The sequence below is a fragment of the Clarias gariepinus genome, chromosome 14, assembly GCF_024256425.1.
Source record: "Clarias gariepinus isolate MV-2021 ecotype Netherlands chromosome 14, CGAR_prim_01v2, whole genome shotgun sequence".
Lineage (NCBI taxonomy): Eukaryota > Metazoa > Chordata > Actinopteri > Siluriformes > Clariidae > Clarias > Clarias gariepinus.
The window spans coordinates 16750193-16891986 of record NC_071113.1 but is presented as its reverse complement, the minus strand read 5'-3'; the positions used below and the strand labels follow the sequence as shown (position 1 = coordinate 16891986).

Here is a 141794-nt window from a genome sequence, read left to right as displayed (position 1 = left end):
GTAGAGATATATATGGTATCACTGTTGGTGGCCATGCCACTGTTTGGAGTACTAGCAGTGATCTTGATCACACTTCTGACCCTGCAAAAAACCCGTCTGCAGACAAAACTAGATGATTCCAACTGGTGGCTCATCAGCTACAGTGATATCACTATTCTTACAGAGCCTAAGGTTGGATACATGGTGAAAATTCCATGGAAAATTAACTACACGCACCAGTCTAATGATCACACAATTTACATTTCCGTTATTGGGTTTTCAGGGAGGGCCAGCTTTATCGTTGAATACAACTCCTAGTAAAAGTGGAAGTGGTGGCTCTCAGACCATGATTTCTGCTAACAGCTTTGGTCTGAAGGACAAAAATGGCAAAGCGACCATCTATGCAACAGTTGGTCTGTACCAGGTACAAATGGCCCAAGGGTCTACTTCATCATCAAAGGTTAATGGGACCATTTTACCTTTCAGATAACACTTTCAACAGATTCCTGTATTGTGATCTAACCTTTTCAAATTCATCGTGTCTAAGGGAAATTATGTGAGCATCAAATACTTGGACAATCAACTTCTGCGAGACATCAAGAAACCATCGATTATTGACGAGTTCAATGTGGTAAAAACAAACATGATGATGATATATTTTAAAATTATTAAAATATTTATATTATATTGTTTAAAGTTTTGGTGATTAATGATTTTTCAGATGAAGGAGCTTAAACATGAGAACTTGGTACAGTTTTTTGGAGTTTGCAATGAACCAAGTAATGTCTGCATAGTCATGCAATATTGCAAAAAAGGAAGCCTAAAGGTATTTAATTTTTAAATTGGCTTTATAGCATATAGCTTGATATTACTTAATTATTTAATGTATAGGAAAATTTGATTAACCAGTCTGTTTCCCCCTAATTTAGGACATTCTGAGAAACAATGAAATTGAACTGGACTGGATGTTTAAACTATCCTTTGCCTATGACATTGTCAGTGTAAGTGTTAATCAAGTACAGGTGTTGTTTATATTTCTGTGTAATATAAAGCAATTTATAAATTATTTTAAAGCAGTTTTACACTGTATGTGCTTTTTTAAATTATATTTTGTGACTATATGATTTCTGGTTGTTAAATCTGTTTAGGGTATGGAGTACTTACACAGGAGCAGTCTGAAGTCTCATGGCAATCTAAAGCCAACCACGTGTCTAGTGGACAGCCGACTGCAGGTCAAACTTTCAGGCTTTGGACTGTGGGAATTTAAACATGGCACCAAACACAGACTCGTCCCACTTGAGAACCCCAAATATGAAGGTACTTTGAGTAACCTGGTTCTATGGCATGGTAGTGAACTGGGTGAAATGGACAGACCTGATAGACTGTACCTGGATAGGATCCACCATGCATCAACCATGTCTCTTAGCAGAATAAAATAGTTACCGTAGATTAATTAATAAATTCATGAAATTATTCCTTGTTTCTAGAAAAGGGTGCTCAATGACGCTAGGTGACAAAATCAATTAAGACACACACACACACACACACACACACACACACACATATACTACTTGCGAATTTCTTTGTTTCTGTTTAGTGATTTATTTTCTACATTCTACAACAATACTGGGGATTTCAAAACTATAACACATATGGGATTAGGTAATTACGTAACAACAACAAAAACAACAGTTAGTTGTTATTTTAAGACGCAGAGGTCAGCCTTTCTGTAATACTGTAGTTCTTGCAAGAACAGTATTGTCAAGTGCATTTGCAAAATCCGTCAAGCACCATAATGAAACTGGCTCTCATGAAGACCATCCCAGGAGGGCGAGACCAAAATCTACCTCTGCCGCAGACGAGAAGTTCATTTAGAGTTATCAGCCTGAAAAATGACTAATTAACAGCACCTCAGATTAGAGGCGTTATGAAGTCTTTACAGAGCATAAGTAGCAGAAACATCTCAATATCAACTGTTCAACGATCATGGAGTTAGAAAGTGACCACAAACTTTACACTACCGTTCAAAAGTTTGGGGTCACTTTCTAACTCCATGATGGTTCCTGATTTTTATTTCTTTCCACATTGTGGAAAAGGAATGCTGAAGGCGTCCAAAAATGCATTAATCTCCTTTGAACAGTTAATGGTGAGATGTGTCTGCTACTCATGCTTAGAATGTAAAAAAATAAATCACTAAACCAAAACAAAGAAAATTTGCAAGTGACCTCAAACTTTTGAATGGTAGTGTATATATATATATATATATATATATATATATATATATATATATATATATATATATATATATAGATTATACAGTTTAAGTGTTATTTGATTTTAATATTTCATTTCATTGCAGAGTTGTTCTGGATTGCTCCAGAGCTTTTGAGAGAAGTGCACCTTCCATACAACGGTACTCAAAAAGCAGATGTGTTTAGTTTTGCAATAATAATGCGAGAGTTAATCTACAGCACAGAAGTGGGACCCTACCATGATGTACAGTTGGAGCCAAAAGGTAATTTCTTTGTTTAATTAACAATTCTGCAGAACAGAGACATTTTACGAAACATAAAAATCGAGGGGAATAAATGAGCAGCACTCTTTCATTCAGATAACTTAATTTGGAAAAATGGACTACTTAGAGTTAAAGCCCGATAATATGATAATCATGCTCATTGATGAAAATTCAATATATTATGTGTTTCATATTCAGAAATCATCAAGCAGCTAAGGGTTCCGCTAGCAGGGGAACCCCTCAGACCTACTCTATCTGACCAGATGTGTGATAAAGATATGATAACTCTTCTCAATGCATGCTGGAATGAGAATCCTGACCAAAGACCCCCCTTTACCTCAATTAGGAGAAGGCTGCGAGAAATCAGCCCTGACAGGTAAAACACAAGTGATATACTGTATATACAGGTGTATCTCAGTTAATTCAAATAATATTGAAATAATATTGAAAAGTTTATTTATTTCAGTAATTCACTTTAAAAAGTAAAACATATAGTATATGGATTCATTACACACAGACTCATAAATTTCAAGTGTTTATTTATTTCTGTTTAATAAATATGGCTTACAGCTAATGAAAACCTAAAATTCTGTACCAAAGAAAATTTGAATATTGTTCAAAGTTGAATAGGTTCAATATTGGAGACTCATGGTGTCCCACTCTAATCAGCTAATTAACGTAAAACACCTGCAAAAGTTTCCTGAGCCCTGGAATGTTCTCTAAGCCTGGTTAATTAGGCTATGCAATCTTGGGGAAGACTGCTGACTTGACAGTTGTCTAGAAGACAATCATTGACACTCTGTACATTATTGGAAAGTTAAATGGAAGGAAACAATATGACCAGCAACAGGGATAACCACAGTCTTGAGAGAACTCCCTCTCCGATTCCGCTCCCTGAAGGCCAACACAGAGAGGCTAAGGAGGAGCTTCTTCCCGCAGGCGATAAGGTCTCTCAACCACAACACAGGACTAATACCATCTTTTTGTAACATCCAACACTGACTGGGCATTCATGGCCATTTTGGACACATTCATGCACACTTTGCACTACATATTTATATTTTCATCTATGGACCACTGCACAAATCACTTTAAATAAGACCCTTTACCAAGTCACTTTTTATGCATATTTGCATACCCCAGTCATTTCAAAACTTAGAAATTTTGTGTTTTGACAAATTTCTATTTCTATTTTCTTTTCTATATTTCTATATATGTTATATTGATATTTGTTCTTATATTGATATTCTGTTTGTAAAGTATATTTTACTTTGTACAGTACATTTCACTAGTTAATCTTATTTTCTAACGTATTTCTTTTACTATAATTTTTTTTTTGTACAGCATATTTTACTAGTTAATTTTATTCTTAACGTATTTCTTTTATTCATATTTATTTTCTTATGTATAAGCTTTTATTATTTTTTAAGGTCACTGGCAGTGGTGTAAGCATTTCACTGCATATTGTACTGTGAATGACTGTGTATGTGACAAATAAAATTTGAATTTGAATTGTGAAACAAAGCCCATTCAAAAATCTGGGGGAGATTCACAAAAAGTGGACTGCAGCTGGATTCACTTCAAGAGCAACTACTTACAGACATATGCAGGACATGGGATAGAACCGTCGCATTCCTTATGTCAAGCCACTCTTGAACCAAGGATGTCAGTGGCATCTTACTTGGGCTAAGGACAAAAAGGACTGGACTGTTACTCAGGGGGAAAAAAGCAAAATGTGCATTTCATTTGGAATGCCAGTGTAAAGTTTGCACAGTCATTAGCAGTTTGAGGAGCCATGTTATCTGCTGGTGTTGGTCCACTTTGTTTTATCAGGTCCAAGCTCAGCATAGTCATCTACCAGGAAGATCACTTCATGTTTTCTTCTGCTGACCACCTTCATGGAGATGCTGATTTAATTTTCCAGCAGGACCTAGCACCTGTCCCCACTCCCAAAAGAGCTAATACCTGATTTAAGGACTATGATATTCCTGTGCTTGATTGACCAGCAAGTGCACCCGACCTTAACCTCATATAGAATCTTTTTGTAAATTTTGTAAATTACACATTTTTTAGCCTAGTTTGTATATAAAAAAATGTTGTGTTGATTATTAAATGTGGTGTTTTTGTTCCAACTAATATTAAGTGATGCTAATATCTTGGACAACATGGTAAACAAGCTAGAAAAATATGCCAATCACCTAGAGGAAGTAGTGGAGGAGCGGACCAATCAGCTCACTATAGAAAAGAGCCGAGCTGATAAACTTCTCTCTAGTATGCTTCCCAGGTAAGATAAAACATATTTTAGTTCTGCCTTTGGGGAGGTAAAACGTTATCTTTTCGAACTAATCATATGTATAATCTGATGTTCTACACAGATACGTAGCAGATCAGTTAATGTCTGGAAAGGCAGTGGAGCCAATGAGTTATGATATGGTGACCATTTTTTTCTCTGACATTGTGGGCTTTACTACAATGTGCTCAATCAGTTCAGCCCTGGAAGTAGTGACACTCCTCAATGACCTCTACAGCCTGTTTGATGAGATCATCAAACTCTATGATGTATATAAGGTACAGTACATAACTTCAATATGTAGCAGTATATTAATTTGATGATGATGATGATGATAAATAATAGACTTGGTACATAAATGTACAGATTCAATCGCATATGTTAAGCATGGTCTGGTATACTGAGCATGTTTACAAAATTACACAAGGGAAGAGTAAGTAAAAAAGCAAGTAAGTAAAAAAAAACACAAACTCAACACAACATCTTTATAACTTTTGGTATACAGTATAGTGTATTGTGTAAATTAAAATACAAAAGCATAACACCATGTTTGTGTATCCTGATTTGTTAAAGACATATAATTATAATTAAGTTTCAATTTCTTTGTTTTAGGTTGAAACTATAGGAGATGCATATATGGTAGCTAGTGGGCTGCCTATAAGCAATGGCACCAGGCATGCAGAAGAAATCTCAATTATGGCCCTCCATTTCCTCAGTGCAATTCAAATGTTCAGAATCAGACACTTGCCCAATGAGAAGCTGGCTCTACGGATAGGGATCAACTCTGGTATTAACCACTAATTAAATAGCCTTTTCCTCATGTTATATGTGCTTTTTCAGTAGTATCATATTATAGTAGTATAAAATTGTGCTTAACAACAGGTCCAGTGGTTGCTGGTGTTGTGGGAGCTACTATGCCCCGCTACTGTTTGTTTGGAGACACAGTGAATACAGCCTCTAGGATGGAAAGCAGCAGTCAGCGTAAGCACCAAATTCAAATGGTTATTAAACACACACAGATCAGCCATAACATTAAAACTCCTGCCAAATATTGTATAAGTTCTCATTTAACAAAACCTATGAAGGTATGCTGTGGTATCTGACACCAAGTGGTTAGCAACAGATTTCTTAAGTACTGTAAGCAGCAAGATGGGTCCTCCACGGATCAGACTTGGTTGTTCAGCACTTCCCACAGTTGTCCAATTGGATTGAGATCTGTGATATTATGAGCCTTCTTTTTAAACTCTTTATCGTGTTCCTCACACCATTTCTGAGGCATTTGTGCAGTTTTTGCCATGAAGGGACTTGGTGTACTTGGTCTGCAAAAATGTTAAGGTAGTTGTTATATGTCAAAGTACCATCCAAAAGAATGTCCTGACCCAAGGTTTCCCAGCAGAACATCTCACTGCCTTAGCCTAAATGAATTCTACCCATAGTACAGTGGTTTTAATGTTATGGCTTATGAGCGAATTGACCCCCATTTGTCAAAGGTGTTAAAAATGAGCACAAATGTCACTGTAGGTAATAATGTAAAATTAAATTAGCATCTGGTTCATGAAACAGTTGCATGATACAAAATCATGAATAATCTATAAAAGCATGGCCATGAGCTCTAACCTGCTACTCTTTTATTTATACATTAAAGTCATACAGATCATCCCAATTTACCTTTATATGCAGTACTATGCAAAGGTCTTAGAGACATGTAAAGAAAGTCTTTAAAGCAAAGCCACATTCCAAGTGACAACATTAAAAAGTTTCTACCATAAAACTTTCTATCATTACTTTACTTTTTTTTAGGAGCACAATGAAAAAGACCCTTTTACACTTTACTATAAAATTATATAAATCCTTAAATACACTGTAATACACTTTTTTAGAAAATTGCCTGGTAGGTTGTTCAAGGCTGCTTGGAGAACTTTTTACAGTTCTATCTCTGTTGGTAAAACAAAGGGAAACAGTTGTGTTCAATGTGTTTTTATTTTAAAGTCTCCTATTTGTAGATAAGGTGATCACAACTTTATTTAAAGTGGAGCTAATATGCAAAATTAACTTTTTATTCATTTTTGGACATTCAGATGGTTTCTAGTGTATTTGCACAAACAAAAACATGAAAAAAAAAAACAGTCCCAGATTTGTGCTAGATTTGTTCATTTTTGACAGCGGTTTAAGGAAGCCAACTAGATTTTTTCACCTCATGTAAGAAGACACCTTCCCCATCGTTCAACTCTGCTGTTCTCACTAGCTCATTTAGATGGACACTGAAAGTGTTAAAACTGTTTTAATGGACAAATGAATAATGGATCCAATATGGATCCAACAGGAGGTGTAGTTCTATGTTTCTATTAAAATAAATATGAGCACAATTTTTAAATGGTTTAAAATCAGTTAGAATATTTTACAACCTTACCAGCACATGTTTCTAAAAGCTTATTTATGGCTAGGTTTTTATTTACTGTGCCATTATTTATTTATTTATTTTTTGATTCTTTGATTCTTTGATTAATTGATCAGTAGCAGGTGTGGAAAAGTAAAAGTTTTGGCAGTTTGCTGGTCTGGAGCATTCAGATGTGTGTTTACACAATGAAACCCACCAAGTAATGGGGAAAACATGCAATCTCCAAGCACACAAAGTTGGGAATTGAGCTTGGCCAGGAATTGAACCGGACCCTGGAGGTGCAAGGCAACAGTGCTAACCACTACACCACCGTGCCGCCTGTGTTATAAAACCATTACTAAACAATTTGGAATTTAATGTTTTCATACAGTGAAAAAAATTATTATATGAAAAAGGTGAAAGAAATGAAACACTTAAAATGCACACTTCCAAAATGAATAAGATTGTGTATGGTGTGTGTTGATGATAAGGAATTATGTATTACCCTTAAAATTGCCCAGCTCCCCAGTACACTATGTTCCAGAAGCACTTTATAATCTCTCTTCAATTAAAGGCTTAGTAAGGTGATTACCTGATTGACTTTAATAAATTACATGTTGTCACTAAACCCCATGATCTACAGATTAGATGTTCCTGTAACATTAAGCTGTTAAGTTTGTTTGCTATTTTTATATGAAATTATTATATTATTCTCTGCCTTTGCTAAAATGATTGATAATGTTAAAATTACTTTTAAATGAACAAATATATAGGCTAATGGCTAATATTTTCTTGCAGCACTGAAGATTCATATATCTCAAAGTACTGCTGAAATTCTCACGAAGATAGGCTCTTACGAGCTTGAGGAGAGAGGAGATATCGAGCTGAAGGTATACAGCCGACAACACTTTTTTAAGCTGCTATCAGTTTGCATGTATAAATGGAATTTTATGTTGATTTCTTTAAAAGGGAAAGGGATTTCAGAAGACATTCTGGTTAAAAAATAAAGTTGGTCTAAAGTTCCCTCTCATACCACAACATTATGACGTGAAACCAAGTCCAGAACCAGAGGTAAGAGAAATGGGCTTCTTTTATGTAATGTGTAGACAACAGTAGGTGAACTTAAACCGAGAATTGCAATAGGTCAACTGTATTCATTGCACTTGACCTTTGCCTGACATTTTAAATCAGCAACTCATTGTGTGAGACAATATTTACTGTTCTTATTTAATACATTTATTGCAGGTGATACATAAAGCAAACATCAGTAGTGATGTGGAGAGTAAAGAAAAAGAAAGAACACACAAAATCTATGCAGATAAAATACCTGATGCTTACTCATTGACTGTTCCTGATATCTAGTTTTTGGGAGCTACCTCTGTTTTTATGTCTTTAGGTTACACTACTTTGTGACAAATGAAAAGTAAACATATAATGCACTGTTAATTTTACTCCAGAAATGAATGTCTTTGCTGGTTATATCAAATCAAACCAGAACAGAATGCGTTTTCTTTATTTTAGTAAGATATCACATTTTTAATTTATTTTATTTTAATGCTTCATATGAAATAAAAGAAAAAAAATTAGCAAGCAAGCGTTTAGGAGGAAAGTGCCTTGCACTCCCTGAGACACTTGTATGGCTGTTCTGTGTGTGTGTGTGTGTGTGTGTGTGTGTGTGTGTGTGTGTGTGTGTGTGTGTGTGTGTGTGTATCTTGTGTTATCTGTGTTGTGTGTTGTGTGTGTGTGTGTTTGTGTGCATCTATCTGTGTGCATAAGAGTACATGTGTTTTGAACAGTAGGCACATTTTATACCCACACACACTAACCATCTTTTACAAACTAGTATAACGTAAAACTGCATTCAGCAGAAATACACACAAGATGCTCAGAAATGTTCCTGTAAAATAGAGAGAAGGCACTGCTTCAGTTTCCAAAAGTATACACTTACAGTAGTTAAAAATTTTAGTTAAATTTAATGTGATGCTATATCATACTACAGATATATGGTGGATTTGATCATTATAATTTGCTGAATTATAACAAAATCATAAACAGAAAATGTCAAAAAAAAAAAAAAGTGCAGAATTATAATAAATAGCAATTATAATTAAATTACAGTACTTAAAATACCTGCAAGATGTGTATAACTGGAAGAATGTTGTGCTGCAAATAACCACAATACAAAAAACAGTAAGTCAAGACAAAATAATTTGTGATCCTTTGTACTATGGAAAGTAATTGCTACCTTTAATTTGAAACTCCATTGTCAAGACACCTCCATGTGGATCTGGTTCAGATTTGGCACTCCTTGATGTACATGGAGTCTTAACAGGGAAAAAAAAAGGTCTCAGCATTAGAATAAAAAGTAGGGTTGCAGTCCCTGTTTCACATTTCAACAGCACATATTTCCATGTGTACATGCTGTTTGTTGCTCACCGGCTGACAGAAGAGCTTTTCACCATCACACACTTGAACCTCGCAGTGAAGCCAGACAGTGGACACTTTTTCTAGGCGCTGAAACCGGAATGAATTGAACTTGAACATTGAGCGGCTGTCTTTGGCGTTCTCAAATATGGTCACTGTGTTATCTGATGAACAGCTGCACTCAAGCAAGACAAAGTAGTTAAATTAAACAAAGAGCAAACTGACGAGCGACTAACGACAAAGATGTGTAATAGATATAGATTGAGATATAGATTCTTTTAGACCATAAAACATTGTGTGGATGATCAACACCATTACCTATTGAGAATTAAGCTCCATCTCTTCTTGTCTGTTGAATAGGGAGTAGGTGTTGCCCAGCAATTTGTTATAACCACTTTAAATCTGTAAAAGTAAATTGAGGCATTTGTGTTTAATATCATAACTATGCATATGACTTTATAGTATATTGTATAATAAAAAAAATTATAATGCTGTGATCATATACCTGTTACTCAGTCCTTTTGCTTCAATACCGATAAAGACCTCTGAGCCAATTTCTGAAGTGTCAATCACATATGGAGCATCTTTTGCATACAGGAACTTAGAGTTCTACAGACCATACAGAAAAACGTAACCTTACGTTTCCGTTTTTTATTCTTCGTACTTTATCTAGGCCTTGAAGTAAATTTTTACCTATACTGTATATACACAAAGTTTTAATTTAAGTTATAAAATCACTATTATAGCTCATGAAACCTGTATTAAATGAAAACTGAAAAATGTAAGATTTTATGATATTTCCAAAAGCTGACCTTATTAACTACCCTTTTTACCAGTATTCCTCTAATAGGACACTTTATGACGTGTACATATAAGCAAGGTCGCAGTACTCACTGTGAAAACGTTCATAGACAATTGAGACTTAAAAGAACCTAAACTTCCATTGTTGACATAAACCGTTGCCACTCTGGAAGAAGCAGATGATTTAGTAAAGAGGCTGCAAGTCTTTGGGTCAGAGTGAATCCTTATATCTACAGCTACTAAAAGGAAAGTCAATGTAACAGGGTCTACCTTTGACTGAAGACTGCATTGTTGACCAAGTAAGCCGCCCTGTATGTGCAGCTAAAGGTGTAGTTCACCGGCTGGTTCCGCACTGTGAGTGATGAATCATTGGAGACCACAGAGTTGTAGAAAATGTACTTTGGGTCTTTCCCTCCAACATACTGCTCAGAAGAGAGATATGATTTGACACTTCAATGAAAATTACCTGCTTTGTGGTCGTTTATGCAAATCGTAAATAATTAGAGTTGATGTACAGTTATACTTGTACCTTTATGTACAGTGTACAGGTACAATTACATGCAACACAACTAAGCAGCTTTACGGGCTGAGCACTATTGAATTGTATAATTATTGAAATGTTTATACCTCAGACATAGTGGCACAGTATGAGAGATTCCTAGGAGTGAGATCAGGAATGGTAAAGCGATAGAAGCCAGGTGTATTGACCCCCGTGTAACACACGCCACCCAAAGACAGTTGTCCTATTTCCCACCCATATGGGCACTCGGGGACATTTGCGATGATGGCATTTGGGAAACAGGAAATCATGACATAATCTGAAACCCACAACAACAGAAATATCAACAAGAATCAAATTGAAACAAACATGTTCTAATAAATTGACTAATAAAAAAAAAACTGTTGTAACAACAACAACATATTTGATAATTACCAGCTTTTTGTGGAGCACAAGCCCATGAGGCAGGGAGAAGAAAAAGAAGTGCAGCGCCTAAAGCCATTTCCTACACTGCAAGGAGAAATGTGTTAGGACAGCATTCTGAGTTCTCATAATGTTTTATTTTAATCATTATTAGAGCTGAGCTTACCTATATCAAAATACATAAAAAATAATGATCATTACCAGTGCTGGGTCATAGAGGAAAGCTGTGCTCGAGTCCTACCACATTGTGAAGATCTCAAGCAGTGTTAATCAGTGCTGCCAGAGCACAGGGTGCAGGTAGACATCACCTGTGCTGCCACAGGGGCCGTTTTATATTCATTCAAGCAGGCATTAATCACCCTTTATTCCTCTGTCTGCCAGTCTGGTGAGAGCATTTGGTGATACCATTGTGAACCACAACACAAAAGCTTTCTGTGCTTGCCAGACATTGACTTTTAAATTAACAACCTCTCAAGGGGAGACCATTTTCTCTTCATTTAACATATCTTTTCTTCTGTACACCCTTTTATATGTCCTATACAATACATGATAGTTCCGAGTAAAGACAACAGTTTAAATCTAAGTTGGTTAGTAAACATCGTTTACAGAAATCATCGCTGATTTCTAACCTTTAAGGTCTGGCGTCGACGGACAGATCTAAGAAGTGATTGGCATCAGTGGGGGTGCAGTTGGATCCCTTACACACTCGTGCTATGTTACATAATGGCTTTCAATCAGATGGAGGAGCAGGTGCATTAGTCCACTCTTAGCAGTTATCTAAAGCATCCCACCTTCAGTGTTGTTTCATGGAATTTATGGGGTACAGAGTCAACAAGGTCACTCTTATTCAGCTTTAGTGAAATAGGATGAGGGTAATTACTTAAAGCATCACAGGACTCTGTTTCCAACGTCTTCAGTCTTTATCTTAAAAAGAGGAGATGTACTAAGTAGCATGAGGCTAAACAGACTTGCATCGACAATGCAATGGTTGTCCTCCAAAGATAGACAAGGTTAGATACAGAGATTTCTCATTAAAAAAGAAAACAAATGTTAAAACAGGTAAAATAGTTTTCCTCAAATAAAATATATCCATGAAATAAATCATAATAAACTTCTAAAAATAATTTTAATTGTATGTCATGTTTGCATATTTCATGTTTGATTCCGGCTGAAACGTTTGCTAGCCATATTTTGATACCTAAGCATTTGTTAGCTAGCCACCTAGCTACAGTAGCTATATTTACTATCTATATGAAGAAAAAGCACATTACAGGTTGCTCATTAATAAATGTTTAAATGTCATAGCTTTGGATTTTAGATGTAAATATTTAATTCTAAATATTTTCTGGTTAATTTTAAACTTTTACAAAAAAAAAATGTTGACAATGACCTCTCGCGACCCGCATGCAGTACCTTCAAGGAGGCCTGTAAAATGTTGTCCAGTGTTAAGACTATACTTTTAAAAATCATTTTAAATATATGTCATGTTTGCAAAGCATAACTATATTTATAGTTATATTAGCGGTATTTGCCAGAAGGAAGCCTAACATTCTCTGATGTTGTCACATACTGTAGTTGTAATTAGGTTGGGACATCGTCCACCCAAAACACAATATTTGGAGAATGTTTTTACTTTTGCAAGTTATAATGACAGGATTAGGTTGAATGAATGATCTCATCACAATTTTGCTGTATTACATCTGTGGTCCCCTAAGTTTATAACAGAGGTTGGAAATCCCAATCAGAGAACCAGATGAACACACAAGCTTCCCATATACAGTGTGTTTATCTGAATCTTGAACATAAAGAGCTCATGTTTCTCTTGAGTAATGTCGCATTATCACTCTATTTATTTTTCTATATAAAATATTACAGTGAATTGTATCGGGGCCCCGGAATGCAGCAAAACCAGTGTTAGAGAGAGCAGCAGCAAGAGCAACATGAGAAGTATTGAGTTGGAAGTAAAACATAAGGTTATTATTAAACATGAAGGGGGAAAATCAGTGAATGATTTTGCTCATGATTTAGGCATGCTACTCTTGTGCACTGCATCACCCTGTAGTATCTGGTATAACTTTTCTCTAGAGTACCATACTGTAATGTGGAGTTAACACATGTATAAACTGCATAATGCCTGGTGTCAGAGAATGGAGAGCTCAGACATTAAATGTCACATACCTGTGAAATTTCTTTTTACTGCTTCATGATTTAGTAGTTCAGTAAATTATAGTATTTTTTTTCTTTTTTACTTGGAGGAGTTATTCTGTGGCACTCATTGGACAAAGCAGTATATGTGCAATCACTACCCTCAAAAGAAGATTTCCCTGGTGAATGAGTGATTAGAATTCAACACGATCATTGCCAAGAGTCCTGCTCAGGGTGTTCACTCAGTTGCTGAAAGAAGGGGGGCTCATTCTTTCTAAACAAGAATGAGCATTTTAACGGTTTTTCTTTTACTGTGGGATAAAAATAAAACCTGTTAAATAAATATTGTTTTGCATATTTGTCATTCCTTTAACATCATTTCATCAAAGTAATTTCAACATTATGATATCAGTGGTGTCCAAATGTTTGAGATGTTGCCAAATGAATGTTGCCACAGCAACTTATTCCCCACATCTTTTTTTTCTACATTAGGAAAATATGCAGATTTGATGCAGTTGGCACCAAAGTGTGGCAAGACTCAGGTTAGAGATCATGTTTCAGATGACACTCCATGTATTATCATCACATTACAATTCTATTTGTATGGGCAGAGCTTTTCATCAATTGACCTTTAATTAGTTGTGGCAATAAACAATACAAAAGGTCACTCAGGTCACTTTAATAATTTGTGGTCAATAGATACATAACTACAGCGACGATATACACAGTCGTGGGAATTAAAGAACATGTCATAGTAAATATTATGAAAACTTACCATGCAGCCTATTGAACTTCTGCAAAATCTGCAAATATTACTTTGCATAACCCACAGTCTTCTACTAAATAAACACGAGAAACCCCAGATCAACAGTGCTGGGGTAAGAGGATAGCTTTGTGCACATAGGGCATGTCCAGATATCAAGCATGTGATTAGACAAGCATTAGCATGAGAATGGACAGAACTGCTGTGGCAGATACTGATCAGACCAACTCTAAGCCCCAGAGCTCAGGGACGGCTAACATTACAGTACACATCAAAACTCGGTGCCTCCCAGGTGTTCAGACCGTCAGGAGGTTACAATGTTCAGTGTTATGTAATCCAAGCACCTGGCATCGTTAACTGTGTGAGTGATTGGTTAGAATGAAATGAAGGATGTTTCAAAATGTATAAATGTTTTGTAGTTTTTGTATAATTTGTATAATAACGATTATAATGAGTATAAATATTGACTTATTAAAATGTGTAACTGAATTTAAAGACTATTACGGTGGCCCTGAAGTGCAAAACAAATTAACAAAACTGAAACCAAAATAACAAAACCCAAAACAAAATAACAAATTCAAAACCAAATTAACAAAACGGAAAACAAATTAAAAACCAAATAACAAAACCCCAAACTATTTTTTTTGGAGTTGTTGTTGTTTTGTTTTTTAGTTTTGTTATTTTGTTTTCGGATTTGTTAATTTGGTTTTGAATTTGTTAATTTGTTTTCCGTTTTGTTAATTTGTATTGCACTTCTCGGCCAGTCCGATACAAACCGGAAAAGGTAGGTATAGATTGTGAATGGAATGCTTACCGCTAATTGGACGAGACATCTGTCACTCAAGATATACAGGAAGTACTGTAGTAGCGGTAGATTTGTGTGTGTATGAATGTGCAAACATTATTGTGGTTTCAAATATGGCGTACTTACGGTGGCCCTGAAGTCAGTTTTGTTAATTTTTTTGCACTTCACGGCCATCATAGTTTAAAGTGAAGCAGAACACACAAGAAACAAAGGTAAAGAAACAAGTTCCTACTTCCTGTATATCTTGAGTGACAGACGTCTCGTCCAATCAGTGGTAAGCATTTAATTCGCTAACTATACCTACCTTTTCCGGTTTTTATTGGACTGGCCGAGAAGTGCAATACAAATTAACAAAACGGAAAACAAATTAACAAAAACAAAACAAAATTAACAAATCCGAAAACAAAATAACAAAACCAAAAACAAAACAACAAAACTCACCCCCCTCTAAAAAAAAAAGTTTGGATTTTGTTATTTGGTTTTTAATTTTTTTTACCGTTTTGTTAATTTGTATTGCACTTCTCGGCCAGTCAGATATTAGTTATTTTGTTTTCTGTTTTGTTAATTTGGTTTTGAATTTATTTTGTTTTGGGTTTTGTTATTTTGTTTTCAGTTTTGTTAATTTGTTTAGCACTTCAGGGCCACCGTACAATACAAATTAACAAAACGGTAAAAAAAATTAAAAACCAAACATCACTTTAAACTATGATGGCCGTGCAAAAAAATTAACAAAACTGACTTCAGGGCCACCGTAAGTACGCCATATTTGAAACCACAATAATGTTTGCACATTCATACACACACAAATCTACCGCTACTACAGTACTTCCTGTATATCTTGAGTGACAGATGTCTCGTCCAATTAGCGGTAAGCATTCCATTCACAATCTATACCTACCTTTTCCGGTTTGTATCGGACTGGCCGAGAAGTGCAATACAAATTAACAAAACGGAAAACAAATTAACAAATTCAAAACCAAATTAACAAATCCGAAAACAAAATAACAAAACTAAAAAACAAAACAACAACAACTCCAAAAAAAATAGTTTGGGGTTTTGTTATTTGGTTTTGAATTTGTTTTCCGTTTTGTTAATTTGGTTTTGAATTTGTTATTTTGTTTTGGGTTTTGTTATTTTGGTTTCAGTTTTGTTAATTTGTTTTGCACTTCAGGGCCACCGTAGTATTGCACTTCTCGGCCAGTCAGATATTAGTTATTTTGTTTTCTGTTTTGTTAATTTGGTTTTGAATTTGTTATTTTGTTTTGGGTTTTGTTATTTTGTTTTCAGTTTTGTTAATTTGTTTTGCACTTCAGGGCCACCGTAATTCAGACTGTTAATAAGTAAAAACATTTAAGTATGCATCTTGCCAAATGAACAATTTATAAATGCAAAAAAAGACAAATGATTCTGGCTGAAATGTTTGCTAGCCATGTCTTGATACCTAAGCATTTGTTAGCTAGCCACTAGCTAGCTACACTATCTATCTATCTATCTATCTTTAATTAGTTGTGGCAATAAACAATACAAAAGGTCACTCAGGACACTTTAATAATTTGTGGCCATATATATATATATATAAACACAAGCTCATAAATACATGTTTAAATGCCATAGCTTTGGATTTTAGACGAAAATATTTCATTCTAAATATATATTTAATTCTAAATATTTTCTGGTAATTTATAACTTTTACCAAAAAAAGTTGAAAATGACCTCTCGCGACCCCCGTGCAGTACCTTCAGAGTCCACTAGGGGGCTGTTTTTTTTTTGTGTGTGTGTGTGTTACAGAAAATCATCCAAAATAAAAAACTATATCAACGTTTAAGGTGGTCATATATACAACAGTTTCTGTATCAATCTGCTGTTACACACTTGTTCCTAATTCTAGTTCTGCCAACATGGGTAAAAGTTCAATGGTTCATATGTTTAAGACGTTTACGGACAATTATTAATGCAATAGAGATTTAAGACGACTCTTCAAGCCTGTACAAATTAAATGGCGAAATGACGCCTGCATGTGGCCGGTTTGAATTAGGTGCAGTTATCTAAAAATGACTGTAAATGTCGCCCTCTTGTGGCTGATTCAAGCTTAAGCACGTCGATGCAGATTTACTCAAAATGGCGCCGTCTTGTGGCTGATATGATTTAAGCGTAGTGACGTAAAGTGACAAGGTGACTGCAACATTGCGCCCTCTTGTGACTGATTTAAATTTGGCGCAGTGACGTTAAGTGACCATAAAAATGGCGCCTTCTTGTGGTTGCTTTAAACATTGAAGACACGAGGTGATAGACAGGAACACACACTGGCAGGGAGTGTTATAGACCGTAGTGAGCTCAAGTACCGGTGTGTTCAAGGACAGGGCGTGTTCACGTCCAACACAGAATTGCTTTTAATGAAGGATGTCAGCTGCAACATAGACGTTTTCACGGTAAGATACATCATTGTGTATTGCTCTTGGGATGCGCTTTTTGTCTTTGTTCGCGTGTCAGTGCCGGGGGTTAGCATGCTAGTGCGTTTAGCCTGCATGAATAGTGTGCACCTCGTTTCAGGCCAGCTCTGGGTCAGGTCGACTTTCACTGTTGTACGCTATAGCACTAGCATCAGGTTCACTGACATATTCTCTGCATTATCACTGCCGACTCAACATACACACACTAGCGCTAGCGCTTCACGTCGTATGATATAAAATGCGGCTGTATAGTGGGGTGTGTGGCGCACAGTGTTTGCATCACTGAGATTTGACTCACGCGCAGACTGCCGTTTCATTCCAGTAGAAGTGCACTAACGGTCGTCTGTGTCTGATTAAGCCGGTAACTACAGTAGTGTGTAATTTAGTTTAGCACGAGCATCAGTGATGACGTTAAGCTCTGGCTAGTTGGCTGTATCAGCATCACTTGAGTCGGTTCCCAAGCAAACACATGTCATTTCTCCCTCACGATATGCGGCATAATATACGATTTTTTTTTTTTCACTTTTAGTGTGTGTGTGTGTGTGTGTGTGTGTCCAGGGTGTACCCCACCACGTGCCCAAAGTCTCCTGGGATGGGCTTCAGCCCCCCACACCCCTGTACAGGAGGAGCAGTATAGAAGATGAATGAATGACCATACCATTTAATTAATTTATTCATTCATTCCATCATTCATTTATAACCTGAATCAGGGGATGTGAAGGTAGCACAAATGTCCTCTGATAAAAACAGTAAGCATTTGTATTCGGCTTATGTTTTACATCAAATAAATACAATACATTTATTTTTATTCATTTATTTTAGCCATTTTAATCCCTGAATGTTCAAACAAAAATTAAATATTTATTCAGCTAAACGATTTGTAAGACATGACCAATTTCCCCAAAATGACACAAAAAGGAAGTCTTTTAATATGCAAATTTCCCCACAAAAACTTCAGAAAGAAACGCAAGTACCCAGCAAACAGTAACAGATTCGGTAAAGATGTTTTGATCAAAGTTCACATACAACAGCAGTTTTTTATTTTTTATTATTTATTTAATTTTTAATAAAGGCAGCCACATGATTTCTATGCACAAATGGTACATTTGTATGAATAAATCTTTGCCATTAAATTTATTTTTATGCAGTGTGGCAAACCATGCATATTAAAAAAAAATTATACTTGTACCTGCCTGCATCATATTTACTTCGTACCTTTCCAGTACCTAAAGCATGTCTTGTTTTATACAGTATATACATAAAAATCTTAAAGGGTCCAACAAGTGTTTGTGGTTTATGATGAATATTTTTTTCGCTCTTCATTTGCTCTTACAGTAAATGTGTCTCGTACAGTACATACAAGTGAGACTCACACATACATACGCCTCACCATTTACAAACAGCTCAGGCGTTGATAAGGTTTCCACGGAAGCATTTAAGCAGTTACTGAACATTTAGTTACTCACATTCTACACCGGTACATGCAGCAGCCCATATGTGGGTGCTGATTGCTGATTGCACGGTACACTGCATTGTCTCTGCCCTGGGTAGTGGATATAATGCACATACTTTACATTTCTACACGTAACACAAGAACACCACTGGGTGAAGCTACAATTATTATTTGATATTAAACAATATTTTTAATTAATTAATTTATTTATTTATTTAAAATCTGACTGTACTATTGTATATGGGGTTGGAGTCACATACAAATCTCATGAACAGATTGCAGGCTGGAGTATCTGACTGGGTGACTACGTTCAAGGGCAAGTCAAGATAATGTTTGTCACTGTACAGACACATTTGTAGCCAGTCTGATGAATGATGACCAGAATCTTTTTTTTTTTTTCTATGTTGCCTTCTAACACCTCCATCCCTGGTTTAATCCTGGCCTCGGGTTACTGTCTTTTCTTTTATTTAGTGCAGGTTTCCTCTGTCTTTAATTATGCTAAAAGCATGGCTATGCTAAATTGTGGGCAAATGTATGTACAGTAAGCATTGGATCTTATGATGAGCTGGCTGACTGTAGCTGTCCAGGGTGTATTCCACCCCATACACAGTGTTCATTGGATCCAGCTTGTCCCTGACTAGAATAAAACAAAACTAGGAATGAATGAGTGATTGAATGAGCTAGCTATGATAGGACGCTGCCAACTTTTACATTCATTGAGAAACACCTGTGCAAACACGCACCATAAATAAAGCAAGCCACAAACATAATTTCTGTTTCATATAGTTATTCTGTTTCTTGTGGAACTTTTGTGTGTCTTTCTCTCTCATATACAGTATATGTTTATATATATATATATATATATATATATATATATATATATAATGTATAAAACATTACACAATTGGCTAAAAAATATGGTTATTAATCATTAACTGTTACTTACTGGTATGATTATAACTAACTTGGCTTATTTTTTTCATGTCTTATTTGTAAAAAGTATTAAGTATTTGACAGTATGTACATAAAAAATCTTAAAGGGTCCAAAAATATTATCTTGAACCTTTAAGATAATAATTAGTTGTCAGAACTTGAAAGTTTTACACTGTAAAACAGCTTCACAACTGAATTGAACATAAGGGAGTTAAATGTAGCCCATACCTTTATAGTATTAGTTTTCTTACTTAAAAAAACAAGTGCAGCATTTAAACAAAACAAACTAAATTTAAATACAAAAGTTAACTATTTAACTTGGAATTAAACAAAAGGTTAACTTGTTACTGAGCAACACGTATCCATCATAATTATTGGTACTAAACAAACTTGGCAAATATCACACTGAATAGTTCAGAGTGTACCATCTGTAGGATTATAGAGAAACGGTCACACTACCAAACCAGTTTCGTGTGTAATGAGTGGGTTCGAGACTAGTTCGCTCACAGAATTTGAACCCCAAGGCAGATTGGAGGAATTTTAACACACCACTTTTTAATCATGTAAAGCCATAAGAATTTCGGGTGCGTCATTTGAAACCTTGTGTGCTCTGCACAGAATTGGTTATACCTGAGGCTGATTAGTCACTGGCTCATTGACCTCTATTATAAATCTACATGGGGGGTGGGGGAGATTTTAGAGTCAATGTGGCGATACAGAAATCAGCACAGAAAATAATTCATTACTGAATCCATTTTTCTTTCTTTCTTTTTATTTCCTTTTCAATCTCTATAAATTACGATATGCCAATACAGTACCTATATATTTAGTCTGTAACCTCTAATCTCAGATGGTTTTAGCAACCAAACAGTATATTGGTTGGGACTTTGCTGACAGTGTCTCCCGAGATCCAATGTTTTTTACTTTACTCGTAGAAAACCTAATTAACATTGCTGTTTCCTTGCATTCAGGTCATTAATCATTGGCTGTTCTTTCAGTGTTCTTTACTGCAACTTCTGCAACCTCGCCAGAATGTTTTTCTTTTTGTCTTTCTGTCCCTCATTCCTTTTTGCATCTCATCAGTGTGCTGGTCAGCATTTGTCAGGACACAGCTCAGACAGTGTAGAATTCATTGAACTCTTGAGTTCTGGTGGTGTGATGTGGCAAAGTACAGCTCTCCCTCCCGCTCTCTCACTCTCTCACTCTGAGTTGTTATTCGTGCTTTGAAGTCCTCTAAGTGCTACTTTAAACTCTAATGAAATACACAATTTTCTGGACTCTATTACTTTCTAGTGGTCTAGGATCTGTCAGCTGCACTAACAACCTTTTTAGTTACATGTTGATGTCTTTCTTGAGAATTTACCAATGAGAAATAATCGGTAAGTATTTCTTACTGTCAGTGTAATTACATCATTATATGTAAGTTATAAGTTATTTTGTAAGGTCTGTTTTATGCTATAAAGATCAGTAAGTCAGTCATTTCTTTAGCTGATGGTGTAAATAAATCTCATAGGACTGTTTTCTCACCCTGGGAAACTATAACACCCCGCTGAGGTACAGCTTTGTGTTTGGGAGTAATGTCATGTTAACAGGGCCTCAGAGGAGGAAAATCACCAAATCACAGATGCATAACAGTGTTGTAAAGTGTAAGAACTGAAATTTGTTTAGCAACCACAGCCAGATACACAAGTTGCCATCAATCTGTCTTTATGTTATAATGAACAACTGTAGATGCTACCACAGAGGAAGGTGTTGTGTATTCTTCCAGTGTGGCACGGACTGCTCCCTGTAGATTTAGTAAATCCTTCTTATCCTTCATGATGTCTATACAGTAAATACTACTTTAAACATGTTGTGAGCACTGTTTCTGCTTTGCCTCTCTATACCACCCCACCTTCCCGCTGTCTAAGTCAGGTTTAGTCTGAGTGTGGTGTTCCAGATCTACAGTATAACCTGACACCTCTCATGCGCAGTTTAATGAATCAGCATAGAAGGCTATGCTGAAGGTTATACACAGTTTTATGTTATCAGTAGAGAGGTAAGAGGAGACCTCTTTATTTCACATGAACAGCATACTTTCTCATCTCATTTACATTCAGCTCTGCAGTTTCACAGCTTGTCTTTCTGTTTGCTTGAGAGGACACAAATTGCTGACTTTCTTAAATGTGACTTACGTAATACTGTTTCTGTGTGCTATCTATCTACCCATCTACCTACCTACCTATCTTATCTACCTGTTCATTTACTAGTGCTGGTCATTGATGGGAAAAGAGTTTGTAGACATAGTTAAAAGGTTAAAGCTAAAAATAAGATGATCAGGTTTAATGTAATCAGAGATACTGTATTATTATTTCAGGTTGACATTCACACTCATGTCTGCCTGTCTTTCTGTATAGCAGAATTCTCTGCCAAACTTATTAATATAGTAATCAAATCAAATTGTGCAAGGTTGAGTAATTTACACCCAAATTGTACTTCTTTCGTCATCAGCAAAATACACTCCCTGTTTGGTAATTGGAGAGTAAATCACGAATAAGTTTAAATAAAAAAATTTGATCTGATTAGGATTAAGTTTAGCCTTAAAACAACAGCATGGTATTATTCACTTGCACGTCTGAAAAATATTAACTAAACCCAGTAAAAATATTCAGTTTAGCTCTTCTAATTAATATCTACTGCTGCATGTGTTTGTTTATATTGAGCAAGTAGCTTATTATTAGCTTATTTTAAAGTAGATTATTAAATCTGGCACATAACATCGCTTTTTAAAATTTATTTTAGAACATAATGCTTTGCTTGTACTGTAGGTCAGGTATTTTATATGCCTTCATCAAAGTCTGTTGCCATAAAACTGCGCATAACATTACTTCTGCTCAACATTTTGATTTCTTTTACTTCCACAGGTTTACCTTCAGGCAAATACCTAACTATTGCCAAAGTTTCAGTAAATTCTGTCCAGCCTGTTGTGCCTGATACTGAGAGAAAATCTGCCTTGACAGGCCTACATACAGACAGAATTTTTCATGAGACTGGTTTGTTTGCACTTGTTTCTGTGTCTTCTGCATTCTGTAGAATGTATAGCCACACCAACCTCAAGGGAAAAGCGCTATATATATATTCTTCCAAAGAAGCTGTAACATAATCTGGTACATATTTGCTCATAGATATGCCCTTTTACTCACCACCTTTTCATTTATGGTGCAGATTTAAGTTTTATTAAATTCCCATAATTAAATTCAGATGTCCAGCAGTTTTGCGTGCCCAAATCGGCTAGGCAGACATACAGTCGGACATAGAGACCTGGTTTTTGGTCCTTCATTGTATGAAATGTGAAGATATCATTGAAAGATGAGTTCTTCTGACCAATATATATGTATATTTATAAATATGGATATTTATAAAGTTGTGATGCTTGCATCACTATATCACAATACAATCGAATTGACACCCAGGTATCGTGATCTGGTATTGGGTGGTCCATTGTGATTCCATCCTATATTTTTAAGGGAGAATTATGAGCTAAAAATGCCTTATATTGACAATATGTAAACCTATCCCAGGATACTTGGGGCACGAAGTGGGGTGCACCCTGGGTGCCAATCCATCGCAGGGCACACACACACACTCTTGGCAATTTGGGAACGCCAACTAGCCTAATCTGCATGTCTGTGGACTGTGGAAGGAAACTCACCAAGCACGGGGAAACCCTGGGCGGGAATCGAACCCGGACCCTGAAGGTGCAAGGCGACAGTGCTAACCGGCGTGCATTTAGTAACAAAATTCAATTTTAAAAAAGATTGTCAAATATTTTCTGTTTGCTTTTATCTTTTCAGTTTTTATTCAAGTATTTGAATGTGGCCATTACAATTCCATCAACTTGTAACATGAAAAGCAGCATTCTTTAAAAGTCTAAAGTAAAGAAAGAAGGCTGATTGAGTGCAGCAAGTATTTCCTGTTCTGCAGTCTTCAGCATGCATCTCTCCAGTAGGTACAGTAGAAAGCAGAGTAATCATCTGTACCTTAAATCCATATTACTTAGTTTATCTGTGTCACCTACTGCTGTGTGTTTTCTTCTTCTCATTTTGTCTGTGTGCTTTATGCAGGTTTATAGTGTGTGTGGTGTAAAGGTGAAATAATGGACATCAACATGGTGTTGGGAGGTCAGGACAGTGTGCTTTTGGCTAACAGTCCTGACCAGGCAGTCAGTCGTCATAAACATCCCTGTGAGGATCAGGTAAATGACAATGTGCTGAGAATGCAAAATACGATTTTGGTTAGTATTTTATCAGTTGTATGTTATTTGTTTTGAAGGTCAATTCGACCTTGGGTGCTGTACTTTGTACTTGGACCTTTTTTTTCCCTTTATTTTGATTAAAAAATGCACAGGGTTGCTAATAGTTCTTGAATGCAATTTTTTTTTTTTTTTACAAAAAGATGCGATACACAACATGGCATTTACGATATGCTTTTCATACTATGCAACTTTGTTTACCCATAACAAAAGCAAATTTAGGTCTGATACTACAAGTATTACTAATAAAAATGGATGACATAAAGTACATACATCTAGTATGGTGCAAACACTTGTCAAACTGCAACCAGTTACAGTAACCATTTACCAGACTAATTTATGACTATAACCATGACTAGCCAGAATTACATGGAAATGATTTCAGCCGCAACTGAGGCTGGCCGAAACAATAAACTGATGCCAGTTTCAGTGCCCAAACCTGCACCCCTATTGTACATGTGCAGCAGTTCAGGAATTTCAATCTCTCCAAGAAAGCATGTGCTAGCCTTTACCGTCCTTTTTGAATGCAAAGTTTTGTACAGTGCATTTAGAAAGTATTCACAGCGCATCACTTTTTCCACATTTTATGTCACAGCCTTATTCTAAAATGGATTCAATTCATTTTTTTCCTTAGAATAATACACACAACACCCCATAATGAAAACATAAAAAAAGTTTACTTGAGATTTTTGCAGATTTATTAAAAATAAAAATAAAAAATTGAGAAAGCACATGTACATAAGTATTCACAGCCTTTGCCATGAAGCTTAAAATCCCCTGATCATCCTTAAGATGTTTCTGCAGCTTAATTGGAGTCCACCTGTGGTACATTCAGTTGATCGGACATGATTTGGAAAGGCACACACCTGTCTATATAAGGTCCCACAGTTGACAGTTCATACACAAACCAAGCATGAAGTCAAAGGAATTGTCTGTAGACCTCCGAGACAGGATTGTCTCAAGGCACAAATCTGGGGAAGGTTACAGAAAAATTTCTGCTGCTTTGAAGGAACCAATGAGCACAGTGGCCTCCATCCTTCGTAAGTGGAAGAAGTTCAAAACCACCAGGACTCTGCGGATGTTGACTATATGAATGATGCATGCGCACTGAGATAGAGCATGTGAGACCATGTCTTACCCACAATCCCACAGTGCAAGAGAGAGAAGAACCACTGGCTCAGTTGTGATCACATGACGCTCGGCAGACAAAGAGTATGCGTACTACTCGTATGTGAAGACCTCGCTCGTTTAACAAGTTAAAATTTATTTTCAAATTTTGCTAGCAGACCAATTTACTCGCAATCCAATGTTCCACAGTACCTGAAATAGTATCTGGTAGATGTATACTGTCTGTATACACAAACATTTGGATTGTTTAAATAACAGATTCTCTTCACGTACTACAGTTTAATATTTTTTCCATTTCCTTCAAAGGATCGAAGCTGCAGCCCTTCTGTCCTGCTTTCTGTGGCCAGCGTGTGGAAGGACGGCCTTCTGAACCGAAAACGGCCATTTGTAGGAAGATGCTGTCATTCTTGCACACCACAGAGTCAGGTTAACTAATTAACTTAATTGATTGTCAAGAAAAGTAGACTTCTCAAACCTATTAAATAAATATTGAGTGCTAATAATAAATGTCAAAATAAGAAAAAGGCTTGCTCTGTTGAAATTGACACTTCATCTTTTACATGTGTTTTGTTTCAGGGAAGACTTTTTAATTCCAGCATCCCCTCATTAGGACTTCGAAATATAATTTACATCAACGAGACGCACACAAGGTGAACAGTTCTGTAATACTATGACCTGGTTTTTGGAACTTGTCAAAGTAAACCCCCCCCCCCCCCCCCCCACCCCCAGGTTCACATTACCCGAGTCACTAAAGTCAGTCTATGTATATGTGGGAGATCAGTGGAAAAGAGCAGGTGAAGGAGTGGAGAGCAGTGACATTCATTTTTAACCATGCTTGTCAATGGATCCCTCTAATTTAGATCCAGTGACAGATAGCAGATGCAGGCTTAGCTGGTTTTTCCTACCTCAAGGGAAACTTGGATCTTTGTCAAAGTGACATTGGAATGATAACTGGGTTATGGGTTGCAGGTTTGTAACGGCATGTTTAATTCCATCTTTCTTGTTAACCGGTACATGTGTTTCTATGCAGGCATCGAGGCTGGCTGGCACGGAGACTGAGCTATGTGCTCTTTGTGCTGGAGAGAGATGTTAACAAAGACATGTTCGCCCGCAATGTGGTAGACAACATCCTCAATAACACAAGGCAGGAACTGATTATACAGAAGTGTGTGTGTGTGTGTGAGTGTGAGATTGAGCTGGTAACACTGAAAATAACATTATTTCCTCATGTTCTTCTGACAGTGTGCAGAGTGCTATAGAGGAGGTGGCGTCAGAGACTAAAGCAGACCAGAAGGTCGTGACTAAAGTAAGGCAGAAGGCCAGAGGTTTGCTCCAAGAAATGGTGGCCAACATCTCACCAAGCCTTATACGGTTTGTTTACGTATAATAAACATAGAATAAATAAATAAATAATTATGCCTGGCATTGTGCAATCTAATTAAGACTCATAATTGTTTCAGAGTAATTTGCCTGGTTGGTAAACTTTGAATTGTTCATGGATATATAGGCTAACGGGATGGACATTGTTGAAGCTATTCAATGGCTTCTTCTGGAGCATTCAGATTCATAAAGGTCAGCTGGAGATGGTGAAGAAAGCTGCCTCTGAGGTATTTAAAGCTTCACAATAGTATCAAACATGCATTGGATCAAGTATTAAGTGTTCTTTTTAGTATCAGATTGCACATGGTATTTTTTATTTTTTTTGTGCGTGTCTGTGTTTTAGTACAATGCTCCACTGGTTTTCCTGCCTGTCCACAAGTCTCACATCGACTACCTTCTTATCACCTTTATCCTTTTCTGTCACAACATCAAAGCCCCGCACATTGCAGCTGGCAACAATCTCAACATCCCCATTTTCAGGTAGGGGCATTTATTATAACTAATAATTCATGTATCACCAGTGGAACTTCTGATAGTGCTGATGTTACTTGTTCATTCTTCAGCACATTGATTCGCAAACTGGGAGGATTCTTCATTCGCCGTAAAATGGACGAGACCCCAGATGGAAAGAAAGATGTCCTTTATAGAGCTCTGTTGCATGCGGTAACTAGACAAAGACACTTTGCTTGTTACTGTTATTATTCATCTATAGTTGTCTTGACATTTTCAAATGTACAATAACTACTTTAAGTTAAATATTTTTCCTCATATTGTACTATTTGGGCGCATGAGAAATCCCTAGTTGGGATTAGGATTTCACCTAGCACCTTTTACTTTGAGTGTTTGTAACTGTTGGCACCAAAGAAAACCTAATAAGACGAAATGGGGGGAGAGAGAGAGAGGGACTCACAACTCCTACAGGACATATGATTGTTTTCAATAAAATGATATAATTTAAATGGAACTCTCAGATTTAAAGATGGATTTACTTTACATAATTATTCTGCATCAAAGTAAAATGTGAAAGACATATTTGGTTACATGTACTGTTTGTAGTTGTAGTTCAATCTAAATGTCAGCATTTTTAGTTTTGCTAAGATGTGTTTGCTTTTTGTGTTCCAGAAGATAATTAGAGGCCTTTGGGCTGCGGGTGTTATAATTTAATCATGCTTCTCTTTGCTGCTGTTTTCTTTGCTAGTACACAGAGGAGTTGTTGCAGCAGCAGCAGTTTTTGGAGGTTTATTTAGAGGGCACACGGTCTCGCAGTGGAAAACCGTCTCCAGCACGTGCTGGCATACTGTCCATCGTGGTGGACACATTGTGCGCCGGTGCCGTTCCAGACGTGCTCATCGTGCCCATTGGCATCTCCTACGACCGCATTATTGAGGGCAACTACAACAGCGAGCAGCTAGTAAGATTGAGAAATTACACATAACCATAAGGAACGTTTTACTAACAAAACAGTCAGGAACACACTTTAAGATAGGTTGAAATCATAGAGAAATTGTGGATTGGAAAATGCAAGCAGAAAGCAAAATTTAGTGAAGTGGTGATGGACGGTGCTGGCAAAGTCCACAGGGAGAAACCAGTGTAGAAAATTTAATTATTGTGTTTTCTGCAAAGCATACTGTATGTGACATTTTGCATCATCTTCTGTCCTCTTTCATTCTTTTCCATTGTCTGCAACCTCTCCTAAACTATTTATATGAATTTGAGCACACCTCAACAGAACTATTTATTAGAAAGCATAGATTGTGCTTCTAAGTTTTTTTTTGTTTGTTTGTTTTTTTTTGGGGGGAAAAAAAGAATTTAGTTCATTTTATTTAAACAAAATAGGCAGGGTTAAATCTGCTATTATCGGAGTTTGAACAAACCTTCACAGAGCATTTATTAGGAAGCATAGACATCAGCTAGTTTTTTACTTTTGTTAAACATTTTTTATGTGTAATGTGGCTACATGGTAATATCAAATAACAACTTCCTTTTTGTTGTGGTAAACCAGAGCTTGGCTCTCCTCCGTAACACGCAGTGTAGTGAGAACGCTTTCTATATTCTATAGTTCCTGTATAACTAATGACTGTAGTGTCTTGGATTTGTACACTCAATATTAAATATTGTAGATGCGCACTAGCTATATCCTTCTGTTGCCTGCCTATGAAACATAGTCGATACATAGGTATTACCACCTGTAACATTCATATATGACACAGATCTTAGGACATTGTGCAAAGTCCGCAATAATTCATCTGCGCAATAATAATCAAAAAACAAGAATTTGCACACACCATTGCAGCTTTGCACACACACCGCGGACGGACTTTCTTTTTTTTTTTCAAACATCCTGCTGACTTTACCATACACTTGCATAATTTGCACACTTTGTACTGTTTACAGTGTGTATATATAATATACAGTATATAATACAATATTTACAGTGTATATGTATAATATATATATATATATATATATATATATATATATATATATATATATATATATATATATATATATATATATCACTCATTTCATACTCTTATATTTTCGTATTCTGCTTTTGATGTACAGTATATTCTTCTTTTTTTATTATAGCAAAGAAAGAACTTCATTGTACATGGGGAACATGTTTCTTTTCATATTTCTTCCATAGCAGACTCATAATTCTTTTTCATACACAGTGAAATGAGTAAACTGGAGAAAATGCAATTGAAATAGAATGCATGGTCCATGATCGCAGTGCTTCCTGTGCTATAGGGAAAGCCCAAGAAGAATGAGAGTCTCTGGGGAGTGGCCTGTGGTGTCTGGAGAATGCTCCGGAAGAACTACGGCTGTGTGCGCGTGGACTTTACTCAGCCTTTCTCTCTTAAGGTCAGAAAACTTTCCTTTTCTCCCATAGCAAGATGCCCTTCAAGATTTAAATGTCTTCCTTTCTCTCCATGTTTTACAACTCTGTAGGAATATCTTGACACACAGCGAAGTCGAAATCTGCCAGCCCCACTGACTCTAGAGCAGATCCTCATCCCAACCATCATTGCAGCTCGGTACAACTTTCACTCCCACCACTCATCTTTTTGTTATTTGTTTAAGCTTGTGCATGTATCTTATGGTGAAAGATGTGTTTCCCTCACAGGCCAGATGAGGCTGTGTTTAATAGAGAAGAAGAACACCCGGATTCCAGAGAGTTGTCTGACGAGCCTTGGAGAAGGCAGGTCATCTCTAACCTGGCCAAGCACATTCTTTTCAGTAAGAGAGCTCGAAAAGCCTGTAGTCCCAGCTTTCTCTAAAGCGGTTTTCTCTAGAGAAATGGTTACCAGCATCTAGGGGTAACATGCGGTCACACAATCCTCCATCTGGTGGTGTGTTCTCAGCCAATCACATTCCCTTGTGTTTGAATGCACTTAGCTACTGTTGCTTTGATTAAGAACAGTGGCTTAAGGGAATTTGCTTAAGGGGATGAATTTCAGCTTGCTTGTTAAGGTTTTATATAAAGTTAAGATGAACCTGCAATAATTGTGTGCTATCTGATTTTGCCCTATATCATCATGCAACATTTACATCTGATGCTTTGCATCTGATGTTTCTGATGCTCTAATTTTGATTGCTCTGCCATCATGGCAGTAACTATCTAGTGATCATCGTTAAATTTTTTTTTAGGGGGCGTTAAACATTTAATTTATAATAATTATAATAATAATTTAAAAAGTGGAATGAAAGAGGAAGAAAAGGTGCATTAAAATGAACCCAAATTGTAACACATTTCATTTCATGCCTTTTATTTATTTATTTATCAATTGTGATTTATTTCACAGCCGCCAACAAGTCCTCAGCAATCATGTCTACGCACATCGTGGCCTGTCTCCTGCTGTACAGACACAGACAGGTCAGGGCTCGCTTAACAAAAGCTCTAACCCATATACTGTACAGTATGTGTGTCAGGCACATCTTCTTCATTTAATTCTGTAATAAAATAATAGCAATTTCCTAATGCTAATTGAGCATTTTTATTTTTGCTTTTTGCAGGGTGTGTTGTTGTCCAAGCTGGTGGAGGACTTCTTCAACATGAAGGAAGAGATCCTTTCCCGGGACTTTGACCTTGGTTTCTCAGGGAACTCTGAGGATGTAGTGATGCATGCGCTCAGTCTGCTGGGAAACTGTGTGAATGTGACCAGCACAAACAGGAATACAGAGTTCATCATTGCCCCAAGAAACACAGTGCCAGCGCTCTTTGAACTCAATTTCTACAGCAACGGCCTCTTTCACGTCTTCATTGCTGATGCCATCATCGGTACGTGTCTTAGTGTGATTACGCCTGGCCCCTGGTTCCCAACTGTGGTCATGAAGCACTTCCTGTCTTACTCATCGTAAAGCCTGCCTTACTCTAAGAAATCTAATATAACTAATAATCTCATTATTACTCATTCCTAATATGTGTTTGTGGCTGTGTCACAGTAGGGAAAAGTTACTCTCAAAGATATTAAGTATCTTTCGGATAGATAGATAGTGTCATAGATAGCTTCCTGCATGACACCAGAGGGCAGTAGTGAGGCACATACAGCGATGTGTGGTCTTAAACTCCGTTCACACAGCGTGATCGACGAGGGATTGTTTCATTGACACGATACAGCAGTGTCCTGTGTATGGTGGGTATTGTTTTTGCACCTTTAAGCCAGCTGTCGAGGTAGTCACAGAAAATAAACAGCTTCTTTGTTAGAGCTGGTATTGTGGGACAGGATGTGATCTTTGAGCGTATGTGGTGTGTTCAACTCAGCACTGAGAGGTTATCAGTAACCAGTTAAATGTGCTGAAACAAATATAACCTGCAGAAGTGGCAGTTAATTCCTCCAAGCAGAGGATGAAATGAACCATGTAACAGCATGCTTTTTAAAAACACACAGCGAGGCAGATTTACACTGAATTGGTGAGCTCAGTGTGAATTATGAAAGGTAAGAGGTTTTCCTCTGTTTAAAATTGACAGAGTGTTGCCCCACCCTGGAGCCCACGTACACCGTACATTTGCATGATAGAAAGTTGAATTTTACATCAACTCTATCTATGTAGTTACAACAACTATGTGTGAAGGATGAAAAGTCAGATCAGGAATACCCTGCCTCATTGAAAGTACTGGTGCCTGCTCAAATAAAAATATACTCTAAACATGGATTACATAATGATATTGGTTACTGGATTTTTTTTACTTCTATTAATTTATATCCGTATTACCAATACCATTTAATCTCCGTAAAACTGTAACTCTCATAGGAAATATGTGCATACACTAAACACTCATATAATGAAAACAAGTCAAAAAGAGATGAGGGGATCTTACTTTCAGAAATAGTATATATGTTTATTCATTTAGACTCTTGTAAACACGTCACATTATTTAATCTCTGTTTTTTTTAAAAAGGGTTGTATTGTTGTCCTGCATATATCACAAACCCAAATTTATTCCATATAGCTTTTATAACTTTTTTTCCTTATAACTAAATACTTACCAACCTTTAATTTACACACATTTATACAGCAGTTTATACACCTTCTAACAACATGTTGTCAATAGATTTAACATCATCATTCCACTGGCTTTTTTTTTGCAGCCACACATTTTTTTTGCAGATTCACATCAAACTTCACCCCCATATTTGAAACCCTCCATTAGAGCATCAAGGGTTTTCTTTAACCATTTGTGCCACAGCCAAGTGGAAAAACCATAACAATGGAACATTGGCACACATTATGTTATGGGTATTTTGGCTTTTGACCATAATAGTGAAATGATTTATATAAATAAATGTATACAGTATAGCCATAGCATTTGGAATTTTTAAGGAGTTTTAAGTTTGGATGTTGTGTTAGCTTGCAGTGCTCTGGCCATGCTGAGGGAGCAGGACACAGAAGGTGAACTCGGCACCCCCTCCACTTTGCTCAGCCAAGAGAGACTCATCTGCCGAGCAGCAGGGCTCTCCCACTTCCTCTCCAATGAAGTGATTGTTGCGCTGGTACGTTCATGTATGGCATAATGGAACACCCTCAAGTAGCATGGTAGTCATTTTTCCTTTCAACTAGCATGACCTCGATATGAAATTTAGGGTGCAGGAACATTTTGATAGCAAGGAGTAATGTCACCTAGAGACACACGCGCACACACACAATAATAATAATAATAATAAATAAATAAATGCCAGTTGAGTGTGAAGTAAAACAAGCCAGTTTAGTTGTCAAGAATATAACATGTTATATTGTGACCTTGATAAGAATCAGTGACATGCAAAATAGCTGATTGTTCCTCTGATAACAAAGCAGACCTATTTAACTGTAAAAAAAAAAATTCCTCAAAATGGCAACTTAATGGCTCATTGATCATACATTTATTTTTGTTGTCTAGAACCTAGACATTCGCTGTAATCCTCACTCTATTTAAATAGATCTTCTTGTACAGAAAAGTTATTTGGCAAAATGTGTAGGATGAATTAAAGGTAGCACGTGGGCTCAAGCAGAAATTTGCTGGATTTCCCGTATTCACAAATAATCTGACTGTATCTTATCACCAATTGTAAAACTATTAATGAAATTTTTAAAAGGAACTTTGGCTAGAAACGAGGTTGACTCAGTTCACATGAATGATGTCATGTTTCATAATTAAATAAAAAATATTATTAGCTGGTGCATAGTTTGCCAAGGTTTAGGACTTGCTTTGAAGCCAAATAATACAACATTAGGTTTAACATGTTTACCTTTTTTTTTTTTTTTTTTAAGTTTCTTTATAATTGAAAAAAAAAAAAACACTACTTGTACACTATTAATAGGTACAAAAACACTGTTAGTAGGAACTAATGGATGCTTTCTCATATGTTGTGCTTTGAACATAACCATGTTTGCTTATTATGTTACAATTTATGATTTCCCTTCTCTCTGTTCAAAGCCTTGTCAGACTGTCTACCAGGTCTTCCATGATGCCGTGACCAGACTGATCCAGTATGGAGTGCTGATTGTTGCTGATGTAAGCACTCATAAAAATTTTTACTTGATTCATGTTCTTCTTTTGTCAGTTTTGACATGCCTAATAAGCGATTCTTTGACAAGGCTGAAGTAAACATGATCATGAGGCATGATGAGCTGGCTCGAAGTTATTAGCTAACCTCAGAGTAGTTACCATTAAACAGTGAGATGGCATGGGGAATATTTTTTGAGGAAGCAAAGTGAGATAACATCTTTGACTCGTTTAAGCACTGTGTATGTGTTGTACATCAAACGTTGCCATGGTAACTGCCAATGCAATGTAACCAGAAGAACTGATTTTGATTGATTTTCACCAAACTGCATTATGCAGATGTCTTCCCGCACACATACTCCGGCCAATGCTTGCATTTTAACCGCACAAGGTTTTTTTTTAACGTTTTTTAATAAAATTCCAAGAACAGTCGGAAAATCTGGGGAAGCCTGGCTTCCCTTGACTTCCAGGAAAATACGCCACTGCTGTTAAATGATGTACATATTTACTGTAGAGTATGTGTGTGTTTGTGTGTGTGAAATTCCAAGGAGATCTCGAAATAGGTTTCGAAATAGGTTTCGAAATACTCAAACCTGCACAAACTATGATCACACTTTTCCCCTATTTTAATGTTTGATATGAACATTAACTGGAACTCTTGACCTGAATTTACATTGTGGTTTGCATTACATTGCTGCCATGGTATTGGGTGATTTAGACAACTATATGAATGTACAAGTGTTTCTGTTAATTTGGACTGTGAATGTAAATATTATTATTATTATTATTATTGTATGACAATCCTGGTGGGCTTCGTTGTCGTTTATAGCTTTGCAATCATTTTTTTGAGGCTCAAATCTTTTCTTATAATAATATATATTTTTTGCACTTACTCTATGGACTCTGGTATATCATGGTACGCTCTGAAATCTATTATTGGCTTTGTTGTTGCTGCTGGGAATCTTCAGTACATCTGATTTACAGATATTACTTGCATCTGTGTACATGTTCTAATGTTCAGGTGGACCAAGAGGAGCTGAGCCCCTCAGAGGAACCCTGGCCTAAGAAGTTCCCAGAGCCTCTGTCCTGGAGGAGTGATGAAGAAGATGAGGACAGCGACTTTGGAGAAGAGCAAAGAGATCGATATCTGAAGGTAAACTTTGAAAAACAGCAAAAATTTTATAACGTGACGATGCCAAATTTTTGCATAATAATTTGGGGTTTGGGGTTTACTGTTATTTATTTAAATTGAAAACACAAACAATTTTTGCACAGACTGCCAAAAAAAACTTCTAATTTTTTTAACTAGCCAGGGGAAGACACATCCCTGGGTTCTTGGAAAGGATTTTACTGTGTTTCAGGAGGGTCAAGCAAAGAAAACAACTAAGGAGTTTACTGGAATTGAGTTAAGAATTGTCCAACGCGTTATTAAAATCTGAAAGAATAATGCTGAACTATTAGCTTCTGAAAATGAATTATAGTCGGAAAAAAGCATGCATGACTGCCATCGGAGATCACTTAAACATCGTGAATTTACATCATAACAAATTGAGAGTAGAAATCACAGCTATGTTTAACAGGAAAAGCAACACACATGATGTGACAAGAACTCACCTGAACACACCTGATTGTGAAAATTAAGATTTGGGTCATTCTTAACTTTTGGCAACAGCTGTACACATTTATAGTTTAGTATCAGTTTCTGATTAGTTTCTTAGAAGTTAGCTCACGTGTTCCTGTCACCGTTTCCTGTGATGGCTTCTGCCACTCAGAGTAGTATCACACTCATAGCATTACACAAAAGGTAATTACCAGCTGTCCTAGTAGCAGTTCTATGACCTCTATAAGGAACACGTTTAGCAGAAACTGATATTCTGATGCAGAATATTACATCAAGGAGAGGGTAAATTTTATCCTTTGTAATAAATGTATGATGGAAAATGCTGCATGTTTTTCCACTGAACAACTTCAGATTTTCTGTACAATCATTTTATAAAATAGCATGAGTGATTACAACACTCTTCCCGTAAACAGGGCCGTTTAAAACAGAAATAATTTTAAATATCTGTGTTAAGATCTCAGGGGACTTGTTCTCAGCATACCAATGTTACTAAGAATATCACGATGCATCTGTTGCCTCTGTGAGTAAGGAAATTCAAATTTCCACCCTAACCCTCCTACTCTTCCATCAAAGCACGAGAGACTGTTTTAATGGGTCTCACATTGGTTGCTATGGAAATTGGACCAACCATGAAGCAGTGACATAAACACATAATGAAGCAGTGACATAAACACATAATTAACTTTAAGGGAAATTAGTCATTCCTCTAGTGTTTAGTAATGGGTATCCCACCCATGTGCCTTGTCTTATCTGCCGCTGTATATACACTATGAAGTAGTGGAACAACCAGGCCTATTTTTTTTTTTTTTTTTTTCCTTTCTATACACTAATAACACCTGGGTTTGAATTCATTGTGAATTCCCCCTTGCCCTGTGGAGGCTGGCAGAGACGTGATGTTGTAGCTATTTTTAGCTTTTATATGAGATTAGGGCTGCATTCATCAATAATATATCAAATCAAAAATGTCAAATCTAAAATGTAAATCTTAAGGGTATTTAAGGGTTACTGATTCATTCAGAGTCTTGAAATTTCCTTGCTTGATTACTGTCAGGCACTGGATCTGGAAAAACCTTGTAATTTTTGGGCAGCCATTAATGAGGCATGTGTGTAGTGTGATAGACAGACCTGCTCCTTAAAAGAATCAGTATATTATAAAACAGGACAAAGTTTGGGATATTACTTAATCAGCAATGTTATCTGACATGATATGTATATGTATTTATAATTTCTAATGTTTATGCAGGTGAGCCCATCCTCTGAACACCAGGAGTTTTTCACTTTTATGCAGAGAGTGCTCAGCCCAGTGCTGGAAGCCTACAGCGGGGCAGCAATTTTTATACACAGCCTGCTTTCACCCATGACTGAGCGAGAGTACACACAGAAGCTCTTCAAATATCTGCTCACGCGCACTGAGAAAGGAGTGTCTGCTTATGGTCAGTCTCCTCCGGTGTGCACAAGCCTGTTTATAGTCTATACTGTATAACTGTTATATTCACTAATTTCTCTTTTTTTTTCTTAGGAGAGAGTGCTACACACTACCTCGTGAAAAATACAGTCAAAACATTTAAAGAACTGGCGGTAAGATCTCAAAACTACTGCATTTATAAATCTTTGAATAAATTTGCATAAATAAACATAACAGTGAGAATATGTTATGTAAAGTGATGCATTGTGTGTGTGTGTAATTTATTTACTTATTTATTTGTTTATTTTTAAATACGATTGACAGGTGCTGAAGGAGCGCCGTGAGAACGGTGTGTGTCGTCTAGAGCTGAGCACTACGTTCCAAACTCAGGCCAACAGGAACAAGCTCTTACAGTACATCCTGGGCTTCAGCCTGCTGTGAGCCTTCAGATTAACTTCTCCATTTTCTTGCTCAAGGGCTTCTACAGAATACAACAACTATCAAAGGTGCTACTCTATGGAAGATTTACCTAGAAGTGCCTTCAGCAAACACCTAGAACTGTGTCGAGCCCAACTTTCACAATTTATTTCACATCTATACACAACTAGCTCACTTGTCCCTCTGCTTTTAGTTGTTTGTGTGGTGATTTTTTTTTAAACTATGAGAAGTACATGAATGCCTCTCCTTATGTATATTAATTGCCTTCAATTTAGACCTTCAAAGATATCTGATGTAGATAATACATTTTAAGGGCATTATACTGAGCAGAATTGCTGGGGAGCATATATATATATATATATATATATATATATATATATGTATATATATATATATATATATATATATATATATATATATATATATATACACAAAGTGTAGCTCCTTTGAGTCTTTCAAAGACTGTCCTGTAAACATAATGATATATTTAAACCAGTAACACAATTTTTCTTTAACCCTGGCAGAAAGAACATGACACCAGAACTGTTACCTTCTCCTACCTTCATTAGATTAGAATGTAGAGAGAGAAAAAAGGGTGCTTATTACACCTTGGACTGTAATTGGCATAAGGGGTGTTATACTATGTAATAAACCAAAGTAGCAATAGTCCTAATTTTGTGAAGCTGTGCATTCAATGCTAATCACACATAAAAAAGTTCTTCATTTGGAACTGAATTTACAATATTTAGGACTTTCAGTACAGGGGGAAAGACACAGATCGGATATTCCTTTATATTTAAAAAAAAAAAAAAGCATGTAAAGTCAAGCATAGCTGACGGTACTTCCCTTAAAATGTATCCATGTATCATACGGAGCAGAATGTTAGAGGTGACTAAAACGTCAAGCATGAGTAAGAAGCTTATAGTGTTTGTAGTGAAAAAAAATGGATGGGACCTACAGTAAATGACTAAACAGCATGCGGGGAATTTCTTATTACATAAGGCAACACATAGAAAGAAATGCACTTTAATAGATAGCAATGTATAATGTATAACGATTCTTTTTTTTAACCTATTTATGTGAAATTGGCTAAATATATTCTTAAAAGAATTGTCTTGTGGTGTAGTGTACTGGAAACCAGTGCTTTAGTGTGCCATGGTGGAGTAATTTTTTTTATTTTTATTTTTTATTCTGTTTTTATTATTTTTAGTATACATTCTGACAAGGACATTCTTAATCTCTTGACAGACCTGTCCCTTTTCGACTTGCACAATTTGTGAAAAAAATGTTTGGGTAGCTGGTTTCAGGTAGCGTGTGCAGTACTGTGTGGTATGGTGGAGTAGTGTGTGTCTGGTACTGTGCAAAGCACTGAATCTGCCACAAAAGGTTAAAAACAAAAATAGCTTTCTTGAGTGAGCAACATTACACACATCATAAACCAGTTCACAGGATATCTTCCCTTTCCCCCCCATGATATGCTTATACTGTAACCCAATCCTACAATTTTCACAAGTTAGTATTGACAAAAAAAAGGCTCATGTTTTATATTGACTAGTGCACTACTTTTCCCCACTCTTTTACTCCTAGTACTGTAAATCCTGTACCTAATAAATGGAAAAGTTACATAGTTCCTTTAAAAAAAAAAAAAAAAAAAACTGTAGGAATTTAGAAAATCTGGTGTTACTTGTGTGCATGACATCCCCCCCCCCCCAAGCTCAGTTCATTTCCACAGTGAAACTGATTTTATTGTAATACTCTTAACTGTAACACTTTACTTTTGTAAAAAAAAAAAAAAACGTTTGAGTAATAGTGTCTCATTAACAGGAGGTAGGTGATTACTCCTAAATCTCGTGAATGAATTACTCATGAGTGCTGAATTTATGCACTGAACTTATTATAAATGTGTAACTTGGTCATGAGTGATATTTGAAGTGCAATGCTCTTGCGTGTTTATTTTTGGCTGTATAGATATAACACATGGATTCGGTGAATGTCTGCTGAATGCTGGCAAATGCTTGATAGCCAGATATATTTTATATAAAAAAAATAAATTAATTAAACTAAGTACAGACATTATAAGACCAAAACATATCTGTTGAACAAGGGCAAAAATAAAAAATATCAATATATATTAAAAAAAAGTAGCGTTAACATTTTATTATGAAATCTTGCCGTTTAGAAGAGGTCTCACATGAACTCTCTTACTCCAATATGAAAAATACTGTGGTCTTTTACTAAATTAGTCATTATCTTAACGAAAGTGAACGTTTTTGACTTGTGTAAAAAGGTCACATGTTGAAATGTCTTCACATCATGGCTCACCGACAGGCATTTTTAAATGCATTTTCCTCTCTGATTTTTTTTTTTGTTGTCTCATAAGGTGAAACATTTGATAAATGCATTATAAATGACCTGCTTATAAGCAGACACTAGCTCTAGTAACTCACAATGTCTCTTTACTTGTAATAAATGCCTGTAAAGCATTTTCAAGTGTACAGTTTGTTTTTAAAATAAATTAATCAGTGATTAAAGAGTAATAATTTTAGCGGTCATTTGCCTAATTGATTTGCTGTATACATTTGTTTACTACTTGCTTGTTTAAAGAATGTAAGAGCCTGGCACCTTCAAAAATTAGTAATCATAATGGGAATGTTTATTAGATATTTGCAGGAAAGACTGGAATGATCCTGATGATATATGGAACAGGAAGGGGCCATTCTCAAACTGTTCTCACAAAGTCCAAAATGTCTTGGTAAGCAGTAAAAGTTCCTTTGACTGGAAATAAGGGGCTGAGCCCAACTCCTGAAAAACAATGCCACATTAGTGTACAAATCAAGGTCCATAAAGATATGGATAAGCGAGTTTGGTATGGAAGAACCTGACTGACTTGCGCAGTCCTGACCTCAACTAAAAAGAACACTTTTTGGATAGATTAGAACGAAGATTTTCTCGTCCAACATCAGTGTCTGACCTCACAAATGCGTTTCTGGAAGAATTATCAAAAATTACCATAAACACACTCCTAAACCTTGTGGAAAGCCCTCCCACAAGACTTGAAGCTGTTATAGCTGCAAAGGATCATATTAAACCATATAGATAAAGAATTGGATGTTACTCAAGTTCATATGCATGTGAAGGCAGGCGATCGAATACTTTTGGAAATATAATGCACATACGCTATCAAAGAGCAGGATATTATATAATTTATGTCAGTTTAGTTATGTGAACAGCAGTCCACTCCTGGGTTTTTTTTTTTCTTATAAACATAACTCAGCTTTCGTCACAGCCTTTAAAAAAAAAAATAGGGTTAGTACTCACATGGTGGGAAGTCCCAGATTGTTACTAAAAGATGTCATAGCCATTATTCATATAGGGCTCATGGTTTATACCACAACTTCTCACCCCTCAACTGATGTCAATGTACAGTTTACATCTCACATGACCGGTTGCAGTTTGCTTGGATGGTTTTCCACTCTAAAGGAGTAGTTTTCTTAAAATAGAATTGTTCAACCGTGTGAGATATGTGAAAAAAATTCACTGTGCTGTAAGGTACATTAGACAAATTATTATAATTATTATTAAAATACCACAATATGTGTAGCATTCTTTGCAACTAAAATCTCTTATTTAGGTATCTCACTGGGTGTGAAGTAGGGTGCCGGTCCATCACAGGGCATAAGCAAACACACTTTGGTGAAAATTAAATTAACAACTCTTCTAATAGTATCACAACAAGAGTAGAGGTTTATTTTAAACTCCCTCTGTAAAAGAGAGGTAACCCCCCCCCATTTCATTACATTTACGTTTAGCAGACGCCCTTATTCAGAGCGACTTACATTTTTTTAAATCTCATTATACACCTAAGCAGTTGAGGGTTAAGGGCCTTGCTCAAGGTCCCAACAGTGGCAACATGGTGGTTGTGGGGTTTGAACCTGGGATCTTCCGAACTGTAGTCCAATGCCTTAACCACTAAGCTACCCCTGGCCCTCATTAAGCGCATAATGTTTAAGAAAAACATTAGAGCTGTTTCCTTGGTTGTTGATAAGCAGGCGAGTTACATCTTCTGACGCCAAGTTTCTGTCTTGGTAGATATATCAACGCCTTTACTTTCTGTACATCTTGTTCTTTCTTACACATACACATATTCCAAGTCTGCAACTCTAACTCGCCTATAATTATGTAGACTTTTAGTAAGACGTACATTCAGTTAATTAAAAATTTTCTACCACAACACACACACATTGACACACTACAGGCAAATTGGAAACACCAATTGGCCTAATTTGAATGTCTTTGTATTGTGGGAGGAAACCCACCAAGTAAGGCGAGAATATGTCAAGTCAAATAACCCAACCCAGACTAATGCTTAAACTACTGATGCACAAACATGGCATTATTGGCTTAGTGCTAGGACGAACCATGCACTGAGCGTGGCCGGAACACAGGTTGTCGGAACACAGGTTTGTGTTCCGGCAACGCCCCACACCCACCCACTGGGGATCCAGGGCACCCTTTGAACGGCTAAAACCTGTGCAAAAAAAAAAATGCGGCTTGGACGATCTATTTTGGTTATCCCTTATAGGAGCAGCAAAAAGAAAAACATGTTGTAAACCCATAAATCCCCCAAAATAAAGCCCATGTGGTGTATAAATTAGAGTTGCTTTTAGTTGTTTACAGACAGACAACATACAGTATGCATCTTGTGTCTGTCAGGTTTTTTTTATCTGATAATGGGGTTCAAATAATAATTATTATGATTAATATTATAAACCATGGCTTAAAGTATGTGGACACCTGTCATATGCAGATGTTTGCCACACGGTATATTTCAGTTCGATATAGCAGCTGAATCTTGACAAAACTCCATTTAGCTGTTAGAAGCATAGAAATATTACTTTAATAATATTTGCCTTTCTTTTCCTCATCATGGTATTGGAAATGTAAAAAAAGAACAGCTGTCAAAACAATAAGAGCAATACAAATTAGAAATACTTATTAAGAGGTTTTCATATACAGTATTAAAAAAAACAATTAGAAGAAGGACACACCATTTTTTAGGGAGGACAGTGAGGAGGAGAGAGTCAGAGCTGTAGGGAGTAGGAGTCTGATAGAAGGAATTCAAGAGATTAGTAGATTCACAGACAATGCTGAAAAAGGGAGAGACCATGCCGAACTCAGCTAATCAGAAAACAACTTTGTGTGAAGTGGTTTTACCCAATAAGAGCCGAATCCAAATAACTGTTGAGGTAAGTTAATGCTTTGACATATTAATGAGCATGTTAATTTGCATGATAACATTACTCATTCATTTGGACATTTATTTATAAAAATCCCTTTGTGTGTGTGTGTGTGTGTGAAAATGTTTTTTTTACTTTAGGTAAAGTGCAGGACACAAGAGATGATGAAACAACTTTCTGAACAACTTGGTATTAAGAATCTACATATTTTTGGCCTGAGTTTGCAAAAGGGTCCTGTAGGTTGGTGTTAATGTGTGAGTGGGTACTTAATGTGTGAGTAGGTGGGGGAGTTTTACTGCTGAGTAAGATTATTATAATTTTTTTTGTGCATTCATCATATTTTAACTAATACTTAACTTAGTTTAATGGTTTAGATAAGGACTACCTATTCCTCGATCCGGAGAAGAAACTAACTACATATTTTCCCAAAACACGGAAGCAGAACATGGTCAGTAATGCTAAGGATGACTGAGTGCATCAAAATATTTTATAAAATACCAAGACTTTTCTGTTATATCCCAATTTAATGTGAGCGTTTTCATTATTTTGACAGGACAGGATGGTTCTTCATCTAAGAGCTCAGTACTATGTAAGAGATGGTCAGCAAATTGTGTAAGTAAAAATGAGCACTTTGTCATGTGAAAAAAAATCTTTGTCATGCCACAAGTCGATTAACATAGTCATTTTCATTTCCTGTATTAAAAGTTGGAGGAACTTTCTGTTCCTCATTTTTTTCACACCTTTATCTGACTTCAGAGACGAGGAGGTCCGTAATCTGTACTGTGCTGATCTAAAAAACAGAGTCTTGAGCTCTCGGTGTTACGGGCAGGAAGGTCTGTACTTTCAACTGGCTGCGTATGCCTTACAGGCAGAATTGGGTGACTGGAAAGAGGAAACTTACTTCACTCCCCAGGACTATTTTCCTCCTTGGGTGGGCCATTATATGGATAAATATGTTTTATTAAAATTGTGTTAAAAATCTTGAATAATGTTTCAGAGAATATAAGTCATGCATAGTTTTTAAATCAAGCTTTAAAAGTTCTTGTTTATGCCTCTTTATATTCAATAGGTCATTTGTTAGGTAATTTAGAATAGGTACCTATTTACAATAGGTACTTTTTAAATTATTTATAGCAATTTCTGATTTATATTCATTAATGGTTTCAATTCTAATTCTTTATGCTAAATGCAGCATGGTATGACTTCCAATAGCATTGCCACCTCATCTCCAGCAGCAATGTTTAAAATCTGCGATCAGGTTACAGTTTCATGTTTCTAATTATCTCAGCATGCTGTGGGGTTCCACTGGATTTTCCAGTTTCGGAATTTGCTACACTAAAATGCCCCTGTGTGTTTGTTATTATGTGTATAAATTAGTCACAGCAGAGCTCTGTTGGGTGTTTTACTTCTAAACCAGAATTTTAATACTGGTTAAGATATGTGCAAAAGAATATACTTTTTTACTTTTTCGACTTAGAAGTTCTAAATAATGTTAATATTGAACACAGTGAAGGATTTTCATAGGCCAAAACACAGATACAGAATATTTGTAGGGTTTGGGACATTTTTGGAATATTACATTACATTCCTTTAGAAACAGAATACTCTAATACTTCATTAAGATCTAATTCTAAAAGTCTAATTTTAAATATTCTTTTATATTATTAGATTTTGAAAAAGCGTGGATTTAACTATGTGGTGCAGCACACTCCAGCCCTGCACAGAGAGCTGAAGGGAATATCTGCGCATGATGCTTCACTGCTCTTCATCGAGGAAGCCTGTAGCCTGAGCGATGTGCCTCTTACCTTCTACAGCATATGCAAGGTCAGGGCCCAATCTGAGAGAAAAAAAAAACAGAAAACACATTAACCAAAGTGAATACTGCCATCTCAGAAGCATGCTTTATCTGTCTTCTTTATAGGGTAAAAAGGAAAAAAGAGCCAGTATGCTACTGGGCCTGGCTTTAACAGGGCTGCACATATATGACATAGAGGTACACATGTTCTCGACACACCATGAGTATATGTAAAACCAAAGTGTATTCATAGTGGAGTTTGCATGTTGAGGTTTGAGAATTGACTTAAATCACTGTCCTTTCTTCTGTCTTCTTTATAGACAGCCAGTGGAGAATATCAGCTTTTATATGAGTTTGCCTGGTCAGGCATAGATCGTCTTAAATTTCAGGTAAAATTTCCTACAAAAGACAAAGTTTATCTATTTAAAAAAATAGCAAGTAAAAGGACAGTGGTTAAAGGGAAGTTGTACTTCAGCAATAGTATTTGATTATGGTGCTTATCCTTAAGAGGAAGTCACAAATGAAGCGTTTCTTAAAGCTCCCCAAAAGACAGCATATGTGTTGACTAGTGTTCCTTAAGTGCTTAATGAAAACTACTTGTTAGCAAGTGAGAAAAAAGGTCTTTGAGGGTGGGGTTAAATTATGGATCAATCAAAGAAAACATCTAAGGATATTTGATATTACTGGAACTATGTTAAGAACCATGCAAACCACCTAGTTTGTGGAAGAATAAAATCATAAATGGAAGTGTAGAAATCACAATTCCGAACGTTTGACAGTGAAAGTAAGGACATGTTCACAGGGTGCAAAAAAGGTGCAAAGTGAAAATGTTCTTACTTTTACTTTGACTGAATCTGAGCATTATGATGAATTCTAACGTGCAGCATTCAGTCAAATTCTGCAAAACTCATAGAACCCTGCTTTATATTGCCAATGACCCAAAAAATAAAGTGAAATGTACCCAGGACAAAAAAATGTTTACCTGCTCTCAACCCAATAGAGCATGCTTTTCATTTACAAATGAGGACAAAACTAAATGCAAAACTCAAATACCCGCAAACAAGCAGCAGCTGCAGGAAAGACCTGTCAAGCATCTTGAGAGAGGAAATTCAGCATTTGGTCATGTCCATGGGTTATAGACCTCAAGCAGTCATTGACTACAAAGGATTTTTATCCAAGCCACACTTTTATGAAACCCTTTGATTTAATGCTGAAAGTCTTGATGCTCCCATATTAAGTGTTTCATTTCTAATTAAATGTGCTGATTTACAGAGAACACATGCAAAAAATAAATAAATAAAAATACCTTGAACAAAATGTATGGACCTGATTGTTCATAGGTAATAACTTCAATGTTTACATTCATAAATAACTTTTAATTAAATATCAAGGTTTTATTTAAAACAATGAAAATTGTAAATGTAATGTTTTGTGTTCATGGCTTTGACTTGTAGTCCTTATACAACACATGTTGGTGTTAACAGGGTCGAAGGTTTGAAATAAGGGCAGACAGCCTGGCTGGGGAAATACTGGTGATGTATACGCGGTCAGTGATGCAATCGCAGCACCTCCTAAAGCATATGAGCAACAATCACCATGTGAACCTACTCAACCAACACTCATTTAAACAGCAGCAGAGAAAAGGTTAATGCCAACGCTACTGTCTATTCTTAGCTTGCATAATCTATTTTTTTCCCTGTGAATGCTCCATCATTAGCTTCTTTTTCTGCTTCAAATCAAAACCTCATATACTACCATAAAAAAACACTGGTTATTCCTAAATGATTGGAATACACAGGAATTCCACAATGGTATCACTGATTTAAGCCTTCCCATTTCGCTAACTGGCCTACAAAATATTTTATGTAGTATGATCTTTACATCTTCAACAATGGATTACATATTAAGTGTGACAAACTTCATTTCCACTCTACAGGGAGAAGGAAGCAAAGGGAGGTGTATATCAGGGACAATATTGATCCAGATTGGGAGGAGAGTGATGATGAGCTTCCGTCCATAATGACTTACCTGGACAATACTCGGCAACACCATGCTGACACCATGGCAACTTTCTCAGTAGCAAATGCTGGGGATACAGCTTGGGGATTTTCTAGAAAAGCACTAGGAGAAATAGGTCAGTAATTTTACATGATGTCATTGCAGAAATAGACTAATGAAACTCGTGCAAAACTTATTTGGTTTTAAAGAAGACATCATCTGTTTCATTAACAACATGATTAAATGCTTATGTATATTTTAAAAAAATATTTGATCTTGTGTGTGACAGAGCTGTGTGTTGATGAGCCAGAGGAGATGTATGTTGATGACCCTGAAGAGATCATACAGTTGACTGAACGCCTGCAGGGTGTGTCTGTAGGTGGGCCTCCATTAGTGAATGTATCTCAGTGGACAGGTGAGAGGCCACAATCTGCCATATTACCATGTTAGAGTAGCAATACATCTACAATGACCAATAACATCATATTTCCTCTTTTTGCTCTCTAGATTTTTCCATGGAGATGAAACAGGCAAGCATTAAATGTTTTTATTAGGGCATACAAACGCAAAATATAATATAATATATATATATATATATATATATATATATATATATAGAGAGAGAGAGAGAGAGAGAGAGAGAGAGAGCGAGAGAGAGAGAGAGAGAGAGAGAAAAGAGATTTCGAAAGAAGAGAAAATCCTCATCTGTTTTTATCTAGTTTCATTTTGCCTTGGATTGCTTTTAATACATTTAGAGGAACTGTATTGAATATTGCTTAGTATAGGCCAGTACCTTGCCTGTATCTGAGCTTGCAAATCTTAAGGTATATTTTTCATATCCTTTCCTGATGTATTCACAGATTAATGATGAATGAATTGTCAGCTAACTGACAGCTTTGTGTTCTGTAGGTTTTAAGAGCTAGGTGGAGAGCTTGCAGTCATACTAAGGACCAGTGTGGGGAGAGTATGGAGAATCTTACTGTAACACACTAGGCATAAACTCCTGAAGAACATGTCAATACCCTACTGATATAAGGACAGGACATCATATTTTTAATTATCTCAGGTTTATAAATCTGCACATGTTCCTTTCACACGAATAGATAAATGCACAATGAAATGCATGTACGTTAAGAGCACACACCCTCACATTTCCTGTGTTTTGCCCCATCACTCATTCGCTTTCTCTCACCACAAAATATTCACGAAACCCTGCAGGATCTGTTATCAGTGGGCCAAATTAGTCAAACATGACTTTGGAGGTCAGCATCTGATAATTATAAAACGTATTAAACTAATTGTTTTAAATTTCATTATTCGCTTTTCTATTTCTTTTTAAACATGCGCAGTAATGCATAGCATGACAAAACCAGGAACTTCCTCTGGGTTCTCCATTTTTACACAAAGACAAGTCAGTGGGTAGATTCTATTATTGGTTCTACTTGTAACATCTTACTCGCTGAGCTGTGTTTAAAACTGTATAGCAAGATTCTTGATGTATGCATTATATATATAATGTTGTATTATTAGTGCTTAACTAAATAAAACAAAAAAGTACACTTATGTCTTTGTTCTGTTATGTTGATTAGTAACCAAAGCTAATATGCTATATTGGCATGGCAGAAAAAGTATTTATAGTGAATATATTAGTAGTATTTAATGAAAGTTGTATTTTAGATTGTTGTATTTTTCCCCATTTTTATAAAAGTCATAGTTTATAATGGGTTAGGAGGTTTAGTCTCTCTACTTCACATCCTTCCTAACAGCATACGCTCATCTGTGACAAAATCACTGTATCACATGCCCTCTTGTGGCTTTACACTCTCTCTCTAAAATCATTGTTTTGCGAGTATGTGTTTGTTGTTATTCGGAATGGAGGCCTGGGAAATTTCCCCCAAAAATGTGACAACTCCTCTCAATAAATGTTGTCTGAGAAAATGTTTTTATCTGGAATAAACATTTCCTGTGAAGAATCTTTTTAATGTAGGTGACACTGTTTATTGTAAAGGTGATGATTCCTTTTTTTTTTCTCAGCATGATTACATCATTAACAGTAACTAAGGCTTCGAGCAAACATGAATCAGTTTCATAATTGTACAGTTCACTTGGGATCAGAGTACTTTGAAAATGAGGTTTATTTCTTTCTTTTTAATCTTTCATTTGATATAATCTTTGTGTAGTAACAATGAAACACACACGCACACAACACACATTTTTACTTTACTTATTATATATAGCCTAAAAATATATACAATTCATTCACAAGAAAGTCATACTGGTAGTGGTATTTACAAACTGAGTGGGACAGTAGGTGGAGCATTCTAGTATGCATTAAATGATGCAACGTGCATCAGAAGGAACTTTTTCCTGTCATGTGCTGGGTCTTCACCTTCATACATCTGATACTTAGCCATGGTAAGTGTGCCTCTTTATTGTGTTCTTTGTGTAGCACTGCTCTCGTGTTAGTTTTATTTATTTGATGCATGCTCAGCACTTAAGACATACAGTACTGTGTAAGTACATTTTTAGTGACTCTTCTCTAAAGGAATATACTGAGAACATAAAAATCTCTTTATATTCCAGATGCAGAAAATGTGCCTCATGGTGCTGTGTATCTTACTTTGTACAGGCATCATTCTCCAATTAGGTAAGAATTGCTTGCATTATGACACAATGTACAGTATTTATCAAAATGTGTTACATATTTGAGCAAGTATGGTTTAGTTATTAATGCATTATTAATACATTGTTGACTCTCTGTCAGCAGTTATAAGGGTAACAGCTCATCTATCCACAAAATGAAACTTTCTTACAGTGATCTCTGATTCTGTAAATGATGAAAGAGTTAGATCAATTCCTAGACGTTTGTCTATGGTACAGTCCACCTTCAGATTGGCCAATTTTAAAACTTAATTTAAAAAATGCTTCTATGCATGTTTAAAAATAGATAACTCAAAAACAACAACAAAAATAGTCATAATAATGGCAACACACTACATTTATATAATTTTTTATTTATCGTAATGTATGTTTTTATTCACGTTTTAAATGTTAAATGTCTGTGTATATCTTTGTATGTGGAGCTATATTGCATTTAGAAATTTTAAGAAGCTATGTTTCAAAGTTTGTGGAATTTTGCTTTGGTTTTCCAATTGTTATATGCTTTGTTTGCTCTTTGAAAAAAATATGAATCTTTTGCATAATTGCAAAGCCGTTAACACCCCCAATGCCGTGATATTAAATAGGATTACACTGCTAAAAAATGGACCATGCCATATATATATATATATCCTGAGTACCTGTTCATACAAAATGAAAATATGAATGCAGATTATTTTAGTTAATTTAAGAGAAAGATCATGTTAGTTTCGGAAGACACTACAACCAGCACATTAACACATTTGAGCATCTGATTTCAGTCTTGACATGAGCTCAGCCAGGTGTGAGTTGGTCTCATCTTGGTGATTTTGTATCCATATATTCATGTATTCATATTTATTTATTTATTTATTTATACTTCTGTTAACAAATCTTTTTATTATGTTAACAAATTTTATTTTGCTGCATATCCTCCACCCAACCACCAGAAAGCTGCAAGTACAAAGTGGCAATTCTACAAAAGGAAAATCTTTCCTGCTTTAGTAAAATGAAGCAAGAAACACCATGTGATGAGAAACATCCTAACTGCAGAACTGAAAGATATAATGGAATGACATGCCTTAAATGGTCTGATGCTGATCTCACCTGTGTGGATATTGAACTTAATAAGGTCCCAATTGGTATGTTGCCTATCATAAACATTCTAACTGTCGATACACTTTTTTGTATACTTAAACTATAAGAAGGAAATGCTTCCAAGCCAATAATATAATAATAATATTCTGTCTTTTACACATCACAGAGAATCATACATGTGCGCAAGATCAAGAAAGTGAGTTGAATTAAGTTGTGATCAAATTCTATTTTTTATTGTGCATTCATTTAAAATGACTATTAATAGCAAATGACATTTTAGGTTTAGATTGCACAAGAGAGTTCATACGCAGTAGTGCTACCTCAACAGTAGTGAACAAGGCATCATCTGAGAACACATACTCGGGAGGTACAGTATTTCAGTCACTATTCAACTGCAATTATTTCTTGACTTACCCTAGGCTTTAAAATAACAATACCTTTGTGCTTTATTTCAGGTGCCTTTACTCTACTGCTAGTGATTTTTATTGTTGTTTTTTGACTAATGGATATTGTTTCATCTTTGGCACATGCCAACAACATAAAGCACTCATAGGTTAGTTTGACTAAGTACTACTTTTATAATTTTTATAACTACTTTTAACTTTTACAGTACTCTATTTTAATGTTTTGTTTCTCTTGTTCCTTAATTTGTTTTATGCCATGCATTTTGCACTCAAATTTCTACAAGTAAGTCAACTGCTGCTGTTTTGAATGTTTTATACAAATAAAATGACATGACATGACCTGACTTGACTCACAAGATCCTCACACTTCAAAAAAAAAAAAAAAACTACAACTGCACTCATTTTACCCTTTGTAAAATATTTTATGATTGTAAGCAATGTTTAAATAAATAAAAAAATCCTGTTTTTATACAATGTAGTATAAAAATACAAGGAACACTGCAGCAACATGATTTTAATTAAAAAATATTTTTTGGCATCTTAATTCTAATGGACTTAAATATTTGTCATTAATTTCTAATCACATTAGTCATTACCAAGTAGCAGTGTCCTTTTTTTTAATTATTATTATTGTGTTTTAATTATTATATATATAGATTCCTCTTTCAAGGTGTATCATGTAGTGTAAATGGTTAAGTAACAAAAAAAAATTATGCCTTTCATATAATAACCTGAAAAGCTGCCTTTCATGTAATAACTTCTGTATTTATATGTACTGTATTTTTGTGCACTTCTTTATTAGCAATGCTGCATACTTTATTAGCAATGTAGCATACTTGATTTGAATGCATACACTATTTTAAGTAGCCAAAACCATGTCTTCTAAATAAATGACAAACAAATCTGTTGAAAGGGATTCATATCATTAAGGAATTCAATTCACACTGGGCCACATGCAGAAATTGCTGTGATGACCTGGCCATGGGTCATTTTACTCTTATTTCTGGATTGTTCGGCCTATTCATTATTTATGACCCAATTATGGGATTTGAAAACATTTACATTGAAAAAATTTAACAATAATAATTTGATGCTTACTTTTTGTAAAACACAATTAGACCTCATCTAAAAACAAGGCAATACATTTTTCTCAATACAGAGCCTTGATCAATCTTTGCAGTCAAACATTCATTAATGCAGCAATGTTAATCGGGAAATCCCCCTTCTTACTGCTTATGTTTATGTGGTATCAAAACGCAGGCATGTCAAAACATGTCTGTGTAATGGCCTTCCCCTTTGCTAAAGATGCAAAAAAACAAGGCAATACATTTTGCAAAGATCCAGGTTTCATTTTGGTGTCCTTTCTTTGGGGAATATTTGGGAACCCTTTGAATTTATAAGAAACCCTTTGAAAATTAGATAATAGATTAACCCACAATTTCACAGTCTTACAAGTGAGCTTGTAGGCAGTGGTGGACAAAGTGCTCCTTTTACATGTCTGCTAGAATAAAAGTACAAAAGTACTTACCTTCCCTTTGGATTTACTTAAGTATCAAATGTAGAGGGCATTAAGCTTACAGTAGCCTTTGTCACAAAAAAAAAAACACTCTCTCTTTCTCTTTCACACACACACACACACGCACATGCATGCACACACATACACGCACGCACGCACGCACACACACACACACACACACTAACACACTTCTTCCTGATTATGAATCCGGTTTTGTCACTGTCTGAAACTAGCTCAGCTTCTGATGTCAAACACCTGTTGCGTTCTTGCGCATGCTTTGATGGAAATACAAGTCATGCTATTATACATAATAGTCAGCAAGTGGTAAAATTCCAGTGCCATGCATAAATGTAGTTAAATAAAAATAAAATAGTTGCTGTACGATGTAATGGAGTACAGCTATAAGAATGAAGTACAGATATGAGAATATGTACCTAAGTATAGCAGCAATGTAAATGTATTCAGTCGCTCTGCTTAAATGTACTCCAGCTCCTGTTTTTTCAAATGAACATGAAAAAGACCAAGGAGATGATGACATTTTCCAAAAAGCAGCGGGAATTGGCTGCAGCAGTCACCACAACCATCCGCGGAAGATCAGTGGAGGTCGTCATGGACTACCGGTATCTGTGCACCATCTTCGACCAGCTGCTGGGATTCACCTCCAACATCCTCAGGAAATGGCAACAGCGGCAGTATCTTCTGAGGAAGCAAAATTTGTTTGGAATCAGCAGGGTCATCCCCCAACTACGCATTCATTAAAAGTGTACTCTCCTTCTCTTTCATATGTTGGTTTAATTCTATTAGACTACAAAATACAACTCTTCTGCAGAACACAGTCAAGATGTGTTCTTATGTGAGAATAATTGGATTACCAGTCAGAGCCCTCTCCACCCTCCGTAAGCAGCAGGCACCTAGGTCAGGATCTTACAGGACCCCTTTCATGTCCTGTTCCCTGCATTTGAGTGGCTCCCAGCAGGATGACGGCTATGATGCCCCAACTGTAGGACTCTGAGGAGGAGAGCAACCCAGGGCTGCTCAACTTACTACTATCCTTGTCCCTCCCTTTACTCCCATAAATTCAGTAACCATAATTCTTCACACTATGACCCACATTATAACCCTCTTCCACCCCCCAACCCACAATCCTTTAAATAGACTCATGGGCTCTCATACTCTCATACTCATGGATGTCTGGACTCTGCTGTGACCATTCATCTAATGCTGTTTCTACATACCAATGTTTACAAAAATTAACATTAAGTTATGAATAAGTTATTAATATATGCATCTATTTATCACCTTTTTCTAATTTCTTCATTTACCTGTCCTTTGTTTCAGCTATTAAGCTATTTTCACAGTTTATACAGTTTATACTTATTTACAGATATTTTTTGCAGATGTTTACTTTTACAGATATTATATACAGATGTTTACTCAAAGCTTCCAAACTAAATATGCAGATGATCTTTTGTGGAAACCCCTAATCGAAAGCAGGTGAAGAACAACAACATGACTTACTTTCTCATAATAAAGAGAAAGTTTCTCATATTCATGACTTACTCTCTTAAAAGGATGAATTTCTTATTACAATACTTGGTTACTAATAACCCATAATCTTTTGAGATGTCATTGGTAATGGGAAAAGGTCATGGTTAGCAGGGTTGTTATTAGCAGTGAAATGATTTCTATCCTCCTCTGTTGTTAGTATGTATTCTCAAATGACATCAGAAATTGCTTTATTTATTATAATTTTTTTTTACTGATCTTATTTCCTTTTGATCGTGGTTTAAAATCATTACTTAATCACTGTCAAAGGTTAAAAGGTTAGAAAGGTTTAGAAGTCAGGTTTATAACACAGTTCTGTGTGTAATCAAGCCTATCTGTGTTTAATCAGGTGACTGTTCAAACTTTTGTCTGGCTTAATACTTAAAATCTAATTAAACATTTTGAAAACAGATTGTTGTTTGATAAGTTTATCGATTATTTAACATATGGTTCTCTAAGTTAATACTAAATGAGTGGATGAATGAATAGATTTGGTTAAATACAATCCTTTATATTTGCAGTAATAATGGACAAGGACATTAGCCAGTATGTTTTCACAACGTTGTTTGTTCACTTCTTGGAAAGTGTCTGCTGAGTGTGTGCTCAGTCATACGTATAAGAGATGACAAGCTAGTCCAGGTGCAGTTAACACGCACACACACACACATGCTTACTAATTGTCAGCTACAGCTCTTAAATGCTCAGGGTGAATGACAGCAGCTTCTGGGGGTTAAGGACATTGTGTAGAGGGGGGAGCACTCCAGGAATCTCAGAATGGCTTTCCCAAAAGGCACTAGAGAAAGCATAACCTCTGGCCTTCCTACTGTGTTTACCCAAAGTTAATGAATGAACCAGTGTTGATGTAGAGAAGGAATGAAAAATCTTCTCTGTTTGTCGCTGCCTGATTTCTATTCCCCATCTTGGAGTCAGTGATGGAGACATACCCCAGATCAGCAAAAAGTTACAAAAAAAATGCTGCCATGAGACAGAACAATGCAAAGCATGTTACATGAGCTTTAAAGATAAACTATACAAACCACAACATACAGACAGACAGACTTCATCTGTTCCTTACACATTATCACTCACTCAACATGCCAACAAAGTAACTGTCACATACAGTACATGATGAAACACGATGAGGAATCTTTATCCATGTAAAACAGAGAAGGAGGGGCAAGTTGTTCTTACTCTCTCCTGTATATGAATGTGAGGGAGGGGACAGACCGGATGAGTGGAATGAGAAAAGGAGGGACAGAGAAAGGGAAAGAGTGGGTGAGGAAGAGAGAACAGCTCTCTGTTTGTGGAGCAGAACAGGACCATGTTGTCAGGCAGTTGTGTAATTTGGATTGGAGCACTGTTCCTGGGGCTTTGGGCTCCAGTGACGAGGGCTGTTGAATTTCAACACCATGGATATGGCGAGATGGTTCGCATTCTGTTCTCCATCCAGAGCCAGTGCCCATACATCACTCGCATCTACAGCATTGGTCGCAGTGTGGAGGGACGCCACCTTTATGTCCTGGAGTTCAGCGATAATCCAGGCATCCATGAAGCATGTGAGTGTTTTTCCTCAGCTACCTCAGTCAGCCATTCATTGAATAAATGATAGCTAATGATGTACAGTTGCCAGATGACACTACCTAAGCTCGGGTAGGGATGTATTCTAAAGGGAGATGATGCACAATCTACAGTATTTGAGCCAGCCAATTTAAACCACAATTAACTTCATGTGAGCAATTTAAAATGAACTAAACATAAAGGACCATTTGTTTTCTGATTAGAAATCAGATGAGACCTGATGACGCTGTTTTTCTCAGCTTTTGAAAGAAAAATAAAAGGTCAGTCAATAGCTAAAGTACACAGAAATGGCTTTTGTGCACATAGCACACATAGTTTACATGAATCAAGGAAGGCCAGCTGTGAAAGCCACTAAACTTTTGTCTGTCCTCTTGTAATACACTGGAAATCTCGTCTTACAGTGATATAAAAATGCTGAGGTGTAACCATATTGGACAGTTTTTGTCTCTACACTTTCAGTTGACAAAAAACAAATGTGTGAGTGGTTTAAGTCTCAGCCAGGATGGCTTTTTTTGCTGATGTATGGGCTTCCTTCAGTAGAATTGGAGGATGTATGCATGTTCCACAATAAGGTGAAAAGTACAAAAACAGGAACCTCGCCAGCATAGTCCAGACCATGACTCCACTTGTCAGTTTATTATCAACATGGTGCTTATATTAAGCAGTGTGCTTGTGACTGTAAAGACTGTCGGATCTTAGATGTAATCTGATGGACTGTTAAAGCAAAAAGAGACACCAGTTTAATTCAATCTCTTAGTCATTCACATACAGTACAGTACTCAGTAATCCAATCATTCAGTGATTAACAACTGCAAAATTTGTAGACCTTCTCTGTCACATTGCCAATTCTTGATTGCAAAATTACAAGTAGAGGGGGAAAAAGTGTTACATTCAAGAAACCTGTGATATTGCACGGCTTTTAGCACAGTGTGTTTTTAATACACAAGTGTCAATTAGTGAAATTAAATGTAAAACGTATTGCAGGAAATATAATTACATATGATCCCCATATAAATTTTACAGTGAAGCAAATATTAGATCTCCACTTATGTGCTCTTTGCAAATATGGCTACGTGCTCTTTTAACTTCCTGACAGTGGTCGCTTGACATGTGTTTTCTAGTGGAGCCGGAGTTCAAGTATGTTGGAAATATGCATGGGAATGAGGTGCTGGGCCGTGAGCTTCTCATCCACCTTGCTCAATTCTTGTGTGATGAGTACCAAGCAGGGAACCAACGGATTACAGAGCTCATTCATAACACACGCATACACATTCTGCCCTCCATGAACCCAGATGGCTATGAAGTGGCAGCAAAACAGGTAAGAGAAGCCATAATTATGAAAAAAAAAAGTCATAAGAGCTTTTTCATATTTACTTTCAATGTGAGACAGTCAATTTTGTCTCTTCAAGATGAATCAAACTGCCTATATGTACAGAGATCTGGGCCTATGCATTATAAAATACAGTATGTCATCTGTTCCAGCCTGAATAACCACACTGCAAGTACTTTTCTTAAAGCAGAAGTTCGATGCCCAGCAAAAAAAAAAAAACATCACTGTTCACTATATACAAAAATAATAATTTACACTTCTTCATAATTCGATTATAAATTATTTAAAAGTTTGGACACAAGTTTGGATTTATTTTCTATATTCTAGAACATTACTGGATTTTTTTTTTCAAAACTATGTAATTACACATATGGCATTAGGTAATTAAGTAACAACAAGAAAAATAACAACTACAACAACAACAAAAGTCAGTTGTTATTTTAAGACATAAATACCAGCTGTTTTGCAATACTTCTTGCAAGAACAATATTGTCAAGTGGATTTGCGAAATCCATTAAGCACCATGATGAGACTGGCTCTTATGAAGCAAGACCAAAACTAACCACTGCTGCAGAGGAGAAGCTCATTTAGAGATACCAGCCTCAAAAAAAAGCTATTTATATCTCCTTAGATAAGAGCCGTTATGGGTTTACATAGTGTAAGTAGCAGACATATCTCAATGTTAACTGTTTAAAGGAGATTATTGCATTTCTTGGATACTTCAGTATTGTTTGACAATGTAGAAAGAAATTAAAGTCAGGAAAGACCAAAGAATTAGAAGGTGTCTCCAAACTTTATTTTTTTTTAACTACACATACTAAACAAAATAAATTGGATTGGCTTCCAGGGTCCAGAGTCTAATGGTTACCTCGTGGGCCGTGGGAATTCCAAAGATGTGGACTTAAATCGCAATTTTCCTGATCTGAATGCTCTCATGTATTACAATGAGAAGAACAATGGACAAAATCACCATTTGCCCCTCCCAGACAACTGGGAGCACCAGGTGGGTAGCACAAAACATTTAAAGGACAACTTATTTTTTTCTCTTTTCTAAGCAGTATGACTACCAAGATAACTGAAATAGCATGTATGAGTCATTGAATAAAATGAAAGGAAAAAATTAACATATGAAAAAACATATGAAACCTAAGTAGCAACTGCTATCACTTCCTGCATTGTGCTGTTTTACTTTAATATCTAACACAATCTTGCACAAGCATTTTTTATTATCTATAACACTAGTCATGGCATGGATTGCATGAACCCACAGGGCAGAAAATATTGTTGTTTTATGAGTACAAGCTATCCATCACTCCCAAGATAAGTACCCTTCCGAGGTCTCACAATACTAGTCTGGTCTGTATCATAAACTGACAATTCAAACTTGTTGTTTAAATTAGCAGACCCTGAAGGGGAACTTTTTCATCAAGCATCATCAACTCCCCGAAATGGTGTGCTGTTACATTTCAGTTAAACCACGGACTAGTCAATGTGAAAGCATAGGTCAGTGAAGGATAATAAACAATAATTTTCTCCTACAGAGTGTGAAACTCAAAACACACTGAAGCTCAGGTTTATATATATATAAAAAAAGTTACAATCTTTTTTTTATTTGAATACTATCCATGGAATAATATCTTAATTTAACACCTTTGTCTAAATAACATATTCAGATTAAATCATTCACACAAGAAAATAATATTTTAGATATGAGCTAAGCAAGATGCCATAGGGCCTTTATCCCACACATAACAGTGCTGGAAAGTTCTTTTCCCCTGAAAGCGAGCTTTCTGTTAACTGAGGTCACTTAGAAGCCTAGATCCATTAATAACTCTCTGTTTTCCCCAAACAGAGCTGAAATATCCCAGCAAACTATAGTGCCAAACGGATCTGATCCAAAGCAATAAATACCACCAACTGTTTATTCCCCTCATTGTTTTAATATGCTGTATTATGTCATGTTAGATGGCATAGATCATGTTTTACATTGGGCAGTGTACAGTATGCCACCCCGCTTTGTGGTAAGTAAGTGAACGGTACATTAACATATACTGTTTCCCTCTTGGGCTCTTTCTGGCTCTAGGTTGAACCAGAGACTCTTGCAGTCATTAAATGGATGCAAAGTTATAACTTTGTTCTATCAGCAAATCTGCATGGAGGAGCAGTGGTGGCAAACTACCCTTTTGACAAATCCAGAGAAGGCCGTATAAGAGGCAGGTCTGCATATTCTGCCACTGCAGATGACAAGCTGTTCAAAAACGTGCGTATTTAAATGAGTAAATGCTTATCATTTTTTTTAAAGTAACTCAATTAAATACAACTTCATTTGTTTTGTTTATTATATTGTGTGTGTGTGTGTGTGTGTGTGTGTGTGTGTGTGTGTGTGTGTGTGTGTGTATCTGTGTGTGTGTGTGTGTGTGTGTGTGTGTGTGTGTGTGTGTGTGCGCGCGCATAGTTGGCAAAAACTTACTCCTATGCTCACAGCTGGATGCATAAAGGCTATAACTGTGGAGATTACTTCGAGGAGGGGATTACAAATGGAGCCAGCTGGTATACTCTTTCCAAGGGTCAGTGCATGCCTTTATTGAATTGATTATATCTTGCAAGATTATAACATTTTTTAAATGTTTCATGTTTGACCTACGTAATTACTCAAATTATCACAAAACCAGTACTGAATTATTTTCACATTGTGTGAGAGTTCTCAATGCATTATCTATACAGTTAAACATCACTATTTTATGATTGCAGGCATGCAGGACTTTAATTACCTATACACTAACTGCTTTGAGATCACTCTAGAGTTGAGTTGTGTTAAATTCCCTCCGGCTAGCAATTTGGCCAGAGAATGGCTAGCCAACAGGGAGGCTCTGGTGTCCTACCTGGAACAGGTGAGTCCCCCTTCCCAGGACTTGGTTCACATCGTACTTCACTTAAAAACACTTAGAAGTTTAAGTTCCTAGGGAAAGCATACACTGGTTAAAGTGCATTGTGTCCATAATGAAATGGGAAATTAAAGGATGTAGGATGTTAGATGAGATGTGAGAGAGGGACAGACAACAACCCAGTGTTGTACCATTGCATTAGACTGTAATCAACCTGCCTCTTTGTGCTTTGAATGGGCTATACTGTAGGTATAAAAGTCACAGTCTATATAATACTGCTCATTGTTAGAACAGAACACAACATGGAAAGAGCATTTACTGCCTAAAGTAAAGGACATAGACCTATACAAGTCACTGTAATTTAATTTGTCCCCAGGTTAACCATGGCATAAAAGGAATGGTCTATGATGAGAATAACAACCCCATCAGCAATGCAGTGATCTCAGTGGCAGGCATAAACCATGATATAACCAGTGGTTAGTAAATCTTCATACTATGGATTTAATTATTGTTGAAGTACCTCAAAAGTAATATCTAATGCTATATCTATGTCTCATGTATTAGGTGCAGATGGAGATTACTTCCGTCTACTTTTGCCAGGAACCTACACTGTTACTGCCTCTGCACCAGACTATCGGCCATCTACCAATACAGTGACAGTCGGACCTGCAGAGGCTATACAGGTTAAAAAAAATAATAATAAATAAATGAATAAATTATATCGGTGGCATAAATATACATTTGTTTTAATTGCACAAAATAGTTTGTGAAAATATTGATTTATGTTTTATGCTTTCAGTTACACTTCTATTTGAAACCAGCACCAAAAGAAACAAATTTGAATGAGAAAGTTCATCAAGATAAGAAAAGCTTGTCAGCAGCCAAAGTTCCTCCAGCCAACCTTGGTCCAAGATAAAAATAAAAAAAGGACACCTTCCTTGGAAAAAGTTGGCAAAGGAAATTTAGACTATCACTGTTACAAATGACATCACTGAAACATACTGTACTTCCGCAGGCCTCTGTTTGTCCTGGATTATTTATAGTATGTTTTTCTCAAGATTCTACTGTTCTACTGAAATTCATTTATATTCATGTAACACTTAGGAAATGCATGTTTTAAATAATGTCAGATTCATAGGAAGGAATCAGCATACAATTCATAATATATTTTAAATAATAAGACAATGGTATGAGGTGCGATTAGTATTGTACATCAGCACTTTTAATTTAACACTCTTCCTTTGATTAAGCAACATTTTATGCACACCAAAAAAATGTAATCAAGCATAATCAAATGTAGCAATGAATGGGTCCTTAGTATTGTCTTGATAAGTTTGCAATTACAAATGCCAACTTCCACTGAAAAGTTAATATACATATCATAGATACATTTGGGGTTTTACAGGTAGTAAGATTGCTACAGTATCAGTAAGGTTACTGAAAAGCACTGACTATTCACAGAACTGTAAAGACCATTTGTATATGCTGTGTAGTTCTGCAATGATCTTTATAATAATAAGAAATTAATACTTTTATATTTTAAAGAAATGAATTAGGTTTGAGTAATTTATAATTAAAACAAGATGAAAAATCCGAAATGCTTAATTTTTTTATTGATAGTTAAATACGGAAAATAGTAAATAAAACAAATCTATTATTAACGAAAGTGTTGGATTAAAACTATTTAACTACTTTATTATTTGATACGTCTTGTTATATATTTGAACACCAGAGGTCACTGTTGTCCACTTAAAATGTTTCCACATGCTAGTTTGCTAGTTTTTAGGCCCAGTTGTCCCCCTTGTATTAATCATTCTAGAAGAATTTACTGTGTTAAAATGTAAAGGTGTAACTTTTTAATTATAAATCTCTAAATACCAATGATCTACATGTTCACCTATGTATTTATCTTTAGCGATGCAAAAGCCAATGGATTATTAACTGTTTTGCCATGTATGACAAACAGAAAAATATAATATGTTTGACGTACAGGAAAAGGAAAAACTCACTCTGGGAATGTCCTAAACCCTGGACCTGTGCCCTACAACCAGAAAGTACATGAACAAGTCATCAAATGTTGATAACAACAAATTCCTGTTTTCACTGTAGCAAAGAATAGTACAATAGCCTTTCACACACACACACACACACACACACATATTTTCATATATATATATGAAGTGAAGTGAAGTGAAGTGTACTAAAAAATGAAGCATTTTATCCTCAGGTCCTTTTTTGCCAGTGTACAATACCTCAAGTCAATAATTATAATGGTGGCTCGGTGGATCATAGGTTAGCATTATTGCCTTACACCTCCTGGATTGGGCATACAAATCTCACCTCCTGTCTAAATCTTAATCAATGTAATAATATTGTATAAATCTATGAGGTAGCTTTTAGGTTAATCAAATTTACCTTCTACAATTAAAGTATATAAATTCCATCTTACAAAATCAATAAGTTTAAATATGTTTAAATATGCATAGTTCCAGTAAAAGCCTCTGGTATGTACTGTACCGGTACTGACAATCAGAAGAGTAACAACCAAGCCAAAAAAATTCCGCTCTGTACCAAATTGTGAAAGCAGACAAATGACGAGAAATAATAGAGAATGGAAACAGAGAGTTCAACACTCACATGATCACAGTCAATGAAAAGGAGTGTAGGAGTGGACATAAAACAAGCTCTTTATGTAGTTTGCATGGACTGATCTGGGGTATTCTCTCAGATGCAGTGGGTGGTGTGATGTGTAAGTGATGAGGAGAACAAGCTGAATACATTAGTGTGATCTGGGATACAAAAAATATTATAATCCAACTATAAGTCCTCCAGTATATCAGCTAGTGACTCAATTTTGACTCAGTTTGTAACTCATGGAAAGGATGCTTGCCACCTATTGTAACAGCTAGTGTACACGAGATTCACTGTGGGAAATATAAAAAAAATGAATAAACCTCATTGTATTTGCAGCAATTTAATAAATGAATGAAATAAATTGTCTGTGTGAATTGCTTGCATGGTGGCTCTGGCTATTGCTTTAAAAGTTGTAGAATTTCCTTCCATTGTTTTGCTGTCCAGGGAGGTCAGGAAATGCTGACACACTACAAATCTGTTAAAATGTATGCTTTTTAAGGTGAGTAAAAAAAAGAAAAGAGGGCCATATACCATACATTTTTTCATCTCCTATAACACTTATTCTGTTTAGGGGGCCTAGAGCCTATCCCAGGAGACTCTGGGCACAAGGTGTTGTACACCATGGACAGGGTGCCAGTCTATTGACTCTGGAGGTGCGAAGCCAGTTTAATCTAAAGAAATAACTTACAGGGTTGAGGGTTCGATTCCCATCTTGGGTCTGCATGTTCTCCTTGTGCTTGGTGGGTTTCATCTGGGTGCTCTGGATTCCTGCCAAATATAGAACAGAAACGTTTTTTTTAAAGTTTTTTTTTTTTTTTTTTTAACTGGAGATTGTGGACATTAGCTTTTCTCTTACTGTTGTTTATTTACATTTCCAGTATTTGAAAATCCAATGTAGAAGTATAGAAATACAGAAATCACAGAAATACAGAAATTAAGATTTAGACTTTTTATTAGGCAAAAAAAAAAAAGATGTGTTTAGATCTACAGTATTAAATTATTATTTACATTCTGAATTTTTACCAGCTTAGATACCACACTAACAGATTATGAATTTAATGTCCATAATCATCATAATAATTGTACATTTTACATGCTTTTGGTTTGTCTTTGCCAACAAGATGAACCTTTTCGTGAATATTTCTAACATGACCTGTCCCTACGTGTTACACATGAGTAACAGAGTAACAGAGCCTTGTAGTCGAATTTACGGCAGGCATGTGTAAGACAGCCTTCACAGAAGACCCATGGGGGCGTATTTATTGACCCACCCGTATTCCGAAAACCACAGCTGCTTGTGCTAGCCCTGTCGGCGGAGTGTAGGAGGAGTGAGTATCCAGGCCAATCCCATTGCACGATGTGAGTCCTACTAGGCGGGATATGCTGGAAAACGGGTGTGAAACGAAGCGCCCCGGAGGGTGGCGATGTGAGTACGGGGAGCGGGGGATCAGCCTGTTGAATGTTCGGGATGACAGCTGATTCCTGTGCGGCGCAGACGCCAAACACAGCGAGGGAATCATCTGCCAGCGGGTCAACACATAGCTGATAGCGCTACAAAGCTTTCCTCTGCTTAGATAGATTTATGGATGGCAGAAAGCGAGGAGCGATCAAGCTGTAAATAAGTGGACTTAAAGGAAGCTTAACGCCACAACAGCCTTTCTTTCTCCACCAGGTCCCTGTTTCTCACACAGGTAAGTGGAACTCAGTCACAACAGTGTGCACAGGTACAGTACCGCTTCCTAGCTGTTCTCCTGAGTTAGTGTTTAAGGCAGAGGACCGTTAGTTACAGCTCGGTGTTGGCGCACATCCCTGTCCACAGCTAAGAGCTATCAGTCTGTGATAACAACTGCTATTACACTGTGTGTTCATATCTCTCCAAATATTTGTTCATGGACATATTCCTAGACCAAACACATACAGCTGATCTCATGAACTGCTCCTAATAACCACCACCAGAAATGTGAGATTTCACACGTCCTAACATGATGTGCATGTCATCACTTCCAGCTGTTTTCTGATTAGACTGGAATAAAACATCCTCCTGTTTCTCAAACTCAGGCTGTTTACTCATTTATTGAAATCTTTACTACAGCTTCCTTTATTTCCCTACACACACATTGTGGGATATTCTGCGGAGCAGCATTTTATCGAGGGTGTATGTGTTTGGGTTTGTATGTGTCGTTGTGTGTGTGTGTGTGTGTGTAAGAGAGATAGAAAGAGAAAGATGGTGTTGGTGGTCAGATGTCTTGCTGCTCACCTGCCACATGGCAGTTGGTGACAGTTGACTCGCCACTTGATGTGTTTGCGGAGACCTCCATTACTTTTCCGCACCCCGAGAGGTGTGAGAGTGCATCAGTCTTTTACTTACTGATTTCTTACTGATCTATCTGATTAAATACTCATAAATGTAATCACTGAGCCATGTAATTACTGCAGCACATAATTACGTGTCAAGCAAAAGTTGCATTTGCAGAATATGTGACACGTCAGGTATTAAGTCGCACGGGGTAGTTTTGTGTTATAACGAAATGTATCAAATTTTCAATTTCAGCAAAATTGGCTGATTGAATACCTTATCTTTCTGATCCTTCAACAGAATTTAGAAAGTTTGCTTATCCTAAACATCGTTTGAAAGCACTTTAATGAACACTATCCCACCTGGTTACTCAAGTTGTTATAGAAAAACATGAATAAATTCATGCTGTTGGTGAAATTATTTTTAGGGGTAGCAGGGACATCCTGGTGTCAAAATAAGGATTTTTTTCTTAATGCCACACAGAATCTTCATCTTCATCATTTACACCAATTTATCCTATATACAGGGTCGTGGGGAGCCTGAAGTCTATTCCAGGAGACTGGGGCATGAGACAGGGTACACCCTGGACAGGTTGTCAGTCCATAGCAGGGCACATACACATGCAATCTACTGTGGACACTCACTCGCACACTACAGGCAATTTGGGAGCACCAATTACCTTAATCTGCATGTCTTTGGACTGTGGGGAGAACATGCAAACTCCATGAGAAACAGACCCACGGTGGGAATTAAACCTGGATCCTGAAGGTGCACGGCAACAGTGCTAACTAGTTTGAGGCCTGTCACAGAATCTCTATTTAAATATTCAAAAAATATTATATATATAATAATTTCTGATGTTTTTCTTCGAGGCCCTCCTCATAAACAAACATCAGCCACCAGACATGATACAGTAATAAACTTGGTATCAAAATGGAGCTTACTGTACAAGGTATTTAAATATATACAGATCACTCAAAATGTAACTTAATACCTGATTTGAAGCAAAACAATAATGGACATATATGAAGTACTGTATGGCTGTCTCTTTCCTAATACAATTCAAAGACTACAATGACATAATTTTTTAAGTCTCTCACAAAATTTTTAAATTGAGTTACAGAATACATACGTTTGCACATCCTGATTTTTAATATTACCTCTAGTACATTTTTTTAGTTGCTAAAGAAAAACTACAGCTTACTATATCATACTGTACAGAGGATTACTACATCAGCTCTTAACTCAAAGAGTTGCTTTCTGTTAAATCATCATTTACAATCCTCATGGATGCTGAATGATGATTAATGTAAAATATCTATTAATAACCCTGATCTACTAAATCTGTTGTTTCCCGTGAGAAAGCCATTCTCTATGATTAACATGCTGAGAGCATTTTGACAATCTTCCGCTTAGATCTCTATAAATTTCAGTCTGCTATTAATGAATTAAGAAGGCATCACTTCTTATGCTATGTGTAACATACTTTTGCAGCTTACAAGTGTGTGGCATCAAAGTAAGCTTTTATTTTTTGATCCAAGCAGCAAAAATTCTTTTTTCATTAATCAGAATTTAAAGACTTTATGCAACTACTTTTCTGTTTTTTTGTTTTTTTTTTTAAAGATTTTAAAGTTTGTTTGGATTGTAGGAAGTGTCCAATGGTGTTTGTCTTTCAATACTGAATCTAGTCTACTGTACAATACCTAGAGCACTGTCCTTCCTACAAGGATTGCTATAGAGCAGAAAATGCCCTTCTACCCTATAGATCTATGTTGTGGCCCTTAAAGTGTGTCGCAACACTGTCTGTATGGTCTCATTGCGGGCCTTACCATGTGTCCTTAAGTGTCCACACTTTGTCTTTATGAGCTTTGTTTTGTGGGTGCTGGACTTCATCACAATGTCTTATCACATATCATGACACCTATGATGCATACCTGTTCATAATTCTTGGCCATTATGTGCTGTTTAGTGTGCTTTTTCAGAAGATTAGCACTGCTGCTACCTTTCCTGATATTCCCCAGTTGGATTTTTTTTCTTTGTGTTATCTGGGAAAAACATCTGGGTATCTGGGTACCAATCTAGTTACATATCTAACATAAGAATAAAGTTTTCTATTTTTCTTTACCAGAATGACAAAAGCTGTGGTTGTATGACAGCGTTCTTTATACCACATCAATGTCAGTCGATCACTTTGTTGTTGTTTTTTTTGCCTTTGATATACTCTCTCTACAGTATCTCTCTCACACACACAGAAAGGTTTACGGGCGATATTCACAGTAGTACCTTGTGGTTGTATTCACAGAATCACAGTGTAAGCATAAAAGAGTTAAAAAATATCTTTTTTGGCTAATATAGATATATTACATGGACTCTCATGGTGATATTTTTAAAAAGTGGCCCCCTATATTACAAATTATTGATTAGCATTTCCATTTCTTTTTCAAACATTTTTATTTATTTATTTTTTCCAGAAAAGCATTTCCTGTTCTATGCTGCATAACATTCATGAGAGATTTGAGCCTAATGTGATGGGCAGTAATCCAGTGTCCTCATTAGGAGGCTGCAGCACATGCTTGTCTGAGAGAGTCAAGGCAACAAGCTCTCGTGATTACAGATCTGTCGGAAAGTCAGAAAGCTCAGTTGTCTTACTTCAACATTTACTGTAAATGAAATTTAGCAAAAATGCCAAATACCACTCAGGCTCCATGATCCTAAATCACTGTCAAAATGAGTGCACTGGGGAAATACTCCACCTTTCCACTAATGTGCTGTAGATTTCCCTGCAAAACCTCCCCGCAGCCTTGGCCACCTCCTCTTTCCTTTGAATGATGTCAATACAGAGAATCAGCATGCTGGTGAGAAATTGTGGAATGAGGAAGTATGTGGTTTTTCGAGGACGAGAGATAACAGGGTAGGTGGCAGATGTGACGAGTAATTTTGTTTTTAGGTTTTTAAAGACAGCTGTTTGGTATTACAAGAAACACAGGAAAGAGAGCAAAAGACAATTGCTGAATAAGGCCAAGCACCTAGACAGTTACATGTTTCATATTACTTGGGAAAGATTTTTTTTTTTTTTACCAGTTCCTGTTTGCGGTTCAGAGCCTTCTGACTTGTTCATGTGGACACAAACATGTCTTGAGCTTCTCGAGGGTGTGTTGGCTTTTGTACAGATCTTAAACTCTGTATACCAACATCCTAAGTGAAATATTTAAAATCCTAGATATATGAAACTGACATCTACCGGTGTTATCATCTACCGCTGTTATCATCTACCACTGTTATCTACACTGTAGTGTTTTTTTCCCGTGCATATCTTTATCAGGAACTTATTATTTAAAACAGATGTCGCCTTCTTCATCATACAGTCTGTTATGTGCAGAAAAGTAAAAGAGAAATCTGTTAACTGATCTGAAATAATCCACTGCAACACCTGTTAGAACTTGTTTGTTTTTTGTTTAGTTTTTTTTAAATCAAAGCATTTTTCTGGAGGCAGCATTCCTAGGCATGGTACTGTAAGTATCCGCAGGGTAAAAGAAGTGAGGTAATAGAAACAGAAACACGTAAAAACATAAAACAATAAGGACGTTTCCAGCTTGCTGCAGTGTATAATAGTAAAACAGAGTGAGTGTGTCTCTCATTGTTGGTAAGCAAACGGTCCTGTTCAATAAATAAAAGCGGGCAGACAACAGATCAAGTTTCAGGCCTGTGTGCCACATCCCTTCCTGTCTGACTGATAATAAGAGAATGAGGGAAGGGGAGAGAGAGAAAAGAGAGAGAGAGAGAGAGAGAGTTTAAAAGAAATCTAAATAGAGATTTGTGAGTATGTTTGGGTTTTATTTCCTCCAGGGCTAGAAAACACGACTGAGAAGGGAAAACCATAAATAGTGGCAGTATGAAGGTGTGGGTGATTTAGCATGGCTTGTTGCACATGGCCATTTGTATACATGCAGTGAAATGTGACACATTATGCAAAAGGAAGCACTGGCACTGTTGCAAGTGTCAGCGGTGTTGTCTGTTAAGCAAACGGACCCCCACCCCACATACACACACAAACACACACACACCACCACCACCCACACACATAGTTGAGGCTTACATCACCTTATTTTAATGTTAGAAAAACAGCATGTTGATTTTCCTAAGGTCTTGTTTAATATGTTTAGTTATTGACCTTCTACCTAGCTCCAGAACTTAAGCCCTAATCAAACATAAACCCAGAAACACCAAAGAAACATCTGCTGGCTGAGAGTTCCAGTGTGTCAGTGTGTTAGCATAAGGTGACAATATTTGCAATTGTAAACATACTGTTAGAACTGGCAATGTGGGTTATTTGATGTAGTGGCTTGCGACACACACACACACACACACACACAGTTTTAAATTCTACAGTGGCAACAATAATCAGCCGAATCCAAACCCCAAACTAAGAATGAGCCTATTTGTAACTGTTTTTCTCACAAGCAGTATCTAATTTGTGCTGAATCATGCTAGAACAGGATCCGGTACACTCAGGCTTGGCGTGCCTGCATCTTCTACTATTTGTTTATGTGGAAGATTATAGTAATAATAGCATAGTTTTAAAGATTGATCAATCTTTAATACATTCAGCTCATGTCCATAAAGGTAAACTGGTAAATAATAATCACAGCATGTTTAACCCCCCGTTATCAGGAACCACAAGCATTAACTACTCAGAAAGCAGCTGCTGGTAATGTTATTACTTATGAATTCAGCAAAAAAAGGTGACAGGCAGAACTAAAACTCCCTAAGGAAGGGAGGTATCGTTTCTATTTTTGAAACTTAAAACTATATTAAAATCAACAAGGCTGTGAGAATTTTATGACTACATTACAAAGCAATAAAATTAGGCAAATTATTATTATTATTTTTTTGCTTACTTTCTAATTTTCTGAAAATCTATTGTATTTTTATATATATATATATATATATCTATATTATGCCAATTCGTACATAATGTACATATTAGACACCATTATCCTTATCTAGCCTGGCACCAGGACCAGAATGTATTAATTAATCACAATTGTTCAATAGTTTTATATGTTTGCTTGTTTTGTTTATTTATTTGCTTGTTTACAAATCTTTAAAAAGTATGTCTAATGTAGACCTCTCTTATTCCTTATATGTAAATAATTTTTCTGAAATTTACAATGTCTCTGAACCGTTGTTACAGTATTCTTTAAAACCGTACAAATTAAATCATTTCTAGATCGATATCAAATCAAATATTATCTGGGTACTCCCAGTGATATTACATCACACAATAGTAAGGGACAGAGGCATCAGTGATGGCACAGCTGTGGCTTTGTCCTTGTTTGTGTGCACACAGATAACTCTCAGAATAGACACACTGCTGGAGAGAGTCTGTGTTTATAAAGCTGTCTGTTATTCTACTGACACTTTCACCCTGCTGCCAAATGCCAAGAAACAAACAGATTCATTATTTGACTTACAGAACACACAAATCAGTAGAGGGTTAAGGGCTTTTACCAGCAGGGGCAGTTTGGCAGGGCTGGGATTTAAACTCAAAGCCTTCTGCTCAGTAGTCCAGTGCTTTATCTGCTGTTCTACCCCTGCCCTACAAAGAGCCACCAGTTCCTTCGGTTTCACTCACCACTCCAGAGCTTGATCTTACCTCCAGTACATGCTACCTGATTTATTCTGGGGAATTACAGAATAGTAATTTGCTGATGAGTAATTATGCACTCTATCAAATGTTACAGCACATCCTACACCATTCTGTGTATTAATTTGCACATTGATCTATCTTTACATATTGCTCTTATTAACTGCATGCTTCCTGATCTCCTGACCTCTTCACTGCAAATCACATTTAATCTGGTTTTCTCTCTTTACACAATGTTTCTTGCATTTATTTATTTATATAGGTGATAATTATTCTTTTTGCTCAGCGCATGCATGCACAGACACCATGTGTGTGTGAGCTACCTCTTTCTCAGTGGGACCATATGCTGCTGAGCGCTTTTCTCTGTAAGATCTCTGTAGCTGTCTGCCAGGACATCAGTGTCCTTCATTCTCTCCTCCTGACTAGTGGAGCATAAACAAGGCATTATTTACAAATTTGCTTCACATGTACAATGTACAGTAATACATGGGCCTTAAATGAAAGTCATCTATGGAGTAGCTGCTTAGCTGGCGTGCCTCCTAGTGTTGGGCTTTTGTTTTAGTTATGATCATGGTTGACTTGCAGTTTAAATTTTGTTTGTTTGCCTTTTAAATTCACAACTAGGATTCTCTGTTCTGCAATGAAAATTCATAATAAGAGATATAAATATACTGTATGTACTATACACAATTCTGCAGACCCCTTTATAGTTTATGCACATATTTAGCTTATTTACTGTATACATGTTGAACTTTAATCCTCTTTTGCTGTTATAATAACCTCCACTCTTTAAGGACGGCTTCACTTTAGATTTTGGAGCATAGCTGTGTTGTATTTTCTCAATGCTAATACCCGCTTGTTTTTACACAAAAACATGTAGAATTAAACGAGGGGGTACTAAATTTTGAACATGACTGTATTTGACACACAGGCTGCAAAATGCCGGTTGATGCAATTTAAAATCAGTTGTTTGTGTAACAACCTCAGCAGCAACCTCATTTCCCCTCCGTTTTATCCACTTAGCATTCAACATTACCAGTATACTAATCACTGGCCTAATCATCTGTCATCATGTGCACCTGATTGTCACTGGTTCATGAATTGAGTTAGATGTTGTTGTTTTTTTTTTTATTATTATTATTTTAGAATGATTAAACGGTCAGTTTATGGCTTAACAAAAAAAAATAACATTCCTCTGAAACTGGTCAGGTTTAGGGACTGGACTGAAAATGAGAGAAAGTCTGGCTCTATGAAAGCAAAATTTGAAGAAATGATGGGTAGCACGGAGTCAAAGTTTTAAATTGATATGTAAAACTATAATTAAGCTATTGTGCTACAGTTATTCAGTACCCACAATGTAAAATACTTATGATGAGGAATTATTGTCCCATGCAAGATAATTATGTAGGGATTATCTTCTCATGCAAATTTAGGGAGTTTGAGTTACTGTCTGTAATTTTCCCCTAACAAACTAACCTACAATATTTGATGGCTCTTGTTGCTCAGGGTAGCTGGGTCTTCTCACATAACTTCTCCTTGTTTAAACTTGCACTGCTCTCCATACCCAAACCAAACCCAAAATGTAAAGGAGAAAGGCTGATGATGGTCCCTGTACGAACATGATGATTTGTGCATCAGCTGAGTAACTGATGAGTAGGACACATTCAGTCTGACTCATTCATCATGAACCTAATTTAACTGTTCTGATATGATCTAGCTGTGATCAGTCAGAAACATACTCAGCACTTTGTCAGTCCACACATCCTAGCGAACAAACAAACTACATTCCTCAAACAAAAAAAAGACATAAAAGAAACATTCCAGACTTACATATCTACCAGACATAACAGTCTGCTGGGAGACCTCATAGACAGTATATAGTACAGTGTTACAGAAGCTGCAGTAGCCAACACAGTCTATTATGTTACAGGAAAACAATTCCAGTTTTAGTTCAGCATCTTACGCTAAAGGAGATGTAATCAGTACAAGTTAGTGAAACTGATCATACTATGATGTTTTTGGGTAGGAATTCGTTACTCATTTTAAAATTCTGAAAATTTTCATTACTTTTTCATTGTGGTTGGTATTAATACGTCTGTAGAGTCCATATCCAGATCTACACTCATGACTGACACATTTATGGACGAAAGTGATGTGGTAATAAAATGAATGTGCTTGACAATACAGGCATTAAAAATTTATTCAACGCCATGAGCAGTACGTAAGAGTGTGCTCATGTGTTGTTGGTGTTTTGTGTTATTTTTTCCATAAAGTGTAACTGAAACTGAAATGGATTTGTTGCTTGTATTTTATGTTGTTTTTACCTAGAAATAAATACTGTAGTATAATAATATAATAAGTTATGAAGATGTCAGAGTAAGGGTATTGTATGTAGTATTTATATCTGATGAGGTTGTGTGCTACAGGACATCTTCTATGTTAAGAGTTACTGTAGGACTTGTCCACGACTGTAACAGTCAACATTCCTGTATTAACAGACACCGGCTCTAGACATGGTGCCACATTAGCTGCCTGTCTGAAAAGACTTTTATTCAGCTTTAAATATAAATCCAAATTTGTGACCTTTCATTTTTGAACATTATATATAAACTGTTTAAATAGCGTCGAGGTTTCTGTTTGCCAGTGGAAAAGGTGTTTTTCATAACAGGGAATTGGCTTTCTAGATGCAATATACATACACGTTAACATGCAGATTATTTAGACAGACCTAGACACACCTTATGGTTGTTGTAGGTGACTCAGACCCTTCTGTAACTTACACAGAGGGATCACCTGTCATCCACTGACCAGATGCCGTGGTGTTTCTCTAAGGCAGCCCCCATCAAGTGCGCACTCACACGTGCACACACACACACACACACCAGACAGAGAGGCCTTTGAGTCTGTGAAACATGTGCCTCCCCTTCTCTCCTTTCCTTCTTTATCAGTTTTAAGCTTTCCTTTTCACATACTCTCACACTATTATTTGTTTTCTATTCATTCAATATACATGTAATTAATGGATTAAGTAATAATATACTTTTTTCCCCTCATGGAGACAAGCAATAGCCTCGAAGAACTTTGGTCACATTGGCCAAGAAAAGTCCTCCATAAACACTCTCAGATGCTTACACAAATGCACATTGACCCTCTCTCTCTCACACACACTCACACACACACACACAGTTTTAACAGTACCTCACCCTGGGCTGTATGACTCAGCCAGTGTCTCTCTTGCACGATCCACCCAGTTAGGACACATCTGAATAATTAAATACATTTTACACTGTTTATAGACTTGCATTACAATCTAGAACATTCTGAAAGGAATGTTTTTCTGGTTGCATTGCTTGGGGTGATTTTTCTTTCTTTCTTCTCTGCTCTTCTTTCTTTCTTTCTTTCTTTTTGTTTTTGATTTCGCTCCCATTTGTTTGTATCTCACAGCTGCTTCAGTGTCCTGACTAATGCATGTGGAGTGATTGTTGGCATTGTGAGACATCTAGTGGTGAAATCTGTCATTACAGTCATCCCTACTGGAAGGAAGTTTATTTGTGCTACTCTTTCTCTCTCTCTCTCTCTCTCTCTCTCTCTCTCTTGCTCATCTCTCTCAGGTGATGTGTGAACATGGAGGCAGGCTCTGTGGTGCGTGCTGTGTTCGAGTTCCTGCCCAGTGTCTCAGAGGAGCTTCCCCTGTTTGCTGGTGATGTTGTTGAAGTCCTTAGCGTTGTGGATGAGTTTTGGTTGCTCGGGATCAAAGATGGAGTTACAGGTAAAATTCCATGTCGAGAATCATAATGTCACTTCACATATGTACATTCAAAGGCATTAGAAATAATATTTACTGGTAGAGATTTCAAATTACACATAAAAAAAAAAGCCTCATAATATCGAGGCAGTATGATGTTTCTAAAGACGTCTTCCAAGTGAGTTGACGTGTCACTGTTAAAGGTCGGTAATGATATTAATAATTTGTCAGTACACGCTAAAAAAAAGAGAATCTGTTAAGACTGATTGCAGTTCTCATCTGCATATTTTATTATCCTGCTTTATTAACTAATATCTTGTTTGGCTCTCCTTATAAGTGTGTCTATAATAGAATGTACAGATAACCTTTAAATATGTAGGGTGTTAACCAAGTTATATATATATATATATATATAACCTGCAGTTCTCATTATTAATTAATTCAACGTAAAATATATATTTTTTTAATTCCATTGTTTTTCAGGCCAGTTTCCTACCACGTTTGTTGAATCTGTCACTGTTCCTCCTACGAAGGCAGGAGAGCAACTCTATGTATGTATAAGTGACTTCAACTCCTCTGAGACGGGCAACCTACCCCTAAAAAGAGGTAAATCCTCTACCGGGTCAAGTATAATTTGTATGCTATGTCTTATTGGTGATCTTTACAGCAATAACTGCAAACTGTGATTGTGGGTAAACATGTTTTGTCAGGTTCTGCTTTTACTTGCATGCAGTCGTGCAGCCATTCCCAAAATGAAAAAGGCTGCAGGCAAATTTAAAATGTGAAAATCTTCCTTGACCCACCCAAACCTTTAATCACATATATAATCAACACACAAGACTTAGTTAAATAAAGAATATCATGTTGTTTAACTTCCATGACTTTAATTTATCAGTTCTGGTTATTTTATTTCTAATTTAATTTCTTTTTTTTTTTTAGCTCAGGTCTTTAAATATATATATATATATATATATATATATATATATATATATATATATATATATATATAAAACAAAAATATATAAAAATACTTTAAACAGGAATATTTAATGGGAATTTTAAACCTAGTTACAAATAACATTTTGTGGATCATTTGCAGTACGCTTCACGGCCCTCACATTGGGAAGCACAGTATTAATGGAAACCAAATCAAAAGTCAAGAGTCAAGGGTTCCCAAACTTTTTTTCATGATTTTCATCCAAGGTTTTCTTTTCAATTAGGTTTACACTGTAAATGTTTAGCACAGTGATTTTACACATAGACAATGCTATGTTTCTTTAAAACTTCCTATTGTCTCCATTAAGCACTCCCACCTCCTATGTGAAAGTATTTTCTAGTTTAAAAAATGTGTAAGGCTGGTACTCAAACAAACATTGTGGTTGGTTTAAAGGCAACCAGTTACTGTAGTACAAAAACCAGGCTAGAATAGCGTAGAAGTGTGAGACACTGAAGAAATCCATGTCCACTTGTACACCATGTCAGGACAATGAAAAAGATTTAATTTATTACAATAATTTAATGTTCATTGCTTAAATGGGACTCCTAGTAACATTTCAAATCAATCTTACACAAAATCAGTTTTTCATATTTCTACTTTTCTAATTCATTTTTAAATGAATTGACCCACATCAGGGCCTGTATTAACTACACGTCTCAGAATCACTCCTAGGGATCGCGCTCAAAGTTCATTTAGTACTGAAAATATTCCTACCTCAGAGTAGGACATAAAAGTTCTTTATAAATCTTTCTACTCTTTTTTTTCTGTGAGGAGTAGGACTGCGCCAAGGAAAGCGTGTGTAGTCACTTTTTATGAGACTGAGGCAACTTTTACGACAAAATTCTGCCCTACTCTTATCTGTAAAGATAAAGAGTGATTGGAGAGCTATTTGTGATAGCATCAATGCCACCTGTCAGACTCAAAAATGGGAGTAGGTTGTGTTAATGCAGTGCTGCTTATAACAGAGAATAAAAAAAAAACACATTATTTTAATGTGCATGCCACGGATGATGCCCGCAACTCCACGAATGCAGCTTGTCTATGGTTAATTAGGACTGATTTCTTACTCTGAGACGCTTACTAAATACGCGCCCAGGTTAATACCCCTATAAGCCATGCTGATGTAGCCACTAGATGTCACTAGTTTTTTTTTTTTCTTATTATCCTCTTGAAAGGTAGGTGTGTTAAAATGTTTTGGATGTATTACAGTAGCACATTTTACATATTTATATGGCTAATACATCAGTGTTTAGTTTATTGGTTCATATGTTTTTTTGTTGTGTATTAAAATATATTTTGGGGGGGGGTTTTAACCATCAGAAATGACTCCCTCTTAGTGGAAATGCCAGTTCCTGTAGTTGTTTTCCGGTGACAGTGTCATTTGAATTACATTTCCTGTATATGACTTTTAAGTGTTTTAGTTTAGATGCTGGACACAATAGGAGGTGGAGCTTTGCTGTGTGGAATTTGACATTAGTGACCTTAACATTGTGACTCTCAGTTGCCCAGTCAGTCAGTTGGAAAGAATAGTACTATGACATGGCAAACAGTAGTATGATTGTGAAATCTTCCAATACTGAATCTAATCCTATTGTGGCATCTGTTTATTTTGTGCTGTGATCCCCTGCCATAGGTGATTTGGTGGCTGGAGAAGGGAATGTAGATGCAGTTTGGCACCGGGGTCGGAATGCCTGGGGCTCTCGTGGACTTTTCCCCTTATCCTGTGTGAAGGATCTAGAGTTATCAGGCCGTTCTAGACAGCTGAGTGAGCGCAGTGCAGCTGCCCATGATTCTGAACTGCCTCCTTATGCCCTGGGCCAAGGTCGTGCTCTCATGAGCCTGCACGCCCAGCTGGATGAAGAGCTTGATTTTCGTGAAGGTGACATCATTACTATAGTGGGCATTCCTGAGCCAGGTTGGTTCCAAGGTGAGCTGGAAGGTAGGAGAGGAATCTTTCCTGAGGGATTTGTAGAGCTACTTGCACCTTTGCGCTCACTCCAGCTTGTAAAGCCTATCAGCATTAGACAGGGTCCCTATTCCTCTTGCAGAATGGAGGAAGAGGAGGAAAAGGAGGAGGAAGAAGAAGAAGAAGAGAGTGTGAAAGACAGTATAGAAATGCAGACCCAGGAAGAAGATAAAGAGGAAGATGGTGTGTTTGGAATTGCACAGTATGAGTTTCGAGCTCTGGAGCCTGGGGAGCTGGACTTTAATGTGGGGGACAGGATACAAATACTCAAAACGCTAGAGGATGGCTGGCTTGAAGGGCAGTTGCATGGCAGAAGTGGTATTTTCCCCCACCGCTTTGTTAAGATGGAGAAACAATTAGAGGAACCAGTGCCAACTGCTAGTGAAAAAAATAGCACCTTTGACGAAGAGAAAGACGACAATTATGCTTCTGAGTATAGCTGTGGTCCAGAAAAACATGCAGTACCAGCACATGATAATGATGGTACCAATCATGAGGACTACACGGTGTGGGATCTAGATTACTTTGAGACAAGAGAAAAATGCAGAGAGGCCTGTTTGAGGGACACACAGCCAGAAATCAGCTGTCAAGACAGAACAACAGTTCAGACCCTGCCTCAGAATCAGTCAGGTCCCAGGAGACAAGAGAGACCACCACCGCCGTTTGTCCATCCCAGTAAAACAGGCAATTCAGGCCCCAGGACACTTCAGAAAACTAACTCAGGAAATCTGATTCCACCCAGACCACAGCTGCCTCCTCGCCCCAGCCTCCATAATAGACGGAACAGCACCAGCAATCACAACAGCCCTCCTGAACCACCTGTCCCCAACACCAGGAACGCCAGTCTTAATCGATCTTATAGAATCTCCTCAAGCCTTCGAAGCAATTCCTCCTGGACCAGAAACAAAGGCTACTATGCCTCTCATGACAGCAGAAACCCTTTCAACAGCAAAAGATCAGCCAGTCAAGCAAAGGACAGACAGAATAAGTTAACTCGCCATGCAAGCGTCAGCGATGCTGACCTTGGAAATTATGGGCATAGTGAGCATAATATATGGTCTCAGGAGCCGGGCACTAATGGTCTGGAAGCCTCTCACACAATAGACTGTTTGTCAGGTGACCTGGAATCCAAGCTGACCCAGCAGCTCCTGGAGTTTGAAAGGAGCCTTCCGGGCAGGTGTGGAGAAAGTGAGGAGCAGTCAGTGCGAAACAATCAATGCAGAGAGAAGTTTTCCCGGCACTTTTCTATCATGGACTACAGTAGTGAGAGTGATATCCTCAAAGGCTCTTACCACTCCTTGTCCCATGATTCACCTCCTTCTAGCCCCAACTCCTCTCTAGAAAGGCGGAAAACATTGCGTCCTCCACCTCCTCGTCCCAGGATTCTAAGACCACCAGCACCTCGTGGTTGTCATGGTCAGTCTTCTCTTAGCAACGATCAAGTTCCTCAAAAGCCCTACAGGCCAATGCGACTAGCTCCACGGCCACCTCCCCCTTGTAACCGACCCCCTATGCAGCACTCCAACCTCTTGGTGTCAACAGTGGAAAAGGAGGGTACACAGCAGGAAAAGGTGGAGGAGGCTGAAGATGCTCTAGAGAGGGAAAGAGAGATTGAGCAAGAGAGGGAAAGAGAGCAGGAGCAGTATAGACTTCTCCTAAGACTTGAGGAAGTTGAAAGAGACATTGACATGTATACACACACAGCACATGAGTTAAGCGCCATGCTAGAGGAAGAGGGAGAGGAGGATGAAGTGGCCCGTCAGCAGGCCCTGGAGAATCTGGAGTTCTGCAATTACACTGTGGAGACTCTCACCCTGGAGCAGCAGCAATTGCAAGGTAACTTGATTTAATGAAAAATCTTTCTTTCAAACAATGCAACACGCATTTCACTACTAAGCATACTACACAATACAAAATAATACAATTGAGCGATTAAATATTTGATACTTCACTATAACTCACTGCTGATCCAGTACAGTTCTGAGATGACTCAATTTAGGCCTGATTTAGCATGATTTTTTTTTGTTAAACTTAAGCTGTCCATTTCAGTAAAATCTTTAGGATAGAGGTTTTGTGTGATTCAGTTTCTCATAAACAAGAAAAGAATTTAGTCTTAAGATAAAAAAAGAGAAGTTGGTAAAACAACAATGGCTCCAATATCATAATTAGGTATGGAAACTTGCAGACATTCCACAAGAGTTTCGAGACTGTCTGTTACCTTTGAGCTCTTATTGGTTTTGCTTTGAGCTCATTTTCTCTAACACACCCCAGGTTTGACATAGCAGCCGTTGCACTCTACCCTCCAATGTTAATAGGTGACTTATACAGCAACCTCCACTACCTTGGTACAGTATGTGTTCAGTATGTAGGTCAGCTTTTACTCGAAATAACTTGACACTAGATGGAGCTGCATTTTTGTTGATGGGACACTAGATGACAGCCATCTTATTAAACCATCTCACACGTGTTCTCAAATTATGATATTTGATAAAGGAAAAAAAAACTGCTACTTTTAGTCAGGAAGCATCAGTTAGTAAATGGGTCCATTTTATTTTTTATACATTATTGTATGTTGGAAAATGTTACACAGCAGAGCAAATCTACACAGTTACAAATTCTCCAACAGATATGGCATGAACTCACCGCCCTTGTTCATCAGGTTGCTTGACTTCAAAAACACTGCACAAAATTATTCGTGTTGTTTTTATCTGTCGTCAAAACTAGTGCGGATTTGAGCAAAACTCATCAGATTCAGCTGAAGCCAGCCCTTACTCACTTATATCATATTGGACATGGGACACCTTCTAATCCGTTTTCTTTCCTGACTTTTATTTCTGTCAACATTGTAAATCAATGCTGAAGGATTCCAGAATATACAATAATCTCATTTGAACTGTCGATATTGAGATGTTTCTGCTATGTTTGCTCTGTAAAGCCTTCTTAATGGCTCCAATCTGCTGTAAATTGGTCTTAACAGTCATCAGTATAATACAAGGTCTATCTCCCATGACTGCCTTTAAAAGGTAGTTCGGCATCGCAGAATATGCTGAGCTTTTTTTTGCACTTTGGTCGAAATTATAATGTGAAAAAAATACTGGATATTAAAATGTCCATCCCCGTAAAATATACATTTCATTCAGTAATAAGAGATAAGTAACATTAATATTCTGAATCTTGATTAGTTATTTCTTGCCTTTAGCAAGACTTGAGCATGCTACTAAGGTGCAGAATTACAAACCTTTCACACATGTACACAGTATGAGGGCCCTCTTTTTTCCCTTTCATAAGGGGTAGAGATCATATCAGTTTTGTCAGGGCTGTGTGAAGCTCATGGCCCAGCCAGGGATCCGCCACCGACTTTGGTGCTCTCTTGTGCAGCCTGTGATGCGTCTCACAGCCCTTCTTAGCCACGTCCTATGGAGTAGGGCCAATCATTTTCCAGGTAGGAAGATTGTTCACTAATATAGGGAAATGTTATAAAGAGACTGTCAAGGTTTTTTTTTAATAGTGGAATGAATGTTCAGTGATGGCTGTGTGTACCATACACAAAGTCACACATGAATTGTTTTCCCACAGCTGTGTAAACACTTTGTATGATAAGAGTAATTTATGCTGCCTGTCTAAAACTTGTTACAGAAACCAACCATTCAGTAGAAGACTTGAATTTCTAATGGAAGTTATAGTAAAATAATCATAAGTTTTTAATTAATGTATATGTCTTAGTTACAACAATCTAATGTTCTTTTTCTTTAATAACCTCATAAACAAGTGTTGCAGCTGATTTATTTTCTCATTCCTGTGAGTTAGTGTGAGTATCAGTTCATGTGATTTTTTTTTATTTTTTATGTTGTATCAGGGTGTGTTTTCCTGCAAGGGCGGGACAGTAATGAATGCGTATAGTTGCTGACGTACTGCATGGGAGTGTTCATAGAAGCTCATCTAAATTCTTGAAATAGTGATAGAATGATACTTAATGTAAATGAATGAAGGAGAGAAAAAAAGTAAAAAGAAGAAAAAAGTAGCTGGATAATGAGCATGAATAATGAAAGAACGTTGAGTAGCTCATGAAAACATACCAGGGCAAGAGGGGGTGGGGAGAAGAACGATAACAGACACATGAGGAGGGGCTTACAAGAAAAGGAAACTTGGAACAAAAAAGTAGCCAGTCCCAGAGTTGAATTAAATGCTTTTGTGTTCTGGAGGCTCTAGTGTTTCTGGCAAAGCGTTCTCTCCCTCTGCTCATACGCCTCTCATACTGTAGCAAGCGGCTTTGACTTGGGGTAGAATTCTCACTCTCGTGTATGTGTGTGTGTTTGTCTCTGTCTGTTTGTCTGCCTGCCTACATCCTTGCCTTTTACTTGAAACTTTTTAGGTCACATAAACGATTTAGTGCTGCTATAATGATAAATTCTTCCTTTGGGATTAATAAAGTAATCTATCTATCTAATAAAATGCAAATGCTTATCTTTCTTCTGATCTTCCATTTTTTTCTGCTCATGTCATACAGTTTAATAACCCCTTCACTTCAATAGAGGCCTCTTTAAGTAGAACTGAAAAACATTCTTTTGTGAAACCCTAGAGAACCTCATTAACATCTTAACTACTGATGTGTTTGGCTGCTTCATGCTCTGTTGTGAATAACCAGTATAACTAAAATCCATACCCAAGAAAAAAGTTAAGGGATAATTTCAGAATAATCACAGTTAAACATATAATAATTTCAATTATTTACACATAATGTAAGTGCTTCTTTGTCCTTAGGTCTTTATAAATCTTAAAACTGTTTTTAAAAAAAAAAGACATTTACATAACCTAGAATTCACCCAGCCTTTAACTACTACAAATGTTCATTGGTACAGTTATAGCATTTCTTGCTTATAAGAAAACAAACAGTGTATTCTTCTAAAAGCATGTGTATTGTGTTAATCTCTAAGGGCCATGTATATGTAAATATACGGTGTTGTACCTGTCATTGCACCGGAGGAATGCTGCACCTGACCTCCCTGAACTGAGTTTCGGTAACATGAGATCCTTAGAACTGATTAGAATTCTTTAGTTAAATAGAAGGCTTAAGAAATAGTTTCTAATTTGCCCAGCATATACCTATATCCCACCATATATTCTGTAGGATTTACTCATCCTGTACATGTATCCTTTTATTACTTTGGTCTAAAGCAAAGTACCTGCACATGTTTTGGATTTGCAGCAGCTTTTAAAATACATTCCTAATAGATACTTCTTTAATAGGTTCAAAAGCAAGGGATATTCTATACTGAAGGACATGAATAGCTGTTTTTTCCCTCTCACACTGAAACAAGCCAGAGATCAGGACAGTACTTAACAATAACCCATTGTGAAGTGCACAGGCACTTTAAACCACACACTAGTCTCTGAAATAATCAGCATGGGTCCAAACTTTTTTTAGATCATCCCACTAAAAGATGAAAGAAAAGTTTTATATAAAAAAAAAAAAAAAGGAACCATGCAAATGTGGGTCAGACAATTATCTGTATGCTGCTTACACACGAGTGAGCACCTAGTGAAAGGGTTATGTTAATCAAGTCTAAACAGGAAATAATGGCATCCTACAGTACTTGAGATAAAATCTGAATGTGTAAGCCTCTTATAGCTACAGCTGAGTGTTTCAAACTTATTATACATGTAACATTATGATTAGGTAGAAAAGTAGAAATTCCGGACTAAACTTGATGGAAAAAATAGCATGATCCTAAGAAATGGAAGCTGCAAGTCTGGATAAAATGTAAATTCTGAAACGCCACATAGAAGTTTTTGCAGAAAAGGAGTAAACCTCAATCTGGTGTTCGTGCATTTCTGTGAAGACTGGCCTTTGTTTTTCTGCAAACAGAGACTTGCAGCCAATCACAGACTTCCTGTAATCCGCCACTCATGTGACTTCACTGAATAATTACCCTTCGTGCCTCCCTCTTTCCTCCCCCCTTTTTGTCCGTTGCCTGCTTCCTATTGGCTAGAAAGATGTAGGGAGTGTAGGATTGAGTTTCTCACAACTCAGCCAGACAGTCCCAGCTCTAGCAGCTGTGTGAGAGTTAGGGAAGAAGAGTGTGTGTTCGGCTATGACCATGTTTGACAGGTGGACTCCTGTTTTTATGGAGGTAAAGAGCAACCATTGGAGGAGCAAACACAGCTGTTTTTGGTGATCCTTCCAGACGGAATGAACGGGCAAATGGCACTGGGACACCCCATGGTGTTTGCCCCAGTTGCCTGGGATTATAGCAAAGCTCCTCCTCGGAGAGGACAAAGCGTGGAGGGGTTGGTGAGTGAGAGCTGGGAGAGAGAAAGGTACATCCAAATGCATATGCACTTTCAGCAACAGCAGCACCTACTGCAGCAACCACAACCAGTAATATGCCCACAGGATTTTGCACCTTCACCAGGCTACTTGGAAAACCAAGCCTACCTCAAACAAGCCAGTGGTATGCACCAGACTTGCTGGGAATATGAGGACTGTGACAAGATACGATACAGAGATGGTCTTCCACAGCAGAGGGACCAGTTTTTTTACCACACACCTGAGGCTGTGTTTCAGGAACCACGGAGGCCACAGGAGTGGCCTGCCAACCATTGCTTTTATGAGCCTAAAGATGATGTGAACTTAACTGACCACAAACGAAATAGGGACCATGTCCAGAGCCCACAAACAAAGGAATATCCTAACCATATAAATCGACACAGACATGACTATTGGGATGAGGATGAGTATTATGATGAGCGGGCGCACTATAGCAGACGAGATCAAAATGCCTACCATGACCGGGACAAAAAGGATTACAATGATAAAAAGAAAGGCAATTACAGAGAAAGGGACTGTTATGGACATAGAGACAGTGACTACTGTGATTATAAAGATCTGGATACTTATGACCGATATAACCAAAAAAACTTGGATAATTATGACCGTTATGACCACAATGACAGTATGCGAAGGGATTACTCCAACACTAGACAAAGAAATAAATATGGATATAGAGATACAGAACATCGTAGACCAAGAGAAAAAGAGTTCAGTGATCACCGTGATACGGATCGCTATGATCGTAAACAAAAGGAACAGTATGACCGGAGGAGAGTCGACCGTGATTACAGTAGAGAGGATGAACAAGACCATAAGAAATCCAATCGCTATGCGTATAGAGAGAAAGACAGCAATGATCAAAGAGACATTGACCAGTATGAGCAAAAAAAGGGGGATCGATCAAAATATAGGGAAAGAGATATTGAGGAACGTAGAAAAGTAGACCAGTATAGATGGAAAGAAAATCCAGATGCTAAATATAAAGAAAAAGACCACTATGCTAGACAGTGTGATGCTCAGTTTGACCTTGAGGACAAGGATACATATAACTCTGGGAAAGATGCCCGGTACAAGCTGAGGGAGAACATCCAGTATGATTATAGAGAAAAGGGTCACTATGATCACATGGAACCAGACCTTCGCGAGCAGAGACAAAAAGACAGTTGGAGAGAAAGGGGCCGTTACCGGCCCCGAGATGCTGATCGCTATTATTATAGAGAAAAGGGTACCGGAGAGCATAGATCTGATAAACGTTATGATAATGGGGTAAAAGACTATTTTGAGGACAGGGAATGGGAGGATGATCAGTATGAGAGGAAAAGCAGGAACTACAGCAAAGTTTCCACAGAGGAGTACAGCAGTGACTATGAGAGTTGGGACCACACTAAGGAATGGGAAAAGGATGTTTATCACAGCCAAACACTTAGAGAGGGGGACATAAGGAGCTATAAAAATCCTGCCACTCTCACCCAATTTGATCATGTGGACACTGGAAATGTGGCAGGAATTGACCCTGATTTAAAAAGATCGGACCTACCAAAACAAGACTGGAAAAAGCTGAATGTTCTTTATGCGGGTTCACTGGACAGGAACAGTTTCTACAGAAGAACAGCTCCAAGTTCACTGAGGAAGTCTGAGTTTGTTATCAACAGGAAAGAAAAGAAAGGTAAAATAAATAAATTAAACATATATATATATATGTAATCAAAAAATGCTTGCTTACATATAAAGCAAGGCCAGAAAACTGATTTAGAACAAGTTGTCATAAAAGGATTACTTAAAAAAGCTGAGTGCATGCATGTATACACCGGTCGAAACTACATAGCAGAAGCTGCATGGCCAGCACATTATTCGCAGCCAGACTCTGACCTTCATTCTATGCCTTGTGCAGTATCTGATCAATTCAGGAAATGCCAGAGGTGCTGACGACACTGTCACCACTGTAATTAACCAGAAGTGTGTCTTTGTGTGTGATTAGGTGCTTTGGCTCCCATTACAGAGCAGAAAGGATTTCACTGATTCTCCACGAAAGGTGATCTTTAAGGCAAGGCATGTAGGGTGTAGAGACTAGTCAAGCAGGTTGTGTGGCTTTATGTTTTTGTTGGCACTCTTTCTCTCCTGCTCTGCTCTTATTTAGTTTCTACCATCTAGTATCTTACATCATACTGGCTAAACATGTGGGAAACATGCTTGGGAAAAATACATTGGTGTGCAGAATGAACATAAAATGACATGTTTTATCTTGCAGGAACAAACTTATCAGCTTATTACTTTCATAGCATGCTAGATCATGTTTGAGATCAAGTTCTGAAGTTAAAGCAAGTGAATAGGTGGGGTCCAGCCTCGCTGTCACAACTGGAGAACAACTGGGAGGTTGACCTGTACCTGGGTCTGATGGGACCTGAGGGTCAGTTGGTCTATTAGGTCAAACCATGTTAGTTAAAAATGTATGTTTTTTCCTTGATCCAGATGTGCATGCATGTCAAGTTAGGAAGGACAAAACATTTATTGCTAGTGTTTCTCACCTGTCGACCACCTTCAGTGTGATTACATTTGTTAGTGAGCTGATTGTGTTTATTTTCTAAGTAACAATGCATAGTAGTATTAGTGTAAGGTGTCTCGAAGTGAGATTCCTTTGACCTGTGTTGTGTTTGGCAGGTGGCCTGGGGAGCCCTGGGTAATCCTCTGTAGTGCAAAGCTATAATTACCACCCGTTGGGGGAGGAGAGAGGCTGGGAAGTCTCGTCTGGGACTAGGATGTGCCTAGCACCAGAGACCCTCCTTTATACAATCTAAAGAAAGCTGAAACTGTTAAGAGACTAGGGTACCTCTGAAAGTATGACTGATTATGCTGTCCCTGGTGGACTCACAGACTTTTGGTCTCTCGTGTAGTAATCAAGTATGTAGCTAAGTGTAGAGATCCCAACTACAAAGAGATGTATTTATGTTATTTTCATAATCCAACAATAGAATTTGACTACATTTCACATGATTCTGAAGCTAGCGTTAAGTACACAGTCTCAGTTGTTGATTATTTTAGGAGTCTAATATGTAGCTATATTTAGCTACATATTAGACTTCTAATATATATAGATATACAGTAGGCTAATAAAAACTCAAGTTTACTCTGAGTATCAGAGGCCATTTGATAGCAAGACTTGACCAGCTGGTATAACTTATGCTGCTCTATCAAGACACATGTTACTGGGTTTTAATCCCTGTGCAGCTGTCCGTGTGGATGGTCTAGAGGGTTTTACACAACCTTGAAGTAACATTACACATAGGGTCAGCATGAACAGCATCATGAGCAGTTTCCATTATGTCTTAGGAAGAAAAGGTATTTATCTAATAATAGAGGTCAGCTACTCGGACACACACCTTAAAAACTATGCAACATTCATCTCACAGGATGACCCTTGACTACTTAAGTAGTAAAAGATACTTTTCAAAAAATTTATAAATTGTATTGATGCATATATTCCAAATCTTCCAAATATCTTCCAAATATTTTCTTTTCTTTTCTTTTCTTTTCTTTTCTTTTCTTTTCTAAAAAAAAAAAAAAAAAAAAAAATCTTTAATTTTTTTTTGTGAAGCTGCTTTGGGACAATGACCATTGTTAAAAGCGCTATATAAATAAAATTGAATTGAATTGAATATACTTAAATTTCATATGGTTCATACCATAGATGGCTGTTTTAAAAATACTTTTTGGGTAGCGTACTGCATAAATAAAAATAATTAATGTAGCTTGTCAGTGTCGGGATGTCTGACATAAAGGTGTCAAAAAGAAGACAATGAAGAACACAGACTATTGTAGTGAGTTATCAGTCAGCATACAGGCGTCCAAGCCAGTGCTGACGCACTGTAAAAGCAGCCTTCTGAGGATCGATGCCAATGCACAGCCCCTTCTGTGTTTAACTGTTGAATGAGACCTTTCAGTCTTATTTAACGCTCTGCTTTTGTCCTTCAATGTCTTGCTTTGTCCCATTAAAAGCCCAGATAAAAGCAGTAGACGTGTGTATTTATAGCATATGTTTGTAATGCTAATCTGACTGTTTTCAGGGGATTACATACTCCCAAATCACTTACACTGCGTGGTTGGATGTAGAGCCTTATCAGACAAGGGTGGGGAGGAGATATTACCAAGACGGCACTATTGCTTGTCATATCATGATAATTCAGAAAATCCTACTATAATGATGTACAGCACAACATTTAGGTTAGCTCACTCATGCCCTGAACCACACTTCATTTTTTTTAAACCTATATTATTAGATATAGTGCTTACAACCAAAAAACAACAACTGGTAAATGAAAAAAAAATACTGTATGACGGCTCAGGCAGCATCTTGTCAAACTCTCTGAATAATCACAAATCATATTTCTCGGTGCTAGTTGTTATGTAGTGTTTTTCTTGTTGTTTTATATCTGCACAGTTAACAGTAATGTGATTGCAGTTTTGACATCCGTGATTCAGCAGTCAACACTTTAGTACTAACTAAAAGTGTAACTCCTGAGCCAGTTTGAAGTGAATGTGGACTAGTTTCATAAATGCTCACATACTTTCAGCTCAACCTACACAAACTATTTGATGAGAGATTCCAGAGGAAGTGCTGGAATGTGACCCCACTGGCTTTGGAACAATAGCAAGACAGACCTCTGCCTTTTTGTTAAGTTAGAATGTCAAGTGTGTTAAGCAGCAGAATATATGTTATTTTCCGTCTCAGATTTTGAAGAAAGTGAAACACATTTAACGTGCGTTTATGATATTTCTATTAAATGTACCGTGTGCCGTGTTTCCCCTGACCTGTACAGCAAGATTTGTGTGTGTCTTCTTTGAAATATTTACATTAGGCGTAGTGTGGACTAATGCTGTATGTGTTTATTGCCTTGTTTTCCATTGTATTAGTATTGTATTAGAGTTATGAAAGCAATCTCAGATTGCTTTTTTTCTCAGCAGGTTTGGTTTGGACAGAGTATCCTCTCCCCCACCTACTTTCAGTTTAAGTATCGCTGAGGTCTACCAGCAAAGTTATCTACGCGTTTGTGCATTCTTGTGTGAACTTTGTGCTGATAATGTGTGTGACCTAAGAGTGCCGTGATAGTTAAGCAGTTCAGAGCGCAGGCACTCAGTGTCGACCCATAAACCACACCAGTTTCATGCTTCAAACAGAGCTACCCATTCATGTCATTGTTTTCAGTTCTGTATACGGTATATTCTTTTGATACTTTTGCTTGATTGTTATTTGTTTCAGGATTTTTTCCCTCTTTTTTTATGGGGGGGGGGGTTATTTAAATTATAGTAATTTAACACAAACAAGTTTAAGGCTGTATATGAAGCTTGGAGCTTATCAAAAGAGACTATCCACCTGCCTGATGTTATATCTGAACAAAAGTGTGAACGAATACTAGGCCTCATTTTGAGAGACCCTTAAGATCTTGATGGAATTTAGATGAGTTGGACTTTAGAAAGGGATTGGTGAATACGAAATCATGGACCAGACCTCCGAAAATCATGTGGCATTGGAGTTGATGTGACATTTTTGTGTGTATGTGCATGCGTGTGTGTGTGTGTGTGTGTGTGTGTGTGTGTGTGTGTGTGTGTGTAGGCCCCAGGACTCCAGCTCCAGCCTTTTGTGAATGTGCGCACCAATGAGTGTGCTCACTCAGTTGTATGTAATGGTTGCGGGTTCCCATGCATTCACATGGTAATGTGGGCCCACATTGGAGCCCATGTCCCAGAGATAGAGCTGCAGAGAAACATAACAGCTTCAATTCTTAAGCAATGAGCCTTAGTAGATTGCACTTCTCATGACTTTGCCTCTCGTGTGTTTGTGTGAGGTTGCCAGGAGGGAAGGTGTGTTTACGAGATGAATAGAGGTAGGCGAAACCCAAGGTTATATGATTAGTGCCTTTATAGTTATTTTCACAATCCTGGACAAGGGTTATAGAAGATCATTAGAATTACAAAACAAACTTTAGATTGGAGCGCCCATTCTTTAATTATCAATATTGAACATGTTTTTGTTAAATCTTGTTAATTTTTTTTTATTCTGCCAAAGTTTGTTTACGTTTTTAATTTTTTTTAAATTATTTATGTAGCCCAAACATGGACAACTTTTCAGGTTGTCTGACTTTATGGAGCAGGCCATCATTGATCATGGGGCATGCATATTACATGAAAACCTTGCCTTACACATCATGCTCTTTCTGTTGAGCTTCATATAGATGGACAAGATGATTTATGGCCAGTATTCATGTCCTTTTAAAATGTTCACTTCTTTGAGTTCTGTGCTCTGGGTCAGGCTTTGACCAGGATGGCCCCTTCCCTGACACCACTGGGTGTGAGGCGCTACAGAGAGGACTGTCAGGACCAGCACTATGGATGGAGATCAAACACAGTATTAAAATGAATTATGTTTTATGGATGAAAGTGAAAGAATGAGAGGCGAAGAAAAAGACCTTTGTATATCTTCTTGGTAGTACCCATTCAACCATTCACCCAAATAGTTACAGCAGACTTTTTATGGGTCCCATATTCAAAATTACCTCTCCCACACAAGGATGTACTTATAATGACTTTTTTCTTGGTGGCACAATGGTTTGGAGTGTTGCTGCCCCACAGCTACTCTACATGATCACTGGTTTGATGCCGAAGTTGAGTTATTGTCGCTGCAGAGTTTCACCTTTTCTTCATATGATAATATTGGGTCTCCGCTTTCCTCCCACCTCAGAAGGGGGATTGACTTTGATAAATTGCCCCTGGATGTAAGTGAATAGATATAAAAGGTGCCTTGTGATGGACTGGCATAGCCTTCGTACCCAGGGTACAACTTGGATAGACTCTGGATCCACCTTATCCCTGACACCTATTAAAAATAGCTGAATGTAGTTCACTATTCTGGACAGAGGTCTTGGGGAAGTATAACACTAATTTTAGTTTTAAAAGCTAAGTTAAATATTGTCTGAGTTACATGTACATGTAGTTGCAGTTTGTATGGGAGATTTTGGATGACTCACTACTTGATTTCTCAAGTTATTTCAAGCTCATCTTTTGTTTAAACAAAGGTGTTTGGGTGACTGCATTTATTACGGTCAATGAGTCACGACTAGGAGTGAACTTCCGATCTGTCCAAGTTCTCGTTCTCAGAAATCCATTTTACATGGCTTTCACTTTAATCGATCAAAACTTTTAAATCTAAGAGTAAACTTTATAACAGTGATCTTTCAACCCAAGTATTTCAGGTTGCATTGAATGTATGATTACGTGTGACAGAAGGAGACAGAAGGAGAAGAAAGAATTCAGATAAATATAAGGAGAATTCATTCTTATTCATAAAGTTTATAAATGTGTGGTGTGTGTAGGACTCGGAATTGGAAAGTCCACTCTTGGAATCAGCTCATTTTTGAGCTTGGTTACATTCAAAGTACAAGTTTGGGTGGGGTTGTTTTCAAAGTGTGTCTTTTGTTAGCAAAAAGATAAAATCAATCATCATACGTTTATGATGTATCTACTTTTCTCAATACAGTGCATTAATGTCTCTATGTTGATTAATCTAAAGTAAATAGTATAAAGTCATTGTAAATTGTTTTTGTCATTGTTAGTCTTTTGGCTGCACCCACTGAGGGGTCACCACAGCGGATCATTTAATCCACACATTCTTGGAACAGGTTTTATGTGGGATACCCTTACTAACGCAACCCTTCCATTTTATTTGGGCTTGGGACCAGCACTGCATCCAGTGGTGTTTGGCATTAGGTTGAAATTGAACCCAAGGCTTCTGCATGGCTGGTGAGAAAACTTCAGTACCACTGAGCCATAAATTTGGTTTTACTTTCAGGATTCAGTACCATAAGCAATATAATGGACTGCATTAATGAATTAATACAGCATGAATACAGCATGCTTTTTGAGAGAATTAGCTTTAACTCAGCATGACGTCAGTACGAGTCACATTAAATCCGGGAGGCATGCCTGTTGTCTGCACATTTAGGCCTTTTGAGGTACACTGATATCATTTAGTGTAGCTGGTTTTTGCTGTAGTAAGTAAAAGCAAGTAAAACTATTTCCCTGTTATAGTCCGGGAATATCCATTTCCTGATGTACAGCGTTACTAAAGAATATCTGATTTATCCTGCATTCGTATTGATTATACAGTAGTTTCTGACCTACTGTACTGTACCAAAGGACTGTTTTTTCCATGGTCACTGTGTCAGGTCTTTATTTCCTGTTTTTCCATCATTTTTTGGAACGCACTTATGTGGGAGTGCTGTTCTGTTTCCACTATTCCTAATGTTTTATTACTCCTACTGTAACTTCAGAGGAGTGAGAAACAGGTCAGTGGATGGTCAGATTACAGGCTAAATCTTTTATATCTTTTATTTTCTGTATCTGTAACAGTCATGGGGGAAAGAATAGTACACAATTATGTTACATTTATTAGCATGTATTATTCATAAGTCTCTCATATCATTTTAAAGATTTTTTGGCAGACAGAAATGAACACTTCATTGATGTTTAAGGGCATTCATTCGTTAATAGTATTTGTAAGATCCTGGCACAGCATCTCAGTGGGGTTGGCGCCTGAACTTTGACTTAACCCTTCCAGCACCTAGATATTTTTTATTCTTTAACCATTTAGATGTTGATTTGCCGGTGAACTTTGAATCATTGTCCTGTTGTATACGTAACTCTGTTTCTGTCCAGCTAAAGCTGGAGGACAGAAGACATGTTCTGCTATAATATGTAGTTCAGGGTTTTATCAAAGATTCGAAACGAGCCCAAATCAACATTTCTTGCAGCACCATGCTTCACACTTGGCATGAGTTGTTTGTGGTGTTGTGCTTTGTTTGAGTTTTTACTAAACATGGAGTTGTGCACGATGACCGGACATGCTCACCTTCATCATTTCAGGACATTGTTACAGAACGTTTGTGGTTTTCCTTTGATGCCACTAAACAACCTAAATCATGCTGTCATACACTTTCTGGATAGAAGGGAATGGCTCTTAGCTCCATAGTCTTTTCCTGTTTGTCATGTACACAAACATTTAGCTTGCTGATAATCACTGTCTTAGTGGTTGTGTCCTTTTTTTTCATCTGGTTTCAGAATGTTGGTTAACATTTTTGGAAAATTTAGGAAACAAAAATCCAAAGGTAAAGGACAATATGCTTTTATTCCAGGGTCCGATTTCTATTCAAGCAGCTAATTAAATGACATAGTACCTCCACAGTGTGATGAAAGCCAAAACCCCTGATTTTCATGTGTTGTAATTTTAGATTTACCTTTTGTGTTTATTCAGAGATGACTCTGCTGTCAGCCCAGCCTAAATCTCTAGAACCAGCCCCAGCCTCTGCAGGCACCACCGAGGATCCTGAGCAAAGAATGCTAGAGAAAAGATCAAAGGTCATAGAGGAGCTCCTGCAGACTGAGAGAGATTTCATTAAAGACCTGAATATGTGTAGGACAGAAATCATCCTACCCCTGCAGAGAAAACAGGTAACTATAAGTACTGCAATGTGTAGTGCTATAAATGCTAGGATAGTAAGGAATGTTTAGATTTTTTTTTCTTTAATAAGATGCAGATGTATTCATGCATTCTTGGTTTTTGTCCTTGTTTTAACATAATGCCTATGTATTAAGGTCCAGAATATAGACTTTGATGGGCTCTTTGGCAACATCGACTCTGTAATCGATCTCTCCACACGTCTTGAAAATGATCTTCAGAACACTGATTCGATAGGTAAGAGAATAACCTCTAAGTTACAGCATCTTCTTGCACATGTTAAAATGTACTATTTAATGCATGTATTTTTTGTTTCTCAGGAAAAGTGTTCCTGGACTTCAGATCAGAATTGGAGCAGGTGTACAAGGTGTACTGTCAGAATCATGACGATGCTATTGCATTGCTGGAGTCCTATGAAAAAGATGAAAATATTCAGAAACATGTGCTGGAGTGCCTGGAGAACCTCAGGTTGGTTATATAGTGTTTGCAGGTACATAGGTACAGTTAGCCTGCTGCATGGTGTATATCTGGCTATAGTTAGTATTTAGTGATCGTGTTGATAATATATACATATATATATATTAGCAGTCATTGTGTGAGATACGTAATACACTGTGTAGTAGTAGTGCTCATGTTATTGTGCAGAAACCTTTGGCTTACTTCCAATAAAACAAATTATTATTCTAGTACAGTATATGTACAGGGATCATATTTGTTTAGTTAGCCATTTTTTTGTACAGTTTAAATGCAGGAAGTCTTCCTTGTCATCCCGTGTTTAACTTGATAAAACCAAATATACAGTACTGTCAGTTGGCACCTAATGTTGACTTTATCGTATGTTTAGTTTATGAGTTTGAGTCACGCCTTTTGGTTTTGCCTTATTCGTAATTTGTCATAATGTAGAAAAGTAAAATCAGAGATCAATATCAGTCTTGTCATTTCATTCTGCTTGTAAAGGGTCTATGCAACATAATTCATAGCCTGTTTAAATGAATCATGTTATTTTTTAAATGATTTCCCTGTAATCACAGCTTGCCAAACAAACAGGAAAGGAATTAAGTGCCCTGTTTTCTGCACTCAAGTCTAAATGTATTTCCTTTTTATCACTACAAGCATTTTTTTTAAAAACAACTATTAGTACATTAGTGTGTTTGGCTGTTAATAGAGCTGACAGGGCTTTGTTAGTGTCCGGGCTCCTGTTAGTGTCTAGACTTGACTTTCCCGCTGTCTTCTTTTGAGAGAAGTAGTGAGCCTTTAATTTCTTTGCTCAGTGGGGAGCTGTGTGGGGCCAGTAGTGCCTTGCTGTTCCTCTGAAGTGGCTCACTGATGCCACATGCTGCCTTGGCGACTACAAGTTTATTAAACTAACTTAGAGGAGTCATTTATTTTCTATTAGATTTGTGATGGTTACTTGCTTCTACAGGCTTGGTATTTCAGACAGGTCAAACTGCTAGTAGTTACATAGTGTCTAATTTGCAAACACAGAAGCAGGTCCCTTAACCCAACATAATCTGTTTTGTCCCGTCTCTCTCTTTTTTTCCTCCCATCTCCCTGACAGAGCGATATACCATGAGTGGTAAGTTCACTACACAAGCTTCTGCATGTGAAGTGCCTCACAGCATGCGTGATGTTTATTAACCCTCATAACTTGTTTGTTTATGTGTCTGCATCCAAGGGAATTGTGTACTCAAAATGCTTTTTTTGTTTACTGTATTTTTGTGTTGTGTTGGCTGTCTCTTGTCAGGGCTTTATTCTGACTTGGCTTAAATCTGCACTCACAGATTTAACATATGCGCATGCATGGTATATCAAGTCAAAATTTAACCCCAAGTGAAATGTTGGCTTCCTTTTTTTTTTTTTTAGCTTTGTTTTGCTGGCAGCTGGCAAAAGGCTGTGTGGCGCTATGATTTAAATATTAACACACTCCCTAGGAAAATATCAATCCCAGTTTGTGTTGCTGTTTATTTTGTTTCCTTGAGGAACTTAAAAAAACACACACTCACACACACACACACACACACACACACACAAAAGAAAGTCTGTTTGCTCCATAACACTGTTTTTCCCTTCTATCACTGAATGGAAAATGTAGTAAGACGCAAACAGTTCATCACATTTGAATGGGTTGTTTTTATTCCTCTAATTAGACAAATTTAATTTTTACAAATTCTATTTTTATAGTCTTGCCTAACCAGTCACTCCAGTATCTTGTATATTTTATATTCACGCAATTAAACTGCATTTAATGTGAATAAGCCTAAAAGCCTTACCTCAGGACGGTGTCATATTGTTGATTTGCTTGCTTACTTTTACTTTTCATGCCTTTTCCGAGATTACTCTAATATCAGCCCCATCATAGAACCCTATTTTGATTTATTTGGTGTAAAAATAAACCCATTGTAAAAAGGATTACAATGAAAAAGTGCTTTGATTCTAAAGAATCTTATGGAATCTTTTAAAGAAAGTCTTATCTTTGCTTTCTTTTTTCTCAGGGGCAAGACGAACTACATAAATCTGGGTTCGTTTCTGATAAAGCCTGTACAAAGGGTAATGCGTTATCCACTGCTGCTCATGGAGCTTTTAAATGCCACACCAGAGTCGCACCATGACAGGAAGCTGCTGGCAGAAGCAGTGTCATCTGTCAAAGGAATCAACGTCAACATCAATGAGTACAAAAGAAGAAAGGACCTGGGTACGTGTGTGTGTGTCTGTGTGTGTCACAGTCTGAACTTGCGCTTCGATTTCTTAATGCAAGTAGATTGCAGATCCCAGTGGTTGTTATACAGCATTAATGCCAGACTGCCCTCTACTGTTTATAGTGGTGAAGTACCGCAAAGGGGATGAGGACAGACTCATTGATAAGATCTCCAAACTAAGCATGCATTCCATCATCAAGAAATCAAACAGAGTGAGCAGTCACCTCAAGCATCTGACTGGAATTGCGCCACAGGTATAATCACTTCATTGCAACTGCACATACACATATTGCTGTGCAATCTGATGGTATTTTGTTGAATTGTAAATTTTATTTTATTTTCGTCAGATCAAAGATGAAGCATTCGATGAGGCGGAGAAGAGATTCAGATTCCAGGAGAGATTGATTAAGTCTTTCATCAGAGATATCTCTCTTTATCTGCAACACATAAGGGTGAGAACTATTCAGCTCCAACTACGAATTACGCATTATAACAACTCAATGCTCATTTTAATTAATTATACAAACAGAATCAAGTGTGTACCTGACTGGTTGGGATGAAAACCCACATCCATGTTGTATACTGTATAACACTAACAACCTGGATCCACACTTTTTTTCTTAACGTTTGTGAATTTTGATTACCAGGAGTCAGCCTCTGTGAAGGTGCTGTCAGCCATCAGCTTCTGTGATATCTACACAGAGCGACAACAGCATTTGGATCCTGAGTCCTTCCAGAAAGCTCATCGGTGCATCAGTGACGAACAGTTCGCCGGATTTGTGAGTCTGGGTCAATAACCATGACCATTTATAATTTTTAGCATTTTTACGATTGGTATAATCAGTTATGTAAAGAAAAACTCTTTAAAATGTATGCATGATGTCTGCAGCCACAATTAAATTATTTAAATTAATATAATAATAATAATAATAATAATAATACACTGGCCAGCTATAACAATATGACCTAATAATGAGTACAGTAGGTTCCCCTTTAGATAATAAATGCTATTCACGTCACCTGTCAGTGGTCACAATGTTATTGCTGATCAGTCTGTAAATCACTATATTTAAGACATCCAAGCTATGAAAGAATGTGTATTGAATTATGTAGAACAAAGTGTGTATGTAAAAATACTTTTAATTGATCTATGAAGCTACCTAATAACGATATTCTTTCGGGTGTGTGTCTGTATGTGAGTAGAAGGAGAGGACGGAGGCTCTGGTCATCTTTCCCCTCACCCAGCTTCTTTCCATGTTTGCCGGTCCACACAAACTGATCCAGAAGCGTTTCGACAAGCTGCTTGACTATGATAACTGTAAGGAGAGAGCCGAGAGGTTGAAAGACAAACGTGTGCAGGAAGAGCTGCAAACAGCACGGAACAACTACGAGGCCCTGAATGCCCAGCTGTTGGATGAGCTTCCCAAATTTCATCGTGCTTCGGAGGAGCTCTTCACCAACTGTATGCGGGGCTTCGCCCAGGCACAGAGAGACTTCATGTTTTTTACACTGGGAGAGCTCACCCCACTTCTGCAGGTGAGGATAGATCATGAGATAATGAGACATATGTAGTTCAGATGGATGATTTCCATGATATCTCTACCCTAAGAGTCACAAATGTGGTTATTAACAGTGAATTATGCTATAATGTCTCTATGCTTATAGCTGTCTGGTATCGGAGGAACAGAGGGAAACCTGGTGTCCCTGTTTCAAGAAGACCACAGCAGGGTGCTCCAGCTTTTACAGAGCTTCAGCTTCTTCCCAGAGAACCTGCCCACACCACGCAAAGCCAACGAGAAGAAAACCCTGGAGAAACAGACTACCAAGAAGCAGCTGCTAAGCCCTGTGAGTCAGACTGTTTAGTAGCAATCAATCTCAATCACCCCCACCATCAAACAGTATTAAGACTTACCTTTTATTCTCTCTTATACAGCCAAACTACATAATGCAGACTGATGAGCATCGTGCAGGGCTACTTGCTCTGTACGGCCCAGAGAAACTATTCCAAGCTGAAAGGAATTTTAATGCTGCACAGGACCTGGATGTGTCCATATTGGAGGGAGACATAGTGGGAGTCATCAAACAGCAGGACCCCATGGGTAGCCAGAATCGTTGGCTTATAGATAATGGTGGTATGTATTTTAATTAGGAATGCTGTTTTTACAATTGTTTGTTTTATGTTCATTGTGTTACGATTTGTTTTAGCTTTTTGGAATAACTGTTGTTCTGTATGCTTATCTCATAGTCACAAAGGGCTTCGTTTACAGCTCCTTCTTAAAGCCCTATAATCCACGACAGAGCCATTCAGATGTTTCCATTGAAAGTCAGTCTTCCAATGAGTCAGGATATGGTGGCTCCTCGCCCGTGTTCTCACGCCAAAACAGCAACAGCACGCTGACATTCAACCATGAGACATCTTCCGTCAGCTTCTCTTCAGGACACACTTCAAACCATACATCACAACGCCTGTCACAGGACTCTAATTCTACCCACAGGATCCCCCCCAATGATTCTCCCTTGCCAAACTATTCTAACACTAATCAGAGGGATACCCTTGACTCCAGTTACAAAAATTTCTCTCACCAGAAAGAATTGTCTGAGACTGCTGTTCATAATGCTGCCAATCACAGGGACTATTCAGAGCCTTTATACAGAAATCCCGCCAATTACAGAGAATCCAGTTACACTACACCAACTAATCACAGGGACTCCACAGACTATACAGAAACAGACACTTGTTCCTCCAATAAGAACTCCAGACACAGAGCCTATGGTTCTTATCAGAGACAGAACAGCGAGAGTTCAGTGCAGAAAAGGAGACCTCAGTACCCTGCTGATGAGTACATAGAGTCTGACCATGAGCAGGATGGCCATCAGGTATACCGCTGTTAATTCGCACACACAGATTTTGACAAATGCATCATTAAAAAATATATATATATATATAATTATTTCAATACTTACTGCTGTTTTTTTCTGCTTTACTTTTTTTTCAGATATATTATGCTCTTTATTCATTTAATGCACGCTGTGCAAATGAGCTGAGCATTTCGGCCAATCAGAGAGTCCGAATCCTAGAGTTCCAGGACATGAATGGCAACCAGGAGTGGTGGCTGGGTGAAGCCGGAGGACGGCGAGGCTATGTACCTTCAAACTACATCCGCAAGTCAGAGTACACCTGAGTATCAGAGTATCAGAGTTGTACAAGAGGCTGAGAGATTTCCAGCTACCCCAGACCACCACAAATAAGCTGAACTGCAGAGCCACATGGAAGAAAGGACAATAATGTGTTTTTACTCTGTGAGAAATAGATTGATGTGGTGAATAAGTAAACAGTTTATTGCTGCTTATGGAAACAAAATATGACATATGCACTGGCTTTCCTTTACATTTTGTCATTGACTTTACATCTGATCTCCTCATTTAGGCATTTTTGAAACGCAATTAACACTTTGCATTTTGAGTATGCAGAAAGAATGCGATGACTGACTTGTGTGAAAGCATTGGTTATTTTTAGGTGTCTAAGTGATCAATGAATGCCTGTATTGGAGTTGTGCAGGAGAAGTCCAAAAATGATCCTAGCACTTAACACGTGTGCTAAAGAAAGTAGTGGAAATGTAATGATGTGGTTGGATATGTCAGCATAACACTAGCTTGAATGTTTACTAAAGAGAGTAAAGTAGTGAGAAAGTATAGGTGCATGGAAAATAGAAAACAAAAAGAATGGTTTGAGCATCTCATTTTGGAGACATCTAGACGTGCTTGTTGGACAATCAGATACATCCCTTATTCAAATGTGTATGTGAACACAAACCAATCATGGAGTGTGCAAATCTTTAGTCAAACTCGGAACAAAGCTCAAAATATGCTGAATAATATTTGATTCAGAATAAAATGTGACAAATGTCTTTTTTAAATACAATACATAGAATATTTTTTACTTTTTCACTTTTTGACTACAGTGTTTCCGATGATTACATGTTAATGGGGTTATGACCCAGAGCCACACACTGTAGGTATTTGATCAATAGTAAATTCATTCATTGGTATTATGTGGTCCTAGTGATCTCTTTGATGTTATCCACTTTAACACACTATTGGTCACTTTCATCATATTCATCTCTGATGCTGTATAGTAACCATGAATATACTGTACTCCAGTCACAAGCAATCACTTCCTTTCTCATCTGAATAAAACACCTAGAAAACTAATTGAATGACTACTTGAATCTATATAATAAGGTCCCCATTTACAGATGTGTTTGGATTCAAATATATACATACATGGTTTCGTGCATAAGTACAAACAAAAATAAAGGGGAAAGCATTTGGACACTACAAATTAAAGTTGAAGTCTTTTACATAATTTCACTTTGAAACATGGTAAGAATCAATTCGTTTTTAGCAGCATTGTATTGGGAGAGTGACACAAATTTCATGTTTTTGCCTCTGGACACCACCAATAGTTTTTTATTAAAGCAATAGAGATGTGATAAAGTGATGACGTTAATTCCCTCCATTTTTTAAGCTTCAATTTCCTCCATTTTCACAAGCCCAAATATAATCAGAAATAATATAATTATTAATTTATTTATTTGGTGGTCATGTTTATATAGGGCTATAAAATCTCTCTCTCACAGACACACAAAAACACAATAAATAAATAATAATTTGCATATCTTGGGGAAATTTGCAAGATGTGTACCATTTGACTGAGAAGGCAAAGCTGCCCATTCTTCTAAGTAAAATTCCCCCGTTTCCTAATAATTTTTGTTGTCTTGTCTCACACAGCCCCAAAACACAAGACGTCCGCCACCATGCTTTACAGAGAGGATGGTGTCCTTTCCCCGTATGCCTTGTTAACTCCTCTGTGACTATAAAGTAAAATTTTGGTCTCATCACTCCAAATGACTGCTGTGAGGCATGTCCAGGGTCTAGGTGCTGGTCTGGCGTACTGCAAGCAGGCTTTTTTGTGACATGGATGCAGTAACGGCTTTTCCTGTCAACACGGCTATGCAGTGTCGGCTAGCTTCTTGAAACAACAACACTTTTTTTCCAGAGCAGCCTGTATTTCTCTCAAAGTTGTTTGTGGGGTTTCTTTGCATCCCGAACAATTCTTCAGGCAGTAGTGGGTGAGATCTTGCTTGATCTGCCTGACCTTGGGTTAGTATCAACAAAACATCTTGTTTTAGACCTCTTTATCAGAGTTTGAATAGTATGGACTGGCCTTCTAAAGTGTTGAGATATCTTTTTATATCCTTTTCCTGCTTTATAAAGTTTAACTACTTTATTGCGCAGGATTTATTCACAGTTATTTTGTTTCTCCATGGTGCAGTATCCAGTCAAGTTAGTGCATCACCTCATAGGCTGAAAAACTCACTGACTATTTATGCATAGATACTAATCACAATTAGTCACAGATGTGGAAACTTCCCTTTAATAGACATTTAAATCTGTGTGTGTCAACCTGTGTGTTTATAATGTGGCCTCTTGGGACATCTTGGGACATGTAAACTTTTGATCATGATGCTTTCAGTTATCATTAGGTGTTAAAAGGGATCAAACAACAATGACATCATGTGCCACTATCCCTAAATAATAATTAAAAAAATATTCTTTTAGGGTATGCAAACTTTAAGCACAATTGTAAGTAAGTAAATAAGTAAATAAATAAATAAAATAGAATAAAAAGTTTCCTTTATGTGGCTGCTGACTCAGAGCTGCCACCTATCATATGGGAGTGTTGCACGACAAAGATCAAAAGTGCAAATTTACAGATTTTACTGTAAGTAAAAATCTGTAATCAAAAATTTGTAAGTCAAACCACTGTAAGTTGAAGTTTATAGTAAGATAGATACTGTAGATCTATTTATCTATCTATCTTTCTAGACTACCTTGATAACTTATGCTTGACTGAGTAATATTATCAGTAATATTAAATAATAGGTATAAATAAAAATAAGTATTAAATAACAAAAAAAGTGACAAAATCTCTTATACTTTTCTCTCACTGTTTTACCAGTTAAAGATTTTAGGATCTGTGGTTATAAAAAAGCAAAGAAAGGTTCAAAGGCCAGACTAAAAGTAAATATGCCAGCATGTTGACCTGGGCATTGACCTACAGGAGAAAGAAGTCTGTCGGACCAAATAAAATAGAGATTTTCAGAAATAAAACCGTAAAAATGTTTAAATTTTTACAAACATGGAAAAAAATACCCATTTTTAAATGAGTACCTAACATATAACATGCACCAAGGAACAAAATCAGGTAAAAGGCCTCACATGCTGGTGTACACTTAATACTGTAAATAAACTAAAGGGGGTATTTGGTGCTTATAGGGTCACAGGATTGGACATGGCTCTATGAAAAAAAATCAATGCTTCAGGCTAATGATCGCCAGCTGGAGTGGAGAGACACTATTTTATGACTTCTTCATCCTAAAGTTGATCTGAACAACTGTCGCCTACTGTTCTTAGGACTGTGGTGATTTCTTTCCTGTAATCCTGTGACCAGTATTGGCAGCATCATGCTCCAATTAGTATTGCTACTGCTGTGTCTGCAGAGTTTTAACCAGCCAGCAGCAGCAAAAAATGAGGTATGTAGCAAATAAAAAAATATTTGGCCTAAATACTGTATGAAGTATGAATAGGATTATTATGCTTTTTTTTGGTGGTAGACAATTTTCAATTAGTAGACCATTTTAAACAATTTTATTTAAATAATAGTTGAAAAAAAATGTTTTTTATACGTTGAATTTTATGGGGCTGCTGATTAATGAATTATTAATTTACTAATTAATTATTGTTACATTTTCAGGTCCCAGGCTGAAAATTTTTACAAAACTGTAGTAGGCCTACAGTAATTATATAGTTATACACCAATTCACTTTGCTCCACTCTGCTAACTATACTACAGTATAGCTGCTAAACCTTTTACACGCGAGATGATTAATGCATTATCTTTTAGAATGATTATTGAATATTGATTGTAAAAATTGTGCACTCTTTTAGAGTCTTTTACTGAACAGTCAAGGTATCAGTGAAGGTGGGGTTGTTTATCATTATTACCTTATTTTAATAAAAATAATATTTCTCATTCAATGATACTCATTTATCCAGAAAATTATTATAATGTCTTTAATTTTTTTTTTTAGCTCCAACACCAGTGACTAATGAGACCTCTGATTACTATTATGAAGAATCTACGCATAATGATAAAAGTAATACCATGTCACAATGGTTGGATGAATTCATGGAAGAGACAGGTATAAAATATGCAGGAGTTTACATTTCCTTGCGAAATCTTTCGGTCACATAAAATATGCAAATGTGAAAATAGTGGCATGTTGATGAAACTGTCACGCGAGGGGCAGATCCGCGCATAAACTGTTCAGCACGGGCAGTTTCGCAGGCTGCTTCCACGCGGAGTTCTGAACAGGCGGCCATTTATACACGCGGTTGCCAGGCAACGCCGCCGTCAGGCCATCCGCCTGAACGAGCCGCACCTGGCAGCGTGTTTATATAAAGGGTCCTGATACCGCGGCACTCTTTGTGATCATTAGGTAGCAGCGGTAAAGGTATTAGGGCCAAAGACAAACCGCGGTGAAGTTAGTTTGATATTCAGACATTCGGAAGCGGTATTTTAGGGACCGTCGACAAATTTCAGTCCAAATGAAAAGTGATACTTGTACTTACCTGGCTACGTGCCCCAGTTATTCTAATTTATTATTCCATGCATGCTGCTTTTGTTCATTATTAATTGTTGAATTAATAGATAATATCAATTGAGTCTTGTGAATTAATTTGCAAATATTATATATTTTTTAATTAAATCACTATTTCTTCGAAAGCTTCTAGGTCATGTGACCTGGTGACCCCAAATTGGTACCAAAATAATCTCATTAGAGCTTCATACAAGGTACACCCGATTTTATCCCAAGATACGTCTTCATTTAGTTTTATTAAATGTTTTATTTAAAAAAAATTCCTTCTTTAATAGCTTCTAGGTCATGTGACCTGGTGACCCCAAAAGAATGAAATCTGAGACCTCAACAAGGTCCACTTCTTTGTAGTCCAAGATATTTATTCATTATTATTTAATTTAAATTTTTATAAAAATACTATTCCTTGAATAGCTTCTAGGTCATGTGACCTGCATTAGTTCCAGGCTGTTTAATGAGCCCATCCAGGGCCAGGGTATTGTCAAACTCCTTGTTGCTGACAAGGAGTGAATTGCCACTGTAAATATGTTTATTCTTACAGCTGCTGGACAATCTTACACACAGTATGCCCAATATTTGCACAAGTGTCTTCTTAAGACATACTTCATCCCTGTACATGTGAACTGTATATATAAATAGTACGTGTGTGTGTACTTAGCTTATTTAATTTTATTGTGTGTGTTTTAGCTGTCTGTGGCTGTGCAGAACTGCAATTTCCCAAATTTTCCCAATTTTCTATTTTAATAAATCATTATTAATACCTTCCAGGTTTGTCTCAGATTGAAAGATGTTGAGGTAGATAATGAGAAAAGCTAAATAGAGTGTTGGAGCCTCTCTTCCTTTCACCAAAGACACTACAGAATGCACACATACAGTAAGGTTAAGAGCATTGTGGATAATCACACACACACACACACACACACACCTCTCACACACTTTTTCTTTTACCTGGCTGCCATTAAAAAAGAGGTACCAAAGCATTCTTACCATTTCTAAATGTCTAGGTACTGGACTGACAAACAATTAAATAAAAATAAATGAAGACATATCTTGGACTACAAAGAGTTGTACCTTTTGGGGAGCTCAGATCTAATTATTTTGGTACCTGTTTGGGGTCATAAGGTCACATGACCTAGAAGCTATTGAAGAAATAATGTTTTTTTTTAATAAAAAAAATTAAATAAAAATAAATGAAGACATATCTTGGACTACAAAGAGGTGTACCTTGTGGAGATTTCAGATTAAAATATTTTGGCACTAGTTTGGGGTCACCAGGTCACATGACCTATAGAAGCTATGATCTTCCTGAGTCTGCATGGCTTTCCTCCAGGTTTTCCAGTTGCTTCTCAAAACATGTTAGTAAGTGGATTGGCTAGAACAAATTCACCTAGGTGTGTACAGTATGTGTGTGTGAACGTGTGTGGTTCACACATTTTCCTTATTTCCAAGATAGGATGACCAAAATACAATCATTACTCAAGGTGCAAGAAAAGTAAATTAACAAGAAACATTGTAACATGTACAATAATATAAATCCTCAAGGCACTGTAAATCAATCTTAAAGCAAATAAATAGTATAAAAATGTAAATATTTAGTATTATTTAACAAGACACTTATCAAAATAACATAGCATCCTTATCTCTTTTTCTCTATCCCTCCCTCTTATTTTCTCTTAGATGAATGTAATCCAAATCCCTGTTACAACGATGGTGTATGCGAGAATGATGGTGATGGTGATTTCACATGCATTTGCCCCAAGCCTTTTAAGGGCAAAAGATGTCAAACTGGTTAGAGACCAATGATTTCTTACTGTTTATATTTATTTGAAGAAAAAAAAAAAACTTGGTGTGGTAGTTTATGAGTTTTCCTATTTTTCAGTCATAAATGTGTGTAAGAATGTCAAATGCGGTCGTGGCGAGTGCGTCCTTATTGAAAAAGAGCCCTTTTATGAGTGCAAGTGTATCGCACCCTTCCAGCCTCCCAGCTGCAGGAAAGGTGAGTGTGATCAGTCTTTCACAATGACAATGACACCAAACAAATTCTTTTAGAACCATGATTACAGAATTTCAATAATTTCAATATTTCAATTTATTCCCAAAATAGTTTTGAAAGCAATGTGCATATTTTTATAAAAGCCTTTACGCTGCTCTGTTTTAGCTGCAGCCTGTAATCCCAGTCCCTGTCTGAATGGTGGAACATGTTTCAGGGGTCGTACAAGAACTCAATTCCACTGCAAGTGTCCTGAAAACTACAGTGGAAAGTTCTGTCAAGTTGGTAATGTGGTCTATATTCAATTAATGCTTAAAAAAAAAATTCGGGTTTTTACAGTTGATGGTTGTCCACAGGGCTCATTTCTCCAAAGTTAAGCTTTCTCATTTCTACCCAGATGTCGATCCATGCTGTGAAAATTGTAAAAGTGAAAAGGCGTCTCTAATTTATGTATTGGTCAAACCCTGTCTCACATATTAAATTGCAGTCTTGAACCAGACCCTCTGATTGCTCTTTTCGGCATTACTGAAGAAGAAGATAGGCATCTAACTGCAGCTAAACATGAATTACTAGCCTTTGCATCCCTCCTAGCCCGGCATTCTCTTTTATTTAAGTGAAAGGATGCCACGTCACCCATTTACGCTCAGTGGCTCAGGGATATTCAATTTCAACAGGTGTGGGGGACCTTTGTCACTTTTTTTTATATAAAATTATAGTGTAATCTCAGTCTTTTTTTAATGGTTGGTTCTTTACCTCCTATTTTCTGTGCACACAAAATCCAGACTTCCAGTTTCATGTTTTTGTTTCTTTCTTTTCCTTTTTTAAATATGCCTGTTTTTATGCCTGGTGTTTAGCCTTTCTTAGACATGTATGGCTGGCTTGGAGTTAGGGATGGTTGGGGTGTGGGATTGTGGGGGTTTGTAAGAGTTTTATAAATACAGTGCAAGTGAAAAACACACTATGTTTACTTTATGCCTATGTTTGAAATTAATATAAATATTGTTGATTACAAATCTTGTTTTACAATATGCTCCTGATTCACTGTATGTGCCCAAGGTCCTGATGATTGTTATGTGGGAGATGGGGCATCATACAGAGGTTTTGTCAGTGAAACTAAGTCTGGACATGAGTGTCTACCTTGGAATTCTCATGTCTTTTTAACTGTTGCTACTGCTGAAGATACTAATGATGTTGATGAAGAGGATGATGGAATTGGAGAACATAACTATTGCAGGTTAGATTCGGTGCACAAATTATGTTATCATCTAGATCTAATTTATCTTTCACAGCATCTTCATAGAATTTCAATGTTTATTCATTTTCTCAAAAACCTATGTAACAAAGAGTTACATAGATTCTTAAGAAAATATTTTAGTTGCCCATCCTTCGATCATGGGTTTGGGCAAGTTATTTACTTTATCTCATTGCGCTTTCCTATGCTCTTGTGAACAATTCCCCTCATTAACATCAATATACTTGGAAAATCCTGAGCCCAATAGCGGCCAGACCATTTTTTCAAAGCTGTTTCAAGTGTTCTATTTGATCTTTCTACCCCTCCTGATCATTGTGTTATGTCTCATGAAATATCTGCATTCAACTTTCCTGTAAAATGGGTACCTCTATCACTTTCAAAACTCAGAGGGGGATCAATATTTTTTTCCCCAATTGTACTCCTGCTGTGGCAGAAGCTGTATCAGATTTTATTGAAAATGCCTCAGTCCACTTGCTGAATGTGTCAATGACAGCCAGAATATATTTATATCCACCTTTTGCTGCAAGTAAAAGACCAATATAATCAATCTGGAGATTTGTCCAGGGACACTTAAAGAGCTCTTCTTTTTAACCAATGATGGATTAATTTGAGCATGTGTGAGGCAATGTATACAATAATCTTTGACATCATTATCCATGCCTGGCTACCAAAACATATTTGCCCTCCTGTTTTTCACCTTTTTACACCTAAATGCTTCCCCTGATTGTGAATATGATACTAAAAATCAATTAAACTGGGGTGCCACCACTTTTATGCAACAGCATTTTTTCATGTACAGTTACATTTGTATCATGCTGAGCAATCTTCCATAATTAGTCTAATTCAGTAGGTAGTAACGAGTTACATTTACTCCATTACATTTACTTAAGAAACTTTTTTAGCTTTACTGCACCATACTTTTTACTTTAACTTAAGTAGATTTGTGAGGAAGAAACGCTACTCTTACTCCACTACATTCGGCTACACACTAATATAAAATTATAATTTCTTTAAAAAATTAATCAGACATTTACTTTGTTACTCAGTACTTGAGCAGTCGTTTCACCATATACTTTTTTACTCTTGCGTAATATTTTGGATGACTACTTTTTACTTTTACTTGAATAATATTCATTTGAAATACAGCTACTCTCCTTGCATTTTTTTCCTATTTGTGCCACCTCTGCATAATTGCTTCTGGTATTAAGGAATTGTTTTTTGAGCACTTTACAAATCCACTGGTTTTAAGTTAATGTTGCAATTAGTTCTTGCTCTGTGGTAGCTGGAAATGTTAGTCCTTCCACAGCTGCTTTCATACTTTTCTACTCATAAGAAGCTACAGAGGTGTTTGCGGGGTATGTAATGTCACCTCAATGAATCCATATACTGTATGTATTCAAATGTGACATTGCCCAGTGAACAGAAAGAAGGTGTGTGGTACAGGAATCAAAAGCTTTTTTTAACTGGGAAAAGTGGTTTACATGCCTAAGCAATAAGACACACATTTCCCTGGACTTCCTGAAATATGACTGCTGAAAGTGCCTTCTCAGTAGCAAAATAAATGGTTGGGTTACGTAAAGATGGCATATCAATAAGTGCCTTTTAAATTCATGGCATATAATCCCAAATCCATTTTATTCTTAGGTTTGAACATACTAAATGGTTTGTAGATAGATAGATAGATAGATAGATAGATAGATAGATAGATACATACATACATACATACATACATACATACATAATGCATACTGTACATACTGCACATACTTTATTGATACAAATTCACAATAAATGTAAAATTTTTAAACATTGTTTTTACTAGGAACCCAGATGGGGAGAGCCAGCCTTGGTGTGTCTTTAGACACAATAACACACTAAGTTGGGATGACTGTAATGTCGCACGCTGCCCCGAACCAGGTGCACATCCTTTATTGTTTCTCTTTTTGGATGCCAAACTCCCTCTGTACACACTAACGACAAACCCAGTTGTAGTAACATTTTTATGTTTTTATAATTTTGACATCAGCTAAGCCACCAACCACTGATAAACCTGTAACAAACACCACAACTGCTCCAGAAAGTGAGTTTTCTGTGTGTGGCAACCCAATGACAAGTAGGATTACATCTAGGATCTTTGGGGGAAGAAAGTCCAAGCCTGGAACTCATCCTTGGCAAGCTTCTGTGCAGATGCGTCGAAGAAACACTGCTGATAACTTTAAGCATTTTTGCGGGGGAATTGTCCTCCACTCTTGCTGGGTCCTCACTGCTGCTCACTGCATGTAAGTGATGTCTACAGTAGACATTGTGCAACCTTTTTCCAAATAAACCTAAATAACAATGAATTTATTAACAATAACACCTAGAGGTAAATAAATAATACAAAATATTAGTTCTGACTGAACAATCTGATTAAACAAAAGGCAGTAACACTCCTGGGACATTTACAGGTAACTAGATGTATCACTCCACAGCCCAGATGTTCTAAAATTATTTATTATACTAACTGGCAGTCACAGCACAGGTGCAAGTAGGTTCAATTACAGATTGCTCTTAAACCCCTTTTACACTACTTTGTGTAACAATGGATTGTACACCCAACATATAGTAACACACTAGCTTTCTATTTAACACTTTTTGGATTTCATCCTTGGAATTTTAAGTGAAATACATGCAAGCATAAAGAAAAAATTTACCAGATTAACAGGACTGTCCATTGCTGCATTTATTCTTTCTCTCCAAGTCGCGGTTATTTAGTTCCAGAAGGATGTTGGTAGGGCAAAATAACTGGTTAAATAAATAAACAAATCATAAATTTAATTATGATAATAAATTGTGTTTGCAGAACTGTTATATTAAAACAATGCATTTGGCCTGTGTCCTTATGCCTGCAACTGCATCACAGCCATTCTATATTCAGCAGTACAGCAATCCCTCTCGTGCTTATATTGCATAAACACTTTGTGCATAATGCAAGTAAATAAGTAAATTTTTATTTGTGCATTTAAGTGTGTGTGTGTGTTACTAAAAAAGGGACAAGATGTTTGACATGCAGGTGGTTCTGGGTGGTGTGGATCTTGAAAAGCATGAGGCAGCAGATCAGACTGTGGCAGTCGAAAAGTATTTTGTACATGATAACTACACAGAAATTGATGATGTCCAGTACAATGACATAGGTAATCTATTCAACTTTTTAAATTGTAATACATGGCATTACAATTTTAATATATTCATACTTTTTTATTACCAAATTCTTGGTAAAATTGCCTTTTGGATTTTATTTAATGTTTGGTTTCAAGACCACATTTTTATATTAGCAATCGGGGTGACTTACAATTAATTTTTCATGTGTCTAGGTTTATGGGTCAAAATATCGTTCAAATTTACAACTACTGTCATTGGTTTTAGTATTAATCACTTTTTAATTAATAACAAATTGAACCATTCATTGTGTTTATTTAAAAAAATATCAGCCTTGCTCAAACTGAAGGCTGAGTCAGAAAATGGACTTTGTGCCAGAGAGACCATGTTTGTTAAAGCAGCCTGTCTGCCTCCTGGGCCTTTTCCTGATGGGATGGAATGTGCTATATCAGGCTATGGAGTCACTGAGACAGGTGTGGCATTGCTCTCCTTGTCCTTTCACATACTTCTAACTTGCTTGATTAAATGTCATTCTTCCTTATTCATTTACTTTTTTTTTTTTTTTTAAAGATGAGAGCGGTTCTAGTCAGTTACTGGAAACAAAAGTTCTCCTAATCAGCCAGGACCGCTGCAAGGCTCCTAATGTTCTTGGTGAACTGCTGGATGGCAACATGCTTTGTGCTGGACGGATGCAAGGAGGGGTTGATGCCTGTCAGGTGGGTACATTGCCAGGAAAAAACTTAAGCCTTAGAATAAATAATTATTGCAGTGATTGATATGTTTTAGTTGGCAGCAATTGTTTTAACCCAGAGTAATGCAGTGAGTAGCTTTGCATTTTTTTTAAACCCATGTCATCAATATTTACGTCGTGGTCATGAAAAAGAATTGTCTGTATGTGTCAGGGGCGGACAGAGGTGGCTGGACGGAAATGAACCCAATAGCAGACACACAGTGATTAAATGATGGGAAATAATGTTTTTAACCTTTATTTTATAAACTGAGGCTTGGGTAGCAGGCACAGCAGGAGCAGGGGAGAGAAGCAGTGGCTGTGTGTGCTTGGTGACTGGGGAGGCCTTTAGTGACGTGAGAGGAGGCGGGGCTATGACGCGAGGGGATCTCCACAATCCCGGAAGTCGAACGCGGGGAATCCTCTCGGGCTCTTGCAAGCGATCTTTTCTTTTGCTGTCAGTCCGCTTAGCACGTATACGTTGGTGAATGGGGTGCAGTGGCTTGTCTTCTTCGGCGAACGTGAAGATGTGTCTTTGTGTGAAGATGCGGCGAGTGTCTTTTCTCCGCGAATACGGGAATGCTCGAATGCGGAAGTGCTCGCGAGCAAGGCGAGCAAGATGAAGTGGCGGCTGGAAGAGTCGTCCTTGTCCAGGCAGAGGTCGATATCCGAAAATCCAGCAGCGAGGGCGAACAAATCCAAAACGTGAGTGCAAATCCGAAATCCCGGGAACATGCGAGGTCATACACATTAATCAGTCCGATAACAGCAGAAGTACCAGGAGGGGCGTAGACGAGAGAGAAGTCCGAAAAACAGGCAGGGTCGATAACAGGCTAGATAACACTGAAAACTGCTTTACAAGATAGACGTGGGGCACACGAGTAAGATACTGCGGCACTGAATGGTTCTCTCAGCGTGCTTAAAAAGCCTAGAGATGATTGCATAATAGGTTTCAGGTGTGCTTGAGTGGCAGGTGACATTGAGAGGGGAAAAACCTGGAGTGGAGTTTAGAGTCTGGAGGTGCTGGGTTGATCTGGCTGGCGTGTGACAGTACCCCCCCTCCTACGGACGCCACCTGGCGTTCTGGCTGGTGCGTTGGGATGTTGTTGGTGGAAATTCTCAATGAGGGATGGATCCAAAATGAATCTTGACGGAATCCAGCTCCTCTCCTCTGGGCCATAGCCCTCCCAATCTACTAGATACTAGAGGCCCCTGCCTCGTCGTCGAGCCTTCAGCAGTCTTCGTACGGTGAACGCTTCGCCACCATCGATGACCTGGGGAGGAGGAGCTGGGCGGGTGGGTGGATTTAGCGGGCAGGAGACCAGAGGTTTGATCTGGGAGACGTGAAATGACGGGTTTATCCGACGCATAGTGGAGGGAAGACGGAGTCTGACGGTGCAGGGGTTGATGACTTTAATGATAGTAAATGGGCCGAGAAACCTGGGGGACAGTTTCCGAGAGATGGTCTTGAGGGGGATATGACGGGCAGACAGCATGACCCTTTGGCCTACTCGATAGGGCGGTGCCCTGGAACGATGTCGGTCGGCTTGTTGTTTGAAGGCCGAGACGGTGCGGCGGATCCTTGATCTGGCATTTAGCCAAGTTCTCCGGCATCTATGAATGAAGGCTTGTGCCGAAGGGACCGAGACCTCCTCCTCCTGAGAGGGAAACAGGGGAGGCTGGTACCCGAGAGAGCACTGAAAAGGCGACAGGCCGGTAGCTGACGTGGGCAGAGAATTGTGGGCGTATTTGATCCATGGGAGCATCCGGCTCCAGGACCGGGGCTCCTTGGATATCATACACCGGAGGGCTGTCTCCAGGTCCTGGTTGGCCCGTTCCGTCTGCCCGTTAGTCTGTGGATGATACCCCGAGGATAGACTGGGCGTGGCACCGATTAGTCTACAGAAGGCAGACCAGAACTGTGCTGCAAACTGGGGTCCACGGTCCGATACAATGTCCATCGGGAGTCCGTGAAGTCGGAAAACATGAATGATTAGTAGTTCCGCTGTCTCTTTGGCCGTGGGGAGACTAGATAGGGGAACGAAGTGAGCTGACTTGGAGAAGCGGTCCACGATACTCGGGAAGTATCGTGTATCGGACTCGGGAAGCCCGGTAACAAAATCAAGGGCTATGTGGGACCAGGGTCTGTGTGGAATTGGAAGCGGCCTAAGGTGGCCAGCAGGCGGCTTATTGCTGGTCTTGTTTCTTGCGCAGAGGTCACAGGCATTCACGAAGCGACGGATGTCATTTCTCATGGTGGGCCACCAGAAGCGTTGCTGGACAAGGGCTAGAGTGCGTGCCGCCCCAGGGTGGCAGGCCAGCCTTGAACCATGCCCCCATTCCAGGACACATGGTCGTTCTGCCTCCGGGACGAAGAGCCTGCCTGCTGGTGTCTCTGGGGGACCGGGTCCCTGGTTGAGCGCTGTCCTGACTCGTGACTCGACGTCTAGCAGTGCCGCCCCTACCAGGGATTGGGGGGGCAAAATGGAGGCATCGGATGCTTGATCTCGGACTGGTGAAAACTGGCGGGACAGCGCGTCCGGTTTAGTGTTCTTCGAGCCCGGGCGGTAGGACAGGGAGAAGTTAAAACGAGAAAAAAATAGGGACCACCTTGCTTGTCGGGAATTGAGGCGTTTGGCTGTCCTTATATATTCCAAGTTCTTGTGGTCCGTCCAGACCAGGAACGGGGCCTCGGTTCCCTCCAGCCAGTGTCTCCACTCCTCTAACGCCAATTTTACAGCCAGCAGCTCCCGATCCCCAATGCCGTAATTCCTTTCGGTGGGCGAGAGACGACGGGAGAAAAAACAGCAGGGGTGCAGCTTGTCGTCCGCGGGAGACCTTTGGGACAGCACCGCCCCTACTCCAGAGTCTGAGGCGTCCACCTCGACCACAAACTGAAGGGCAGGATCAGGTTGTTGGAGAATCGGAGCTGAAGTGAAGCGCATCTTCAGTTCCCGAAATGCCTCAGCTGCTTGTTTCGTCCAGGTAAACGGGCTCTTTACTGAGGTCATGGAGGTGGGTGGCATAGCTACAGAGCTATAGTCTCGGATAAACCGCCTGTAAAAATTGGCGAAGCCCAAGAAACGCTGAAGGTCCTTACGGGTGGTCGGAACGGGCCAGTCGGTAACAGCTTGCAACTTTGCGGGGTCCATCTGGATCTTTGACGGGGCAATGATGAAGCCTAGAAAAGAAACAGTGTTTCGATGAAATTCACATTTTTCAGCCTTCACGAAGAGCTGGTTCTCAAGGAGCCTCTGAAGCACCTGGCGAACATGTCTTGTATGTTCCTCCATGGAGCGGGAGAAGATAAGAATGTCATCAAGATAGACAAAGGCAAATACATTAATAAAGTCCCTAAGGACATCGTTGACCAAGGCTTGGAAGACTGCCGGGGCATTGGCCAACCCGAAAGGCATTACAAGATATTCATAATGACCAGATGAGGTGTTGAAGGCGGTCTTCCACTCATCTCCCTCCCTGATTCTAACGAGGTGATAGGCACTGCGGAGGTCCAGCTTGGTAAAGACCTGGGCCCCCTGCAGAAGGTCAAAGGCTGTTGACATCAGGGGTAGGGGATACCGGTTTTTAACGGTAATGTCGTTAAGCCCTCTATAGTCAATACAGGGGTGCAGGGACCCATCTTTTTTGGACACGAAGAAGAAGCCTGCCCCGGCGGGTGATGATGATGGTCGGATGATGCCGGCGGCTAATGATTCTGAGATGTACTTATCCATGGCCTCTCTTTCGTGTTGGGAGAGTGAGTAGAGACGTCCCCGTGGTGGAGTCGTGCCAGGGAGGAGGTCAATGGCACAGTCGTAGGGTCGGTGTGGTGGTAGAGAAGTCGCCCGGGATTTACTGAAGACCGTTCTGAGATCAGCGTAGTCACTTGGGACTGAGGAGAGGTCAGGAAACTCCTCAGGGGAGATTATTACTGAAGCGGGGCTGAGCGCAGACTTGAGACATGATGCTAGGCAGAGTGGGCTCCACCCAAGGACGGCGTTGTGCTGCCAGTCTATTTGTGGGTTATGGCGGATGAGCCAGGGGCGTCAAAGAACGAGCTGGGCTTGAGCTTTTGGCATGACAAGAAATGATACCTCCTCTGAGTGGTTCCCAGATGTCCTCAGGGTTACTGGGGTGGTCCGCTGGGTAATGGGGGGAAGAAGTGTCCCATCGAGAGCGCGGACTGACAGCGGCGGTGCCAGAGGGACGGTTGGCAAGTGCAGTTCCTCAACTTTTGATGCACTGATTAAATTCTGGTCTGAGCCGGAGTCGACGAGAGCGTGAAGAACATGGGAGCGATGATCCCAAAGGAGCATGACAGGAAGAAGTGAACGGTCCTTAGGCGACTGTCCTTGGCACGCCCCCTCCAGTGTGCCTAGGTTCACTGGGGGGGCCTTGCTTTTAATGGGCACTGGAGACGTAGGTGTCCGAGTTGCCCACAGTAAAGACACGCCCCTGTCTGAACCCGACGTTGTCGCTCCTCCGGTGAGATCCTGGTTCGCCCAATCTGCATGGGTTCGGTCGGAGAGCCGTTGGAGGTGGTTTGAACAGGAGAATTATTGGTCCTGGGCTGGAGTTGGCCAGGGGTGCGGCGTCTTTGTCGGAGGCGTGCGTCTACTCGCCCTGCCAGATCCATTAGACCATTAATGTCTTCAGGGAGCTGCTGGGAGACTAACTGATCCTTGACAGACTCCGAAAGTCCATTTAAAAAGGTGTCGTACAAGGCCTGGGCGTCCCACTCAGTGGCAGCCGCCAAGGTTCGAAACTCAATGGCATAGTCGTAAGCAGACCTAGAACCCTGGCGAAGCTCCAGCAGTTGCCTCGCGGCCTCCCTTCCTGCGTAAGAACGATCAAAGACCCTCTTCATCTCCTCAGTGAAGGCACTAAGGGTGGCACAGCAAGGGCTGTTAGCATCCCAGACGGCGGTTCCCCACTCACGGGCTCTGTCTGTGAGGAGGGTGATGACATAGGCCACCTTAGAGCGTTCGGTGGGAAAAGTTGAGGGTTGGAGCTCCAGTGACAGAGAACACTGAGACAGGAAGGAACGACAGGTTCCGGGATCGCCATTGTATGGTTGTGGGTTGGGCAGGCGAGGTTCGTGCCGGGTCACGGGTGTTGAAGTAGAAGGAAGGGCAGAGCATACCTGTTGAAATTGAGTCGACAGCTGAGACAAGGCCTGGGAGATCTGCTGGAGACTTTGCTGTTGGGAATTGATCAAAAGTCCCTGCTGGGCGACAGTCTGACGCAGTCGGGCATCAGAGCGTGCGCTAGACCTGAGTTGAAGCCTGGCCTGAGAGCTAGGTCTGTGGCGAGAAGCGTCCGCTGGGTCCGTCATGGCCGCAGTATACTGTCAGGGGCGGACAGAGGTGGCTGGACGGAAATGAACCCAATAGCAGACACACAGTGATTAAATGATGGGAAATAATGTTTTTAACCTTTATTTTATAAACTGAGGCTTGGGTAGCAGGCACAGCAGGAGCAGGGGAGAGAAGCAGTGGCTGTGTGTGCTTGGTGACTGGGGAAGTCTTTAGTGACGTGAGAGGAGGCGGGGCTATGACGCGAGGGGATCTCCACAATCCCGGAAGTCGAACGCGGGGAATCCTCTCGGGCTCTTGCAAGCGATCTTTTCTTTTGCTGTCAGTCCGCTTAGCACGTATACGTTGGTGAATGGGGTGCAGTGGCTTGTCTTCTTCGGCGAACGTGAAGATCGGCGCGCGCCGCGAGTGTCTTTTCTCCGCGAATACGGGAATGCTCGAATGCGGAAGTGCTCGCGAGCAAGGCGAGCAAGATGAAGTGGCGGCTGGAAGAGTCGTCCTTGTCCAGGCAGAGGTCGATATCCGAAAATCCAGCAGCGAGGGCGAACAAATCCAAAACGTAAGTGGAAATCCGAAATCCCGGGAACATGCGAGGTCATACACATTAATCAGTCCGATAACAGCAGAAGTACCAGGAGGGGCGTAGACGAGAGAGAAGTCCGAAAAACAGGCAGGGTCGATAACAGGCTAGATAACACTGAAAACTGCTTTACAAGATAGACGTGGGGCACACGAGTAAGATACTGCGGCACTGAATGGTTCTCTCAGCGTGCTTAAAAAGCCTAGAGATGATTGCATAATAGGTTTCAGGTGTGCTTGAGTGGCAGGTGACATTGAGAGGGGAAAAACCTGGAGTGGAGTTTAGAGTCTGGAGGTGCTGGGTTGATCTGGCTGGCGTGTGACAGTATGTCTGTAAGAACAAATTATGGGCCTGCATGAAGCAAATAAAAAAAAGATTGCTGAAATTACTGAAATGTTGTTAAGAACTGTCCAACACACTATTAACCTATAGGAACAGACTGGTGTAAAAAAAAAAAAAAAAAAAAAATGCATGCAAGCAAAAAATGTCATCAGAAAAAAAATAAATTTAAATGATTTAGTGATGATGCTCCATAAAAAATTATAGAAATTATAGAAAGTAGAAATTAAGTAGATATTATAACTATAATTAATAGTGAAATTAAGAGCATTTCTTCTTAAAAGGTTTTAGCAATATCTGTGTGGCCGTAAGAAATTAAAAAAAGAATTTAAGAAATAAAAAAAATATTATGTGGCCATAATAAATTAAAAAAGACTTCAAATTGCAAGCATGAATATTTGGAGCAAGATTTAATTCATTCTAGAGCTACAGTACAGTACAGTTTGCGTTCATCGGGGTAAGAGAGCAATGCACTCATCATGCACAGTGCCCCCTATGGGTATGACTAGACCTACTGTAAATAACTTAAAGTATAAATATAAACCTTAAAGCTTAAAACATTAATTTACATTATTTTATTCTATTAAATTAAATCAAACAAAGCAACAAAAAAAATATATAATTATGGACTCTAACACAAAATGAGAGTTGTGTTGCTTTGAAATTGCAGTTTACAGAATAAAAGGGTAAAAAAAATTGAAGTCAGTTGTTTCTTACCAAAAAAAAATTTAATTTCATCATAAAGGGTTTCTTGCTATGTAGCAAATTAAATAATATTAGTGTAGCGTGTCAAATATTTTTCCAAGGCTAATAAAATTGTTAAAAGCTGTATACAAATAAAATTCAATAATAAGTAAACTAGACTGCTTGTTTTATTCATGGGCATCTCCACTAAATCTATGCCTTCAGTGCATATTATAATAATGTGTTGTTTTTGTAGTTATTTTTCTGCTTTTTTCTCATGTTTAGGGAGACTCTGGAGGCCCGTTGATCTGTAAGCAGAATGGCACACATTATGTCTATGGAGTGGTGAGCTGGGGCGATGGCTGCGGCAAGAAGAATAAACCTGGTGTTTATGCCCGTGTCACTCAATTTCTTGACTGGATCAATAAAAAGATGCGTTCCACGTAATGTCAGCCACATGTTGTTTAATGTTTTAATTGCCACAATGACATATATTATCCATCTTTCACAAAAACCTTATATTTGTTTTCATGGCCAAAATAAATGTCAGACATCTGTATTATAAAATATTCACAATCCAAATATGATCACACAAATCAGTTTTTAATTTTATCACTGCAGAATGTTGTTGAAAAGAATTAAAGTTTTGTTTATAAAGACAGCTTAGTGAAACCTGTTTTTATATCCTTCTCTATGTATGACTGATATTGGCAGTTCACTAGCAGTACCTCGCTGTGAACTATCTTTATAGCTAAGTTAAGGGTACATAGTAAGGACATACTGTACAGTACTGTGCAAAAGTTTTAAACTCATTTCTTCACATTTTGCATCCAAAGACCAGACTTTATTTATTTAATAAGATAGACAGATAGATAGACAGACACACAGTATTTATTTAATCTATGTGTTATAGTGAATAGTTTCTCAGGTTCACTTAAGGGCTTTTTTTTTTTTGGCATGGTTTTGGCTCCCATTTTAAGTCCAGTCCCTGTACCTGACCAGAATAATGTTTTTTGTCTGTTAAGCCTCAACATGGCCTGTAAATCTTTCAAGCAAAAAACATTTCATTTAAGCCATGAACATTTGAGAAACATGTGCAGATGACTACAGATATCAGTGATTTGTGATGCTGAATTCTGAGTGGTTGGAACAGATGAGAAGGGAGATGAGGTTGCTTGCTGAGGTTCTACATAAATCAATGCAGAAAATTATTTAAAAACTGACTCAGCACTGAATGAACATAACATTTGCTGTGTCAATATTTACTATAACTTGGACTTGAGTCGCAAACTCTATGTTAAGCCTTCAGGGAAAACAAGAAACCCAAAGTGTCAGTGGAGGTGAGGTTTGTGCCTATGGCCCGATCATTTTTATTTTTTTAACATTTTAGTTTTCCAACATACTTAGCTAAAAAAAAAGAGAGAAATAGAGGTTTTTCAAATATTGTATAGATGAGACAACAGCTTTATGATGTGCCATATTATTCATTACATTTAGATCAGATCCAGTGTCATCCCTTGCAAAGAAAACCCATCTTAATTCACTTCACACCAGGGGTGGAAAAGGTGTATTAAAGTAAAAGCAAAGTCTAAATCTTACTCCATTAAAAGTAGAAGCCAAGGTTAAATTAAGTCAAAACATAGCTATATATATGACATACAAAACCACTGATAATCTTCCTCAATCTGGGGCTCCATGCAAGATATTACCCCGTGGGGTCAAAATGATCACAAAAACTGTGAGCAAAAATCCCAGAACCACACGGGGGACCTAGTGAATGACCTGCAGAGAGCATGAAGTGGATGATCCAGAAGAGGATTGAGAGAATGTCATAGGATCAGATGAAACCAAAATAGAAGTGTTCAAGTTCAAGTGTTCAAGTGGGCTTTATTGTCATTACAACCATATACAGTTAGTACACAGTGAAACGAAACAACGTTCCTCCAGGACCAAGGTGCTACATGCAACATAAACTTACAACATAAATTAACAGAGACACTAAACTAGCTAACCAAGAGGCCTAGTTAACTGGCTAGCAGAGACAGGACAGAGAGATCTAACATAAATTACAACATAAATTAACAAAAACTAACTAGCTAAGTAACATTTTTACAGACAACATAAAGTGCACGTGCAAATGTGCAAACAAGAGCAACAACAAAGTGACAGTGCGCAACCACGACATAACAGAACATAAAATATGGTGTTGAGGTAGTGGGTAAACAAACATTCCTTAAAACAGCAGCAAGATTTGAGGAATTAGTGCAAAAATGTAGTTCAGTAATGATCATTGTGCAAAAAGATTGTTAGAAACAGTGAAGCATTTACAGGTTGGTGTGTACGATAATTTGGTGGTGTAGGTCAGTGTGTCTGCACTTGTGTTGATTAGTCAGTCCAGTCTCAATATTTTGAGGTAGTTGAGTTAAGCTGTGTGATAATGTTTGTGTTTGTGTGTGTGTGAGTGTGTTTGTGTTTATCAGTCCAGTCCCTTTTCTTCTTGTTCCCTGAACTTCTTGTTTGAAGAAGAAGGAGTGCTGAGTTGCATACAAAGAACACAATACCTACTGTAAAGCATGGGGGTGAAAACATTATGTAAAGGAAAAGGAATGCGTAAAGGAAAAAATGAATAGGGCCATGTATAGTGAGATATTGAGTGAAAACCTCCTTCCATTAGCAGGGTCATTGAAGTTGAAACATGGCTGTATCTTTCAGCGTGACAATGATCCCAAACACACTGCCTGGGCAATGAAAGAGTGGCTTCGTAAGAAGCATTTCAAAAGTCTTGGAGTGACCTAGCCAGTCTCCAGATCTCAACCCCATAGAAAGTCTTTGGAGGGAGTTAATAGTCTGTGTTGCCCAGTGACACCCCTATGACATCAACAGGAGTGGGCCAAAATACCAGCAACAGTGTGTGGAAACCTTGTGAAGACTTACAGAAAACGTTTGACCCCTGTCATTGGCAACAAAGAGTATACAGTGGAACCTTGGATTACGAGCATAATTCGTTCCGGAAGCAGGCTTGTATTCCAAAACACTTGTAAACCAAATCAAAATTTTCCATAAGAAATAATACAAACTCAAATTATTCATCCACAGCCCAAAATTTTTTAACAGTCCTACAATGTGATTTTCTGCATTTTTTTTATTTTGTCTCTTATAGTTGAAGTATACCTATGATAAAAAATACAGGCCTCTCTCATCTTTTAAGTGGGAGAACTTGCACAATTGGTGGCAACTAAATACTTTTTTACCCCACTGTACATATGTGGATAACAAAATGCCTACTAAAAATCTTTTTTCAGGGCAGGTTTCTTAGAATTACCTACATAAAAAAATATCAAATAAAACACCTGTAAAAACTTTAACTGAATTACTGTATATACTGTATACTATAATAAGGCTAACCTGACAGGCACATATTACCGTGAGCACCTCTCACCATGAGCAGTACTACAGATAAGACAGCTTGTCGTTTGGCAAAATAAGATTTTTCCAAAGTCCAAAGTGCTAATTGAGAGTAAATATACAGATACAAGCATGACCACTAACCCAGTTAAAAAATCGTTCAGAATCTATCAACACTGATGTCACAACAATCCTACCAATAAACTGTCTATAAATAAACAGTGATCTGAAACACCTAGGGATAGTATACATCCCCGGCCAACAGTCTAATGGGGGTGTGTGTTGTTAGGGCACAGGGTTGTAAATCAATGTTGTGGGCTAATGATTGCCAGCCTGACAGTAGTGGCTCTATATGAATATTTAAGAGGTGATCAGAATGATTGCCTACATTCCTAAGGCTGTAAAGATTTCTTTCCTGTAATTGTGTGACCAGTACTGGCAACAATATGGTCACACTATTGCTTTTACTGTTGAGTCTGCAGAGTTTTAACCAAGCTGCAGAAGCAGAAAAGAAGGTATGTAGAAATTTTGTTATAGTTAAACCTTGTGCTAATTATATATAATCTCCTTTTGCATGGACACTAACATGTTACACACTTGTTTTTTTTAACTTTGTTTGGGACTGCCAGTCAATAGTGTTCTACTGGCTACTCTATGGGCTAAATGCTTACATTGCTTATTAAAGGCAACCTATTCCTTTTATACGCCAATTTTCCATGTTTGTTTAATCTTTCAGGGACTGGTCTCCGACTTCATCAGTGCTATAGTTGAAGGTGGTATTAAATAATGTCTTTTTCATCATCATCATCATCATCATCATTATGTTTTATTATTAGTATTATAATTATTATCAAATACTCTTAAAAAATTAACTAAAATCTTAATTTTTTGAAGGTGTAAACACACATATTTTGTCACATCAGTACCTTTTGTTTTTTTAAATTGGTTTAGGTGTTTTAGAAGCTATGAATGAGACGGGAGAGGAATATGATGAGAATATTTATAACACGACTGAAGAAAGCCTTGACTGGCTGCTTAGCCTCCTGGATGACATAGGTAAAACATTTTTATTATCATTTCAACATTGGACAGTTAGATCAGTAAGTTCAAAGCATTCTTTTTTGATCGTTAACAGTAAGCAGTAGTGCAAAAAAAAAACGTTAGTCAGTCACAATGTTATGTAAGTTCAGGTAATTAATTTATGTCTAAACATTTATACTTGTTTTTGTACTACAGTAGATACCTCTACTTGAAATGCCAGATTATGACTTTTTTCACCAAAACTGATGAGTCTAAAGGACAAAATACAGACACTTTGTACCAAATTTAAACTTGTCGCTCAATATGGTTGGCAAATGCATTTAATTGTTAGTTAAATGTGGAATTAAACACACATTTTATATAATACTGATATGTGTTCTCTCTCTCTGTATATATATCTGTCCTCTCAGATGAGTGTGATCCAAATCCCTGTTACAACAATGGGACATGTGAGAACGCTGGTAATGGTGATTTCAAATGTATTTGCCCTCGACCCTTTAAGGGCAGAAGATGTCAAGATGGTAAGACCATGAATTGTTACCATAACTACTTATTTGAAAAGACACATGGAGCATTAATTTATGGATTTGTGGAAATTTTTTATAGTCATAAACATGTGTATGAATGTCAAATGTGGTCGTGGCGAGTGCACCTTGATCGACAAAGATCCCTTTTATGAGTGCAAGTGTTACGCACCCTTTCAGCCTCCCAACTGCAGGAAAGGTGAGTGTGATTAGCGTTTCACAATGACAGAAAAGACATTTTATTAGAACCCTGATAACACAATTTCTATAAATAATCATTGCTAATAATCATTGCTCATTAGGTAATTATTTTTCAGAGCCAGGTTAATTTTTCAGAGAAAGACTGTTTTTACTGCATGGGAATTATAAGAAGAATAAAAGTCTTTATGTTGCTCTATTTTAGCCTCATCCTGTAATCCCAGTCCGTGTCTGAATGGTGGAACATGTGTAAAGGGTCGTACAAGAACTCGATTCCACTGCGAGTGTCCTGAAAACTACAGTGGAAAGTTCTGTCAAGTTGGTAAGTTGAATTATTATTATTATTATTATTATTATTATTATTATTATTGTTGTTGTTGTTGTTGTTGTTGTTGGGAATCTTTTACAACTTGCTGTTGATTCACCGCATGTCCCTTAGGTCCTAAAGATTGCTATGAGGGAGATGGGTCATCATACAGAGGTTTTGTCAGTGAAACAGTGTCTGGAGATGAGTGTCTGCCTTGGAATTCTCACCTAATTATGAAATATGGTCCTTTTGATGATGATGATGATGGAGATGTAAAAGACGATGGAATTGGACCCCATAACTATTGCAGGTGAGATCTACCTGTGAGCTTTTATGTATAATGGAGAATCATAAGTCAAAAAACAACAAATCTAATACTGTACAATTTTATGTATTAAACATTCCATTGTCCAGGAATCCAGATGGGGAAAGCCAGCCCTGGTGCTTCATTAAATACAAAACCAAATTGCGTTGGGATGATTGCAATGTCACCCGCTGCCATGAACCAAGTACACATCCTCCATATTTTTTTACTTTTCTTCCTCAATTTCTCCTTTTACAACCATAACTTGTTTCTGACGTTCTCCATATACACTTACAGGTTCCCCTACTAGCAAAACAACTCTTGAAGAGGATATTGTAAAGGGGGAGTTCTCTGAGTGTGGAAAGCCACGGCCAAGTACGATTACATCTAGGATCTTTGGTGGGAGAAAGTCCAAGCCTGGAGCTTATCCTTGGCAAGCTTCTGTACAGACACGCCTTAGAAATAGCACTGAGGACTTCAGTCATTTTTGTGGTGGAACTCTCCTCAACTCCTGCTGGGTCCTTACTGCTGCTCACTGCATGTGTGTATTGTCTTTAGAAGTAGCGCAATAGACCAATACATACTGATATCTGAGCTATATACAATTTAAGCGGGCATTGATGTTTTAAAAGATTTTTTTTTTTTGATGGATAAAGAAATATTTTAATATATTGCATTTTTTATTTTTTATTTTTTTTATTTTTTTTGCTTCCTGGCACCTGTGTCTTAACAGTGACAACACAACTGAGATGCAGGTGGTCTTGGGTGGGGTGGACCTGATGAAGGAAGAGGCAGCAGATCAGACTGTGGAAGTTGAATATTATATCATGCATGAGAACTACACATCAACTGATAAAGCTGTATACAATGACATAGGTCATCTACTAAACACCCTGTTTCTACATACCATTGATGGATTTATATTTTATAAAATGATGACTGACTAAATAAATAATTATGCTTTTTTTTATACATATGACATGTAAATATATATCAGCCCTGCTCAAACTGAAGCCTGTATCTGAAGATGGACTTTGCGCCAGAGAGACCAGGTTTGTCAAAGCTGCCTGTTTGCCCCCTGGCCCTTTTCCCGATGAGATGACGTGCACTATATCAGGCTATGGAGTCACTGAGACAGGTGTGGGTTTTCTCCCTCTCTTTATCTTCATACTTTTTTAGTTGCTTGATTATGTGCTTTCCTCTACTGATTAGACATCCATTTCTTTCTTTGTTCTTGAAGGCAGTCTTTCTAAACAGTTACTGGATACAAAAGTTCTCCTGATCAACCAGAGCCGTTGCATGGATGAGGATGTTCTTGGTGAAGTGCTCGATGACAGCACCTTCTGTGCTGGACGGATGCAAGGAGGGGTTGATACTTGCCAGGTGTGTATTAGTGTTTGGTTGTGACTGCAAAAATTTACATATTATTATTTATAGCTAATAATGATCAGACATTGAAATTAATTAATGTGTTCATTTGCTAAATAAATCCATACATCTTATTAGACAATTTAGTTTTTACTTTTATTTTGCTGCCTTTGCTCTTTATAGGGAGACTCTGGAGGCCCCTTGAGCTGTAAGCAGAATGACATACATTACATCTATGGAGTGGTGAGCTGGGGGTACGGCTGTGGAATTAAGAGTAAACCTGGCGTTTATGCCCGTGTCACTCACTTTATTGACTGGATCAATGAAAAAATGCACCCCTTGTAGAGTTGCAGTGAGCATGCATTATTGATTTATGTTTTAATAAAATGACACCAGACAATTGAAAGCAAAGCACTGGTTTCAAAGAGCTTTATTTTTAGATCCATTTGTCATAAGACATACATTAACCATGTACCAGTACTCTTAATTTAGCTTAAATCTGTAGCTATTGGCAAAATTAAAAAGCTGAACCTGCCAGGCATAAAGAATACTGTATCTTACACACCTTTAAATTAAACTCTTCTGCCACTGGCAGTCTAAAATATTAATTGTCCACCTGTGACACACAAAAGCAGTTATACATTTTACTTTAAATAATAGTTTTCAGCTATTTCAAAATAAATCTGCTTGCTTTAATTCATTATTAATTAAAAAAAGGAGAAAGGCACTTGTATTTCCATTACAGCATTCCTGCTTTTTTCACATGCATGATACATTCTCTAAAATACTCAAATCCATCTGTACTTACTTTAAAATCTTCTCATGTGTCAATCAATAATGCCTTCTGTGAATTTATACACTTTCATTACATTTACATAACTCACACTTTCATAAATCTTCCATCATTCCACCCATTCAAATTTACCCTACCATTCAAAAGTTAGACACAACTCCAGGGTCTTTTCTGATTTTTTTTTTTTCTTTCGACATTGTAAAACAGCGCTGAAGGCATCTAAAATATGCAATAATCTTCTTGTCAGTACAGCTTTCCTAAATGCTTTAATCTGAGGTGCTGTAAATTGGGAATTTTTGAATCTGGTAACTCTAAATGAGCTTCTATAAGTAGGTTTACTGAGATGGTTTTTATGAGAGCCAGATTTGTCACAGTGCTTGATGGGTTTTGCAAATGCACTTGACAATAATGTTTTTGCAAGAACTGTTCCAGAACAGCTAAACTTAATGTCTTAAAATAACAACTGACTTGTTGTTGTTACTTAATAACCTAATGCCATATGTATTTCACATAAAAATAAAGTCCAGTACTGCTCTTAAATGTAGAAGAAAAAAATTGTGTCCAGACTTTTGACTGGTAGTGTATTCACTGTCTTCACATAAATATTCTTCATTTAACTTTAGAATATTCTTTACTTGACTTTATAGAATTGCTGGTACAAAAGCATAGCTGTAGACTGCTTTCTTTACACTACTGTACATTATAAAATGATCACTAATTTGTAATGGATTTTTGCTCGGGGGACTGATTGGTGAGGAACTGGTTTGTAGAGGAGTTAGATGATACAGACTGCATGGTCATGGACTTAGATGTTTTTGCCTGTTTAAAAGAAGTGTGGATAGTCTTCTTCCTTTTGACGTGAAGAATCTCCATGGCGTCTGGATTGACTGTAGGCTGCTGGACTTGCTCTGTGGTCTCCACATCCTCTGACGAGCTGTGCTGCTGATTCTCTAACTGCATCTGGCGCTGGAGCATCTGATGGGGTGGAGATAAGGAGAGGAGAAAAGAGAATAGTTAAGCAGACTTGGGCTAGGCCATTTTTCTTTTTTTATAGTTGTTCATTTTTCTCTTTTTTATCATATCCATTTTATATTTGTTGCAATTATAGATTCTATTAAGTTTTATTACCATCAATTCTTGGTACTTGGAGATGGCTTGCTCAGTGTCCAGCCCCTCAGCTAAGCCAAGCTCAGCAGCTCTTCTGGCCATTTCTACCTTATGAGAGCCTGGAGGAGTCCAGCCCACCCCCTTTATCCAGTTCAGGTCAGATTTATAGTTTACCTGCAACCATCACCACAAAATCAAGTGCCATGTTTAAACAGCTAATGAGAGTCCATTAGCTCTCTGATACATGATAAGATAATCTGATAAGCAATTTCCCTCTGGGATTAATAAAGTTATTTGAATCTTGAATCTTGAATAAAGATCACAGTTATTTCAAGCCCATCTTGTGACTGGAAAAACATAAAACAATAACCAATGTCTTACAAAAATATTGCTGAATATCCTTAATGTTACATAGCTCCATAAAAAAATTTAGTTTAAAAAAAATATTTGCCATGAAGTAAACATCACACAGAATATAAGATGTTCCACTCACATCACTCTGCAGTTTGTAGGCCTGTTTGGCGTGTTGGAAGTTCAGCTGCTGTGGGTCACATGTGTAGTTATGGAGATGCTGACGGTATTTGATGTCACTGGCCTGAGCCTGGCTCTTCCTAGCATGTAGGAACTCTGGCTGGTCTCCATGGATCTTAAATTGAGACCGTGTCTCCTGGAACTGCTTCTTGTACTCATTGTCACTCTGCAGCTTGCCTACAGCCAGTGAGTGTCTCATCTTGGGGTCATCCTCAACACTGAGGAGACCTACCTGCTGGCCCTTCTGTCTCACAAAGGCCTCTTTATAGCGGAGCTAAAGAACAATAGATAAATTGTAGTTTAACCCAACAGCTGTTTGAATAGAAAATGTAATTCTTTCCATAGGAAAGAAAGGACTTTTTATATAGGACCAGTAAATTATTAAAAGTTGTTACTCACATCACTAGCAATTTCTCTAGAGGCCTTGGCTGTTTGGAAGGGGATAGCGTCTAGTCTCAAGTCAAAGCCGGCTGACTTCACCTGGTCTCCTGAAGCCTTATAAACTTTCTGTAGAGTCAAATAATGGAAAGACAATGTGCCCATGATATCATATTTAGTAAATGAATGCAGTACGTTTTTAAAGCTAAAAGGAGAAAAAAGCCTTCTTTCATACATCACTGATCTGCTGTGCATTGATCTTTGCTCTGATGAAGTCAGGGTGATCTGGGGGTAGGGTATATTTGTGCATGGACTCAGAATCCCCAGACTTGTACAATCTCTGAAATAAACAGAAATTGGTTATTACTTTACCAACATTTTAACCCTGTACTCCTATATTGAAGTATATATATTTATTTTGGCATTTCTTTAGTATTTGAAATACATTAGTTGTAGACATACCTCACTACACTGCACGTAACTGTTCTTGGCATGGATAATATCAGGGGAATCAGCCACTTGGGTAAATTTCAGATGGCCAGGAAGTTGACGATATTTCTTCTGCAATTACAAAAGGGATGTTTATATTGTAGAAAACCAGACATTAAGTTGCATAAATAGATGGATGAACTGTTTAGTGTTATTATGTTTTAGTTCGTTCTACTGTATGTTACTCATAGTGTGGATTTACATCACTGATTAGCTCTCCAGCTTTTCTTGCTGACTCAATCTGAGGTGCACCAACTGAGTCCCAGGCCACTCCTTTCATGAAGTTTAGATCCGATTTGTACAAATTCTGAGAAAAAAAAGGCACATTACATAGTATTTTATTTAAAATCCCAGTTATTGTTGTTCTGCTCTTCTTAGCCATCAGAAAAACTGTATACATTTACCAAACAATTTTCTATATCCGATAAACCCTTCCCCAAGAAACTCCTTTTCTCTCACCTGGCTCTGCAGCTCATAAGCCTTCTTTGCCCACTGCGTCTTCATGTCATCAGGCAATATGGTGTAGGAATGGAGGCGTTTCTTGTAGTCCTGGTCACTGGCCAGGGCCTGAGCTTGCTTGGCATGAACCAGGTTGATCAGGTCTAGTCCAAGGTGATACTGCCCACTGTTGGACATGACTTCTTTACGGTAGTCCTTGTCACTCTGCAGACGTGCCATCTGCCAGCAGTGTAGGAGGTGAGAGTCATCCATAATGCTCCGCGCTCCAATGTGCTTGCCCTTCTCCAGTGTATGATTGTGCTTGTACATGTACTGTGGAGTGGAATCAGTTCAGACTTTTAGGTTACTAATCATAATTGCAAAACTATATATACTGTTTAAAGGAATAATATTAATTAACAACTGATATTAAACAGTTTGGGTGATTAAACTATGTTGCACTGACATTACACACTATGGTGAAAATCGCTAGTTATATCTATAGCCATTTACAGAATATGTAAAATTAGCACTGATTTTCTTACATCACTGGCAATGCCTGTGGATGCTTTGGCTGCCTGGAAGGGGATGTCCTGCATCGTCAGTTTATATCCCTGAGCCCTCAGCGTGTGCCAGGACTCTTTGTATTTGGTCTAAGAACAAGAACACAAGTACAGGATTCAATTACAACATTCAAAATCCACAATACCACAAAAGGAAAATCAGAAAATTTTGACACTGAGATAATATAAATGATTAGTTGTAAAAATAGGGTTAAATAAACAAAGGAAATGTGATTAAGTTGGCGTAAATGATTTACATCACTGAAATTAGCAGCGTTGATCTTGGCCTGGGTAATCTCCGGTCGCTCCGCAGTGATGGTGTAGTTGTGTCTGAGGTTCTCGCCTTTCTCTTTGTATAGCCGCTGTTGAGTTTAAACATAAACAAGAATTTCCTTTATTTGTTTCAATTAATCATCAGATGGATGTTTCAATTAACCATCAGATGGTTAATGATTAAAAACACATAATAACGCACCTCGTTGGTGATCTTGTTGCTGAATTTGGCATGAACAATGTCAGGGGAATCGGTAACAGATGTATGTTTAAATGCATACGGCTGCTGTCGATATTTTTTCTGATAAATAAAGACAAAGCAATTCATCATTACAACTATGTTCTTTATTTTATTTTTTTAGATGTTCAATTAGATGTTAAACAATGAAACAAATATGCTATACCTCACTGATAAGCTCTGATGCATGTTTGGAGCCTTCAATCTGTAAGGCACCAGTAGCAATCCAGGCAGCACCACGCAGGTAATTCATATCAGAGCGGTATACTTTCTGATGCAACACAAACAAATAATAAACTATTCAATAATAAAAAAGCAAGTTGTTACATATAAGTTCATTGTATGTACTGTACAGTATATGTCTATATGTTACAAAGCTAATTACATGCAATAGATCCAACAACAATCTTTAGCTATACAGTAACGACATGTGATTTTATAATATTGCATTAATCAATTAAGGTTTTTTAATATTAAAAGGCATAATAGGTTACCTCACTCTGCAATTCATAAGCTCTTTTGGCAGCTTGCACCTTTAGGTCATCAGGCAGAGCGGTGTAGTTGTGCAAGGTAAATCTGTAGTCTTGGTCACTGACCAGAGCCTGGGCCTTCTTAGCATGAACCACATTCAGCATGTCCATTGGGAGGTGGAACTGAGAGTGTCCCTTAGCAGAGTCTTTCCTATATTTAATCTGCAGATTGTGCATGATTTAAATCAAATAAGTCAGATTAATGAATATTAATATTCTTACTTACAAAATTGATATTTTAAATACAGTATAGACAACTGGTGCACTCACATCACTCTGTAGCTGGGTGGTGTGTACTGAGTGAGCAATGTTAATATCATCCTGCAATCCTTTCAGGCCAATCATCTTACCCTTGGACTTCTCAAACTGCTCTTTGTATTTTTGCTAAAAGTGAAAAAATGTAGAGTTTAGTTATTCCACCCTGATACATAACACCAGAACATAATACAAAATCACAATTTTATTCCTACATCACTAAGTATCTCTCCAGAGGATTTGGCTGCCTGGAAGGGAATAGCATCCAACCGTAATCTGTAGCCCGCATCTCTAAGCTTTGTCCATGATTCTTTGTAGCGTGTCTTTAAGGAGAACACAGGGAGAACGCAATGTTTGAGTGGATTTTATATTGAGGAATAATTGTGGTACTGAAACAGCGTACCAAACATTAAAAAAAGAAAAATCTCACCTCACTGATGTTCATAGCATTTATCTTGGCCTGCACATGCTCTGGGAGGTCTCCTGTCATTGTGTAAGTGTGCTTCTCATTCTCTCCCTTCTCTCTGTACAACCTCTGTATAATTATACAGTATTTAAACAAATATTCACAAATAGGAGAATTAAGAGAAATTATTTCATTATATAGAACTATAATGAATAAATTCATTATTTACCACTAAAGTGTTAGAACTGAGAGTTCCACATAATCATTAAGCTGGCATAAATATTTAATAATGGTGTTCTGTATAAATATGTCTAATCTTGATGTGCTGATGGGGAATTTTCTTACATCTAGTGCCAGTTTGTTGCTGAGTTTGGCCTGCACCATTTCTGGTGTATCCTCCACACTGGTGAATTTCAGATCACTTACATTCTGACGATATTTGTTCTGAAACACACAGGCAGCATATTGGTGATCAATTTGTTATCTACTGTAAAATTAAATAAAAAATTGTAAAAAATTCTATTTGAATAAAATTGCACATGGATATTACAGAAAACTTGTTTTTCATATTCCAAGACTCATCATTCTTATATATATATATTGATACTTATTTTGTGAAAATGGTGATTAATAAATGATATTTCATTTAAGACACCATGTTGATAAACAGATAATATGGTTGTTTAATTGAATAAATCATCCTACAGACTTTCAGATGCTAAATGAATATTAGTGCATAGTAGAATGAAATATACTATTCTTACTGTATATGTGTTTTATAAGTATTCTTCTGGGTGGTATTTCTGTGTTCTGGCCCTGACTGAATGAATCATACACTTTTGTGTAGTTTGTAAACATACTGTAGGCCTAATCAAACTGTAATCTCTTATATGCTACATGAGGTTTTTTTTTTAAAAAAAAGAAAAAATTCAACTTAAAGCTTAAGTGAGTTAAGAGCCTTGGTTTTACAAATGCTAATAATGCTCAGAGTTCAAACAGTTTGTCAATACCTCACTGAGGATATTGCCAGCCTTCTTAGCCTGCATTACATCAAGAGATCCAGTAGTCTCCCAGCCAACACCCTTCATCCAGTTCAGATCAGAACGATAACTTTTCTGAGGAAGAAAGTAGCTTATATATAATCAACTGTAAAAAAATTCAGGTGGTTATTCCTGTAGCTCAGGCACACCTAAATATACTGTATAATTGTTATATCTGACTCTTACATCACTCTGTAGATCATAGGCTTTCTTGGCCCATTCTACTTTCATGTCACTGGGCACGCTTGTATACTCATGCAAGAAGGTTCTGTAGTTGGTTTCTGTAGCCAGGTCTTGGGCCTTTTTAGCATGGCTTATGGTCATCATATCAAGTGATGTACTGTATTTGGTCTTATTGTCCTCATATTTTTTCTTATAGTTGCGGTCACTGTGGAGTTTAGTGGCAAGAGTTGAGTGGGCCAACTGAAAATCATCTGCCACAGTCTTCACCCCAATCATCTTTCCTTTTGTCATCTCATATTGTTGCTTGTATTTCACCTACAAAAAAAAAGACAAACATGTTTATTTAGATTTGACATTGTATTGTGTACGTGTTCAACTTGAATGCGTATACAGCATATTTCCTTGAATATTTGACTTTCACTATCCAGGTAAGCGCTACACTTATTGTATTTTGGTCACTCACATCGCTGGCAAGATCCCTCTTAGCTTTGGCAGTCAGAATTGACAGTGCATCCAAGCTTAGCTCAAAGCCCTTGTCCCTCTGGGCCTCCCAACTACTCTTATAGGTTTTCTAAAAAACACAAATGGAAAACAGCATCGGCTTAAAATCTTAAATTCTTTGATTATTTGCAAAGTATTTCATGTGCAGATAAGTGAGACATTTGTGAATTAACTCATACATCACTGAGAAGCTCTGCATTAGCTTTGGCCTGCCTGTAGAGGGGTTCATCCTTGCTCACAGTATACTTATGGATGATCTGCTCAGTGCCAGCCTTGTATGCCAGCTGTGAAAAGATCAGTCAAAAGTATGAAACTCTGTCAGTTGATTTAGAATGTTAGAATGAGTCAGACAAAACAAGTTTACAAAAATATCTAACATCACTCTGAAGTTCCTGGCTCTTCTTGGCATGCTTGATGAATAGCGTGTCAGCTTCCTGGGTGAACTTCATGCTATCCACCTTCTGACGATATTTTTGCTGCAAAGTAGTTTTAAAGTAAATATTCAGTGAAGCTAAAATGTTCAAATCTTTAAACAAATTCTCTTTTACACACAATCAACTTACATCGCTTGCAAGCTCCACTGCTTTCTTGGCCTGTGCAACATCCAGGCAGCCGTCAGAGTCCCAGCCCACTCCCTTCATCCACATCAGATCAGAGCGGTACTGATTCTGTTTGGATCAACCAATACAAAAGGCTAAAAATGTGCAATAAGAATAAAAAACTGTTCTTTTAGTCATATGTTCATTTCTACTTTTTCTTACATCACTCTGCAGGTTGTATGCCTTCTTAGCCTGCTGTACTTTGATGTCATCGGGCAGGATGGTGTAGTCATGAAGTTTCTTTCTATAGTCCAGATCACTGGCCAGTGCCTGGGCCTTCTTTGCATGGTTTAGATTCACCATGTCCTTAGGCAGGTTACACTTGGTCTGAGTCTCCTTTGAGTCTTTCTTATAGGCAATCTAAAGTCATAAATAATTATAACATTTATATCATTTTTCAGTTTATGCTAATATTATATTTATGCAAACTCAAATATTTGAATGAACTGCCATTAGCTTTGATTATCATATGCATTCACTGTGGTATTGCTTTAACCATGTTATGCAACATCACAACATTTATTTCTATTCAGAGTTGCATTAATTTTGTCTTAAAAAAGAGAGAGAGAGATGATTGGAGAGTCAAAATACTTTGTATTCTCTAAAACATCCCAAAGATATTCAATGGGCTTAAGTTCAGGACTCCTAGTGCCTAGTCCCCAATTTGAGCACAATGACTCTTATCTTGTAATATGCCTGTGCCATGAAAGAAGGAAAAAATGCATAGATGGTGTAACCTTCACATTCAGTATATTTAGGTCACTCACATGATAATACTGCATCTAGAGGCTTGTGCACTGGGCACTATGCATGATGGGGAATTCACTTCATGGACTTCCCTTATTACCCTAATACGTACACCCATAGCTTTGGAATATGGTCTTTTTCAATTACATGACCTTTGTCTATTGCTCCAAAACCTTTGTTTTTTTCTAAATAAGTGGTCTTTTTTTTTATCTCAATCATGTTCTTATCACATTGTTATTAAACATACTGTAGCTGTGATTTATACTCTCCATTTTCTCTTTTTTTTTTTTTTACAACTTTTTTTTTTTTTTCTTCATTTCTTCTGCAAAGTTGACAATTCAGTACTGTCCTTCCTTTTCCAGGTTTTAATAATCGGTTGAACAGCTTTTAACCAAATTTCAATAATTTATAAATAAAAATATCCCTAGTTGTTTTCTTTGCTTGATGCAGGTAACACAGTAACACAGTAACATCTTTTCTATGACCACAGACTGTGTCTTCTGACTTAAAATAAGAAGCTACTCACTCGAATATTTTTTTGACATCTGAAACACAATAATTACTGCTGCAATTATCCAACTAAGAGCTCTTAAGTATTTGCTTGATTTAATCCATATAATCAGGTTTTGGGCCAGGCAGTGTGTTTGTAATATCTCAATGTGTTTGCAAAAGGATTTTACCTCACTGTTTAACTTGGCCACTTGAAGGCAGTGGAGAGTCTTCGAGTCGCTTACATTCATACCAATTGCTTTGTCCTTGTTCTTAGTGAATGTCTCTTTGTATTTAATCTGCAAGACATGTTCACAGTCACTAAAATAATATTATTTTGCTATTATGTACACACATATACGTGTGTACTGTATATGTGTGTGCGTGCATGGATGCGTGTGTGTTTGTGTGTGTGTTTGTGTGTGTGTGTGTGTGTGTGTGTGTGTGTGTGTGTGTGTTTGGAAACACAAATACAGTAGATGCATACATCACTGGCCAGGTCTCTTGAAGCTTTTGCAGCTTTGAAGGTCAGTGTGTCCACACCAATGTCACATGCTTTGGACTTACTCTTCTCCCACTCCTCTTTATACTTGATCTATGATCATAAAAGGTGTCAATAACATATTCCTTCAAAACTACAAGACAAAAGAAGTTTACCTATGTTTTGTACTGTATACTCACATCACTGATGAGATCTGCATTGGCTTTGGCTGTCTTAAGTTGTGGTGTATCATGAGCTAAGGTATACTGAGTCTTAGTTTTCTCATAATTGGCTTTATAGTTTTGCTGAAAAATACAATACAGCATGTGTTTAGAATTTAAATTTTAGATTATACACAATACTATTCAAAAGTTTGGACATACTAAACAATAGGCATTAAATAACAATTAAATAAGTATTTAATAAGAAATAAGTTTAATTATTTAAATGAAATAAGTTTAATTTAATTAATAATAATCCTATATTTTAATTGATTACTACTTGTAAGAAGGACTTTTTCTTAGAAAAAAAAAACATTGTAAACATGACAATAATGCAATGTACGATATAACATTATTAGTGGTCTATTATACTATATTAATTAAAAAAAGAATACATTTCACTGCTAAAAGAGATATCAATACCTACATTACTAAGTTGCTGTGCATTGATTCGAGCTTGAACAATGTCAGGGGTATCTGTCACTTGACTGTATTTCAGCTTGTCAATGTGCTGCCTGTAATTTTTCTGTGTAGGAAAAAAGCTCAATTTTAATATCACTTGGTATATTAGGTAGCAGTTTTGTTACTGACATTAAATGGCTTTTATAAAACTAAAAATAAATATAGACTTGTAAATGTCATTTTCAAAATTAGTATATATTAGAAAACGCACATCTTTGAGAGGTTCCAGTTTCTTCTGGGTTTGATAAGACGGGGTGATTTCAGCAGGGTAGTTGTATTCACCCTGCTCGTGTTCACTCTCTGACTTATAAGCAATCTAAAATTGAAGGCAAAAACAGTACATATATAACATTTCACTGCAAACATTATTTTCTATATCATGCTGTGGTCATGGGGTTACATTTATCATGATATAACTGTTGTGTATACCTTTCTAGGTAGTTTCTCAGTACACACTAAATATTCATTATCATTACAAAATAACTCATAGTACTTAGTATTATGCCTCAAGATATAACAGAATAATAAGGCAGAAATTTAAATAATTAAATTATATTTAGCTATAATTACAAATGATTTAGGCATTTACAGTAAAAGCAATAATGTCTTACATCACTGGCCAGTTTCCTGACTTTCATCGCATGTAGGGTTTTCTTGTCAAGCCCTGTTCCTTCATAGTGACCCTTCATGTGATTGGCATACTTCTCCTTATATTTGTTCTGCAAACACAATAAGATTGAAGAATGTATTTGATACTATCTATAGTATTTTAATGACTAAGTATGTAGTCAGAAATACAGCACTATTGTGGATGTATTTTCTCAATGTCATTGTTATCATATAATTCTTCTTATTATTGTAATTATGAGATATATAGGTGTGTAAGATCTGCACAGTAATATCTTGCTTAAATATAGAAAATGCTCTCATTCAGGCAGTCACATATTGCAAATGCCATACTCACATCACTGGTAAACTGGGCAATCTTGGAAGCATTTTTAAACTGTGGTGTCTCACAATAGTTGATGCTGTGTCCTTTTGTGTTCTCAAGATCTTTCTTGTATTCAACCTGATTAAAAAAAATAAAAAAGTGGTCATCACGTATATAATCTCCAGTGTAGATTTAACACAGAATTTGTCTGGGTCCAAAGGAACTCATATAAACATTGCTGGGTGTTAATCTAATACAGTGGCATTCTATTTTAAACCTTTAATGACCTTCGCATTCTTAACGCAGAAGCATCTTTGCTCTTTGACCCCTGAACATAAATTAGGCTGAGAGGATGATGATGATGATGATGATGATAGCCTGGTGTCATCAAGTTTTAAAAAAGGTATTTCGACATACCAATAGTATGGTGATGTAATATCAGATTTTGTTTTCATGCTTTGTGTGATGAGTTGAACCCAGCGGGAGAGCCATGAAACATGAACACAACATACTGTACACGGTGCCTTTGTGTCTGACTGAGCTCATGACAGATGCCTTTTATAAATCATCTCTGTCCTCCAGCATGACAGTTTGCTTTGCCAAATATGTCTGCATGGGAATCACAGTTCATCCATGGTTTGGTCAGATGTCAGAGACATGTCAGATGATGTTTCAAGAACGTTCAATAGAATAGTTCAAACTGTGTGAAATGTTCGAACTGTTCGGATGACGAAACATTTTGATAGGAAGAATATCAAAACAAGTGTTCACCTCACTGACAAGCTTGTTGATCTTGCAGGCATTCTTCAGAGCCAGGTTTTCATCAGGTGTCAGGCTATGGTAGGCTGAGGCACTGCCCTTCATCTTGTTCAGATCCTTCTTATATTTCAGCTGCAGGTTAAAATGCGGAGAGAGAATAAATGCTTAAGCTACTCAAGAACAACATGATCTATGTCAGGTTGCATTCTCCTTGTGTTAAATAACACGTTTTACACATAAACTCAGGCGATGGAACTATATTGGTCGGCTGCAAGCTTTTTGGAATGACATTTTCCAATAGTAGTCCTTGGCATTAAGACTGATTTCCTAACTAAGAATTTTTAACCCCGGGAAATGACACATCAGTAATGAAAACAAGACAGCAAAAGTCTACTTCATTTATTTACATTAATAAGAAATTGTCAGAACTCACATCACTGGCCATGTCGTTGGCCTTCTTGGCCATTTGATATCCAGGAGTGATCATTGCGGGAAAGCTTCCTTTGCCTCTTTGTTGCTCATATTCCTCAGTGTAGGCATGCTGAGATACAATATTCCCAACCACAAAAATAAGTGCACAACCTCACATTCATAAGTCTTTATAACTTACTAGTAATAGCCATTCAATATGACATGGTGCATGAGAGAATGCCAAGGCATGGTGAATCTCAAAGCATATACAGTACAGTAAATGTACTGAGAAACATATTCATAATATCACTTATGTAGCAAATGTGAATATGCATTACATAATTATACATACATGTTTTTCCTATGGATTTATTATTAAATATTCATGGTTTAATTTTTATATATATTCTACGAAGTGATTAAAGAATTAGCAGACAGAAAATCATGCGGAAGTACTGATATGCAATATGCCATTTAGTTCATGGGACAACATAAACAGTAACTAAAACAATGTATTTATATGGAATGAACTTATTACCTGGCTGAACTTTTCTGCATTTTCTTTAGCCAAATTGTACTCAGCTGCTCCAGCCTCAAAGCTACCTTTACCCTTCATCTCTTGTTCATACTTCTGCTGGTACTTCACCTGCACAACATAGACAAATAGCTGCTCATATATCAAATTCTACATGTAATAAAAGTATGCAAGTTATGTGTGAGTAATTACTTTGCTAGCCATTTCATTTGCTTTCTTGGCCACTTGGTAACCAGGAGTAAAGTGAGCGGGAAAGCTTCCTTTCCCTCGTTGCTGTTCATATTCCTCCATATAAACAACCTGGGTAATTTGTGGATAAGTTATTATATTTTTAGCCATTGATTAGTGTCATAAATTTGTTAAAATATATTAATAATGTTTGACAAAGTTTATGCTTACATCACTAGCAATCTTTCCTTGACTTTTCGCCAGCAGCACCTCAGGTGTATCTATCACGGTGGTGTATTTTGAAACTCTCTCCTCATGTCCCTTCTTATACTCAACCTTAATAGATAGAACACATCAAAAGGCAGCTTGAAAAGTGTCTACCAACAAATAAAATGACTATTTCAACATAAAAACATAACAGTGGTTTGATCCAAAGTAATTTTACTTACATTGCTCGCAAGAGTGTTTGCTTTCTTAGCTACTTCGTATCCTGGAGTGAGCATGGCTGGGAAGCTGCCTTTTCCTTTGGATTGCTCGTATTCCTCTGTGTATTTCACCTGTTAGTTAAGATCCAGAAATATGAAGAATGCTTTAAAACCACACTATCTACACTGCTATCTACAGTACACTACCTAGCCAAATATAAAGGCAGAGTTTAAGAAGGTTTAAGAAGTTGAAGTCTCTTGCAAATAAAATGTTAAAACAATATTGGATTAAGAACTGTCCAATGGAATATTAAAACCTGGAACAATAGAGATGAACCATCAACTTTGTCGAAGGAACTCACAGGATTGATACTAAACAGCTGTTAAAACCATAAGAAAACCTTTTCTTTTTTTTATTGAAAATAAGTATGTGTAAGTGAGTCTAATTAGAAATAAAGGCTTAATTTTTGTAGGGAGCATAGAAATTGAACCTTCGGAGCAGTGAAAAATGGTAATGTGGTCTGATGATTTGGCCAAGTAGTGTACTTTAATGATAACATGGGCATTTATTGAATTTATTCAGAATTCTTTAAAGCATTTTTTAAAAAATCTTTAAATCATGAAATTTTACTGCTACCAAAGCTCAATAATTTTAAGGAAGCCAAACTATTCAAAATAAAACTATTACAAGTAAAATAATCTTTTAGTATATTTCCTCCATGTTATGATACTTGATCTAAAAGTGCATTAAAAATATCACTATGCAAAAGTGATCATACATCGCTTGCCAGTGAGGTTCCAGTCTTAGCATTCAGCATCCCAGGTGTGTCAGCTACAGAGGTGAACTGTGTCACTCGCTCCTCATGGCCACGCTTGTACTCCACCTAAGATCAGACTGACTTATAGAAATATGCTTTCAGGTGCCACAATTACACTACACAATCATCCATATTTATAAAGCAATCCGGGATTACTTACATCACTGATGATTTTCTGTGCCTGAGTCATGTGAACTACCTCCTGGCTGCTTACATTTCCCGAATACCATATCTGTTGCCCTGAAAATTCTGATTGATTGCCCTAGAGGACAGTATAACATGGTTTCATCATTTTATTGATCCGGATTTGGTGATTTGAGAATTGATCTTACCAACATATAATGGACTTTGGTATAGGAAATGTTCTATATTATTATTATTATTACTATTATTATTATTATTATTATTATCAATTATTATTTAAATTGTATCCAATCTCTTACCTGGCTCATCATTTGGCTGACCTTGCGAGCCTGCTCTATCTCTTTGGACATGTCATAGTGGAAAGTGGACATAAAACGTTCACCATCCTCTCGATATTTTATCTGTAAACCAGTTTATTATTTATACATTAATTTAAATAGGATAAGGCAATAAATATAACCAAGATGTAAACAATTAAAGACAGTTTCCAATAAATTGGATTTACAAAAACACTGTGATTAATCATAACACATACAGTAATACCACCCTCTTGTTCAGGGCACGCTGAGTTTTACAGTGGGAAAAGGTTTGGCAAAAATTACAGGAAATAAAAGAGATTTAATAGACCTAAAGTCTAGAGAGAGTATACACTCTTCCCACTAACAGACATGAGCAGGTGGGTTTTCCTGGATTAGAGTGAGAGAGAGAGAGAGAGAGAGAGAGAGAGAGAGAGAGCGCAAATAGGAATAGAAGAGAGCTGCATAAATTTAAGCACCAAGTACATAAAGTGGCACTGAGTAGGGTGTCGAGTCGCAGTCACATCACCGAAATAGCTCAGAGCAGAAACTCAGTCCCCATTCCAAACCTGTAGAGTCACTACAGCCTCTGAACTTTGCTTAAAACAGCTTTACAACACTCATAAAATGCACTATTCTGACTTTTATTGGCCAACCACTGGAGTGTCATAGTACATTAATAATATATACATGCATTTAAAAATTCTTGACATTGTTAATATTTTACCTTAAAACCCATCAATAGTTAAAATATGGCATACTAAAGACTTTGGGTCATTGCTGTCTATATAAGCAATGAACCAAATATACCTAATAAGCAAAACTATAATGCATTTTGTGGCATCTTGGACATGCTCACCTCACTGACAGCCTGTGCCTGTTTCTTGGCATTAATGTTGATAGGGGTTTCATAAACACTTGTGAAGGTGTTGTTCTTTGGATTATGTCTGTAAATTGTACACAAGTCATAAGCAAACTGATGGTTGGTGGTTTAGTGACATGCTTAGTTGATCATTTATAAGAGGGTCTTCTTATAAAAACAGTAGATCCTTTAAGACATAAAATGTGTATTTTATGTAAAATATAAAAGATAAATCATTATATACTCACACTTGACAATATGGTCTTTTCTGATGACTTATATAATTATTGGCAGTGAGAACCATCTTACAGACCTCACAGTGAAAGCATGCTTTATGCCAGTTCTGTTTAAATGAAAGGGAGAGATGAGAGAGACAGACTGTTATTATGTATTACAAAAATCTAAATCTTCAAATAATCAGGCTTTCCAAGCTCTGTCTAAAATTTGGGAAGACATATAACGCTAATTTCGTCCTGAATGGTAATGAGATTCATGTTCTTACATCATCATATACTATATAAGTCACTAACTTCTTGATCAGTATTTAGTATTATTATAAAATAATCTTTTTTTAATATTTAAACAAGGAAAGAAAAAACATCTGAATGCCAGAAATCAAATATATATATTAACATAATTTAAACATTCAGACTTACCTGACCAATTAGGTTAATCTTTTCAGCTGGATACACCACAAATCCACACCTGGCACAGTTTTGAATATTCATCTTTTCTCAATTAATATACTCACTACAAAAATAAATATAAATATATACAAGACATAAAACAAAGAGTTCTCCAAAATCAGTAGTCTTCCGCAGACCTCAGAGAGGAAACAAAGTTTTCCAGACAATCCCCTGTTCACACTCGTGGCTCTCTAGCTAACCTGTGTTAAACTTAGAACTGTTACAGGCTAGGTCTGTCTATTACATATAGTGGATGCAAGGTTCCACCCCTCTTTAGACGTTGCTGGTCATGCAACTGGCTGTCAGGCTGTCAGTGAAGAGGGGGAATGAGATGCCACTGTGTTTATGTAACCGAACACTAAGTTTGCTGTTGAGCATTTTGGGAGCTTAGTCACAGCGGCCGCCGCATCTTTCAGTTGTGCTTCAAAATAAGTAAATGAAGTCACACTGAGCATGCTGGTTGCACACGTAATAGGAGCATTACAATGGTGCTTACTTTTAATATGTTTACGTACTGTAGTCATTTCGATAAACTTGCTTTCATTTAGAATAGCTTAAGTGGCAAAATGGATATTCAACGATTTTAAAGTTGTTGTTGTTTTTAAAAGATACTCTGGGCAAAAATCAACCACCCAAGTTTTCTTCATTGTCATAGTTATTATTTCTATTAGATTAGAATTTATAAAAACGTCAAGTTAAATCCTGTGCTCACATTACTTTGTGTGGCTTTTCACCTAATTGTCCTGTGTCCATGTGGGTTTTCCTCCACTTACTGGATATTGTCCATAATGAGTGAATGAGTGTGTGAATGTGCGTATTTGAATGGTGAATTTCAACAGATTGGAGTCCCATCCATGGTGTAGTCCAATAAACATGGGTAGGCATCAGATCCAATGCAATCCTGCCCAGGATGAAGTGGTTAAAGATGAATGAAAGAATTTATAAATGTATTAATTGTATTTCAAGCTTTTAAGATAGCAACTGTTTTGTAACAGAATTCCTGTTATACAAAATCCTCTCATGATTAGCCACTATAGTGTTAGTCGACTCCTACCAGCTTGTGCAAATTAAATAGGAATTGATAAGCGAGTTAATAAATTAATCACTAATGAAAATATGAGCAGTGAGCTTGTTCACACTATGAACGTACAGTAAACTGCACTCTCAAAGCCAGTTACACATGAGTGTGAAGCA

The 141794-nt window shown here is 37.5% G+C and overlaps 9 protein-coding genes and 1 long non-coding RNA gene across 24 annotated transcripts in view; 7 read left to right on the top strand and 3 right to left on the bottom strand.

The window, feature by feature from the left end:
• gucy2g (guanylate cyclase 2g) overlaps window positions 1-8824 on the top strand; it is an 11968-nt gene extending 3144 nt beyond the window's left edge. The window contains exons 8-22 of the mRNA XM_053512236.1: window positions 5-171; window positions 263-439; window positions 527-610; window positions 701-805; window positions 909-980; window positions 1128-1296; window positions 2339-2494; window positions 2693-2870; window positions 4638-4778; window positions 4870-5062; window positions 5397-5571; window positions 5667-5765; window positions 7960-8051; window positions 8131-8232; window positions 8407-8824. Coding sequence (XP_053368211.1) covers window positions 5-171; window positions 263-439; window positions 527-610; window positions 701-805; window positions 909-980; window positions 1128-1296; window positions 2339-2494; window positions 2693-2870; window positions 4638-4778; window positions 4870-5062; window positions 5397-5571; window positions 5667-5765; window positions 7960-8051; window positions 8131-8232; window positions 8407-8523 — 2027 coding nt within the window. The 3' untranslated portion in view covers window positions 8524-8824. The remainder of the gene's footprint in view (window positions 1-4; window positions 172-262; window positions 440-526; window positions 611-700; window positions 806-908; window positions 981-1127; window positions 1297-2338; window positions 2495-2692; window positions 2871-4637; window positions 4779-4869; window positions 5063-5396; window positions 5572-5666; window positions 5766-7959; window positions 8052-8130; window positions 8233-8406) is intronic.
• Window positions 8825-8901: 77 nt separating this feature from the next.
• tectb (tectorin beta) lies at window positions 8902-11643 on the bottom strand. Its single transcript, XM_053512245.1, has 11 exons — window positions 11510-11643; window positions 11321-11395; window positions 11014-11204; window positions 10657-10808; window positions 10480-10552; window positions 10091-10194; window positions 9904-9987; window positions 9598-9760; window positions 9407-9485; window positions 9292-9324; window positions 8902-9058 (listed from the first exon to the last, which is right to left on the bottom strand). The coding sequence occupies exons 2-11, from the start codon at window positions 11385-11387 to the stop codon at window positions 8994-8996; spliced, it is 1011 nt and encodes a 336-aa protein (XP_053368220.1). The 5' UTR covers window positions 11388-11395; window positions 11510-11643; the 3' UTR covers window positions 8902-8993.
• Window positions 11644-17312: 5669 nt separating this feature from the next.
• gpam (glycerol-3-phosphate acyltransferase, mitochondrial) lies at window positions 17313-39593 on the top strand. Of its 3 annotated transcripts, none has more exons than XM_053511665.1 (22): window positions 17313-17450; window positions 23691-23841; window positions 23961-24091; window positions 25583-25702; window positions 25853-25926; window positions 26307-26420; window positions 26519-26647; window positions 26784-26883; window positions 27000-27136; window positions 27220-27319; window positions 27855-28067; window positions 29408-29521; window positions 29609-29694; window positions 29784-29896; window positions 30463-30533; window positions 30674-30938; window positions 32510-32652; window positions 33576-33653; window positions 34666-34797; window positions 36509-36698; window positions 36785-36843; window positions 36995-39593. In XM_053511665.1, the coding sequence occupies exons 3-22, from the start codon at window positions 23993-23995 to the stop codon at window positions 37109-37111; spliced, it is 2454 nt and encodes an 817-aa protein (XP_053367640.1). In that variant the 5' UTR covers window positions 17313-17450; window positions 23691-23841; window positions 23961-23992; the 3' UTR covers window positions 37112-39593. The 3 variants fall into 3 exon arrangements, with proteins under 3 accessions (XP_053367640.1, XP_053367639.1, XP_053367641.1); XM_053511664.1 differs by lacking the exon at window positions 17313-17450 and adding an exon at window positions 21091-21236; XM_053511666.1 differs by lacking the exon at window positions 17313-17450 and adding an exon at window positions 21091-21236 and having other exon boundaries at window positions 23691-23845.
• A 2613-nt stretch (window positions 39594-42206) lies between these two features.
• LOC128541668 (FERM domain-containing protein 6) lies at window positions 42207-50616 on the top strand. Of its 11 annotated transcripts, none has more exons than XM_053512194.1 (19): window positions 42207-42354; window positions 42486-42585; window positions 42720-42793; window positions 42899-42957; window positions 43102-43276; window positions 44014-44169; window positions 44267-44338; window positions 44461-44529; window positions 45625-45784; window positions 46077-46274; window positions 46428-46553; window positions 46646-46668; window positions 47048-48553; window positions 48722-48785; window positions 49558-49578; window positions 49726-49917; window positions 50040-50069; window positions 50154-50240; window positions 50329-50616. In XM_053512194.1, exons 1-13 carry the CDS (start codon window positions 42253-42255, stop codon window positions 47129-47131), a joined length of 1398 nt encoding a protein of 465 aa, XP_053368169.1. In that variant the 5' UTR covers window positions 42207-42252; the 3' UTR covers window positions 47132-48553; window positions 48722-48785; window positions 49558-49578; window positions 49726-49917; window positions 50040-50069; window positions 50154-50240; window positions 50329-50616. The 11 variants fall into 11 exon arrangements, with proteins under 11 accessions (XP_053368169.1, XP_053368168.1, XP_053368162.1 ...); XM_053512193.1 differs by having other exon boundaries at window positions 49558-49623; XM_053512187.1 differs by lacking the exon at window positions 49558-49578.
• Window positions 44047-52572, bottom strand: LOC128541669 (uncharacterized). Its single transcript, XR_008365647.1, has 3 exons — window positions 51806-52572; window positions 46169-46261; window positions 44047-44182 (listed from the first exon to the last, which is right to left on the bottom strand). It is a non-coding gene; the product is annotated as an uncharacterized LOC128541669 (long non-coding RNA).
• A 2030-nt stretch (window positions 52573-54602) lies between these two features.
• cpn1 (carboxypeptidase N, polypeptide 1) lies at window positions 54603-61021 on the top strand. The gene is made up of 9 exons (XM_053512271.1): window positions 54603-54894; window positions 56038-56234; window positions 57094-57249; window positions 58330-58506; window positions 58702-58813; window positions 58998-59137; window positions 59508-59607; window positions 59696-59814; window positions 59931-61021. Exons 1-9 carry the CDS (start codon window positions 54660-54662, stop codon window positions 60045-60047), a joined length of 1353 nt encoding a protein of 450 aa, XP_053368246.1. The 5' UTR covers window positions 54603-54659; the 3' UTR covers window positions 60048-61021.
• Window positions 61022-63091: 2070 nt separating this feature from the next.
• On the top strand, window positions 63092-99160 carry dnmbp (dynamin binding protein). 3 transcript variants are annotated; one of them, XM_053511328.1, is made up of 17 exons: window positions 63093-63456; window positions 73320-73477; window positions 73937-74059; window positions 76084-78252; window positions 92049-92245; window positions 92390-92489; window positions 92573-92720; window positions 93811-93828; window positions 94745-94944; window positions 95072-95202; window positions 95296-95400; window positions 95596-95727; window positions 96152-96484; window positions 96614-96793; window positions 96882-97080; window positions 97194-97825; window positions 97945-99160. In XM_053511328.1, the coding sequence occupies exons 2-17, from the start codon at window positions 73333-73335 to the stop codon at window positions 98128-98130; spliced, it is 4998 nt and encodes a 1665-aa protein (XP_053367303.1). In that variant the 5' UTR covers window positions 63093-63456; window positions 73320-73332; the 3' UTR covers window positions 98131-99160. The 3 variants fall into 3 exon arrangements, with proteins under 3 accessions (XP_053367304.1, XP_053367303.1, XP_053367305.1); XM_053511329.1 differs by lacking the exon at window positions 93811-93828 and having other exon boundaries at window positions 63092-63456; XM_053511330.1 differs by lacking the exons at window positions 63093-63456; window positions 73320-73477; window positions 73937-74059; window positions 76084-78252 and adding an exon at window positions 82304-84413.
• A 2214-nt stretch (window positions 99161-101374) lies between these two features.
• LOC128541241 (hyaluronan-binding protein 2-like) lies at window positions 101375-117286 on the top strand. The gene is made up of 13 exons (XM_053511584.1): window positions 101375-101544; window positions 101960-101993; window positions 102103-102213; window positions 104347-104457; window positions 104549-104665; window positions 104828-104944; window positions 105716-105893; window positions 107734-107828; window positions 107938-108190; window positions 108942-109084; window positions 109382-109522; window positions 109620-109765; window positions 116980-117286. Exons 1-13 carry the CDS (start codon window positions 101476-101478, stop codon window positions 117139-117141), a joined length of 1677 nt encoding a protein of 558 aa, XP_053367559.1. The 5' UTR covers window positions 101375-101475; the 3' UTR covers window positions 117142-117286.
• Window positions 117287-120402: 3116 nt separating this feature from the next.
• Window positions 120403-124252, top strand: LOC128541242 (hyaluronan-binding protein 2-like). The gene is made up of 13 exons (XM_053511585.1): window positions 120403-120614; window positions 120836-120872; window positions 121051-121155; window positions 121551-121661; window positions 121747-121863; window positions 122068-122184; window positions 122302-122479; window positions 122584-122678; window positions 122771-123014; window positions 123207-123349; window positions 123471-123611; window positions 123714-123856; window positions 124025-124252. Exons 1-13 carry the CDS (start codon window positions 120546-120548, stop codon window positions 124184-124186), a joined length of 1662 nt encoding a protein of 553 aa, XP_053367560.1. The 5' UTR covers window positions 120403-120545; the 3' UTR covers window positions 124187-124252.
• A 765-nt stretch (window positions 124253-125017) lies between these two features.
• Window positions 125018-140790, bottom strand: nrap (nebulin-related anchoring protein). The gene is made up of 43 exons (XM_053511582.1): window positions 140571-140790; window positions 140163-140257; window positions 139912-139999; window positions 139056-139157; window positions 138773-138874; window positions 138574-138678; window positions 137819-137926; window positions 137601-137705; window positions 137394-137501; window positions 137205-137312; window positions 136689-136796; window positions 136268-136387; window positions 135530-135634; window positions 135177-135284; window positions 134777-134881; window positions 134531-134629; window positions 134083-134187; window positions 133889-133996; window positions 133593-133700; window positions 132328-132525; window positions 132130-132234; window positions 131944-132042; window positions 131746-131850; window positions 131529-131636; window positions 131069-131380; window positions 130853-130957; window positions 130188-130286; window positions 129867-129971; window positions 129652-129759; window positions 129452-129565; window positions 129146-129343; window positions 128818-128922; window positions 128616-128714; window positions 128398-128502; window positions 128123-128230; window positions 127599-127910; window positions 127342-127446; window positions 127113-127211; window positions 126886-126990; window positions 126672-126779; window positions 126235-126546; window positions 125763-125915; window positions 125018-125609 (listed from the first exon to the last, which is right to left on the bottom strand). Exons 1-43 carry the CDS (start codon window positions 140640-140642, stop codon window positions 125349-125351), a joined length of 5487 nt encoding a protein of 1828 aa, XP_053367557.1. The 5' UTR covers window positions 140643-140790; the 3' UTR covers window positions 125018-125348.
• Window positions 140791-141794: the final 1004 nt, after the last annotated feature.

What these genes read in the sequence shown, in the direction of transcription:
- tectb (XM_053512245.1), bottom strand. Translation starts at nt 11,387, where the DNA reads ATGGCTTTAGGCGCTGCACTTCTTTTTCTTCTCCCTGCCTCATGGGCT. An exon ending in GCAAAAGGACTGAGTAACAG is followed by an intron (nt 9,988 to 10,090) that starts GTATATGATCAC and finishes TTACTTTTACAG; the next exon opens with ATTTAAAGTGGTTATAACAA. An exon ending in AATGGAGTTTCAAATTAAAG is followed by an intron (nt 9,325 to 9,406) that starts GTAGCAATTACT and finishes GGTTATTTGCAG; the next exon opens with CACAACATTCTTCCAGTTAT.
- gpam (XM_053511665.1), top strand. Translation starts at nt 23,993, where the DNA reads ATGGACATCAACATGGTGTTGGGAGGTCAGGACAGTGTGCTTTTGGCT. An exon ending in ATCAACGAGACGCACACAAG is followed by an intron (nt 25,927 to 26,306) that starts GTGAACAGTTCT and finishes GTTTCTATGCAG; the next exon opens with GCATCGAGGCTGGCTGGCAC. An exon ending in CCAACCATCATTGCAGCTCG is followed by an intron (nt 29,695 to 29,783) that starts GTACAACTTTCA and finishes TTTCCCTCACAG; the next exon opens with GCCAGATGAGGCTGTGTTTA.
- LOC128541668 (XM_053512187.1), top strand. Translation starts at nt 42,253, where the DNA reads ATGCTGAAAAAGGGAGAGACCATGCCGAACTCAGCTAATCAGAAAACA. An exon ending in GAATCCAAATAACTGTTGAG is followed by an intron (nt 42,355 to 42,485) that starts GTAAGTTAATGC and finishes TTTTTACTTTAG; the next exon opens with GTAAAGTGCAGGACACAAGA. An exon ending in TTTCCATGGAGATGAAACAG is followed by an intron (nt 46,669 to 47,047) that starts GCAAGCATTAAA and finishes TGTGTTCTGTAG; the next exon opens with GTTTTAAGAGCTAGGTGGAG.
- cpn1 (XM_053512271.1), top strand. Translation starts at nt 54,660, where the DNA reads ATGTTGTCAGGCAGTTGTGTAATTTGGATTGGAGCACTGTTCCTGGGG. An exon ending in CAGACAACTGGGAGCACCAG is followed by an intron (nt 57,250 to 58,329) that starts GTGGGTAGCACA and finishes TTCTGGCTCTAG; the next exon opens with GTTGAACCAGAGACTCTTGC. An exon ending in TGGTGTCCTACCTGGAACAG is followed by an intron (nt 59,138 to 59,507) that starts GTGAGTCCCCCT and finishes ATTTGTCCCCAG; the next exon opens with GTTAACCATGGCATAAAAGG.
- dnmbp (XM_053511328.1), top strand. Translation starts at nt 73,333, where the DNA reads ATGGAGGCAGGCTCTGTGGTGCGTGCTGTGTTCGAGTTCCTGCCCAGT. An exon ending in AGCTCACCCCACTTCTGCAG is followed by an intron (nt 96,485 to 96,613) that starts GTGAGGATAGAT and finishes CTATGCTTATAG; the next exon opens with CTGTCTGGTATCGGAGGAAC. An exon ending in TTGGCTTATAGATAATGGTG is followed by an intron (nt 97,081 to 97,193) that starts GTATGTATTTTA and finishes CTTATCTCATAG; the next exon opens with TCACAAAGGGCTTCGTTTAC.
- LOC128541241 (XM_053511584.1), top strand. Translation starts at nt 101,476, where the DNA reads ATGCTCCAATTAGTATTGCTACTGCTGTGTCTGCAGAGTTTTAACCAG. An exon ending in CAGCAGCAGCAAAAAATGAG is followed by an intron (nt 101,545 to 101,959) that starts GTATGTAGCAAA and finishes GCACTCTTTTAG; the next exon opens with AGTCTTTTACTGAACAGTCA. An exon ending in CTCACTGCTGCTCACTGCAT is followed by an intron (nt 108,191 to 108,941) that starts GTAAGTGATGTC and finishes TTACTAAAAAAG; the next exon opens with GGACAAGATGTTTGACATGC.
- LOC128541242 (XM_053511585.1), top strand. Translation starts at nt 120,546, where the DNA reads ATGGTCACACTATTGCTTTTACTGTTGAGTCTGCAGAGTTTTAACCAA. An exon ending in GCCTCCCAACTGCAGGAAAG is followed by an intron (nt 121,864 to 122,067) that starts GTGAGTGTGATT and finishes GCTCTATTTTAG; the next exon opens with CCTCATCCTGTAATCCCAGT. An exon ending in GAGGGGTTGATACTTGCCAG is followed by an intron (nt 123,857 to 124,024) that starts GTGTGTATTAGT and finishes TGCTCTTTATAG; the next exon opens with GGAGACTCTGGAGGCCCCTT.
- nrap (XM_053511582.1), bottom strand. Translation starts at nt 140,642, where the DNA reads ATGAATATTCAAAACTGTGCCAGGTGTGGATTTGTGGTGTATCCAGCT. An exon ending in ATGCACAGCAACTTAGTAAT is followed by an intron (nt 134,188 to 134,530) that starts GTAGGTATTGAT and finishes TGTATTTTTCAG; the next exon opens with CAAAACTATAAAGCCAATTA. An exon ending in AGAGGGATCTTGCCAGCGAT is followed by an intron (nt 131,381 to 131,528) that starts GTGAGTGACCAA and finishes TTTTTTTTGTAG; the next exon opens with GTGAAATACAAGCAACAATA.